This window comes from Linepithema humile, chromosome 7, assembly GCF_040581485.1.
Source record: "Linepithema humile isolate Giens D197 chromosome 7, Lhum_UNIL_v1.0, whole genome shotgun sequence".
In the NCBI taxonomy this organism is placed as follows: Eukaryota; Metazoa; Arthropoda; class Insecta; order Hymenoptera; family Formicidae; genus Linepithema; species Linepithema humile.
The window spans coordinates 13,554,051-13,689,404 of NC_090134.1; the positions used below are offsets into that span (position 1 = coordinate 13,554,051).

General features: G+C 34.2%; 10 protein-coding genes, 1 long non-coding RNA gene and 1 pseudogene across 19 annotated transcripts; 6 read left to right on the plus strand and 6 right to left on the minus strand.

The window, feature by feature from the left end:
• Positions 1-9,948: 9,948 nt before the first annotated feature.
• Positions 9,949-14,573, minus strand: LOC137001209 (uncharacterized). Its single transcript, XM_067359591.1, has one exon. The coding sequence runs from the start codon at positions 14,275-14,277 to the stop codon at positions 9,949-9,951; it is 4,329 nt and encodes a 1,442-aa protein (XP_067215692.1). The 5' UTR covers positions 14,278-14,573.
• Positions 14,574-21,400: 6,827 nt separating this feature from the next.
• LOC105672617 (ATP-dependent DNA helicase pif1-like) lies at positions 21,401-27,732 on the plus strand (annotated as a pseudogene).
• Positions 27,733-30,662: 2,930 nt separating this feature from the next.
• LOC137001290 (uncharacterized) lies at positions 30,663-34,687 on the minus strand. 2 transcript variants are annotated; one of them, XM_067359927.1, is made up of 5 exons: positions 34,495-34,687; positions 33,558-33,995; positions 32,705-32,851; positions 32,374-32,621; positions 30,663-31,189 (listed from the first exon to the last, which is right to left on the minus strand). In XM_067359927.1, the coding sequence occupies exons 1-5, from the start codon at positions 34,685-34,687 to the stop codon at positions 31,181-31,183; spliced, it is 1,035 nt and encodes a 344-aa protein (XP_067216028.1). In that variant the 3' UTR covers positions 30,663-31,180. The 2 variants fall into 2 exon arrangements, with proteins under 2 accessions (XP_067216028.1, XP_067216027.1); XM_067359926.1 differs by lacking the exon at positions 30,663-31,189 and adding an exon at positions 31,236-31,541.
• A 31-nt stretch (positions 34,688-34,718) lies between these two features.
• LOC137001289 (uncharacterized) lies at positions 34,719-40,403 on the minus strand. Of its 2 annotated transcripts, XM_067359924.1 has the most exons (3): positions 40,286-40,403; positions 40,051-40,199; positions 34,719-36,857 (listed from the first exon to the last, which is right to left on the minus strand). In XM_067359924.1, exon 3 carries the CDS (start codon positions 36,837-36,839, stop codon positions 34,719-34,721), a length of 2,121 nt encoding a protein of 706 aa, XP_067216025.1. In that variant the 5' UTR covers positions 36,840-36,857; positions 40,051-40,199; positions 40,286-40,403. The 2 variants fall into 2 exon arrangements, with proteins under 2 accessions (XP_067216025.1, XP_067216026.1); XM_067359925.1 differs by lacking the exon at positions 40,286-40,403 and having other exon boundaries at positions 40,051-40,204.
• Positions 40,404-47,046: 6,643 nt separating this feature from the next.
• Positions 47,047-51,952, plus strand: LOC136996873 (uncharacterized). The gene is made up of 3 exons (XM_067359622.1): positions 47,047-50,821; positions 50,936-51,170; positions 51,248-51,952. Exons 1-3 carry the CDS (start codon positions 50,511-50,513, stop codon positions 51,794-51,796), a joined length of 1,095 nt encoding a protein of 364 aa, XP_067215723.1. The 5' UTR covers positions 47,047-50,510; the 3' UTR covers positions 51,797-51,952.
• Positions 51,953-52,087: 135 nt separating this feature from the next.
• Positions 52,088-54,516, minus strand: LOC137001210 (uncharacterized). The gene is made up of 5 exons (XM_067359593.1): positions 54,487-54,516; positions 54,081-54,366; positions 53,801-53,975; positions 53,397-53,550; positions 52,088-52,759 (listed from the first exon to the last, which is right to left on the minus strand). Exons 1-5 carry the CDS (start codon positions 54,514-54,516, stop codon positions 52,445-52,447), a joined length of 960 nt encoding a protein of 319 aa, XP_067215694.1. The 3' UTR covers positions 52,088-52,444.
• Positions 54,517-68,005: 13,489 nt separating this feature from the next.
• Positions 68,006-82,354, plus strand: LOC137001301 (uncharacterized). Of its 4 annotated transcripts, none has more exons than XM_067359955.1 (14): positions 68,006-71,047; positions 71,715-71,867; positions 72,867-72,989; positions 73,771-73,893; positions 73,986-74,084; positions 74,777-74,878; positions 74,965-75,078; positions 75,174-75,266; positions 76,027-76,098; positions 76,792-76,872; positions 77,506-79,428; positions 79,539-79,621; positions 80,443-80,655; positions 80,932-82,354. In XM_067359955.1, the coding sequence occupies exons 1-13, from the start codon at positions 70,915-70,917 to the stop codon at positions 80,533-80,535; spliced, it is 3,192 nt and encodes a 1,063-aa protein (XP_067216056.1). In that variant the 5' UTR covers positions 68,006-70,914; the 3' UTR covers positions 80,536-80,655; positions 80,932-82,354. The 4 variants fall into 4 exon arrangements, with proteins under 4 accessions (XP_067216056.1, XP_067216057.1, XP_067216058.1 ...); XM_067359956.1 differs by having other exon boundaries at positions 68,006-71,014; XM_067359957.1 differs by lacking the exon at positions 74,965-75,078.
• Positions 82,355-96,103: 13,749 nt separating this feature from the next.
• On the plus strand, positions 96,104-96,733 carry LOC137001211 (uncharacterized). The gene has a single exon (XM_067359594.1). It carries the CDS (start codon positions 96,104-96,106, stop codon positions 96,731-96,733), a length of 630 nt encoding a protein of 209 aa, XP_067215695.1.
• A 4,464-nt stretch (positions 96,734-101,197) lies between these two features.
• On the plus strand, positions 101,198-102,169 carry LOC105678378 (uncharacterized). The gene has a single exon (XM_012377710.1). It carries the CDS (start codon positions 101,198-101,200, stop codon positions 102,167-102,169), a length of 972 nt encoding a protein of 323 aa, XP_012233133.1.
• Positions 102,170-107,746: 5,577 nt separating this feature from the next.
• On the minus strand, positions 107,747-108,636 carry LOC105677294 (uncharacterized). Its single transcript, XR_010891106.1, has 2 exons — positions 108,187-108,636; positions 107,747-108,018 (listed from the first exon to the last, which is right to left on the minus strand). It is a non-coding gene; the product is annotated as an uncharacterized lncRNA (long non-coding RNA).
• A 5,726-nt stretch (positions 108,637-114,362) lies between these two features.
• On the plus strand, positions 114,363-116,348 carry LOC137001212 (uncharacterized). The gene has a single exon (XM_067359595.1). The coding sequence runs from the start codon at positions 114,363-114,365 to the stop codon at positions 115,425-115,427; it is 1,065 nt and encodes a 354-aa protein (XP_067215696.1). The 3' UTR covers positions 115,428-116,348.
• A 10-nt stretch (positions 116,349-116,358) lies between these two features.
• On the minus strand, positions 116,359-120,946 carry LOC137000967 (uncharacterized). 4 transcript variants are annotated; one of them, XM_067358587.1, is made up of 4 exons: positions 117,912-120,946; positions 116,902-117,067; positions 116,722-116,824; positions 116,359-116,630 (listed from the first exon to the last, which is right to left on the minus strand). In XM_067358587.1, the coding sequence occupies exons 1-4, from the start codon at positions 118,083-118,085 to the stop codon at positions 116,525-116,527; spliced, it is 549 nt and encodes a 182-aa protein (XP_067214688.1). In that variant the 5' UTR covers positions 118,086-120,946; the 3' UTR covers positions 116,359-116,524. The 4 variants fall into 4 exon arrangements, 2 of the variants coding, with proteins under 2 accessions (XP_067214688.1, XP_067214687.1); XR_010891105.1 differs by lacking the exon at positions 116,359-116,630 and having other exon boundaries at positions 116,722-117,067; positions 117,912-119,904; positions 119,992-120,941; XR_010891104.1 differs by lacking the exon at positions 116,359-116,630 and having other exon boundaries at positions 116,902-119,904; positions 119,992-120,941.
• Between the last annotated feature and the right edge of the window lie 14,408 nt (positions 120,947-135,354).

Genomic DNA, 135,354 nt, shown 5'->3' on the forward strand with positions numbered 1-135,354 from the left:
AATTGTGTTTAGTTTAAAAAGCTTTGAGTTCTTAAAATTTATAAATTCAATTTTATAACATTTTAAATATCTTGTCATACGTTCATGCATATTATCAAATTGTCTTAAACAACTGACCTTTCTCTTTCAAACAAATCCTTGTTTGTTTCTCTATGACTTTTCTAAGTTAAGTCATAAATAGTTTAAACTTATAAAATTGCTGTAACGTTGTAACATCTTGGTAAAAAAGAAATTTTGTTTATTTACACTAAATTCAATACAGAATAAATTCAATATAAAAAATTCAATATAAGAGAAGTTTTGAGATTTATAATATTATTGGTCAAAGATCAAAATGTTTCAATTAAAATTTTTTAATTCTGTTTTAAATTTGTTATTATTTCGCATAATAATTCAATGTTTCCATGTTTTAGCTATTCAGTATTTAATTTTGAGGCAATTCCGTCCTATAAGAGGCTGACTCAAAACGATTTTATTGTCAAAGGTAACATATTCTATATCATGGTATTTTTAATATTTGATTTATCTATTACTTTTCTACGTTATTTTTCGCAAAAAGTACGCGAAATTATTATTTTTTAAAGAATCAAATCGTGCAAAGCAGTGTAGTTAATTTTTTTAAATCTGAATCAAAAATAAAATATTTAATATTAAAAAAGGTATTCAATTTTTTAATGGTTTATATAAGTATTAAGTTTATAAAGATCTGCTTTTTATACGCAACGTTAGTTTTTGAATTGAGATTTTTTCAAATGTACAATTAGAATCTATTAAAAACATATGTTTTTATTAAAGATGAATGTCTTTATTTTTGAACATTATCACTTCTGAGGTTAATGCATTTGCACCAATGGTGCATTAAAGTATAAATACTCCATGAGAAAAAATCTTGCTTCAGTATGTTAGTTTCTGCTTGTAGAACGGTCGCAATGATTCACGATCTTCGAACTAAATGTTTGTTTTATTAACGCTTTAGTCAACTTTTGACATAAATACATATACTTTGGAATTATTGTGTTCAAAAATAAACAAATGTATTTGTTTGCCTTTACATCTAATATACAGGGTGTCCCACCAACAGTGGCCACCCCCTTTTATCTTTTAAATTAAAAGAAATAAACCATAACAAATAGATATCAAATTGAACGGTTCAAACTGAACTCTTTTGTAAGCATAACAGTTGCTTGCAAAAGCTATTCATGTTAACGAACGGAGAGGTATGCATAATTTTTTTATAATAATGTAGATATTTTGATGTAAAAACAATCGTAGCGTTATTTGAAAAGAATACAACGATGTATGATTTAATATAAATATTTTACATATTATACGTGTTTTATCGGCTTGAATTATCGTGAGCGACGTCTATCTTTTCATTTTCGGTCCTGCGATATGGCCAACTTCTGATTCGTGCGTTACAGATTGATGTATGTTAATTGAAGTTGTAGCGCTGTTAATTATTAATTAATTACATAAATTGGCCATATCGCAGGGCCGAAAGTGAAAAGGTGGACGTCGCCCGCGATATTTCAAATCGATAAAACTCGTATAATATGTAAAATATTTATATTAAATCATACATTGTTGTATTCTTTTTAAATAGCGCTACAATTTTTCTTACATTATGCTTACAATAGAGTACAGTTTGAACCATTTAATTTGATATATATTTGTTTTGGTCTATCTCTTTTAATTTAAAAGATAAAAGGGGATGACCACTTTTGATGGGACATCTTGTATAATTATTACAAATTTATTTGCAGATTTTATTTAAAGCTCTGTTATGTATACAGGGTGTCCCATTTTGAAAAAATATGTTTCAATTTTAGAAAAGAAAGTTTCGAATATTAATTGTATAATTTTAAAGTGGAGAGAAAGTGATAAAATCTGTTTTATCTTTATTAGTGATGTCAAAGTCACGTGAAAGTATTATTGTAACTTTTGAATGGAAGTCTTAATTTTGTACATTCTTGTAGCTAACGTCGAGACATTTTTAAATCATTGTGATTAGGTTAGGTTAAATTTTCTTTAGAGTTTTCTAAGTTATAAAGCTTCAAAATTTGAGAACTGCCGACGTAGACATTACTTGATATACATCGCGAAGAGATTGCTCGGTAAGATTTTATATTTTGTAGCCCTGAAAAAAGATGATGTAATATAAGTAGATATGTACGTGTATATGTTTCAATTAATTAATAATGTGTTCCAAAGTTATATTATCAATTTGTATATAGGTTTGAATATGATGTTCACCATATGTTACACACACACACACACACACACACACACACACGCGCGCGCGCGCGCGCGCGCGAGTGCATGCACGCATGTTGCCTGAAAGGGCATGTATGATATTCAATATTGTTCTTACCGAGCAATATTCGATGTATATCGGGTAATGCTTGTACCGACGGTTCTTAAATTTTTAAGCTTTATAACTTAGGAAACTCTAAAGAAAATTTAGCTGAACCGTAGTGATTTGAAAAAGTCTCGACGCGTTAGTTATAAATTTTTGAATGCAAATCTTAATTTTATATTGTTGATTCTTGTGTCATCTTCACGTGATTTTGACCTTGCTATTCAAGGTTAAACTGACTTATTACTTTGTCCCCTTTAAAATCATTAAGCATATTTTTTTTAAAGAGACATGTTGTATATAAATTATTGTAATTGTTGTTACAATTTTTTAATTTTTCTTTAAAATTATTTAAAAAATTGTGGCAAATGTTACAGTAATTATGTGTCTGTTATGAAATTAATATAATTGATTTACATTTCAGAATTTAATAAACAGTAAATAATTAGAACGGCTGCTGTGCGCCTATAAAAACCGGCTGCTGTGTGCCGATATAAGGCTGCTGTGCGCCTATAAAAATCGGCTGCTGTGCGCCGATACAAAGCTGCTGTGCGCCAATAGAAGGCTGCTGTACGCCTATAAAGACCGGCTGCCGTGCGCCGATATAAGGCTGCTGTGCGCCTATAAAGATCGGCTGCTGTGCGCCGATATCAGGCTGCTGTGCGCCGATACAAGGCTGCTGTGCGCCAATAGAAGGCTGCTGTGCGCCTTTAAAAAAAGGCTACTGTGCGCCTATAAAGACTGGCTGCTGTGCGCCTATAAAGGCCGGCTGCTGTGCGCCGATATAAGGCTGCTGTGTGCGTGTAAAAATATAATATAAAATATTTAATATATATTTGTTTTAATCAGATAAAAATGTCTACAAAAATAGAAAAACAGATGACGTTGTCGTCAGATCAGAATATATTATTGCTCAAGGCGACTGGTTAAACGATACGCATATGGATCATTTTAACCAACTTTTAAAAAATTACTCAGATTATAGATCAGAAGGAACGTGGAAAATACAACTTCCTCAGTATATAGAACCTGTACCAGAAAATAAGAAACATATACAGATATTGTTTAGCTCAAATAATCATTGGGTATGTGGTTGTTACGTCCTGATAGATGTAGAATTTTTTTCGTTGGGCTCGGCGATTGACGTAAACGGGCCTGACCGCACGAGCCGAGCGGCACGTTTAGGACTTGCGACGGGTCAGCGACTGGAAGAGTCGTTTTTACTCCGTCAACAAGTCAACCGCTCGTGGTTCCCTTTTTGGGTCAAGGAATTGAATCCCTATTACCCGGGACGGAACCTTTGTGCGCAATTTGAGAGGGAAGGTGTGAGGGGGTGACGAACGAGGAGGGTGTGCTCAAATGAAAAAGAACAAAGTTTAATTTACTAAAGACAACATTTTAATTCGATTAAATTTATAATTAGGATACAAAACTTAATTCTTAATTGCATGTGTTAATAATTTTATTTGTGTATTCTTTACAAGTGTGTGTGTGTGTGTGTGTGTGTGTGTGTGTGCGTGCGTGCGTGCCTGCGTGCGTGCGTGCGTGCGTGCGTGCGTGCGTGCGTGCGTGCGTGCGTGCGTGCGTGCGTGCGTGCGTGCGTGCGTGCGTGCGTGCGTGCGTGCGTGCGTGCGTGCGTGCGTGCGTGCGTGCGTGCGTGCGTGCGTGCGTGCGTGCGTGCGTGCGTGCGTGTGTGTGTGTGTGTGTGTGTGAATTATTCCTCAGGGGAGAGGACTAGATTTAAAAAGTCGAACCCTGTGAATACAGGGTGAAGAAGACGCGGATGAGGCTCGACGTATTCAATGGTGGTGAGTATTCTTCGGAGTTGACGGATATGTTGTCAAACTCCGGATCGTTATGTGGGAGTTCCTCCAGTTGAGCCTCTACTGGAGGAGGGTGGAAACGGACAGACGAAGGGGATCTGTAGTCCAGGAGCTCTTCTAGGATCGGAGAAATGGACCTGGGGGTAGGAAGTGGTGAAAGGTCAAGAAAGGGTTCAGGAGATTCCTGAGGAATCGATGGTGATACAGGAGGTGGGTCGGTTTGAGTGTGTGTGGTTATACGAGAGTTACTACGTGGGGTGTGTCTCCTAATTCTAACGGGTCTTACGGTGACCCTCGCCGCGTATCTGATGTATGCTGGGAAAAATATAGCTATGCAGAGAGCGAATGCCGAAAGGTCCGAGCGATTTCGACGATTGTTGGGTCGCGGCGAACGTTCAGTTCTCATTGATAAATAATACAAAAATTTTAAACGAAATAGGGACGGAGCACATAATAAGAATAAAGAAAATACTGATGAGGAGAAAAATAAAACAAATGAACTAACTTACTCGTTACAAGATAGTTTCGGATTGGGTTGAGTGTGTGCGGTGGTTTTGAGCAGGCGCCCCGTTGAGGGATAGTGTGTAGGCGTCGGACCCTTTGTAAAAGCGTGGGCACCCTGCTGCGGGATGGTGTCGTCAGAGTGATGGACCCTCTGGTTGAGATGCACCACTTGGTCGTGACAAAGTATCGACCCTTTTTATTTCGCGACCCGAACTACTCGAAAAACTGTCTTAAGGACTTGGCAAACTTGCTTGATAAACTGAGTGACTAATTGTGTATAATTGCGTTTGGAGCCACCAAAACACGGGTTTTTATACCCTTTCCTTGGGGTGGATCCATTTGGAAAATCTTAGGTTTTTGAAGCGGGGATCGAATAGGAATTTGTCTTGTGAGAAGATTTTTAATGTGGGGGAGGGTGGCGTCATTTTTAACTAATAGGATTAGGTTTAGGTAATTAAGTTACTTGGAATGGGGATAGATTTTTGAAGTGGCGTAACCCGGTTGGTGTTAATTAGTATAGGTGGGGTGCATCTCAGTGTCTTAAGATCTAGGTGGGCGTAGTCTTTAGACCGATCGACGGAACGAAGGGTGGTCTATAGAGGTGCTTGCCCCGATTCCCGGCATTCGGATTGGAGGGTTGAGAATCGGTATATGAGTTTGCGAGACCTTGGGTCACTGATCTAATAAATTTGACAGTTTACGACTGTCGCGTGGCCCTGGAGTCGCGTGGAGAGTGCGATTAATGTATCTCGATTTCTCAGACCTACTGAACACGTGCACCGTATCAAATGTCATGCCTTTTAGGCGTGCGACTGTGGTCATTGCCCGATCGTCACTCGGTAAAACCCTATCTACTAGGGTGCCCGTAGGCGGAATCCAAATATATGGCTAGCTGGTGCCAGTTTTTATTTCTTACTTTAAACATCTGGAGTCGACTAAAGATTCCGGTTACCGCGAGTTTTGACTTTTATGATTTTTCTGACGACGATAGGCACGCTGACCGACCAAAGTATTTTCAAATATCTATCCCCCTTGCTATTTTTCTCTGTGAGAAAGTTCGAGCTCATGATATCTCCTGAGAAAAACAGCTCTGGCGTTATAATATTCTTTAAGAGTTTGTTGGTCCCGTGTTTACTAGGTCTGGTATTTAATAAAAAGAAAAGAATCGTGAAGTCTGATCAGGACGTAACATGGTTATTATGATTAAAAAAAGTTCTCATAAAAAAACCTTTTCAAAAAAATATTTCCTCATAAAAATCCTTTCCAAAAAATTGTACTTTTAAAAAAAGTTCTATATACTAAACAAATTAAAATTTGCTATATATTCTGTCTATAAAAGAGGTGATATCAGAAAATGACGCCAAGTTTAAATAAAACCTTTCAAAAAAAGTTGTATTTATATATATTTAACCAAGCATCGATAAGACTGTATTTAGTTATTTTTGCATCTTTATCTAGTTATTTAAAAATTATATTCATATCTACATTTAGTTTATTTTTTTTCAAGCAAAACATTTTTAAATAATTGCATCTATATCTAGTTACTTTTGCATGTATATTTAAAAATTATATATCTAGTTACTTTTGCATGTATATTTAAAAATTATATTTCTATTTACATCTAGTCAATTTTTTTGAGGTATACATTTTAAAATAATTGCATCTGTATCTAGTTACTTTTGTTTCTATATTTAGTTATTTTAAAATGATATTTGTGCTTATATCTTATTACATAGTTGATTTTTATTAAGTATACTTTTTAAAATAATTGCATTTGTATCTAGTTATTTTTTTTTTATATCTGTACCTAGTTAAATAAAAAAATTTTTCAAACTTAATCAAAATAAAAAAATATTACAAAATTTCGCAAAAAACTTGGCGCTGCTATAAAATAGCCTTAAAATTTCGGCTCAGACTAGAGCAACGGAGCGGCGAGCGGTGACGTTATAGCCAATCAACTTACAATTTTACCGTAAGAACAAGAGTTTAATTGGCTATCGCGTCGCCGTTTGCCGCTCTGGTCACTTTGAGTCATTATAATACTTATGCCCGATTCCACCAACGTAGATTAACTTTAATCTCGGTTCAACTTACTCTTCACCTTTTTTTAATTCTTAGAACTAGAAAAAGATGAAGAGTAAGTTGAACCGAGATTAAAGTTAATCTACGTTGGTGGAATTGGGCATTAATTATGTAAATTGTAAAATTATTGCGCATTTTCATTGCTCTATAATATTTTAAGATGTATAATAATAATATTTTAAGACTATTTTATAGCAGCGCCAAGTTTTTTGCGAAATTTTGTAATATTTTTTTACTTTTAATTAAGTTTGAAAAATTTTTTTATTTAACTAGGTACAGATATAAAAAAAATAACTAGATACAAATGCAATTATTTTAGAAAGTATACTTAATAAAAATAAACTATGTAATAAGATATAAGCACAAATATCATTTTAAAATAACTAAATATAGAAACAAAAGTAACTAGATACAGATGCAATTATTTTAAAATGTATACCTCAAAAAAATTGACTAGATGTAAATAGAAATATAATTTTTAAATATACATGCAAAAGTAACTAGATATATAATTTTTAAATATACATGCAAAAGTAACTAGATATAGATGCAATTATTTAAAAATGTTTTGCTTGAAAAAAAATAAACTAAATGTAGATATGAATATAATTTTTAAATAACTAGATAAAGATGCAAAAATAACTAAATACAGTCTTATCGATGCTTGGTTAAATATATACACTCACCCGAAAAAAAAGCGGTACACTGAAAATGTGGGAAAAATTCATCAAATTTCAACTGACGATAACTTCGTAAATAATAAAGATAGAAAGTTCTATAAAATATGGAAATGAAGCTAAAAATCTCTACTTTAAGAATCAATTTATTTCAATGTTGCAAAATAAATTTATTGAAAATGGCGGATGACAAAGCGCGAGCATGCAAAATTGAAAAATAATGGTTCGAGTTTGCGACGGTGCACGGTATAAACAAAAAATTGTAGCTTATTGGGATCAAAAGCGTACGAAAGTACAGAGTCTCCTCTTTAAAATGCTTTTTTATGCATCTCGATACGATGATTTTTCGCCGAGAGATTCGCATTTGAAGAAAAAGGCAAATTCTTACTTCTAGGCCTCTCACTTACAGTACAGTCTGCAAATCGTTCTCCAACGCGACGGTATACTCGTTCTCGTCCGTCTGAAGAATACAGACAAAAACGAGATTCGTCGCTAAAAAGAACGGTACTCCATTTTGCATATGTCCAGCCTGCATGCTCGACAGCAAAATTGAGTCGAGTTACGCGATGGCGACGCATAAGCGAAGGTACATTTGCTGGCCTGCGCGGAAAAAGACCGTGTTCCGCTAATCTGTTTCGAATAGTGTCAACGGATACATTACATTCGCGGACATCTCTTAAATTGTTTCGAATTTGAACAGCCGTTCGATGTCTGTCTCTTAATGAATTTAAAACAATAAATCGGTCATCGTTTTCATTCGTACAACGAGGACGTCCCGAACCAGGTCTTCTTTGGACAGAATTAGTCTCCAAGTACCTAGCATAAGCACGTTGCACGGTTGACACTAATAAATCAAGTGCCTCAGCAACGTACCTTCGACTTCTCCCATCTTCAATTAACGCTACAACTTGAGCAGCTTTTTCAGGACTTATCGTCGCCATAATTGACCAATAATTTCAATGCGAAAAGATTAATTATTGTTTACTTTGACGAAGTCGTACGAATAAGTAACGCGTCTCGAAAGAAAAAGATCAAGAGAAATCAAGCACTCTTCTCGCAATGTGCGGTCGAGCATAAACAAAAAGTCAGGGCGGAGAAATCACAAAAGATCTGCAGACATCTCCTTCGGATGCAAAACAATTGATTGAAAAATAATGGTTCGAGTTTGCGACGGTGCACGGTATAAACAAAAAATTGTAGCTTATTGGGATTAAAAGCGTACGAAAGTACAGAGTCTCCTCTTTAAAATGCTTTTTTATGCATCTCGATACGATGATTTTTCGCTGAGAGATTCGCATTTGAAGTAAGAATCTGCCTTTTTCTTCAAATGCGAATCTCTCGGCGAAAAATCATCGTATCGAGATGCATAAAAAAGCATTTTAAAGAGGAGACTCTGTACTTTTGTACGCTTTTGATCCCAATAAGCTACAATTTTTTGTTTATACCGTGCACCGTCGCAAACTCGAACCATTATTTTTCAATTTTGCATGCTCGCGCTTTGTCATCCGCCATTTTCAATAAATTTATTTTGCAACATTGAAATAAATTGATTCTTAAAGTAGAGATTTTTAGCTTCATTTCCATATTTTATAGAACTTTCTATCTTTATTATTTACGAAGTTATCGTCAGTTGAAATTTGATGAATTTTTCCCACATTTTCAGTGTACCGCTTTTTTTTCGGGTGAGTGTATAAATACAACTTTTTTTGAAAGGTTTTATTTAAACTTGGCGTCATTTTCTGATATCACCTCTTTTATAGACAGAATATATAGCAAATTTTAATTTGTTTAGTATATAGAACTTTTTTTAAAAGTACAACTTTTTGGAAAGGATTTTTATGAGGAAATATTTTTTTGAAAAGGTTTTTTTATGAGAACTTTTTTTAAAAAAACTATTTTTTGAAAGGTTTTTTTATGAGAAAAACTTTTTTTGAAAAGACAATTTTTTTAAAAGGTTTTTTTAATGAGGAAAACTGTTTTTGAAAGGTTTTTTTATGAGGAAAACTTTTTCTGAAGACAATTTTTTGGAAAGGTTTTTTTTAATGAGAAAAATTTTTTTGAAAGGCTTTTTTTATGAGAAAAAGATTTTTTGAAAGGTTTTTTATAAAAAAAACTTTTTTTAAGAAGACAATTTTTTTGAAAGATTTTTTATGATAAAAACTTTTTTTTTAATACAACAAGGCGTGTACTTGGCGCCCTTTTTTTTACCTTTTTTAAAAAAAAAAGGTTTATTTTTGTGAGATATCATTTCTTTTTTTTAGTAAAAATAATGGTAATAATAAACTTTACCAATGAGGTCCCACCACCACCCCCGTCATATTTTTTCAATACGACGGTCCTCTTTTTAACTTAACAAATCTAATAATTTTTTTATACTTCACAACATTTTTTATAAAGAAAATTATTTATGATCATAAAAAGGGTATAAAAAACTATTTGCATTTCTAAATTATTGCATTTTTTATATATATATATATATATATATATATATAAAAGCAGATTACTTTTACTGATCAATTTTCTGTAAGAAAATAACAAAAACATCTTTAGCACCTCTAGGCCATTGCCTTTTTTTAATTAACGCATCGTCAGCTTCAATCCAAATGTTAGACATTTCTTCTCTACATATACTTGTGTAATGACCTTTTTCGATAGATGGTCCATGATGAAGTATAGCACTCATTACTTTGTACAATTGCCCAACAATTATTACTTTAGTTGTTGGAACAGCACGCAAAGTAAACTTATCTGTTTTTACTGATTTACCGTCTTGAATTGGTATTAAATGAATAACAATGATATCTCTGCTTAATGTAAATTCACTTTTAACTAATATTTCATTTTTGGTACAATTTTTGCATGATTCGTTGTTCAATTGACACCAATGGGAAAATGTTAAGTTTAATAACTCATTAAGATCATAAGTTTGTTTCTTGCATTTATTTATTGGAATTGAAATAAAAATATTATTATTAACAATAGTTTTTGTATAATTACAACTTTTGCATTGTTTAATGGTAGTAACTTGATGCTCTATTAAACTTTTTATACTATCGTATTTTGTACATAGAGCTGTAAAGAATTCACATGCATCTCGTTTAACACTTTTGGAAAAATACTCTCCTAAAGATTGCCGTATAACGTATGTATTCAAGTTGTGCACTTTATTTTCATAATGACACATTAATACATTTAAATCGTTTAGTTTATCATAATCGGCTATTTGTTTTCTAATAGAATTTAAATGTAACAAACATTGTAATACTGCATTTGCATAACATGAAACTTCATCTACATTTTGGAAACCATACATGTTCCAAGTAATATTTTTTCGCACCTTCTCATGTGACTCTTGAATAGAATTAACTATTTTTGGCACTGCCCATAAAACATCTTTTATTCTACGATATCGCTCTTTTACAAGAGAAATAGTTTTTGTTTCTGCATTGTTTAATCGATTATATTCAATAATAGCTTCTTCACTAGCTGTTATAGATGAAGGATCAAAATTAATCAAATGTAACCCATCTAAAGATGTTAGTCGTGACAAAGCAACGTAAATTTGACCATGACTAAATACAGAATTACCTATATCCATAATAGCATTCTGCAAACTCAATCCTTGGCTTTTATGAATAGTAATTCCATAACTCAGAGACAATGGAAATTGTTCTCTAATAACATACACTCTATCCATTACCTCAAATTTAACACTTACTCTTTGAATTAAATATTCCGAACCTGATGGTAAAAGAAGTTTAATGCTTTCTACGCGATCGGTAGATATATCTTGTACAATTGAAATCACTTGAGCAATCGTGCCATTTACAAGACCTAAAGTAGCATCTATGTTACGTCTTATCATAACTTTTGCTCCAATTTTTATAGTAATACGTTTCGAAAGCCCAGCTGTTTTAGAGTTGTCCTCATCATTATTTTCCAATACCTTTAACACTTTCTTTTTTACATATGGACTACACTTGACCGTATCTTCAGCAACTAATACTATTTCTTTCGAAGGAATACGACTTAACATTGCAGCGTTTAAAACATCACACATGTGACAAGTAGGCAGCAAACAAACAGTATCTGATGTCATATTATTAATAAAATTACACAATTCGTTTAATCTAGACTCGAAGGAATCTCCCTCAAAAAATATCTTTCTCTTTTGTAGAATGTCAGAATCGGATTTTGTTAGTAAACCAATACGAACTCTCGATAACAATTCACGGTAAGATCCATCTCCTTTCTGACGCATATTAATTGTTAATTCATCATAATTAAATAATGTTGTCCACAAATTTGCAACTCCTAAGCAACCGAAATATTTATCTATTTTTTCCTTTGAGAAGTTTGCAAAGATAAAATCTTCACGTACAGGAGGTAATTGAAGTAAATCTCCAAGCAAAAGAACATGCTTTTTTCCAAACCAACCATCGTCGCAATCGCTTGTGTCAAATATTTCACACAATCGAAGATGTATGTACATAAAAGTCAAATTAGATATCATTGATACTTCATCAATTATAAAAAGAATAACATCCTTTAGCTCCGTTCGCAGAATTGGTAACACATGGTCAGACAATTTTCTATATTTAGGAGTATGACCATGTTCAACAGGTAATTGAAGCAATCTATGAACTGTCAAGCCGTCTATATTAAACGCTGCTATACCAGTAGGTGCTGATACAGCAGTATCTTTTTCGAGATTTTGTTTGATCCAACATGTAACAGTTTTGATTAAAAAGCTTTTTCCAGTACCACCTTCTCCGCTAACATACAGTCGCAATATTGAATTATCTGACTGTATAGTGGTAATGATTCTGTCAAATACTCTTTTCTGATCCATGTTTAATTGTCCTATCATTTCAGAGACATCAATTTCTTGAATATTATTCTTATCACCGAGATCTTTAAAGTCTTGCATCGCTTCACCCGCTTCTATATTTTCAACACCTATCGGATTATCAGGATCATCCTGTGATTCACGTTTTTGTGCTTTATCTAAACATTCTTGAACCAACTGTTTAGCAGCTTCAAATGCTTCTTGCAATTCTTCTAGCTTTTCGTGATATTTTAATGCTTCCGTTAAATGTAGTTTTACTTTGTGAAATAATTCTGCATAAGTATCACATACATTTTTAAGATCTTCTAATTTGTTCCACGGTTGAAACATAAGTAATAATGAAAAGAAATAATTTTCCGGTTGTATCTTAATATTATATTTATAATGATTGATAAGATATCCTCGCTGTCGTCGTATAAGATAGTAACCATTGCCCATTTTATAAAATTCACCTTTGTTATTTCGTGGTTTGGCTTTTCTGATATCATACCATTTTGCGAACTCGTAAAGAGACATAAATTCCAGTTCTTCTGGTCTCTGTGGACAGTGATCATCTATCAACGATTCATGAAATAAATCTGTCGATTGACTAGCAAGTGCCTCAATCTCTTTACGAGTTTTTAATTTTCGTGATCTAATTCGATTAACATCTAACCATCTAATAATTGTATCTGAATCGGTTCCATATAAAGCGATACCCAGTAATGTATCAGCAGCTTCAAGAGCTCCACATTCTCTGTTACTCGTAAATCGCAAAGCAATATTCCAAAGACGGCTGGCCAATGATTTATTTGTATTATTTTTAGCATCAAGAATAATATCAGACAACTCACATTTTGCCGCTTTATTCATATATTTGGTAATGTACCAGGTAAGCAATGTCGATTTTTCGCCAATAAATTGTATATCCATATTTCCTTCCCAAGCAGTTAAAAGGACAGGATTATAATCATTTATATTGATTTCTTCTTCTGTTCGAGGAATATTGTAAAGCCTACTTTTATATTTCAATTGTTTTCTACCTGCTATTGCAGTTTTGACCTCAATTATTTTTAAAGACTCAGTAACAGAACGAGGAAATCCAAAACGACATACTCGAACAACTTTACGTCCTACTTTTTTAGAACGAAGACAATAGTCGTTATGTTTGTGTCGTTGATGTGTATTAACACGCCTGTGCAATAGTGGTGAGATATTTTTATTTGGAATTTTACAGCTAACATGTTGTAAAATAAATTTGGAAACTTTTTCCATACTAGATTCACCAATAATTGGGGCATCTTTAATCCAAATTAATAAATGAAAATGTTGTATTCCTCTACCTTGATATTCTCGTCGCCAGAAATAATGCATTACCTCTCCAATTGGATTATCTTCCGAACAAATAAAATCAAGCATTGCCCAAAACATGTTATCGAGAAATCTCGATGTTGACACAGGATCTTTAGCGATAAGTGCACTGGTGCTTAACGATGTATCACACCATCCATTTACTTCACGAATGTATTCACCTAATTCTTCCCACAACCATTCACCAGGACTTAATGTTAGAAACCATGTTGCGGGTCCATAATGGTGTGTCATACAATTTAAATCACTTCTCGGTCTACGCCAAAATTGTTCCGTATTCCTTAGCGACGCAAATATTGTGCTCAAATCAGATTCTAATAAATCTTTGGACATGGCCTCTAAATATTCCTTAGCCGTATAACGAGCTCGTTGATTAGTAGTATACATTTTATGATAAATTCCACGTTTTAACTGACGTATTATGGTACCGTTTAACAAATAAAATAGATATTGTTGATTTAATCTATACTGCGGATGTTTGGACATTAAGCGACATTTAATGAATTCATGGTCATGAAGCTTGACCTCCCTATCTGCATGCTCTCCATTAATACCGTAAGGATATAAATCAGGAAAACATAACAAATCCAAACATTTTTCACGATTATCCATAGGTATATCCTGAATTTTTAACATTTGATATAAAGCCGTTGCAGTTTTATTTTCCCTTTTTTCATATAATGGATATATAGAATATTGCTCATAGTTATCATTATTGTGGCGGCTCACCGCCACACCGCTGCACTGACGCGGTATAATACATCGCGGCGCCGCTACGCGCCGCAGGCCTTCTACCAGTTACAAGCTTGCGGACCCACCGCCAGGTTGCGCAGGCGGTGAAGAACCTTCTCGCGATCAGGCTTCGATCGACGAGATATAAAAGAGCTGCTCCGCAGATCTTTCCTCACTCACTCGCTTCAGGGCGAGCTCTCTCAAGGGCCCTTGAACTGAGTCGTACTCTGCCTCGGCAGAATCTAACAGAGACACATAGTCTCGCAGTTTTTCTCACGCTGCCTCGCAAGGCGCGTAAAAAGAAAACAGAGTCCCAGCATCGGCCGCGCATTTCAACCGAGCGGCCCGCGGATACTCCACTTTCGCCGTCACCTCCTCAGTCTCTAGTGTGGAAATTAATCCCACTAGAGTTCTGCGTCCGGTTGACTCGACCACCAAGGGACACGCTCACACCAGGCGACATCCGAATTCGGAGACCTCTCTCTCCTCGGTACACGGAGCAATCCGTAATCCCGAGAGCCGAGACGGTTGCCACCACCAGCACACCAGAGACTCGATCCATCGCAGTACAGACTTCACCGCTCAGAGCCTGCTCAGAGAGCAGTTGTCAGACGGAAGACCACTTCCCGAACGGAGTTCCACCGACGCCGGGAAAGGGGCTGCAACGAGCTAACTCAGTTGAACCGTCCTTTTTAGGACCCGTTCAACACACTAAGACGCGGCCGGTAATTTCTTACCGCGCCCGTCAATTTTTCTTTTGATTCTCGGCCTTACACTCTTGCCGAGAAAGCGCCTCTGGCGCCCTTAATCAAATCAAACACAAAACTTGTACTTTACTCTACTTCTCTGACGAAGAAAAATAAATTATATTTTTCTAAGAAATTGGTCTCAATCTTTCAACCAAGTCGAACACGATCCTTAGGCTATACGCCTATAATTATCATTAATAATTTGAATTAGTAATGCCTCATGTCGACTCAATGCCTTATCTTCAACGTTTTCCATTTCCTGCATTTTGGATTTTGAATTACTTAATAATTCATGTTCCTCATCAAATATATCTTCTTCAACATTTTCATCCTCTTGCATTTGGAATTCCATATTATTCAATTGCAAAACTAAATCATCGTGTGAATTCGGTATTATTATTCCAGAATATAAAGGATTGTTGTTCTTCAACCACATCAATGCATCAATTACTTTTGTAACATTTACCATCTCTTCCCAGATAACTTTAGATTTTGTGGGAATACCTCTAACTAAGATATATAATTCATGATTAATATTTATCGCATCAGTTTCAGAACATAATTTGTTTAATGTCTCTTGTATTGGAAGTGGTAAATGAAAGGTTCTACCTTTAACTTTTTGTATCATTTGTCTTCCAGGTAATTTTTTATTCATAACAGTTCCCATTTTAACAACAGTTTGAAACGCTTTAGCTCTCTGTATAAGAATCTTTTCGAATGTGTTAAGAGATGATATCACATCCGGCACATGATTTGTACAAAGATTATTCAAGATGCAATATGCAGGCATCGAACCTTCACGAAATTTTCCTTTACAATAAATACATATGTACTGCGAATTAATTTGTTGCTTTTTTACATGTTCCATTAAATCTTTCCAAATTGGAGTATCCATTTTTATTCTAAGACTTGTGATCTCAGAAACGTTTCTTCTATAACAAAGTCTTTCACATGATACACAAGCATGACGCGGTGTATCCATTAAGCGTTTTTTCAATATCTTAAATGCATTCTTATATTTAGAAAATATATCATCCTCATTTGCAATTGCATCGCTTTGCTTACGTTTGTACATATCTGTTATTTCTTGTGCTGCAGTCACAATTTCATTTAATACATCTAAATCAGCACAATTTAATGCTTTATCTAACTTAAACACTTGTCCACAAACACTTGTGAGTTGATAAATCAAACGTTTAATATTTCTTACTTTTGGAAAGTGAGGCGATAGCAATACAACTGGTAAAAGCATCGCTTTACAAAGAGTTAAATTGATGTAACAACTTTGCGCGTGACCCAATTTTAAATCTGAAGTTTTTACTGTACATTTATACATATCTTCTACCAATGTAGGTATATTTTTTAAAGCACATGTATCAACAGTTTCAAGAAATTTTTGATAACGTTTAATCAAAGCTGGATTATCAATTTTACATAAAGTGGGACAACACGACCATGACTTTTTCGCTCGTGCTGTTGTCAAAGGTAACACATTTATAACTTGACCTTCCATATTCATTGCTAAAGATTCTTGTAAAGTTGCTTTACAATACATAGAATCTGCAAAATAATTTTCGGATGAAGCTGTATGTCTAGATACTCCACACAAAGCATTCAATTGTTCATCAATTGTATGACATTCAGCAACAAGAGTCAAACATACTTCTGCTTTCTTTTTAAGTCTATATAATATTTTATTCATGTCGTCAATATAATTATTTCTAACATTATTACACCAACGTACTATTTTCTCAGCTTCTAATTGTTTTTCGATATTACATTCAATATTTAATTTTTTCGAAATATTTTTAATGAATGTTATCAAAGAACCATTTTTTAATTTTATAGAATTTTTGCACCAAACATTTCTATATTTTTTAGTGATGTTATTAGTAACATTGCAATTTTTTATGTTATGTTTATATTTCAATGTTTCATTCTTTTTTTCTCTTTCTTCTTTCTTTTTCTTATAATATTGTTTGTTATAATTCCATTTACGTTCTAATATTTTTTGTCTACTTTCTTCCTTTTGCATCAATTTAGAATAACGTATGCGCTCTTGCGTGCATCGCATTGCAAAATTTTTATCATATTGTTGCCGCTTTTTAGCACGATTATCTTCTACATTTTCTTCATATCTGCGCTTCTTTTTAGCACGATTATCTTCTACATTTTCTTCATATCTGCGCTTCTTTTTAGCACGATTATCTTCTACATTTTTTTCATATCTGCGCTTCTTTTTAGCGCGATTATCTTCTAATTTTTTTTTATATGTGCGCTTTTTTTTAACGCGATTATCTTCTAAATTTTCCTTATATTTCTGTATCTTTTTAGCACGATTATATTCTAAATTTTGTTTATATCGATGTCGTTCGTAATGCGCATGATTTTTTAAGTAATCACATATATCTTGATTTTCCTTTTTGCAACTTTCTTTATTATCAACAAAATTGTTAGTCAATGTAATATTATCATCTATATTTATTATCTCTTGGTTATCCTTGTTATTAATTTGATCAACAAAATTGTTCTTTAATGTATTTGATTTTTGTTCTATTTTATTTTGTCCTATTGTACGTAAAGGAGCTACTTTTTTTAGTTTTATTATTGCTAACGGAGATACTTTTTGAATAACTCCATATATTAAATCTTAAGGAAAATGCTCTATTACATTAGATTCCAAAATTTTTACTAAATGTGAACGCATTAAGCTATGATCATACTTTACTGTATCAGGCTTGATATTAAATAGTAATGAAGTTGCAAAAGCTATTGAAAAAACACCACAATCATTACCGTTTGGTTGTTGCTGCACAGTAGGAAATCGGACAGGCTGTTGATCAAAAGAATAAGTCGAAAATAATCGTCTTAAAAATTGTTCATGATTTTTATGCAACTTCTTTTTATTCAATGAATCATAAATAAATAAGTTTTGTGCATCATAATAACTGCATACCCAATGTCCATCTAATGCGTCAGGACCTGACGAACTATATAATATCTGTATATGTTCATTATTGTCAGGTATAGGTTGTATTTCATCAAGACATTGTAATAGCAATGTTTCGACAGGTCTATAATTAGAACATCTTTCTAAAAGATGATTAAAATGTTTTATATGCAAATCTGTTAGCCATTCACCTTGAACAATAATATTTTTTTGTTCGGATGACAAAACTATTTTTGTCTCAGTTTTTATAATTATTTGATCTCGATATCTTTCATTTTGCATATCATTTTCTAAGTACACCTGTATACGTCCTTCATTCTCTTTATAATCTTTTTTATAAACTTGATCAATACGATTATTATTAATTAATGTTAGATCTGCAATTTTGTCTAAATCTGCTATGTTTTTTTGCATTTTTAACAAATCATTATTTAATTTCTTTAATTTACAAGGACGATTATACTGTTTCAATTGATTTAATTTCTTTTCATTTGTTTTATTTTGATGTATCATACGCTTACGAGTTGTTTCAGCTTCTTTTGCTTTTATTAATGCCAATGAAAGTACTTTTTGAACACCATATTTTGGATCTTGAGGAAAATGTTCGATTACATTAGATTCAAAAATTTTTATCAAATGTGAACGCATTAAGCTATGATCATACTTAACTTTTTCTGGTTTAATATTGAATAGTAACGAAATTGCAAAAGCTATAGCGAAAACACCGCAATCATTACTATTTGGTTGACATTGCACAGCTGGAAATTTGATAGGTCGTTTTTCAAAAGGATAAGTTGGAAATAATCGTCTTAAAAATTGTTCATAATCTCTGTGCAACTTTTTATTATTAAACGAATCATAAATAAATAAATTTTTTTTGTCATAATAGCTACATATCCAATGTCCATCTAATGCGTTTAGACCTGACGAACTAAATAATATCTGTATATGTTTTTTATATTCTGATGCACATTGTATTGTATCAAGAGAATACAATTTTTGTGTTTGCACAGGTCTATAATCTGAACAAGTTTTTAAAAGATGTGCAAAATGCTTCATATGTATATTATTTAACCATTCGCCTTGAGCAATAATACGTTTTTGATCAGACGACAGCGTTATTTGTTTTTCCATTATAAATATTTTTATCTTTTAATTAAATATATATTTTAGATTATTATTTGCAAGAGCACAGCAATTGCTTTTTACAGGTGCACAGCAACTCTTCTTTTTATAACAAGTGTTTAAAGACGCACAGCAGTCACTCTTGAAGGTGCACAGCAACCCTTCTTTCTATAAGCGCACAGCGCAGTAATACTTTTTATGTTTAAAGACGCACAGCAGTCACTCTTGAAGGTGCACAGCAACCCTTCTTTCTATAAGCGCACAGCGCAGTAATACTTTTTATAAGGTGCACAGCAACCCTTTTTTTTTGTAAGCGCACAGCAGCTCTTATATAAAAAAAAATATATACTTACACCTAAACTCCTCCGGAATCCAAGAAACAAAAAAACTTCTCTGGAAATCCAAGAAACAAAATAAACATTTAATAAAGTAATGATGGCTATACAATCTTTTATTTCAATTTTTAATGTTACAGTAATTATACAATTTTGTATTACCTATTTAATAAGTTTCCTTCTTCCTCGTTTCCTCTAATTGGCTCCCTTTCTCTCTGTCTGTCTGTCTCTCTCTCTCTCTCTCTCTCTCTCTCTCTCTCTCTCTCTCTCTCTCTCTCTCTCTCTCTCTCTCTCTCTCTCTCTCTCTCTCTCTCTCTCTCACTGTCTTTCTCTGTTTCTCCAATAAATGACATATATAGTTTGTATTTAACACGATAAATGTTGAATTAAATATTAAATACTTTAAAATGTTAATATATACTATAAATATTATCGTGATAGATATATGTCAGGATAATACTACATAGTATTTATAGTAAATATTGTTCACATAGACCATATCATCACTATCACGACCATATTGTAATATGTGAAGCAATATTTTCGGATATATATTATTATTATAAATAAACAACGGAAACATACCTTAAGTAATATACTGATGCAGTTTTTAATACAAAAACACCATAAATATTTCCACCGCTTCACTGTAAACACAAACATCTGTCAGTTGACAGCCATAGAGTCACATTTATAAATGACTTACAAACTGTGCTACGAGAAGTGGAAATGCTGCATTGTGATTTGTTAGCTGTCATAAACAAGATTGGCTTACGGAAAACACCAATTAAATACTTTTGAGGCGTAGCGCAGTTTGTAAGTCATTTATAAATATGACTATGGCTGTCGACTCTGATAGACAGATGACACAAAATGTCCGCAGAACCAAAAAAAAGTAAGTAATTAGTATAATATAATATATTATTAAAAACATGAAAAATAAGTAATTATTCGTTTTGTTACAGCACCACGATGGAATCGACGAAGAGAAGGCCGCTGTGGAGGTCGCGGTGGAAACAAAACGTTCCACCTCCACTTTTAATATTAAATAAAAAAAAAAATACATATTAAATAAAATGTTATGTATTTATATATATATATAAATAAATATCATGTAGTATTATATCTCCTGATTTACTATTATCCTGAAATAGATAGAGTATAGTGTAAATCCTGAAATAGATAGAGTCGTGTAAAGACCAAGTTTGTTATACGGCTGTGGAATATTTAGAAGCAATGTCCAAAGAATTGTTAGAATCTGATTTAAGAACAATATTTTCTACACTAAGGAATACGGAACAATTTTGGAGTAAACCGCGAAATAATTTAAATTGTATGACACAACATTACGGACCTGCAACATGGTTTCTAACATTAAGTCCCGCTGAATGGTTATGGGAAGAGTTAGGTGAATATATTCGTGAAGTAAACGGATGGTGTGATTCTTCAGTATGCACCAGTGTACTTGTTGCTAGAGATCCTGTGTCAACATCGAGATTTCTCGATAATACGTTTCGTGCGATGCTTGACTTTATTTGTTCCAAAGATCATCCGATAGGAGAAGTCACTCATTATTTTTGGCGACGAGAATATCAAGGTAGAGGCATACAACATTTTCATTTATTAATTTGGATAAAAAATGCTCCCATTCTTGGTGAATCTTCTGTTGAAGAAGTTTCAAAATTTATTTTACAATATATAAGCTGTAAAATGCCAGATAAAAATATTTCACCGTTATTGTACAGACGTGTTAATACGCATCAACAACACAAACATAATGATTACTGTCTCCGCTCTAAAAAAGTTGGACGTAAAGTTGTTCGGAGATGTCGTTTTGGATTTCCTCGTCCTGTCACTGAGACGTTAAATATAAGAGATGTCACAAGTGCCATAGCAGGTAGAAAGCAATTAAAACATAGAAGCAGGCTTTATGATCTTCCGCGAACTGAAGATGAAAGTAATATAAATGATTATAATCCTGTTCTTCTTACTGCATGGGAAGGAAATATGGATATACAATTTATTGGCGAAAAGTCGTCACTGCTTACCTGGTATATTACTAAATATATGAATAAAGCGGGAAAATGTGAGTTGTCTGATACTATTATTAATACTAAAAATAATACGAATAAATCATTGGCGAGCTATTTTTGGAGTATTGCCTTGCGATTCACGAGTAATAGAGAATGTGGAGCTCTTGAAGCTGCTGATACATTACTGGGTATTGCTTTATGTGGAACTGATCCAAATACAACTATTAGATGGTTAGATGTTAATCGAATAAGATGTAGAAAATTGAAAACACGTAAAGAGATTGAAGCACTTGACGATCAATCGACAGACATATTTTGTGAATCTTTGATAGATAATCACTATCCACAGAGACCAAAAGAACTAGAATATATGTCTCTTTATGAGTTTGCAAAATGGTATGATATCACAAAAATCAAACCACGAAATAAGTTTATTGAATTCTATAAAATAAATAATGGTTATCTTAGACGACGACAGCGTGGATATCTTATTAATCATTATAGATATAATGTTAATACACAACCGGAGAAGTATTTCTTTGCATTATTACTTCTGTTCAAATCGTGGAGAGAATTAGAAGATTTTAGAAATGGATGTGATACTTATGCAGAAATTTCACAAGGTAAAACTACATTTAACGGAAGCATTACAATATCATAAAAAACTAGAAGAATTGCAAAAAGCATTTGAAACTGCTAAAGAGTTAGTGCAGCAATATTTAGATGAAGTACAAAAACATGAGTCACAGGATGATTCTGACAATCCAATAGGTATTCAAAATATAGAAGCTGGTGAAGCAATGCAAGATTTTAAGGATCTCGGTGATAAGAATATTCAAGAGATCGATATATCAGAAATGATAGCGAAATTAAACATGGATCAAAAAAGAGTATTCGATACAGTTATTACCACTGTAGGATCAGATAGTTCAATATTGCGATTATATATTAATGGAGAAGGTGGTACTGGAAAAAGTTATTTAATTAAAACTATTAAATGTTGGATAAAACAAAATCTAAAGAAAGATACTGCTGTAGCAGCACCTACTGGTATAGTAGCATTAAATATTGACGGTTTGACAGTTCATAGATTGCTTCAATTACCTGTTGAGCATGGTAATACTCCTAAATATAAACGATTGTCTGATCATGTGTTAAAACTTTTACGAGCGGAGCTTAATGATGTTATTCTTTTTATAATTGATGAAGTATCAATGATATCTAATTTGACTCTAATGTACATACATCTTCGATTGTCTGAAATATTTGATTCCAATGATTGCGATGATGGTTGGTTTGGTAAAAAGCATATTCTTCTGTTTGGAGATTTGCTTTAATTACCTCCTGTACATGAAGATTCTGTTTTTGTAGATTTGTCAAATGAAAAAATTAATAAATATATCGGTTGCCTAGGGAATGTGAATTTGTGGACTACATTATTTGATTACGATGAATTGACAATTAATATGCGCCAGCAAGGAGATGAGTCTTATCGTGAATTACTGTCAAGAATTCGTTTCGGTTTATTAACAAAGTCTGATTGTGAAATTCTAGAAAATAGAAGAATATCTTTTAAAGAAGATTCCTTCGAGTCAACATTAAAGGAATTATGTAATTTTATTACTAATTTGACATCAGACATCGTTTGTTTATTGCCCACTTGTCACATGTGTGATGTTTTAAATGCTGCAATGTTAAGTCGTATTACTTCAAAAGAAATATTATTAATTGCTGAAGATACAATCGAATGTATACCATATATAAAAAAGAAAGTATTAAAAGTGTTGGCAAATAATGATAATGATAATTCAAAAACAGCTGGACTTTCGAAACAAATTGCTATTAAAATTGAGGCAAAAGTAATGATAAGACGTAATATTGATGCTAGTCTGGGTCTTGTAAACGGTACAATTGCTAAAGTCATTGCAATTGTACAAGATGTGTCTACCGGTTATGTAGAAAAGATCAAGCTTCTTTTGCCATCAGGTTTAGAATATTTAATTAAAAGAGTAAGTGTTAAATTTGTGGTGATGGAGAAAGCATATGTTATTAGAAAACAATTTCCATTGTGTTTGAGTTATGGAATTACTATTCATAAAAGCCAAGGACTGAGTTTGCAGAATGCTATTATGGACCTAGGTAATTCAGTATTTAGTCACGGGCAAATTTATGTTGCATTGTCACGAGTAACATCTTTAGATGGGTTGCATTTAATTAATTTCGATCCTTCATCTGTAACAGCTGATGAAGAAGCTATTATTGAATATAATCGATTAAAACAGATACACAAACCAGCAACAGAAATAATGTCTGTTTCGAAAGAAAAGTATCGTAAAATAAAAGATATTTCATGGGTACAGCCAAAAGTAATTAGTTCTGTTCAAGAGTCACATGATATAGTTCGAAAAAATACTGCTTGGGTCATGCATGGTTTCCAAAATACAGATGAGGTTTCTTGTTATACAAATGCAGTATTGCAATGTCTCTTACATTTAAGTGTTGTTAGAAAACAAATATTTGATTGCGATAAATTAAATGTTTTAGGTACATTAATGCATCAATATGAAAACAAATTGTCTAACTTGAATACCTACGTAATACGGCAATGTTTGGGAGAATTTTTTTCCAAAAGCGTTAAACGAGATGTATGTGAATTTCTTATAGCTTTTTGCACAAATACGATTATATAAAAAGTTTAGTCCAACATCAAGTCACTTCCATCAAACGATGCAAAAGTTGTGACAATACAACGACTATTGTTAATAATAATATCCTTCTTTCAATTCCTGTAAATAAATAGAGAAAAAAAAGTTTTGATCTTAATGAGTTAATTAATGTACAGTTTTCTCATTGGTGTCAATTACACAACGAATTATGTAAAAATTGTACAGGAAATGACATATTATGTAAAAGTGAATTTACATGAACCAGAGATATAATTGTCATTCATTTAATATCAATTCAAAACGGTACATCAGTAAAAACAGATCAATTTACTTTACGTGCTGTTCCAACAACTAAAATAACTATTATTGGACAATTGTACAAAGTGAGTGCTGTATTTCATCGTGGACCATGTATCGAAAAAGTATCATTACACAAGTATCATTACACAAGTATATGTAGAGAAGGAATGTCTAGCACTTGGATTGAAGCTGACGATGCACAGATTAGAAAAAGACAATGGCCTAGAGGCGCTAAAGATGTCTGTATCATTTTCTTACAGAAAATTGATAAGTAATTGTTTGTATTTGAGTATTAGACTTTCTCTTTATAGTAAGTGGTAAGAAGAGAATTGTCATATAATGCAATATCCTATTAAAATATGTCAAAAATGATGACGAAAGTCTTTTTAGTTTAACATAGTACATATTGAAAAAGATCGTTATACAGGTATATATAGAGAAGAAAATGATTGGATTGAAGCTGATGATGCTTTAATTAGAAAAACACAATGGCCTAGAAACAATATGATATTTATAGAATTTTGTATTTTTGTAACTTAATTAATTAAAGAGGACCGTCGTATGCTGTATACTGAAAGTACGACGGGGGTGGTGGTGGGCCGTCTTTAGCAAAATCTAACTAATATTTAATTATTTTAGCTTTAAAAAACACTGTCGTATATGTATATACTTACTGTACTTTGTATACTCACTGTACTTGTACTTTTGCGCGTTGCGCGTATATTGGCGAGTTGGGAAAATTACTTACTTTATAATTTTTTATAAATACAAAATATATTTTGTATTTATTATGCCTGCAATGCTTGTAAAATGTTTTATTATTTTATTTAAAAATTATTATATGTTATTTTGATATTGACGGTCCAGCAACATCATCAATATCTGCAGCATGTAGCGTTATATTATTTTTTTTTTTCATGGGGCTACTAGCATATAATGTCTTTGCCGACATGAGAGACAAATGGTTTTCATCAATTACCATGTTTAGAACCGTTTCTTTTCTAGACTTTAAAGCCGATTTTAGAACACAAAGAGCAATTACATTGGTAACCGAAAGTTTATTGCGTTTTTTTGTTTTTATATCTGATAAAACAGAAAACACTCTTTCTGAATCAGCATTCGAATTTGGAAGTGATCTAACAGCATTCAAAAAAGATTTTAAATTGGGATATTTTGCAATGTTAATAGAGTTCTGACTTTGTAAAATTTCTTTCCACATGTCATCAAAATTTAATTTTGAAAGATTTTCTTTTTCTACTTGTGTAAAATTATGATATAAAAGATACCATTCTTTCTTTAAACCATCTTCGTCAAAACCACCAAAAGTTTGAGCGATAAAAGAGACATCATTGAATGATATTTCTCTGTCACTATCCGATAAAGCTACGTTTGCTTCTAAAACTTTCAATTTAGACAAAAATTTGTCATTAATTGGTAATCTTTTACTAATTTCTTCTGCAGCAGTGACGCAAAATTGCAAACAATTCTTTTGAACATGTGCAACTATGTCTGTGTGTCCTTCTTTCATTAATTTATCGAGATATTCCTCACATTCGAATCCTAAATTTACTTCATTTAGAGATTTTTGATTCTCTTGTTGAGAAAATTGAATATTATTACATACATTTTTTAACAATTCTGGTTTCAAAAAGTATTCACAGATTGTGGTTAGAAATTTTACTGATTTTGGTTGCAATAAATGAACTCTAGTTTCCGCTACTTGAAAAAATGCATTAAATAAATTAAAAGTATTTAAAATATGTTCTAAAAATAAAAAATATGCTTTTACATCATGACGTTGCATTACAAGCATTAAATTTTCTGCAGACTTTGATTTTTCTGTCAACACCATATCAGTAAGAAAAAGCTTGAGAGAATCCCAAGACTCAAGAATTTTTTCAATACATGAATGGTGAGAAAGCCACCGTGTATCGGACAATCGTAAAATTTTGCGACTTGTTTCCAAAAAGCAATCACTAAATTCTCTATAAATAGCCAAACGCTTGGGACTACTGTTAATATAACTTGAAATCTTTTTTACAAATTCTTCGTAATATTCTGGTATTTCAGCACATGCAGAATGTGCAACCAATGCAGCGGAATGACATGGACATGAAATAGTTAATAAATGTTTACAAGTTTCTTCCAACTTTTTTTTAAATGATATATATTTTCCTGTCATAACAGGCGCATTGTCGCATGACAAAGCAATAATATTTGAAAATGGGATCATTAATTTCAACATCTCAGTTTTAAATGCATTAAATATTTTGTCCACACTGCTACTTTTTGCGTCGATATTAATTAATTTTACTAATTGCGTGCGAATATCTAATGTTTTAGCATCAACAAACCGGACAAGAAACGTCATCCATTTTTCATTACAAATATCAGACGTTTCATCTATAAAAATGGAAAATTTAGTATTTTGAATGCTGTTCACCACACGGTCCGTTTCAATCGGACATAAAACGTTAGAAATAATATTTGTACATTTCTTTCGACTCATACACATTTTTTGTAATATGCTAGAATCTTTTCCTATTTCTTGGAAAAAATTGAGAATATCTTTCGCAGTTTGAAATGGAATATTTCTATCAGCGATTAACGCAGCATATCGAATTTCTGCTGATTTTTTTTGCTCTTCAAAAGATAAATCTTCAAAAGATAAAAGCGATTCGTCTCTCATGTCGACATCTTCATTTGATATTTTTCTTTGTAATTTACATTGTTCGTTGTGTCCTTTGGAATTTTCATGACGATAGACGTGCGATATATCACCCATATAAGATTTATTACAAAATGTGCAAAAAAATAAACGCTCGTCATGTGACACTTTGCGTAACCATGGCTTAAATAGCTCTATATCTAACCATTGTTGCTGAAATTTAAAGTTGCTGGATTGTCGTGATATTTTTGTTCTCGGACTTACATCATTATCTGATAACGATGATAAATTTTCTTTAATTTTATTTTTATGACACGTAGAATCCGCATGTCTTGCAACATGCGATGTGGAGCATGACATATTTTTATCGCATATAGTACAATAAAAAAGGTTTTCATCTGATGATACTTTGCGTATCCAAGATTTAAAACGATCATCATGAAGCCAAGATTCCGAAAAGCTTCGCTTACGTGTATTTTTTGATTTATCACCCATTTTTCAATTAAGTGAAAAATAGATAAAAACAGTAAATTTGAGAACAATAGAGAAAATAAATAATAATTCGAAAGACTTACAGTCGGGATCCTTGCAACGCGAGTCAACTGTCTGAATACGAAAATGTTACAAACACATATATATGTTTACTTGCCAGTATAAGGTGACAGAATTAATTCTTTAAGACGCCAGTCGTTTCAACAGCAGCACGCAGTGGAACAATGTCCCGTAAGTAGAGAATAAAATTATAATTATTCGTATTAGAAAAATATTTTATATATGTGCTTATATATAAGAACCAAGATTTTCAATCGACCGTAACCGACGGTAACTATTAAAAAGTGAACAATGTGTTATGATATTAGGCATTATATATTATTGATGTGTACAGAGTCGACCGCGAGACGTAAACGCGAGTGAGTAAACGCAAAACCTTGAAACAGACGGAAGAAGTGTGTTAAGATTGTTAGCTATTTAGATAGAGAAATAAAATATGTAGAGAAATTATTAAAAATTTAATTACTTATAACATTAAATATTTTATACATTTATTTTCAGTAATTTCTCTATATTCGGTCTATATTCTCTATATACGGTCGAAAATTTATATAACTTAACTTTATTAACTTAACTTAATTTATATAACTTAACTATATTTATATAATTTAACTTGACTTTTATTTTTATTTTTATTTTATATTTTATTTATATATTTATTCTTTTTATTTTTGCAGAAGATTTGGAGCAAAAAATCGCTGCACAGCAGCAACAATTAGATCAAATGATGACAAATCAACAGCAGCTGCAGTACCACATAGTGTACTTGCAGCAGCAGCAGCAGCAGCAACATCAAAAGGAGTTGTAAGGACAATTGAATGAAAACGGTATTTGTCTATTTGTACTAAAAGTGTTTTATATTTAGATTAGATTTGTTAAAATTAATATTTCTGTCTTATAATAATAATAATTTGAACAATAATTTATAGTGTAATAATAACCGGCAATAAATAATACAATTTTGCACTTTTTAATTACTTATGTTTATTTTTCAGATACAAACGAAGAACAGGACAAGCGGACCGCTGACCAGGGTGGCCAGGACAGCCGAGGTGGCCGAAGGGACCGTGGTGGCCGAAGTGACCGTGGAGGTCGAGGGGATAGAGGAGATTGAGGGGGCCGTGGAGGCCGAGGGGGCCGAGGAGACCGAGGGGGCCGAGGTACCCGAGAAGGCCTAGGAAATATTATTTATAAAAATATTTATAAAAATTGTACTTTTTATTAAAAAATAAAAAATAATTTTTGCAAATTATGTTTTTATTTTTATACAAGGTGTCCCATTTTAAATAATCCACTTAAATATCTCAGAAATACCGCGTTAAAACAAAAAATTTTTTAAATAAAAGTTGTAGGATTTGGAGGGGGAAAGAAGATAGGGATACTAGTTTGATCTTGGATAGAAGCGTTTCTAATATTTAAAGGTCATCTTTATTTTTTTAAATGGAAGGACACTAATTTTTTTTATATAAACCGATTTCTCGTAATATTTGTCGTAAAAAGCTATAAGACTAGGATGGCCAAAAATTGAATGGTTTACAAGATATTTTATACTTTAATTTGACATAATTTTACATAAACTATAAAATATCTTGTTAAATATTCATTTTTTAATTATCTTACATCAACACTTTTATGCACAAAATAATGAGAGGAATCAATTGGTATAAAAAAAACACATAGTTGTCTTTAAGAAAAAATCTAGCAGAGCTATATTTAAGCTATATTTAGCAGATATGATATAATATACTTTCTTCTTAAATATATATACTTTTTTCTTAAAGTCAACTATGTATTTTTTTACACCAATTGATTCCTCTCATTATTTTGTGCATAAAAGTGTTGAAGTAAGATAATTGAGAAATGAATATTTAACAAGATATTTTATAGTTTATGTAAAATTATGTCAAATTAAAGTATAAAATATCTTGTAAACCATTCAATTTTTGACCATCCTAGTTTTATAACTTTTTACGACAAATATTATGAGAAATCGATTTATATAAAAAAATTAAAGTAGTTCTATTTAAAAAAAAAAAAATGACCTTCAAATCTCAGAAGCGCTTCCATCCAAGGTCAAACAAATATCCCTATATTTTTTCCCTCTCCAAATCCTACAACTTTTATTTAAAAAATTTTTTTATTTAACTCGGTGTTTTTGAGATATTTGAGTGGATTGTTTAAAATGGGACACCTTGTATTTCTCATTACTCTTGATAGCATTGCAGGCATAATAAATACAAAATATATTTTGTATTTATAAAAAATTATAAAGTAAGTAATTTTCCCAACTCGCCAATATACGCGCAACGCGCAAAAGTACAAGTACAGTGAGTATACAAAGTACAGTAAGTATACCCATACAACAATTCGACGTTCAATGGATGTCTATAGGACGTCCCACTCGACATGTACGGACGTCCAGATGACGTACCAGACATGTTCCGAGAACGTTCAGTAGATGTCATTTGTACGTACAATGTACCGCCCTTAGACGTCCTCTGTACGTCCTTAGTACATCCTTTGTACATCTTTAGGACGCCGTCGTATGTCGTTGGTACGTCGTTAGTACGTCATTATCGTGACATTACTACGTCTTCTATACGTCCTTAGTACGTTATTGTTGTATTTTATTTAGTAAAATATATTTTCATGTCAGTAAAAATAGTGTAATTAAAAGTAAACAAATATTTTATAATAATGACAAAAACAAAATTAAAACGCGCATATTTGTTTACATTTTATACTATTTTTACTGACATAAATCCTTTTTCAAAAAAAAACGTCCGTAAGAAATCCATTATGTTACGTTGCAACGATGCACTAATGCCGTACTATGAAAATATGTTGTTTAAGTATGGGTATATACTTGTACTTAAATGCATACAAGTATAAATAACGGACACCAATGCAATTAAACTATAAAATACTTTTTTTATTTTAATTGAAACACAATAAAATTTTTTACAACACACCTGTAAACTTTAAACAAAATTTTGGTTTGTTTTAATAACATCTCTTCGCAGACTCTTTGCAATAATAAGGAAATTAAGTGGTTGCTAATCAAATATTCTCTTCAAGCAAGTAAAACTTATAAAGCACCTGTTGTATTCACTACGTATACATTTCAACGTAAAACGTGTGTGGTCGCAATGATATCGATTATTGACCAAAAAGAGAAGTGCTCACAGATGGTAGCGGCTAAACCCTTCACGGAGCAAGCGCAAATCACAATGGATTGAAACAATCGTGAAGAGACGATTCAGTCAAACGATAATTTTCGCTCCGCGAACTTAAATAGAATTTAAATTTTTTATTATGAAACGCATTACACATTCTTCTCCTGTTTTTTTAGGCGATCTGTCGCTCGCCGGAACCAATCAATTATTGCTGTTTCGATCGCCCGATCGTCAATCTTTTTGTATCGGTGTTTCACAGCTTCTGTAAAAGGAATAGTGACTATATTACAATTACGTACAATTATGTACCCGGGCATAATAATATTGCACGTTAAAATAATTTCTTATGCGTAAATAAGAGGTTCTCTTTTTTTTGGAAGGACTTTTTTAATGTAAAAATAATAAATCCAGTTTCATGACGGTAGCACGTAAATGGAACTATAAAGATATTTATCAAATAATGCAGGAACGAAAATCGTTCCTTCTAGCCGTTCGTTATTTTTCCGCCCCAACCATGAAACTCTGACTGCTAATTCGGGAGCAAATACATACAAAAGCATTCGTCGTGTACAATCAGCAGCATCTTTACCACCTCGCATAAGCAGCATTTTTTCCTTATATAAAAATAAACAAAAATCAAGTAAAAGATCGATTTTTAGCGCTTTCGTACATATATTATAGATTTAAAAAAATCAATTATATTAATAGTCTCTGCTTGAACCTGCCTCACATAGACCAGATGAGATAACGAGAGCAAATAAAATATAAAATTCTACCAAACATGGAGAAATTTTCTACAAAAGAGATGCAAATTATTTTTTTAACAAATTTTAAACAAATCAAGTTTTACCTATAATTAAATAATAAAATATAATTGTACACTAGAAGCTGCAAAGAATGTATATTATATTTATATTTCGTAATTAATATTTATATTTATATTTCGCAATTTATGTATGTACATATTTAGCAATTTGTTACACGAGAAAAAATCTTAATTAAACACGTTTCAGTCCATGGCTATTCTGGCCTTTGTTTATTACTTTTTACAATAAATATAATTTTAGAAATGTAAAGATAATTCATTCTCTTATAATTTTATATAAAAAATTTTGTAATTAAATTTTTCTCCAAGTAAAAAATTAGTTTATTAATATTATAATTAATTTAATTTTATATTTAACAATCTTGTTAGTGTAATTTATAATAAAAGTTAATTTTTTATGTAATTAAAACTTTAATTTATTGATAAATATAATAATTCATTTAATTTTAGCAGAGTCAAATCAATTTTTGCGCAGAATTAAAAAACATAATTAATTATTCCGCAAAAGTAATTATTTTTTTGTTTATTTGTTTCGGAAACGTATCATTTTTTAAAATCTTTTTGAACACAGGGTTATGTTTTGCAATAATAAAACTTACTAATATTAATAGAAGACTTACAAGTTGTCTACTAGCGACGGTATTTGTGTGAAGCAAATTTTCCATTTCGCAGAATTGTTCCCAATTCTTCAACGGAAACGCTGGTAACACATTATCCTCCGGTTGTTCGTCCTTTTCTTTAATAGGATGAATGATTTCTTTAGGCGCATCAGTAGATAAGTTCTGGGTTAATTGGCTGATCATATCCACAATTGTACGCAAGTCAAATTTTATCATTGTTAAATCTCTTACAACATGTTTCTCGAATTCTGTTCAAGACATTTGAAACTATATTAATTTCCGAAATTATCAACAATATTTATAATTGTTAGTTGCGACAATAAGATAATACCTGATATTCCAATATATTGTTTTTTTTTCTCGGAATTTTGTACTTGTTGAAATCGTTCAGTAATCTCATCAGCCAATTTCTTAATTTCTCCTACTGGTGCATCTTTCGAAGTGCGCTGTGATCCACATGTAATTTCACGTGAAGTAGCTAAAAAATTATAATATTATATTGATGATATTAATGATATTAATAGCAGATTCTGCATCAAAAGAGACGCAAGTAATGGTCAAGTGATAAATTTCGGATATTCACATTTCAAACACAAGAAATGCGAAATTATGTCTCATTTTATCTCCTGACTTTTAATGAATTGCTTCTTTATCTAATGAACTTTAATCTGACATAATATTTATTTAGTTTGACTAACATTTTAAATAATGTTAAATAATAAATATAATATACACATTTACACTTTTTATTGTATAAATTTTTAATATTTTTAAAATATAACAAAATAACTACTTCGATTTACAGATTGTGCAGGAAAGCAATTACTTAAAATTCGAAAATTGCGATTTTTGCAGAAATTATTAACGCTCAATTACATTAAAAGATTCCACAGACCCTATCGAAAATTGAATTTGTAAGTTTTTTCTAAATTTGTAACATGTTTGGATCCTTATATTATGAAAATTTTTTTTCATGCACGGATATTAATTCTAGACAGTTCGGTGTTTGAAATGGAAAAAAAGTAAAAATCTATCAAGATTTGTTGAAAATAAAGGGAAGAGAAGTTTAGAATCCAAAAGACCCTTAGATGTACATTACGCTGATTTTTTAAGAATATGCAGTTAAGGGTTAAAGACTTCATGTGTAACCGAACTACCAATACGAAATAATAACAAAAGATTACCTTTCGTAGATTTATTATCACCGCTATGGTCATGCAGCGATCGCTGAGAAAGTCCAGCGGTACTTTTTGTTGAATATGAATGACTAACTTTTTGTAAAATCTTCTTTGATTTTTGATGCAGACTATTTGGCACTTGCAACTGGGAACTGCCAACATCTTTCGCCATTAAATGAGATGTCTCATTTGCTTCGCTGTCCGTTGAATTTGAACTAACTTCAATAGACTTCGAGATGCACTCCTTTTTACTTCGTTTTTTGTTACTTTTTGAAATTCGAACGCTGCTTTTTTTAAATCTATCGTTGTCTTCGCTTGAATCAGATGAGCTAGTATATTTTTTATTAGGTTTATGGATTCGTTTACTAACAACCTCTGCCTCACTAGCAAAGTCTGAAGTTATTTCAGCTTTTCCTAAATTTCGACAAGCTGTTTTATATTCATCTGAAAAAAACAAGAGTGTATTATATATATTGTGTGTGTAAACGCACGCGCGCGCGCGCGCTCACACACACACACACACACACACACACACACACACCGTCTCCCGGAATTAGTAATCTACTAAAAACTTGTGATCTGTCTTTTCATAAAATAAAAATATACATATTACATATATAAAATAAGGAAGTTATGAAAAAAAATTATCAAATTTCTTTACACCAACCGAAAATTGGAATTTTAATCCCTTATTTAATTTATTTTATTTTATTTTATATATTATGATCCGCTATTTTAACCCGTTGTAATATACAAAGTATAAAACTTAAAAAATTACAGTTTTTGAGGTAAATACGTCAACCCTGACAATATGATCAATTTAATATTAAAAAATAGTAGAAATTTTTGAAAATTAATATTTTCGACGCATCTTATCTTGTATGCGCGCAGGTGTATACGTGCGTGCGTGCATCGTGTGTGTGCATACACGAGTACTACATACCAAAAGTACTAAGGATCCTGCATTTGAAGGTTGGCCAATTGTCATTCGGCATCGCCCTATTTTTTACATATTTTGTAGGAAAAATAGTATCGCGTGGCGGCCATGAACAGTATTCGTCACAAATCCAGAATTCAGGAACGACTTCCACAGCATTTTCTTCAATAAAATCCACGATGCAATATTTGGCAGACATCCTGGATTCATACAGGCTAAGATGTCGAAAGTTAACAGTTACCATGAATGAGTGGAAACAAAACAACATTTTTGTGGTTGTTAGATTCGTTAAATAATGTATCAAAAATCGGAAGTACGACGGCTTTATTTTTAATGTTATTAATTGGAAATGCTTGCAAGGTGCCATATTCCTCGGAAAATTGAACAATGCCAAAGCATGTTGACAGTGCTGGTGAATGAAAAAACGGTTTTCCGTTCTTTAACACTCTACCAATAATTGCCACGGAATTATTATAATGACAAATATTTTCTACGATTACAATACATTCGTCGTACATGATGCAGTAATTGTTTGGTTTCTTCGTTGTGATTTTAAAATTATTGAATTGTATATCTTTATACATTGGAGAGGTACATCCGCTTATCAAATTTCCATTATAACATTCTCTTCCCAGTCTATATGTGCTGATGGCTTCATTAAAAAGTTTAACAGAGTAATTATTTCTCATTTCGTACACCCGGTTACTCAGTTGCTCAAGGGGTTTATCGTTACCCTTGATCAATTTCTTTATAGATTGTAAGTAATTTTCGAAAGTGAACGCAGAAAATTCATCCAGTGATCCCCATCGTAACGCATCGTCTGCTAAATGTAACATTCCATGTGTGTTATACGTTGCATTTTCTTCACTATATAATTGAAGATATTCAACGAAATATTCTTCTAGTAAATTTTTCGCATATCTATTTTGCTCAAAATCAATACCAGGTGTTGCAAGAAGGCGCATAGCCACAGAAAGTTTTATAAAATGATTATATACACTCGATCTTACTATCTTGCGCAACACAACAAGTCCACTATAAAACAAATATTGCCTAAATTCCGTTGCTTTCATCCGATCAAGTTCGTCTAAAGCTCGTGGTTTACGGGCAAATTCAAGTGGAATATATCGTTGTAGATTAAGCTGTCGTTGAGAAATATCGGAAACCTGTTGTACACCCAATTTCATAGGATGCAACTTTCCAGTCATTATTTTCAGTCCTTTTTTGACATGACCTAATAATACTAAATGCATATAATCATATGGTACTTGTGACACCATATCGATCTCGAGTCTCAGCAAAGGGCTTATTCCATTATGATGTCCTGGTTGAGATTGTGTTGCAAATGATTCTGCCGTTCGCAGGGGAGCATCTTTTTCTGGATACACTACTTTTCCAACGTATTTTCCTTTAGTTTCGCATTTAGCACATGCATAGTATCCTCCGTGATATTTTATGCAGCAGATATATGCTCTTGCAGGAGCATCGCAGATAAAACAGTCAATAATAAATTTTCTGTTAATGCCATTCCAGGTATAACCAGTCTCTTTAAGGCTCTCAGCTTCCTCGATAAAGTATTTCAAAAAAATCTCAGCATCTGGAGGTTTATTACGTCCATGAAAAGCTCCAATAATGAAGGGCGATTTGTTTTCAAAATTTCTAATACTTCCCAGAATTGGCCATAATTGGCTTTTAGAACTTTTTGTAAGGGGTAAACCGTCTATATTAAAAAATAAATGAATCTCTGGAGGTATACACGTAACAGTGCCGCTTGATTGAATAATGTGATCTAAACCTTCCTGAATACCAAAATGAACATATAGTCCATGTGCCATTGGAATGGTGTCTGCCTTTCTCGGCGTTTTTAAAAGGGTTCGAGCATCTGCAGGAAGAAATTTCATGGCATCTTCTACTATTAATACATTTTTCAATAGATCGGTAACTGCGGATCTACATATATTATAATTATGGGTCCACTTCACCAAATTTAGTCGTAATCGATTGATGTTTACACCAGTATTTTCATCTTCTGATTCTGATGAATGATCACTGTTGTATTCATCAGATGATATAAATTCTTCTCTGCATATTTCTTCTTGCAAGGCTTCTGGGATGACTTCCTCATTTTGTAAGACTTCGTAGATAATTTCTTCTTGAGCACTTTCTGGCAAAAAGTCTGCTCTTTCATCGTTTTCCTCAGAAAAAGAACTATCGCAATTATCACGATTATCTGGCAGTGGTATTTCGTCGTTTGCATGAGCCTGCAGATGATTTTCTGAATCCTGCACGGCACTTTGTGCCAGTCTTCGCCAATATTTCCGACTGTACTGCTTTCGTTTTTGCTTTAACATGATTTGTAGTCTTGAAAGCTGCAAAGAAAATGCCATTGTCGGTATGTACCGATATTGGTTACGTCATTATTGCATGCACCCATGCCATTCGCTTATATGACAATAGAAAGCGGTTTACAAAAGCAAGCTTGCTGCAGACCTAATATAAAATCACACAAAACTTAACCATTTTTTAACTACTTATTAATTATTAATTACTTTTGTAAAAGTAAATAAAATTTCTATAATTTTTAATTACCTTTTTAATATGTAATTAAATAAAACTTAAGAATTACTTACTTTTACAAAATAATTAAATCCAATTTAATTAATAATTGCATTTATAATGACAATAAAAGTTAGTTATTTCGAATATCCTTTAAAATTGGGAAAATGTATACAATACTCAGAAATTTGTTTTAAAAATCTCTCTCTGAAATGTATCTTATATTAATATACGTATAAAGTTTAAAAAATCGGAATTTTGCGCTACAAAAGTTAAAAAATTCATTAAAAAAACTTTATTTTTGTTTAACATACTGCAATTACATTAAAAAATATTAAAAACTTAAAAAACAAATAAAAACATTCAAATTTGATTAACATTATCTGCAAAATATTTTCAAATTTCAAAATTTATTAAAATATTTTGAAATATAAAAATATCAGAAATGTCTTTAAAAAAATAAAATGTTTCAAAATTCTGAAAAATACTTCAAAAGCTGAAAACAATAAAATTTTTTGTTATGGCTTTCATATTTTAAAAATTGACATAAAAATTCAATTACCAAAATTTATTAATAAATATTCAAAAATTATTACTAGATGTCGCCTGCAGATAGTAAAAAAGCGAATGGTTGTGAAATTAACTTGGGATGGAATGAATAATATGCACTTATTTTTTTATTATTAGTGTATCTTATTGACTACTATATCTACAACAATGTAATGTGATAATTGTCCTCGCATTTCAAATTTGTGCCAGAAGTAGAGTCAAACTACAAGGATATAAGGCATAAGGGATAAAAGGATCCTTCATAAATATTAACAGCGAGTCTGACATTTTTTTCGATTGATCCAATAATATTTATATTAATTTGAAAAGCTTAGTTTTAGGAGTACATGTTAGGAAAATTTGAATTTTGGTGGTTGAAATAGAAATGTACGATAGTCGTTGATTAACAGGAATGATATTTTAATTTCAGGTACACTCAAAAAAATGATCTTGCAATAATAGCTAAAATTTTCTAGGTGTAAAAAATTAACTAAAACAGATAAATGATTAGCAACTAATTACTTAATCAGTTTAGATGACAGAAACAGAATATATATCTGTATTGTTTGTGAACTTTAAAAAGAAAGTTTCTCTAAAGCGCCTATCTATATAAGATCAATCACTTGTTAGATCATGCAATGAATAACATTTAGCAATGGTACCTAAATTTTTCAGAAGCTATTGCTAGAACATTACTGCTATAAATTCTATATGTGACAAACAATGTTTTCACAGATACGAAAAATAGCGATACATTCTTGTTGCGATATCTAGAAATCTAACTACATCAGCGAAATATTTTTTTGAGTGTATGATTTGAGGCATAATTAGAGAGGAGAATCGATGTCAATTTTGTTCAAGAATTGTTGAAGGGGTTAACGTATTAACAGTTTTAGGAAAACTCAATCCTTATTAATTTGTGAGTGCAGTTAGAGAATTTTTATTTAAAAAAAATATTTTTTTTTTTGGAGGTTTTTTTCTATTACAAAGTATATTTTAAAAAATGGTAATATAACGTAATCTAAGGTTTGATTATAGAAAGGAATTATTACATAAGTCAATAGAGTTGTTATCTTAAAAAAGTTAAAAAATATCGTAAACTCTTTTGTATTTATATTTAATGTTGAGTACGTGAAAAAAATTAAATTAATTGATTTTTTAAATAATTACTAGGTAAAACATTTTTTGCTCAAAATGGTAAAAAACTATACGTTTACGCACGAAAAAGTACACGAAAAGACACTTTATTAGGTGTTTGCTTCTTTCGATTGCAGCATAAACAATTACGGATGGGAAGTATAAGTAAATAATTTTTTAATTTCAATTATATAAAATTTCTAAAACCCAAAAAAATGACTCAAAAAAATCTGGAAAAAAATTCAATCTAATATCTCATATAGTACTATCAAGTATTTAGTACTATCAATTTGTTTTTTAAATGAAAAAATAAATGATCAGTTCGAGAAACATTCAAAATAATAATTAAATATTGCACACTACATATTGAGTTAAAATATTCAGATATTTCTCTTTCAGCGAAGAAAAGCATCATTCTTTGCTGAAACGTATAATCAACAGAATACTTTATAATACAAAATTGGAAAAGCAAAATAAACATTCCTTATGAGAATATGTATATTACTTGGGAATACGATAATACGATGTATAATTATTTTAACCCTTAGTCCCGACGGTTCTTTTCGGCACCTTTAATCCCGACTCATGGGTCGTTTGCGTCTTTGCGTTATTTGGATCAGTAAAAACGCTTTAAAAAATCTGGAAAAATTTATGGAGCTTCTTTCAACCTTTAATTTGAAGTCCCAATCATAATATTTCGATAAAAATTATTTTTTTATATAGTTTGTTATTAAGAAATGGAGGTACCTACAGCACTTTAAAATTTCGCTTGGGTCGAAAACGACCCATGAGTCGGGACTAAGGGTTAAAAAAAATACACAATTTTACATATCGAAAGTATACGAGAACTCATTTTAACAGTTCTAAAAGTTATTATTTCTTGTTAGTTAATGTTGCAATGGCTTGAAGTGGATCGGATACTAAACATGAGTAATATGAATAAATTATAATTTCAATTCACGTTTATATTATATTAGTGATATCTTTCTTCTTTCTTCTTCATTAAAATGGTTCTTACATTTTGTCGATTACTCGCATTTAATCTGATCCACTGCAAACCATTGCAACATTAACTAACGATATATATAGTCAAAGAATATCAATATAAAATAATGAAAACACGAATTAAAATGGCAACACTATAAATTATGGCATTCATAATATTAAATAAGCCGATCCATCGCAAACTGTTTTAATGTGATAATAAATAAAAATGCATGCATAATAAGACACGAAACAATTAAAACCACAGATCCATTTCTTTGCTATGAACTCTAATATTAAAACATATAATAAAAGTTAATTTAAATATATACTTACCTCCAATTCTGAGTCGACAATATATCATATCGCGACACGAAGAAGTTAGCCTTTCGGCGGTAACGTCCTGCAGTATATTGATGCGCCGATCCACCAAAACAGCGACTTCGAGGTTAGGTTAGAGTTAGAAATCGACAGCGACAATTGTCCTGCAATATAGTCAGTATAAGTCCTTTTCGCAGTATACCTTGGCTTTCTCTCCACTCTCCTATCTCTAGGTACACATAATACTTACTGTTCGTTCTCGTGCAATTTACGTTTTCGTTCGTAATCTCAAAACTCACTTGCACGTTGTACCACGTTGCACGACACAAGGTATTTTCACTCAAGTCAGTATATGCAGAGAGGGAAAGGCGAGCAAGCGCTTCGTTGTGAGTGGCTGACGGAATATTACGTGCGACCCGCGCGACCATGACGAATTCAAATTTTCAGATAACGACAGAAGTACATTAGTTTGTATGTATATCTGTTTGTGTGAAATTATTATTGCAAATATCCCAGTTTTCTTCTCATAATTGCAACTATTGGTTTTCTTCTCATAATTGGAACTATTTGTTCAATCGCAGGTCCGATAAAAATCTATTTCCAACAATAATAGAGTAGAAAAAAAATAAAATTAATAAATTTTCAATAATAAATAATTAGAAACTAACTTGCTAAAATAAAAATTGCCGATAAAATTATCATTTATTTTACATTCTTTTGAATAATATGTATATTGCACGTTATACATTATATATATATATGTATATATTTTTTTATTTTATGAATATATTTAATAATCATATATACATATATTTTGTAATTGCATGTAAATTAAATTATGATTAGTCAAAAATTAATTTTGATTATAAAAAATAAAAAATTTTGAAAAAACTGAATTTTTATTTATTTTATTTAATTTAATTATTATAAATTTCACTTACATCTATTTGTTAAAATGTATTAATTTTTGATTGTTTATTTAAAAAAAACAAATTGTTAATAAATTCAACATTTTTGTATAATGCATTTAATTTTTACGGAATGAATTGTAAAGTATTGTAAAATATTAATAAATTATTACTAAAAATGTTTTTATACAATAAATTTTCATGTATTTAAATAAAATATATGATATATTTATTACTTAATTAAAAATGTACAGTTTATTTTTAAAATATAATGTAATCAATGTAATTTGTTATTATTTTAATTTATTTAATTATTTACTATTTACAAAACTTTAATTTATTTGAATAAATTAGATTATATTTTCATTACATGATTTAAAACGTACAATTTATTTTTTATTGACATATTTTTAATAAATCCAATTAAAAATCAATTTAATTTTTATAAAAATAATTTCTATTTCTTCAATTTTCTTAAATAAAATATATAATATTTAAATAGCTGATTTTTAAACCTCAATAAAACATAAATAGAAGTTCTTATATAATTAATTAAATTTAGTTTATTTTTATATAATTAATTTCAATTTATTTAAATAAAATTTATGACATTGAAACCGTGTGAGCTTCGGCGGACGCGGATTAGCTCGCCGGAATCCAGGTTCGGTCGGTTGGGGGTATGTCAAATAAACCAAATGCTCGTTTATAACAAAATAATGAAACAGCGTTTATTGAGAAAGATGTTGATTCGATTTGCCTCGAATGATCTGCTACAATGCTCGTGCATACATGCGAAGCGTGTGCAAGATGAACTTGAAATAGCATACAAATTAGCCAAATATCGGTGAAGTAATTAACAAGTGATAGCGAAATAGTTCTTTAAAGCGGCGTGAAATGAATACAGAGTAGCGTGAAGATAAATGCGGAGTATCGTTACTGGTAAAATAATTATTTGAGCAACGGTGGAATAATTATTTTAAAGCGGCGCAAAATAAAAGCGAAAGCAACGTGAAAATAAATGCAAGATATCGGCAAAGGCGAAATAATTATTTAAGCAATAGTGAAATAATTATTTTAAAGCGGCGCAAAATAGAAGCGAAATATACGTGAAAATCAATGCGAAGTATCGTAATAATGAAATAATTATTTGAGGCGACGGTGGAATAATTATTTAGTATGACGTGAGGCGTCCTGGTGCGGTCGGCGAGAGCGCAAGCGTGGGCGATCGTGTCGCAACGGTTGGTACAAGACGGAGCGCTTGTCGGTGAGTGCGTTCGTAGTATCGCGAGTCTGTTCGATCGTAGATCGATGCGGACTATTCGGCGGCGCGGATTGGTCGACGCGGTGTTGCTTGCCGGACGGATTACAATTATGAAATCTCGGCGAATAAACGCGGTATGCGGACTTAGGCTGCCGATTACGTTCGGCGGGAGTACGAGGATGCTCGTACGAAGACGGAATTTAGAATAGCGACCTGGCTAGGTATGCGGAAATGCCCGCAATACAGAGTTCGGTGGCCTAGAGGAACCAAGTACGCTTGGCGGGTATACGAATATATTCGTATCCTGGAATCAAAGAATACCGAGGACGCTCGGCGGTACACGAGGATACTCGTGTGCTGGCACAGGTATAGAGTCCGAGTATGCTCGGTCGGGACTACGAGGACGCTCGTAGCAGGGTTGTTCGCTGTCGATCAGCGAACGGAGTCTGGTGAGAAGACGTTCAGCCGGGCCTCTTTTATACCCGGCTGGCGGCCGAATGATTTCGAATCGGCAAGCATCGGCGGTTTCGGCGGCGAGTCCCCCACAATACGGAATTTCGGAACGGTCGGGTGTGGGGGATTTTCGGCGGTTGACCGCCGCTGTTTTTGATAGGAAATTTATCGGCGCGCGATGCGCCCTTGGTGGGCTACGGACGATGGACGGTCCGTAGCCGTAACGATGCAGCGGGCTGCATCGTTACATCACCCCCCTTCTTGGGAAGCCGGAAGCCTGCGGAGGCAGCTGACGGCTGGTGAGGAGTCGCCCCTCCCTGGAGAACAGGAGTTTGTATCTCCTTCCGTCGGTGGTCCGGAGCTTGTACAGTCTCGACTTCATCACCGAGAAGTACGGTATAGCGGCGAAAGCTCGTGGGGCGTACTCCACCATGATGGGTGGTGGAGACGCAGGATCCCATCTCGGCGGCGGCGGCGGTGCAGCGGAGGCCGGTGGTGGCCATATGACGGCGGTTGCTGGCGTCGTTGTCGCGGCGGCCGGTGTTGGCCGGGATGTGGCGGCTGCGGGTGCGGCAAGGGCCGTTGGCGGCCGAGTTCCAACGACCGTTTCAATGGCCGTTGGTGGCCGAGTCCCAACGACCGAAGTCGTCGGCAGTGGGCCGCCCCAGGGACGTATCCTTACGGCCCTGGTCGGCTTGGTCCGTGCGGTGGTCGGCGCGGTGACCGCGGATCTTCGCTCCGGTAGCGGCGTGTGCGTGGCATTGCACACGTCGCCCGGAGACTTCTGCTTCCTTCTTTGCGGCACCGGTGGTGGCGGTGTCGCCAAAAATATCGCCTTTCGGCGATTTTCGGCGATTTTCAGCGTCGGAACGCTGTATTAACGTCCCCACTCGGGGGACGGTGCGGAACGGCTGCGACGTCATCGCGGCCTGTCGAGGCTCCTTGGTCAAGAGGGCCTCGATTGCGCTCAAGATGTTCTTTGTGCTCATCTTGAACAAGTGATCTGGCTTCCTGGAATCGGCCTTTATATAGTCCGATTCCCCGGGATTGCGGACTTTAGATCTAATCGGGGGGGTCTCATCCCCGTTTCCTGGCTTCAAGTCTTGCGCGTGGATGCGCCTGAGCCATCGCCCCCTCTTATCACGCAAATCATATATGACGGGAGTGATGATCCGGCCTACTTTGTAGGGGCCGGTGTACTTCGGCGCGAGTTTGGCGTTTACGCCGGCGGCCTTGTTCGACAGGGGGTGCTCGCGGCGCCAAACTGTCTCGCCGATCTTAGGCCGCCAATCGCGATGCCGCAGATTATAATACGGCTCCTGCCGTTGGAAGGCTCGTGCGAGGTTTCCTGTCATCAGTTCCCGGGCCTCGTCTAGATGGCGCCGCCAGGTGGTCGTCGGTATCGGCGTGTTCGGGTGCGTTCGGTCTTCCGGATTCGGCGGTGCTAACTCGCGCCCGTAATTTGCGAAGGCGGGTGTAAATCCGGTGGCGTCGTGCGCCGCGCTATTGTATGCATATTGTAGCGCGAGAATGTGGCGGTCCCACAGGCGATGATCGCGCTCGACAAACTGCACGATCATGGTTTTGACCGTTCGATTGGTCCGCTCCACGGGATTGCACTGCGGCGTGTATATCGGCGTTGTGCGATGCGTTATGCCAAAAGATTTTAATAGGCTAGTGAATTGGCGCGATATAAACTGTTTCCCATTGTCGGATATGACCATTTCGGGGCAGCCGTGTCGATATATTATGCGTTCAGCAACGGTTTTGCTAATCGTTTCCCCGGTGGCTCGGCGCAAGGGCTGCAATTCGACCCACTTCGTGAATCGATCTTGCAGCACGAAGAGCCACGAATGCCCGTTTGTAGATCGCGGCAGAGGCCCCACTAGGTCGATCGTGACCTGTTGCCACGGGGCCGTGACATTATGCGCATGAGCGCGGCCGGCGGGTTTGCCCTGATAGGGCTTGTACGCGAGACATTTTTCGCAGCCCCGAACATAGCGGGCGATGTCTCGGAACATGCCGGGCCAATAATAACGGCGGGTGACGCGGTGGATCGTTTTTGCGACGCCTAAATGCCCGGCGGTCGGTTCGTCGTGGAATCGCTGGATCGTTCTCTCTCGCTCGGAGCGAGGGAGACAGCGCTTCCACTGTTCGTCTTCCGTGTGGTCGCGGAACTCTAGATCGTGACGTATATGCCGGTAGAGTTTACCCCCGCGTATGGCGTAGTCGGGGTAACTTTTCGGCTCTTTCCTAATCTTTTTTATCAGCCCGCGGTACCAGGCGCAGGCGGCTGGCTGAACGGCGCAGGCCTCGGGTTCGCGAGAGAGCGCGTCGGCAACTTTATTCAACGCTCCGCGACGGTACTGGATATCAAAATGATATTGCTGGAGCTCGAAAAGCCAGCGCCCCAATCGGCCGGTGGGGGTCTCGAGATTTTTGAGCCAACGCAGTGACTGATGGTCCGTGATCACCGTGAAAGAGTACCCCTCTAGGTAGTCTCTCATGCGGCGGATTCCCCAGACGACCGCGAGGCATTCTAGCTCGGTAGCACTATAATTTTTCTCGGCGGCGTTTAGTGTGCGGCTCGCGTACGCGATTACGCGTTCGCCCTCGGCGAAGTTTTGTGTCAAAACGGCGCCGAGACCGTAGTTGCTTGCGTCGGTTTGTAAGCTGAACGGTAACCGGAAGTCGGGACAGGCGAGTACGGGTGCTGTTATTAGCGCCCTCTTGAGGGCGTTGAAGGCGTTTTCCTCCTCCGATCCCCATTGCCAGCGCGCGTTTTTACGGGTTAGCCGCGTGAGCGGCGCGGAGATGGTGGAAAAGTTTTCTACAAAACGGCGGTACCATGACGCCATGCCGAGAAATTGGCGGACCTTCCGGATGGTAGTAGGAGCGGGCCATTGAGCGACCGCGCTTATTTTAGCGGGGTCGGTGTGGATGCCGTCCCGTGTTATTATATGGCCGAGGTAGGCTAGCTCGCTTCGGCAGAAGTGGCACTTTTCCGGGTTGAGGCGTAATTTGGCCTCTCTGAGTCGTCGAAACACTTCGGCTAAGTGTCGTAAGTGTTCGGAGAAAGTGGCACTGACGATTATTACATCGTCTAGATATACAAACACATTCGGTTCTAACGCGGGGCCTAGCACGGTATCGAGGAGGCGCTGGAAGGTAGCGGGCGCGGAATGCAGCCCGAAGGGCATGACGCGGAATTGCATTAGCCCTCTCCCCGGAATGGTGAACGCGGTAATAGGTCGGCTCTCGACGGTTAGTGGCACTTGCCAATACCCGCTTTTCAAGTCGAGCGTGGACAGGTACTTTGCTCCCCGTAATTTATCCAATGTGGCTGTTATGTGCGGGAGGGGGTAGGCGTCGCGTTCGGTTACGGCGTTGACTTTTCTAAAGTCTATGCAAAACCGGGGTTTGCCGTCCTTTTTTTTTACTATCACCACAGGCGAGCTCCACGCGCTCTGTGATGGTTCGATTACCCCCTCTCGCTCCATTTCATCAACCGCCTCGTCGATGATACTTTGCATGGCCGGGTTACGGGGGCGGTACCTTTGCTTAATCGGTCGGGTGTCCGTTAATCTCAGGTGATGTTCGATTCGGTCGGTAGGCCCGGCGATGCCCTGAAATAGCGCGAGTTCCCGCTCTAGGAAGTCGCGTAATTGTTGCGTTTCTTCTCCGGTGCGCGGTGTTAGGCCGTCGGATATCGCGCCGATGTTACCGGAGGGCGCGAATTTTGGCAATGGCGGTGGCGGTAGCGTTATCCCCAGATAGGCCCACAGATCTACCCCTATCAACATCTCGGTCCCTAACGCCGGAAGTACTTGGAAGTCGTGAGAGAAGCTCTCTTCTTCCATCTGGATCGTGAGTCGAAAACTCTCGGTGATCGGAGCGGATCCGCCGTCAGCTACCGTGACGTGCTCGCGTATGGCGCGAGGGCGACGTATTCCGCGGCTCGATCGGATAACTCGTCGAAATTGATCGCGTCGTGTGGACGAATATATAAACGGTATTTTGGATCCATATTTTCAATTAAGAGATCGAGCGTCTCTGCTTCGGAATACCCCACCGCGCGGCGCGCGAGGGTGAGTACGGCGGTCGAGAATTTCGCGAAATCTTCGTCTGGTAGCTGGCGGCGGTTCGTGGCTTCCCTACGAAGGCGGGCCTGGTAGCGTCGCGGAAGATAGTGGCCGCGAAATTCGGCCACAAAATCGGCCCATGTTACCCACGCGTGGCGTCGGTTCCGGTACCACAATAGTGGTTCGCCTTTTAGGATCTCGGGTAGGCCGAGGAGGAGGTGGTCTCCGGAGTATCGGTAGATTCTCCGGAGCTCCTCAATTCGCTCGAGAAAGGCGATTGGTTCTTTGCCATTGAAATGGCACCCCCATTTCCGGATTTGATCCATTGCTTTTGCAGGATCGAACGGGCTGGCAATGGGGGTCGGGGGGTTCGGTGCCGAGTAATAGCTGGCCCGGTCGTCGTCGTCGCTCGGACTTGCGCGGCCCGAGTTACCCGAAAGTCGCAATAGCGGAACGTTCAGAGTCGCGCGGACCTCAGTTTCTGCTGGCTCATCGGTTGGAGGGATGATATCCTTTGGATGTGCGCGAACGTATTCGCGTAACCGTCGGCGGAGATCGTCCAAGTTGCCGTCGCATTCGAGTTTGCGGCTCTGTAATAATCGCGCCACTTCGGAGCGCGGTAATCGTTGTATCCACGAAGTCATTGTAAGCAGATCTTTTTGACGTACCCCTTTATCTGGTCCCTGTTCGGGCGCCATGAAACCGTGTGAGCTTCGGCGGACGCGGATTAGCTCGCCGGAATCCAGGTTCGGTCGGTTGGGGGTATGTCAAATAAACCAAATGCTCGTTTATAACAAAATAATGAAACAGCGTTTATTGAGAAAGATGTTGATTCGATTTGCCTCGAATGATCTGCTACAATGCTCGTGCATACATGCGAAGCGTGTGCAAGATGAACTTGAAATAGCATACAAATTAGCCAAATATCGGTGAAGTAATTAACAAGTGATAGCGAAATAGTTCTTTAAAGCGGCGTGAAATGAATACAGAGTAGCGTGAAGATAAATGCGGAGTATCGTTACTGGTAAAATAATTATTTGAGCAACGGTGGAATAATTATTTTAAAGCGGCGCAAAATAAAAGCGAAAGCAACGTGAAAATAAATGCAAGATATCGGCAAAGGCGAAATAATTATTTAAGCAATAGTGAAATAATTATTTTAAAGCGGCGCAAAATAGAAGCGAAATATACGTGAAAATCAATGCGAAGTATCGTAATAATGAAATAATTATTTGAGGCGACGGTGGAATAATTATTTAGTATGACGTGAGGCGTCCTGGTGCGGTCGGCGAGAGCGCAAGCGTGGGCGATCGTGTCGCAACGGTTGGTACAAGACGGAGCGCTTGTCGGTGAGTGCGTTCGTAGTATCGCGAGTCTGTTCGATCGTAGATCGATGCGGACTATTCGGCGGCGCGGATTGGTCGACGCGGTGTTGCTTGCCGGACGGATTACAATTATGAAATCCCGGCGAATAAACGCGGTATGCGGACTTAGGCTGCCGATTACGTTCGGCGGGAGTACGAGGATGCTCGTACGAAGACGGAATTTAGAATAGCGACCTGGCTAGGTATGCGGAAATGCCCGCAATACAGAGTTCGGTGGCCTAGAGGAACCAAGTACGCTTGGCGGGTATACGAATATATTCGTATCCTGGAATCAAAGAATACCGAGGACGCTCGGCGGTACACGAGGATACTCGTGTGCTGGCACAGGTATAGAGTCCGAGTATGCTCGGTCGGGACTACGAGGACGCTCGTAGCAGGGTTGTTCGCTGTCGATCAGCGAACGGAGTCTGGTGAGAAGACGTTCAGCCGGGCCTCTTTTATACCCGGCTGGCGGCCGAATGATTTCGAATCGGCAAGCATCGGCGGTTTCGGCGGCGAGTCCCCCACAATACGGAATTTCGGAACGGTCGGGTGTGGGGGATTTTCGGCGGTTGACCGCCGCTGTTTTTGATAGGAAATTTATCGGCGCGCGATGCGCCCTTGGTGGGCTACGGACGATGGACGGTCCGTAGCCGTAACGATGCAGCGGGCTGCATCGTTACAACATTTATAATTGATTATTATTGTTATGTATTTAATTTTTATTAAAATAAATTTGCAATTTTTAAGCAATCCAATTTTTGTATTTTTAATTGATTATTTTAAAATGTTAAAAATATTATATTAAAAATTTTTTGTATTATTAAATTATTTATTTTCAACTTTTTATTAAGTATATATATATATTAAATATTTTTATTATATATGATTATATATATGTATAATACACTAATAATATAATATAGTATATATAATATAAATATGTGTAAGTTCGCACGAATTACATTATTCTCTGGGAACGGATGTCTTTTAAGACATTATTATGGACGTCTTCGGGTCATACCACAGATGTCCTCGGGCCATATTACAAACGTCCTGGGGACATTTTATGGATGTTCCCAGGACATCTTCAAAACATTCTTTATCTCTTATAAATAAGTCGTGTACGATATTGTGGAACGTCCATAAAACGTCTTCGGGTTATACCACAGATGTCCTCGGGCCGTACCACAGACGTCCTGGGGACATTTTATGGATGTTCTCAGGACATCTTCAAAACATCTTATCTCTCATAAAGACGTAGACAATATTTTGGAACGTCCATAAAACGTTCTCTGGACGTCCTTTGGACGTCCAAAAACTGACGTCATAAAATGGACATCTGAGGACATATGTGGTACGTCCCGAAGACGTCCATGTGTTGTGTGGGTATAGATACAAAAATACAGTGTCAACTACTGTAAATTATTTTAACCTGTAAATAACAGGTGTAAAAAAAAGTGGTACAATAGGGCTCCAGGCGACGATCCACTTAAAAAAAATCGAACGCGCCATAAGTGGAACCTCAAAGGTGGTGCGGAAGACCACTATTTATTAATAGTACTAATAAAATTACCAATCTACATCTATTTGACTGCATTTTTAATATGCTACTGTGTTCCTCCACTAATCTTCACAGTACATGTATATGTAGTTACTGCAGTAACTCTTGCTAATATGCAGTAGTTTAAAATAAATAATTAAAAGCTTTGCAGGCGTGTAATCTTTCATGTTGATAAATGTAAAATAACAAGCATGGCTAAACGAGTAAGGCGAATGGCAAGAATATTAAAAATCTCGTGTTTGAAAACTGTGATTTTGTAACTTTTTTTCCTTTTTCGATATTTATTTTAAGTAAATTATTAGATGATGTTTTTGGCTAAAAGAAATTATTTTATCTTTATTAAAAATATTCACATATGTTAAATTAGCACTTTGTTGCAACATTGTAAAATAACTTCATTTTTCTATTAACAATAGCAGATCTGTATTATTTCTAAAATTGTTAGTTTAATATATGCGAATATTAATAATAAATAGAAAATATTATTTTTTTGGGCAAAAAAATATTATCTAATAATTTACTATGTTAGAAACAAATGTGGAAAAAAGAAAAAAAAGTTGCATGAAGCAGGTCTTGAACAGGTGATCTCTAATATTCCAGCCACTCGCCTCAGAATTTCTTTTCTGAATCAGAAACGCTTGCTTTTAACATGCAAGTAGCATGCATTTATCGTCTGTTGTGTCGGCTCGGTGGAAGGGAGACGTTCGCTCTCTTCCATTGGTTGAACGGCTGAGCTCACACGGATACGTGACGTAGCGCTTCTGTAAGATTGTGTGAGGCAGCGGAGCCGGGACCGCTGTGGGAAATATCGCATCACTGCCTCACATAATAAACGTACGAACTATGGAAGCAAGACATCGAATATTACTTTTATCTTTATTATATATAAGAAATCGAAGGAAAATAAAAGATGTGAAAAATAAACGAAAATATTGGGTACACCCGATACTTGAACTAAAGCAACAGCAAGGGGATTGGCACAATTTGGTTAGTGAAATGATTTTGCAAGATGACGAAACATATTTTAATTACATGAGAATGACACCTAGTATGTTTGAATATTTACTATCAAAAGTTGGTCCTATAATAACAAAAATGGAAACAAACTGGAGGAAACCTATACCAGCTGCTGCGAGATTATCTATGACTATACGGTATGTAGATTAATAACAAGTTAATTTTATTTTATATTATTATCTGTCACATTTATATTAAGCAATAGATATTAATGTTCTTAAAATAAGTAAGAAATTTATTGTTATGTTTAGTTATTTGGCAAGTGGAGATGGACTCCATAGTATTTCACTTAGTTATAGAATTGGAAGAAGTACTACAACATTTATAATAAAAGAGACTTGCGAAGCTATATGGAATTGTCTTAATACGGAAGAATTATTTACGCCAACATCAAATGGTTGGCAAGAAATAGCTTATGAGTTTGAAAACAGATGGAATTTTCCAAACTGCATTGGTGCTTTGGATGGAAAGCATGTATCTATAATTGTAAGATTATATTAAAATAGATAAAATAAAGGGTAAAATATTTATCACATAACTAATAAATATTAAATTATTTTCAGTGCTCCGAGAAAGCAGGAAGCACCTTTTATAATTATAAGGGGTTTCACAGTATAGTTTTATTGGCACTTGTAAGTGCCACATACAAATTTTTAATTGTGGACATTGGTGCTCAAGGAAGACATAGCGATGGAGGAATTTTTAAAAATTCCATAATGGGACAACTATTTTATAATAATAATATGCACTTGCCTGCTCCCTCCGCTATTAGTACAAGACATAACGTTCCATATGTTATTGTAGCTGACGAGGCATTCCAATTGAATTCATTTACTATGCGATCATATCCATCAAAAAATTTAACAAAACAACAACGAATATTTAACTACAGATTGAGTAGAGCTCGACGGGTTGTGGAGAATGCATTTGGCATATTAGTTAGTCGATGGCGTATTTATCAAAGGCCTTTAAATACTAGTCTTCAAACAAGTGATGCAATAATCAAAGCAACAGTTTGCTTACATAATTTATTAATGAATACCTCTTATTACTGCGGAAAAAATTATGCTGATAACTTATCAGCAGATGGCCGAATAATTGAAGGAGAATGAAGACAAAGACATATAAATATAGATAATTGTAACAATAGAAGTTTTGGTAGCAACAACTATACTAGAGAGGCTGGTGAAGTAAGAAACATTTTTACGGACTACTTCATAAACGAAGGTAAAGTGTCTTGGCAAGAAGATATTATTTAAAGAAATCATTATTATATATATTGTAAGTTTGTATTTATTGTAAAATAAACATTGTACATATATATGTTTGTGTTTTTTAAAGATTAATTTGCAATCTACACTACCTCTAAAATATTAAGTATTATATTTAGATTACATTTAGATATTAATATAACGTGTATGTAAAATGTGTAACATTGTACAACATAACTGTCATTTAGTAACATTTAGCAATCAAATGTACATAAAGGTACTGACAGAAAAACTAAAAAATAATAGCATATAAGATAATTAGATATAGAACATTAGAAAATAATTGTAGCAACAGAATAATAGAATATTGAATACTGAAATCACATATTTTAAATATCTTTTTCTGTAACTAGTTTTATATAACATTGCACAACATAACTGTCATTTAATAACATTTAGCAATCACATGTACAGTACACTTAGATACTGAAAGAAAAAAGTAAAAGAACACATAAAATAACAAGATATAGAATACTAAAATCAAATTTTTTAGATATCTTCTTCTGCAAAGAGTTTTAATATTTTTTTTGTAATACGATTGGAGACTTCTACACTCATTCTTCGAAGACATGCTTCAAGATATGTAACAAAAGATTCGATTTCATCAGGTTTTGTATGACGTTCATTTGCTGGTCCCATCCGTGATAATTCCTTCAAAATAGCTTCTTCAAAGTGAGAACTTGTATCACTTTTTTCTTCTATCTTTGCTTTTTCTGTAAAAATAAAAAAAGTAAAACATTTTTCTGTATTACATGTATAATATGTGCTTGGATTTTCTCGAAAAGCAAACACCAATAGATTCATCTAAAAATGTAGAGATTTTATTAATTTATGAAGTTCTCCTTCCTTTTTCCTATTTACAGAAGTATTATATGAACCTAAAAATGTAAAGAATCGACAATTAAATGTTTATGCTTTCCTCTCAATCGGAAACGGTCCACGTGGCTTTTATTCAGCTTTTATTCATTTCCTCCTATCTCTCCCTCTCTCTATCGCTCGGTAACTCTTTTGCTTGTCCCATCAGTGGCGCCGTCTCTCATGCATCCAACACTTACCGACTCGTACGCAAAGCTTTCACATGTAATAAAGAAAATATTTTTTATATACTAACAAATGTTTTGAAAATAAAAGCAAATGAAAATACACTGTACGTTAATGTTTTAGACAATGTTTTAGAATGTTTTAGAACTTACGTAAAATAAATAAATTAATAATTTATATACATACTGATGCGTTTTCTGCTGCACGATGACTCTACTTCGTCTGTTGTACTAGAATTATCTGAATTTGGTGTATGTAGAGGTGGGGGAGCTATATGAAAAAAGTAAATATAAAATGTGAAATAAAATATAAAGCAAAAAGAATTAAGAAACATTTAAACAGTCATTGTATAATTGCTTACAATGATTTTTCTTCGGTTGTATTAATGGTTTTAATAAACTTTTTCTGTAATGGTGATTGGTACAAAACATTGTTTTTTTTTTTTTGTACTGCAGTTTGTTCCGGGAATAGGTAAAGAAATGGATTGTTCTCTTTCTTTTTTTGCTGAAGGTAAAGATAAAGTTGGTTCTATATTTTCAATATTACTAATTGTCCTGAAATATATAATTTCTAATTAAATTAAAATTAGAAACATTAACATTAACATTATTTCCTAACATTATTTTTTTATATAGATGATATCATATTATAATTACTATCATTATAAATAATATAAGTGTTGAAATAAAATGTTCTAATAATTTATTATATATTATAGTATTGACTTCAATACACTGATACATATGTATATGCATTGTACACATTTATGTAAATTGCAGTTAAGCAAAATCGCACAATACATACCTTCTATAATTTATTGTTGGTGCTAGAAAACGTAAACTTGCATAAAATCGCCAACTACTCTTCTTTTTTACAGCTGCACTACCACTTGGGATATAAATGCATTCTAAGGCATGCTCTTTTGCAAATCGGTCCCTTAGATTTTTCCACTTAATTTGACTTGTACCAGGAGTTGTTCCTGCAGATATATACATATTGCCCTTAATATAATATATAATTTATATTAAAAAAATATATCTAGATTTGTATATATTAGTGTATGTTTGTAATCATACATTCTTACCTAAACAATTATCTATATCAGCCCACAATGTTTTTATAAGTGATGGACCTCTAAGTTTATAAGGAAGAGTTGATTTCCATAAAGGTTCTCTTTCAAACACTGCAGCAATTAATCTTTCAATATAATCATTTTTGCTGCTTGCAGCAATATCATAATTATTGTCAGAAATGGAACAGTTATGTTCCTCTGTAATATCTATTATATTATTGCAATCCCTGCACCACTGTACATAAAAATAATATATATAAATAACATAACTATCTTTACAATAAATATAATAATTAACCTATTATTTTACATAACCTTATTAATTACATCAATTATAAAATTAATTACTTGATTCAAATAGTATCATATTATAACTATGATAAAAGTATTAATATATAGATTATTTTTATTTACTTACAATATCAATAGTATCTATTTCGTCTTCCATTTTTATTCTTCAATCTCATAAATCTTCACTGGATGATAATCATTGAACTATCACGATTGATGATATGTGAAAGATTCATAACTATACCGCGCGGCAAAAGTTGGATCGAGTTCAACATTTTCCGCGCGACGGAAGTTATATATCTATTATTTTCGGAAAAGCAAACATTTGATTGGCTACCGCGTCGCTTCTTGCCGCGCGGCAAGTGTTGCCGCGTCCTGTGTGCAGGAGCCATAAGGCGTCTTCATTTCTTATGTACGAAACGATACATAAAGTCAGTGATGCGATATCTACTACCGGGCTTGCGGCTCTCGTGCCCCAACACAAGTAAGAAGCGCTTACGTCACGCGTCTGTGTGCGCTCGGCCGTTCGGCTATAGAGAGAGAGCGGACGTCTCTGTCTTGCTACCATCGAGCCGACGTAAACACATTGCGGACGGCTAATGCTCAGAAACAAGCGCTTTTAATCGAGTAAGGCGAGTGCCTAGCGGATTCGAAGTCCCGTATTCGAGACTTGATTTTCGCAACTTTTTTTTTTCTTTTTTCCAAATTTGTTTTTAACAGTGTAAGTTAGTTAATAATGTTTTTTTGGCTAAAAAATATTATTTCGTATATTAATAATATATTTGCATATGTTAAACTAATAACTAATTATTTTAAAAAGAATACTAATTTGCTATTATAAATAGAAAAATGAAGTCATTTTACAACATACATATTGCAACAAAGTGCAATTTAACATGTGCAATTATTGTTAATAAATATAAAATAATATTTTTTAGCTAAAAGCATTATCTAATGATTCACTTGATGGTACAGTGCTAGAAACAAATATCAAAAAAGAAAAAAAATGTTACAAAAGCAGTTCTCAAATACAAGATTTTCAATATTCCTGCCACTCGCCTTAATCGATTAGCCACGCTTGCTTCTTAACATTTATCTCTATCGAAAGATTACACACCTGGAAAATTTTTAACTATTTATTTTAAATTACTGCATATTAGCAAAAGTTACTGTACTGTGGAGATTAGTGGAGAAACGGTAACATACAATGCAGTCAAATACATCTTACAAATGCAGTCAAATAGATCGAAGATTTATTGCACTCTTGTTAGCATGTTAAAGTATGTGTAGCGTATTATTAGTTCATTAGTAATTTTAAGTGTTATTAATAGTGGTCTTCCACACCACCTTTGAGGTTCCACTAACTAGGCGCGTTCGATTTTTTTTAAGTGAATCGTCGCCTGGAGCCCTATCGTACCACTTTTTTAAAATTATAATTTAAGGTAAAAGTAATTTTTATTGTCTTGATGTTGATGGACCATATCTTGTGCAAAAATAAAAGAAATAAATATAAAAATAAAATAAATAATTAAAGTTAAAATAAAAGTAAATTTCTCTAAATTCTTGACCGTCTATTAAAAAATTCTTTTATGGTTTGAAGATTGTTATAAAGTAGTATAAAGTACATATAGAGAAATAAAATGTATAAAGAAATTATTGAAAATAAATGTATGAAAGTTTAGTGTTATATGTAATTTAATTTTCAACAATTTCTGTATATACATATTTTATTTTTCTATTAAAACAGCTGAATACAACAACAGCTGAATACGAAAACAGCAATCTTAACACACTTCTTCCGTCTTCGTCTGTTTCAAGATTTTGCGTTTATTCACTCGCACGTCTCACGGTCAATTCTGTATACATCTATAAAATATAATTCCTAATATCAAAACACAATGCTCACTTTCTTGGTTGTTACCGTCGGTTACAGTCCAGTAAAAATCTTTGAAAATCTTTGTTGAATACGTATATTTATTTTCCCAGTGCTATAATTATTATAATAATTATAATTTAATATTTTACGAGACATTGTTTCGCTGCGTGTTGCTGTTTGAAGGAGATACTATAGCCGTAACTAGTGAGATATAAATTATATTTCTTTTTTTCTTTTATTATATTTTTTTAAATGTTTTATTATTATATAGTTTTTTTAATTATTGGCGCATTGGCAAACGAAACTGGAGTCTTAAAGTCCTGTTACTTTATACTTGCAAGTAAATATTTTATTTATATTTTATATTTTATATGCATTTGTAATATTTTCGTGTTCAGACAGTTAACTCGTATTGCAGGGATTCCGACTGCGATCGTGCATTTCAAATTATTCTATATTATTCGCTAACTTCTATTTTTTACTATAAAAATGAATGACAAGGCAAAAAATACACGTAAACGAAGTTTTTCGGAATTTTGGCTTCAAGATGATCGTTTCAAACCTTGGATTCGTAAAGTATCATCGGACGAAAGTCTTTTTTATTGTATTATATGCAATAAAGAAATGTCTTGTTATTCATCGTATGTTGCAAGACATGCAAATTCTGCGAGTCATAAGGACAAGATGAAACAAAATATATCAGATGACGATATAAGTCCAAGAACCAAAATTTCAAAATATGACATTAAATTTCAAAAAGAATGGTTGGATATAGCATTATTTAAGCCATGGTTACGCGAAGTGTCAAATGACAAGCGTGCATTTTTTTGCACATTTTGCAACAAATCATTTATTGGAGATTTATCTAACGTATATCGTCACGCATTTTCTAAAAAACACGTGGAACAAAACAGACAACAAGAAACAGACGAAGATGTCGATATGATAGAGGAATCGATTTCACTTAAAGAGCGAAGGAAATTGGCAGAAATTCGATATGCAGCGTTGATCGCAGATAGAAATATTCCTTTCCAAACTGCGAAAGATATTCTCAATTTTTTCCAAGAGATAGGAAAGGATTCGGACGTATTACAAAAAATGAGTATGAGCCGAAAGAAATGTACAAACATTATTTCAAATGTACTATGCCCAATAGAAACAGATCGTGTGGTTGAAAGCATTCGAAATACCAAATTTTCTATTTTTATAGACGAAACGTCTGATATTTCTAATGAAAAGTGGATGACGTTTCTTGTTCGATTTGTTGATTCTGAAACATTAGATATTCGCACGCAATTAGTAAAATTAATTAATATTGACGCGAAAAGTAGCAGTGCGGACAAAATATTTCATGCATTTCAAAATGAGATGTGGAGATTACAGATTCCATTTACAAATATTATTGCTTTATCATGTGACAATGCGCCTGTTATGGTAGGAAAATATACGTCATTTAAAAGAAAATTAGAAGAAACTTGTAAACATTTACTAACATTTGCGTGTCCATGCCATTCTGCTGCATTGATTGCACATTCTGCATGTGCAAAAATACCAGAGTATTGCGAAGAATTTTTGAAAAAAATTTCAAATTATATTAATAGTAGTCCTAAGCGTTCAGCTATTTATAGAGACTTTAGTGATTGCTTTTTGGAAACAAGTCACAACATTTTAAAATTGTCTCATACGCGATGGCTTTCTCGCCATTCATGTATTGAAAGAATTCTTGAATCTTGGGATGCTATCAAGCTTTTTCTCACTGATATGGCGTTGGCAGACAAATCAAAGTCTGCAAAAGATTTAATGTCTGTCATGGGAAGTTACGATGTAAAAGCATATTTTTTATTTTTAGAGCATATTTTAGATTAGTTTAATTCATTTAATGCATTTTTCCAAGCAACAGAAACAAGAATTCATTTATTGCAACCAAAGTCAGTAAAATTTTTAACAACAATATGCAAATACTTTTTGAAGCCAGAATTATTGAAAACCGTATGTACTAATATTAAATTTTCTGAAAAAGAGAATCAAAAATCTTTACAAGAAATAAATTTGGGATCCGAATGCGAGGAATATCTCGATGAATTAATAAAAGAAGGATCTACAGACACGATGTACGATTACAAATGTAACATAATTACAAATGTACGAGAAAATTGTTTACAATTTTACGTCACCGCTGCTGAAGAAATTAGTAAAAGATTACCAATTAATGACAAATTTTTGTCCACATTGACAGTTTTAGAAGCAAATGTAGCTTTATCAGATAATGATAGAGAAATATCATTTAACGATGTTTCTTTTATTGCCAAAACTATAGGCGGATTTGACGAAAACGGTTTGCGGGAAGAATGGTTGAAATTACATGAAGATTTTACTGAGACAGACAAAATAAATTTTTCTAATTTAAATTTTGATGATATGTGGAAAAAAATTTTACGAAGTAACAACACTATAAAATATCCTAATATGAAATCTTTGGTGAATGCTATTCAAACACTGCCTAATTCTAATGCAGATCCTGAAAGGATGTCTTCAGTTTTATCTGATTTAAAAACCAAAAAACGCAACAAACTTTCGGTCACCAATGTTAACGCTCTTTGTGTTTTAAAATCAGCATTAAAATCGCGTAAGGAAACAGTGCTAAATATGGACATTAATGAGAGGCATTTGTCTTTGATGTCGGCAAAGACACTGTACGCCAGTAGTCCTGGGAAAATAAAAAAAAATATAACGTTACATATTGCAGATGATGGTCCATCAACATCAAAACAATAATAATTACTTTTATCTTGAATTTCAATTTTAAAAAAGTGGTACGATAGGGCTCCAGGCGACGATTCACTTAAAAAAAATCGAACGCGCCTAGTTAGTGGAACCTCAAAGGTGGTGTGGAAGACCACTATTAATAACACTTAAAATTACTAATGAACTAATAATACGCTACACATACTTTAACATGCTAACAAGAGTGCAGAAAATCTTCGATCTATTTGACTGCATTTGTAAGATGTATTTGACTGCATTGTATGTTACCGTTTCTCCACTAATCTCCACAGTACAGTAACTTTTGCTAATATGCAGTAATTTAAAATAAATAGTTAAAAATTTTCCAGGTGTGTAATTTTTCGATAGAGATAAATGTTAAGAAGCAAGCGTGGCTAATCGATTAAGGCGAGTGGCAGGAATATTGAAAATCTTGTATTTGAAAACTGCTTTTGTAACATTTTTTTTCTTTTTCGATATTTGTTTCTAGCACTGTACCATCAAGTGAATCATTAGATAATGTTTTTGGCTAAAAAATATTATTTTATATTTATTAATGTTACGGAGTCAGTATTTTGTTTTTCCTGTTTTATTTCTAATTGTTCTATATCTTCTTCTTCAATGAATTTAACGGCTGCCATTGGACGAGGTTCGACAATTTTAACGTTGATCGCACATACACGTTCTTCGTGCCGCGCTCCCAGAGACGATAAGCTTTCGAGCCTGGTTCATAACCCACAAGTACAAGCTTCTTTGACTTCTTATCGAATTTGCTTCTAAATTGATCTTCGATATGAGCGTACGCATCACTACCATAGATACGTAAAAAGCTGACGTTTGGTTGTTCACCTGTGAACATCTCCCACGGTGTTTTGCCACCAAGTCGATCCAAAGGTATTCGGTTCCGAATAATTGCGGCTGTTCTTCCAGCTTCGGCCCAAAGCGATAAAGATAAGTCTGCTGCAGCCAGCAACGTGCGTCCAGTCTCGACGATTGTTCTGATTTGTCGTTCAGCACGACCGTTTTGTTGTGGTGCACGCGGCGTCGAAAATTCATGAACTATCTTGTTTCTGTTCATAATTCGCTTCATGTCTTTGCTAATAAATTCTCGTGCGTTATCGGACCGAAAACGCTTTATTGTGTGTCCATACGAATTAAAAATTGTAATAACACTTTCGACGGCGTCGACAATTTCAGTGCGATTTTTCATAGGACGAACGATTAGAAATCCAGTGTAGTCGTCTACAAAAACTACCAATACAGTATTTCCACCGAGAGACGAAGTTGACATTGGACCGCAGACATCAAAATGTATCAATTCACCTGGCTGCTTTGCACGAGTGTCCGATTCGTTGAATTGCTTGCGTGTCTGCTTGCCAAAGATGCAGGCTTCACAAAACTTTTCGCTACTACTGATCTTTGCGACGTTCACGTTTTTAACTGTGCCACTAGTAGCCATTTGTTCCAGTTTCTTATAGCTCACGTGACCGAGTCGTTCGTGCCACACCGACAGCGGTTGTACATCATTTTCGGCATGATGAGCTTCATGTTCTGGTAGCACAACTTGTGTGTTCATCGTGTACAAGTTTCGTTCATAACTGTAACCAGTCATGAGTGTCTGGTTTCTTTTGTTAACGATCTTGATTTGATCTTCTTCGATGATTGTTCTGTTGCCATGTTTTGCGCTTGCGCCGATGCTTAATAGATTACGACCTAAGTCCGGAATCCAGAGTACGTCATATAGTGTACCTTCTCGTTCTTTACCGTTTACCGTTGATATAACTCTAATATTACCTTGGCCACCTGCATAAACAATGTTTTTGTTTTCTACAGTTATCGGTACAGACTTGTCGTCAATCGCCTTGAATGTCTCGAACCATTCTCGTCGAAACGTCATATGATTGCTAGCTCCTGAATCAGCTATCCAACAATCTTCGTTCGGGCGTTCGCGCTGAGCCGTAGAGAATGATGCTGTGAATGCATCGTCATGAGACGATCTTTTACCTTGTGATGCGCTGTTAGCTTGCTTCGATTCTCGTTTAGGTTTCTTGCATTGTCGAGCCGTATGTCCTTCTTCATCACAATTGAAGCATTTTCCTTTGAATGTTTTCTTATCTTGCTTAGGCTTTTTGATGTGCTTTGACTTCTTAGCCCACAATGCAACAGATTCATCTTCGCTACTTATCTTGAGCTCACCGAAGCTTTTAGCCAGTTGTTCTTCTTTCATGAGACGAGGCAGCAGATTAGCTAATTTTTGTTCGTTTCTTGGTACTGAATCCCAAGCTGATATTACAGAACAAAAACTTGCTGGTAACGAATGCAGAATCTTCGTAATTATTGTTGTTTCATCTTGTTTATGGCCAACGTCTTCAAGTTGTCGAGCCATCTGTTCAACGTTACTGACGTGTTCCGACACCGTCATTTTATTTGGATCCATCTTATACTCGAAGAATCTTGCTAACAACAAATGCACGCTTGTTTCGTTCTTTTGCTCGTACAGTGCCTCAAACCTCGTTGAGGCACTGATTTCGTTTGAGGTTCTGCAATTTACAATGTGACGTATCTGAGATAGCTCAAGCGACTGAGTCAATGCATACTTAGCTTTCTTATCTGTAGCATCCCAGTTTTCGAAACGTTCTTGTGGTCTGACATCCTTGCCGCTCGCGACATCATATAATCCGTGATATTCGAGGAAGACTGACATCTGGTACTTCCACAGCCCGAAATCTGTTCCATTGAACTTCGTGACGGCAATTTTATCCATGGCTTTCCCTTTTTTGTAAGACAGACAGTTTTTCCTTAACTCAAGTGTGCGTAACTACAATGCACATAACCTATTCACTGGGCGTAGACGCGACCAACTGGGCCCATAACCTATTACGGAAATGGATGTGAATAGGCTTGTATATTAAAAACGTCACCACTCTCTGTAAAACCTTCGAATACACGTTGGTGGTTGACAACGCCCCTTTTTGTGCATGTAAGTATTGGCTTATTCTAATAATAAAAGGAATTCAGTTTCTTACAACCGAAAGTGGTGACGTTTTTAATATACAAGCCTATTCACATCCATTTCCGTAATAATTAACAATAATTGCACATGTTAAATTGCACTTTGTTGCAATATGTATGTTGTAAAATGACTTCATTTTTCTATTTATAATAGCAAATTAGTATTCTTTTTAAAATAATTAGTTATTAGTTTAACATATGCAAATATATTATTAATATACGAAATAATATTTTTTAGCCAAAAAAACATTATTAACTAACTTACACTGTTAGAAACAAATTTGGAAAAAAAAAAAAAAAAAGTTGCGAAAATCAAGTCTCGAATACGGGACTTCGAATCCGCTAGGCACTCGCCTTACTCGATTAAAAGCGCTTGTTTCTGAGCATTAGCCGTCCGCAATGTGTTTACGTCGGCTCGATGGTAGCAAGACAGAGACGTCCGCTCTCTCTCTATAGCCGAACGGCCGAGCGCACACAGACGCGTGACGTAAGCGCTTCTTACTTGTGTTGGGGCACGAGAGCCGCGAGCCCGGTAGTAGATATCGCATCACTGCATAAAGTATTCCTTTCTGCGCATGCGCTTTGTGATGTATGTCCCTACATGCTACACATTCACATATAAACACACATACATAATACAATTAACTAATATCTCGTCCAAAAAACAGAAATCTATTAAAAAAATAATAATATTATTAAATAATATTATTAAGCTAAGTTAATTTAAATGAATCAAGCTTTATAAAATGTGTAGTATGCAAAACATTTTATATAAAAATACTAATGTATAACACTAAAATTGTATATAAGAAATATTATTTTTAATGTTTAATGTTTTTGTATATAAAATATATTATTTTTAATATTTTTATTAAATGATATTATAAAATGATTGATATATGTATATAAAATATTTTAAGGATAAATAAAAAATACACACATTTTACATTTATATTTTATTTTTATATTATTTTAATTAATTACATATAAAAATATAAAATTATTACAAAATAAAAAAATACAGAAACAAATATACAAAATAAAAAACAAAAAGTTCTATTGATCTGGGATTATATTATTTTAATATTAACTGTTTTATTAATTATTCTCTTAAAAATAAGATTTGTTTAGTCAGCTGATGGCGTTTTCGAATTGGTTTTAAAATTTCTTCTTGATAAAATTTTGAATATGAATGCAGCCGTATTGTGATATATTTATTACACACTGCTATTATTAATTGAATTTTATGAGGCATTTCCAGTAAATTTATGTCTTCGCATTGTAAGTTAGGAAATATTTTGTTATTAAAAACAAGTACATTTTTTACTTTATATATCACTTTTTTATCTATTTCTTTTATATTTATTTCACAGAAATAATCTATTATAATATGACATTGTTTTTCAGTTTCCTTGCATATAGAAAAAACTGATGCAGAAGGCTTTACTAATCCACCATTATTGCAGAAATTTAAAAATGTGGAAAATGTTTCTTCATGAGCATAATTATGCTCAGATTCTATATTTCTTAAATTTAAAATACAAGATTTGCAGTTAAGATACTTTAATTTTTTAACAATGTAACCGCTAATATAATAAATTATGTAATCAGTAACAGTATCGTGCTTTTTCAATGATATTTCATGAAAATCATTATTATATTCGTCATCGTTTTCAGATTCTAAATCATTAAACATATTATCCTGTTTCTTTTTTTTCCACATTAAAGGAAATATAGATGTGGCATATTCTGCATCAAATTCAAAACAATTCGAATTTATTGAAGCTTTTATGTCAGTATGTAATAAAATTTGTTTCATTGCATACGTAAATTGTTGGCAAGTAGGATTGTTATTAAAACCGTGTCGCCCACGAATCTTAGAAAATAATATTTCTAAATAATCTTGTGAAAATTTATAACTTAAAATATATTTAAAAGATTCATTATTTTTAAAAATTTCTGTTGAAATATCCAAAATTGACTGAGCAGCAATTGACAAACCATATATAAATGTTTTTCTTGCAGTGCGATGTAGTAATCGACCATCAGATGTTTTTAAAGAAAATAAATATTTTGTTGTATCATTAACAATATGTCTTAAATATTCAATATTTTTCGGAAAAATGGGTGTCTTGAAACCTTTTCCGAAAGGATTTCTAGAATTTAATATATCGAATAAGCGATCTATTGTTCTCAAAAATTTGACTGTTGCAGAACTATCTCGAAAATCTTGAAAGCCTTCAGCTTCTAAAAATTTTATAGCATTAGCAACTGATGAATTCAGAACATGTACAGCATACTTCACTTTCATTTTATTTTGTTTCCAATTTATACATTGTGAAGATAAACGATTTTTTAATTTCAAAGTTAATTGCTTTTGTAAAGCATGTAACTTCACAATATAATCCCATTTAATAGAACCTTCATGAGTTTTAAATTCTTTGTAATCTGCTAACGCATTTCTAGCTAATTTAACCATATGGCATGGATCCAATATGATTTTTACATTTTTATTTTCATTAGAAGGGCATGGAAATGAATTTTTAATTTGTCTATAATCTTCAGCAAATATTTCTGCTCCAAGCTTATTTATTGCGCTACAATTGCATGTATCACCATCGAATGTTAAACTGTGTACACGTAAATTATATTTGCAACAGAGAATTAACGCATTTTTTATTAATTGACACAGCATTGTCGAAGATGTTTTATTTACCAAAAAATATGCAATCGGCCATTTCCATGCTCCTTTTAACGATACTAATAAGAATACTAAAGCTTCCCTTGCTTCTACATCATCATTTTCTATAGATACAGCATTACCGTAATCACAAAATCCTATGTACTTGTGTTTCTCTCCACTCCATGTGATTTGTTGCTTAATTGCCATTGCATCTAATATAAGGCAACAATCCTTTTCTTTTTCATCTAATTCGTTGAGAGTTTGTAATATTTTCAATTGAAATCCAGGTCCTATATTTATATTAGACATCTAATTTCGCATAGATGATGGATGTGGCAATTTGAAAATTGTTCTAAAAAATCAGTTTTATGAGAAATACTATTTTCATAACAATAATATTAAATATATTTTTTATATTTGCACATTTGATGATAGGTATAATAATAGATAAAGTCGTAAATAATGTATAACAAAAATAGCATTGCACATTGCAAGTAATGTAAGAAAAAAACAGATTTTGCAGACAGACAAATTTAGTAATAGGGCACAGAGATATAATTAATAAGTGACAAATTGTTGCTGAAGTATTAATAAATTACTAATAAATATTTTAAAAGGAAAAGGATATATTATAGTTTATATAAACATCCCAGCAAACGAGAATAGATTAAAAGTAAAAATTTTCAATCTTTCTGAATTCCTTTTCTTGGTTAAAAATTTTTACTTTTAATCCATTCTTGTTTGCTGGGATATAAGCAGTTATAATTGAACAGCTTTATAAGCACATGTTCTATTAATAGTCATGCAATACATTATATTTATTCAATTATAAGTCCAACATATCCTAGGTAGGACATAATCATTTCATATACATTCCCTAAACATTGGTATATAAAATGAACATGTGTTACCTATGATTTTTTTGTTAAAGTTAATAATAATAAATAAATGTTCAAACATAAAACATGCAATGCAAATATATGCAGTAATGAATCAGGTCATACATTAATAAGTATACTTAGTTAATATTTTTCTACTATTAATTTATATATATATATATATATATATATATATATATATATATATATATATATATGTCAATCGGCTACTCTGACGACAATTTTACATAAGAATTGGCTACTTTGACGACTTCTGGCTACTGTGACGACCGTCGTCGAAATTTTATCGATCAATCGTATACCTTGACGACTGTCGTCATAATAACTATATCAATTAATCGATCATTTTGGCGACACTGTATAGATTGACGACATTAAATCAGCGATTTCGATGACAGTAAACGAAAATTGTATAAATATATATATATAGCTTGGAATTTATTATTTTTAGTTTTATTGTAAATATAAACTGATTATGTAAAAATTTCAATTCGATACAGGGCAATAAAAGAATATATAATTATGATTATAATGATAATATAATCGAATAATTTTATGAACAAGAAATTGAAATTGAAAGCAAGAAAACAGCTATATAATGTATAAATATAAAATATGTATAAAACACAATTTCGAAATATAACTACAAAATTTCTAACTTATTTTGACTAACTTACAAAAACATTCATGCTTACATGGAAATGTTTTCTCCAATAAATAATACTTAACGAGAAATACCTCATACTGCACAACAAGATTGCAGAAACATTGTGACAACGTTTCATTGCAATATTGCAACATTGTATAAATGTGAAATATTGTTACAAGATTGCTGCAAGGTTGCAGCAACGGTAAAATGTCCGCTTTCAGAAATATTACTAAATAACAATGTATCAATATTGCAATAAAATATGTATGCAACATTATTTCGGAAATGTGCGGTCAGACTGGATCTTTTATGCTTAACATTTTTCATGTGAACTTATGTACATTTTTCACTTAGCAAGCTATGCGCCGGTATTTTTGATTTTGAAACTTAGTCTCAAGATCAACAAAGTAAAGCCTATCTCAGATATTAAAGCCTATTATTGAGATTGAAGATTAAAGATTGAAATTTCATTAATCAGAACAAAAAAATTTAGCTCCTTTCATTCCGATCAAATTTCAATCTTTAATCTTCAATTTTCAAAGCGTAGTTTGATACAGACATAGTGGCACGTAAATTGCTAAGTGAAAAATGTACACAAATTAACATGAAAAATATTATTAGACATAAAAGATCCAATGTGACCGTATAGTGATAAATTTTCTATTTATTTGATTATTATCATTTAGTTTAAAGGTAATAAAAATATAGATATACAGGGTGAGTCATTTTAAGTGACGCACTGAAATTTCTCAAAAATTATAGGAGATACAGAAAAATGGTTCAGACAAAAGTTGTTCAGGACAATGGAGGTCACCTATTTGTGCTAGTGACTTTGACCTTGAAGTCAATTTTCAAGGTCATTTGAAGGTCAGAGTTATTTTTTAAAATGAAAACCCCTATTTTTGATTCCAAAATCTAATAGCTGGTGTCAAGAGCTTTTCAAAACACTATAATGAAGTTATTTTTCATTAAGTACTTTTCGAGTTATGAGGCTTGTAAATTACAGTATTTTGACATAAAATACAAAATATCTTGTAAAACATTCAATTTTTGGGAATCTTACCTTAATACTTTTATGCATAAAATAATGAGACGAATCAATTGATATAAAGAAAACACATTGGTTTTAAAAAAAGTATGCAGTTGCATGTTGCAAATTACATATTTTTTCTTGAAAGCAACTATGTGTTTTCTTTATACCAATTGATTCGTCTCATTATTTTATGCATAAAAGTATTAAGGTAACATTCTCAAAAACTTGTTTTACAAGATATTTTATATTTTATGTCAAAATACTGTAATTTACAAGCCTCATAACTCGAAAAGTACTTAATGAAAAATAACTTCATTATAGTGTTTTGAAAAGCTCTTGGCACCAGCTATTAGATTTTGGAATCAAAAATAGGGGTTTCCATTTAAAAAAATAACTGACCTTCAAATGACCTTGAAAATTGACTTCAAGGTCAAAGTCACTAGCACAAATAGGTGACCCCCATTGTCCTGAACAACTTTTGTCTGAACCATTTTTCTGTATCTCCTATAATTTTTGAGAAATTTCAGTGCGTCACTTAAAATGACTCACCCTGTATATTATATAATATAAATAAATATTTATTTTATTAATAATATTGCATTATATTAAAAATAATATTAAATAATGTTAAATAATATTTGATTAAAAATAATGCATTATTAACATTTTTTTCTATACTACTTATTATATTTCAAGCAATAAAAGAACATAATAGGGCATTGTTTTTACAATATTTTTAAAATGTTGCTGTAATATTGTTTGAATGATATTGCAAATTCATATCCGTATAATATATCTGCAACGTTGCACTGCAATGTACAATATTATAACATTGCTGCAATGTTGCTGCAAGCTTGTATGCTGTATGGGACATGTCACTATATATCAAAGCAGAATATGTGAGAAATGTGTGATTTAACATATGACGTTATTTTAACGACAAAATGATATATCGCTTGATTAACAAAAACTATTTTATATAAATCAATTAGTAAATATACGCATATAAAATTAACTTATACTTAAATACGCAATTCTCGATAAGAATATTAATTGTTAAAAAAATCATCAAAATTAGAAATTTTTTAAACTTCAAAATTCTCGTTACTTTATTATTATATCTAACTTTCTGTCGAAATTACAGTAGCCTACAATAGCGTTCGTTTAGTACAGCGACACTTTATATGGAACGACTATTTTATAACGACACTTCTAGTTTCAGTGAAAGTATTATTTTATATGAATCAATTATTATTAAAAACATGTATGTGATATTTACTTGCGCTCAAATACATATTAATATTAATGAATAATATAAGAATATTAATTCTTAAAAAATCATCAAAATCGAAGCACTTAAAGTTTCAAGATTCTCATAAGTTACGAGAAACCATGAAGCATAATATAAACAGTTAATTACAACTTAGTACTTATTATTTTACTTAGCAATAAACAAGGTTAAACTACAAGTAAGGCGATCCTGGAGCCGTCTGTTTTACCGATTTCTTTAAATGCAATTTTATTTCTTTTTAGCTGTTTAGAATAAAAAATTCTTTTCTGTAATTAAAATACATATGCTAATGCATCGATGACGACTCAATTTGATCGGATTTTTTATTCCATTTAGCCAAAAAATAGAATAACTTTTGTCTGAACCATTTTTCTGTATCTCCTATAATTATTAAAAATAGAAGGTAAAACACATCGGATTTATTTTCAGCCACTGTAAAGCGTATCTACAAAAATGTTGTTAAAAAAAGTTGTTTTATATAAAGTGTCGTCATACTATCCAAACGCTCTGAATTCTCAGTAACGTATTTATCTGAAATATCCGACATTATTTAACATTCATAAATATAAAATAGAAATTATTAGAAAAAATATAGAAATTTTCTATGTAATATAACAAGTGATTTCATAAAAAAGTATAAGATTCATATTATATGCTGAATGTGTAACATTAAAAATTTATATAACTATCATGCAAGCGCCCTGTATTGCTATAGAGGTTGATTACGTCAGACTGTGATGTCACAAAATTTCCTATCGTCTACTTTCATACATATATATGAAGATTCAACAGCAAGAAATTCTACAAATACCATTTTTGTAATAGAGAAAAAATTTGTTGATTAAAAAAGCAATCATTTAAAATACAGTCATTTATTTCAAAAGTATGCTCAATTTCTACTTCGCATTGCAAAAGAATTGCGAATTAAAGATTACAATTTAATTAATCAGAACGAAAATAATCATTAAAATTATATGATTATTGAATTTTAATCTCAGTTCGCAATTCCATAATTTGACACGAGTTTTAGTTCGTATTTGATTTTAATTGGTTTATTTGGTCTATTGGTCTATCATTATTATTTATGAAATATAGTTGTTTATTTGGAAAGTGATGTAAATTCAATTCTGAAAGAAATAGCAAATTTGGTTTCTTTCAACAAAATTTGAACTTGTCCTTAAAAAGAATTAATATAGATAATTAATTACTACAGCAAAAAAGAATTAAAAATTAAAAATTCTTTAAATGATTATAATTGTAAGCATACAAGCGTCATAATTATATTTACATTTATTACAGAAAAGAATATCTCAACATTTACAACAAGATGTATTGTATATATTCATTCAAATATAAAATTCTCTTTTCTGTCTCGGCACTCACCATTAGGGCTATTCTACAATAAGCCGTAAATCGTATAGTCATAAGAAATTGACCAATTACAGACAAATCACATAAGAATTCATCGACTGTGATTGCTCAATTTCTTATGACTTTACGACTCACGGCTTATTGTAGAAAGCCTATTAGTCTTAAGAAATGATAATCACAGTCGATTATTCTTCTGTGATTTGTCTGTGATTGATCAATTTTTTAAGATTAAGACTAAGATTAAGATTAATACCGAAGCATAAATTAGTCATCAAACTGTGTGATAATGTATAAAGATATGTTTGTTTTTAGCTAAGATAGTACACTGCCCGTCAATGATTCGCTGGGTAGTGCAGTAGCCCTAACTTATTAGTCTAAGCCTAGATCTACAATAAGTATAGCCGTAAGAAATTGATCACTCACAAAACATAAAAGAATAATCGACTATGATTGGTCAATTTCTTACGCCTTAAAGCTTATTACATCTATTGTAAATTTAGGCCTATGGCGAATTCCCACTGAGCGCGTCACGCATCTTGTTCTATTTTATTCCATTCCATTACCATGCAATAAAATGAGATGCTTTAATTGGTTAATTTGTGACGCTGACGGATGACGCGACGCGTGACATATACGCTCAGAACATATTTGTCAGTAGGAATTCGCCATTAGGTCGATAAGTTAGAGGTTAGAGCTACTGTACGACCCAGCGAATCATAGACGGGCATTATACGTGAAAAACAGAGACGATGATACCTTATAGATACTATCTCTCTCGACATCAAGATTATCAGGCAGAAACAAAGGCAACGTTCGTATTAAACAGTAACCTAGCAATAAACAAACTAACTTAGCAACGATTATTTTTTGTATAATCGGCTATGAAACATGTAGAAACGTGTACGTTCGCGCTTTAACCACATTCAACCATGCTATAAATATTATCCAAAGAGTTGTATTGAAAATAGAAATTCTAATATGTACGCCTTAGTAAAATTTCATGATGGTATTTATCACGTGTGCAAATCAAATCTTATTACTTGTAAAGGCGTTACAAAAGCTACATACAGTGATAGACGTAAGTACCCAGCAAATATTATAGCGAAAAATGGTAAGTTGGAATTTTTTTATATTTTATAATGTATATTTTATATACGTTTTCAATGTTATTATTATATGTAAGTAATATCAATCACCATTATACGGTGGATATCAATGTTTTCTAAACTGAAATTGCACGCATATCAAAATATATTAGCACATGCATGAAAATGATATAGAGAAATGATGTAGCGAAAAAGCAAGAGCTGAGTATGCTCTGATATGTGCGTACAATTTTAGATAAAAAGGCATTAGTCTCATTGTGTTACTTGGTAATTATATTATTTATAAAGAAAATACAGAATTTTACAATGTATATAATAGCAAATTTCTCTAAATCCAATATTCATATTTTTTCATTATTGTACGAATAATCATAATTTTAATGTCTAATTATTTTTCTATTTGTTTTCATTCCAAAAAGTATAAATATCAATTCAATTCTTTAACGATGGTTTAAGAATGACTAATTAATTGCAATTGATTAATTAAAAGATTTTTACTTATAGTAGAGAGAGAGAGAGCTTCATCAAAGCTTTATTTGTTTTAATATAAAAGTCACATGTAATATTATTTTAGTTTGAAGAAAAAACTTTATAAATATGACATATTGAATTAAAAAACTGAATTATTATTATTAAATAGATTACTATTGAATATCTTTTTTATCATTACAGATAACAAAGCTATATTACACGAAATAAAACAGAATATATTTGCAAATAAACCACGTGTGTTTTGTAAAAAAATTTATTTCCAAAGTAGAAAGAGAAATACAAAATACAAAAATTATGATTATGAAAGGACTACGAATACCTGCGTATTCAAAGGTAAGTACAATATTATTAATTATTGCATTAATTATTTGACTTTTTTTCATAAGCATTAATGTAATGTAATATTTATTTACTTTAAAAATCATTACTTCTGATACATTTAATTAATATCATCAATTATTTAATATGTCAATAGTAATATACTTTTTTTCTTATGTTAGATATTAACACAACGACTTTTATGAATACATGAATACAATGAATACAAAAACGTTTCTACTGTACATGCTAAAATGTAATGCATATTTCTTTTTTATTTTTGTATTAGATATTAACATTTTCTAAATTCAGAGAAATTTTAGCAATTATACACTTTTTAACAATATATTCATGTTTGAGTATTCATAAAAAACTGAGAATAATGTTTCGCAATGTTCTTTTTTTAAATATATGTTTGTTTTGTATTATAAAGATTACTTAATAATGCTAACTTTCAAATTATTTTTTAATAATAATCTGTAAATTATTATCATTTTCTCAAATAAAGAAAACGACAAATCGGAAACAGAAATTAAGACCTACAATTATAAAGACACTAATGTCTTAATATCTTTTGGTACGATTAATTAATATTATTATCTATATTATCAGTATATTATCAATATATTATTATCCATTATAACTTTATTCAATATTTCATGATATGGATGAGATGCATATAGGCCGGTATTCATAGTCGATTCTAATATTTAAGACCGTTTTAAGTACAGTCTTAAAATGTGACAGAGCCCTATTAGCGTCTTAAAACATTACTTAAGACGATCTTAAAATAAGAACGGACTATGAATACCGATCATAATATACTTTTTTTTCAAATACAGTCATTATGAATGCATAACCAAATAAAACGCATGATTGAAAGTTTTTTTTATCACAAATTTTGTAGGTGTATCAAAAAGTTTATATCAATCTCTTTAAGTATGTTTCTATAAATGCTAGAATGTATATTTTTCTTTTTTCCAATTAATAAATCAATCATCGACGAAAATAAAGGAAACGACGAACTGGAAACATCAGATATCCCAGTGATCATTGAAAAAAATAGAAACAATTGTTCAACTGAAACTGAAAGCAAGGAGAGTGGTATTGAAATGTTTGATGTTCCAATGCATAACAGTGAGTGTTCAAAATATTTTCATCTATTCCATGTATTAAAGATTGGCATAAATGCATTAACACATTTAGCAAATTTAGAGTAGTTAGAAATTTTGGCAATAATCCACTTCCTAATTACACATATATATGTTTGACTTAATAATTTGTAAGAATAAAAATAATATTCTATAAAAGTTTTGTAAAATATTCTGTAAATATTTTGTAAAACTTTTTTTCTAATATAATTTCTTTCATACTAGTTTCTATACTAGTTTTTCATGATAAATGTTACTTTTCAAGGCTAAATTTTAAAATTATTTTTTAAAGTAATATTGTAATTATTGAATAAAGTAATATTTTAAAGTAAAATTATTTTTTAAAGTAATATCATGTTAAAGAGTTTATTCATTGTTTCATGACATATACGAGATAATATAATATAACAAATTTCGACAGTCACTTTCTAAAGACATATTCACATGTTTCATTATTTATAATTTGTAAAAATAAGACTAATATTCCGTAAAAGTTTTTTCTTTTTAATATACATATATATGTGTTTCGCATGAATGTTCACTAATACTAAATTTAATTTTTTTTTAAATAATATTTAAGTTATTATTGTTTTCTCCAATAAATAACAGTAATTAATACATATTAAAACAAAACGCATATAACTGAAACTTAATCATAAATAATTTTGTAAGAGCGTATTAAAAAATTTATGCCAGTCTCTCTAAGTACATTTCTATTACGAAAGCTAGAATATAATGCACATTTTCTTTTTTGCTATTACATTAAGATATAGATAAACCAACCATAACAGTCACTGATGAAAGTAGAAGGTATGACAGACCAGAAACAGCAGAAATAGAAATTAAGGATTGTGATTATCTAGACACCAGTAATGTTCCAACATCTTCTAGTACGATTAATTAATATATTTTATCCATTACAATTTTATTCAATATTTCATGATATGAATGAAATACATAATATACTTTTTTTCTACATCAGATATCAACGCAGTAATCATCGAAAATGGAAATAGTTGTCCAACTGAGATTCAAAGCAAAGATAGTAATATAGAAACGTTTGATGTTCCAATACATAACAGTGAGTATTCAAAATATATATTTCCATGTTTTCTATATATTAGGCTGCATTAACATTTACTAAATTTAGAATTATTAAAAACTTGGCAATCATAAACCAGTAGTCATATATATAGTCGGTTCTTATATATAAGATTTTCTTAAGTATAATCTTAAAACATAAATCAATCATATACAATTTTTATAATTTTATTAAAATTATAATAATACTAATCTTTCAAACAACACTGAGCCAGTGCTGGTAGCTCTGGCAACCAGTATTGGACCGTTCGTAAGATCAACACTGGATCAGTGCAGGCTAACTACACTGAACCAGTATCGTTTATCAGTATTGGGACAAACTTATCATCCGACGCTGCGCCAAAACTGAGCCAGTAGTGTTGCCAGTACTGCAATTCAGGCAATCATTACTGGTCCAGTATTGGGCCGATTGCAAAATCCTATATGGGTAAGGACGGAGCGGCAACAGAAAAGAAAGATTGCTATTATCAGGAGAGCACTGATCTTCGAGCATCTTCTAGTATAATTAACGAAAATAAGAGTAACGATAGACTAGAAACAGAAAAAAACTGTTCTTATAAAAAAACCATTGATCTTCCTACATCTGGTATATTTAACTAATTATAGATTATATCTGCAATTACTATTTGATTATATGAACAAAGTACTAATATATCTTTTTTCTTATATCAGATATTAATACAATTTTGAATAAAAATGAGAACGTATGTCACAGTGAAATACAAAATATAGACTGTAATATTAATGGAATTTCAGATGTGCTTTTACCTTGTGGTTAGTATTTTTAATATTATGAATTATCTATAATCTATTTTATAAGTTTTAAAGAAAGATAATATATTTTTCAATTTTAATATTAGATTTGGTTAGTAAATCAATTAGTAAATCAGTAAGCATCGATAAAGACATAAGCAATGAAAGAACTGATAAATTCAATGAAGTCTGGCAAGATGTTGAAATTTTATTATCTTGTGGTAAATTTATTTTCATATTTTTCATAATACTAGTTACTTCTGAAAATTATTTTGATGATAACTACTGATTACATCATTATAATTGTTTTTGTTAGAACCTTTGTCAGAACCTGCAAGTATACAGACATGTAATGCAGTTGAAAATAATCTGGAAATTGACAATATTAACATGGACGTCTCATTAACAGGTATGTTTCTTATTTTCTAGTTTGGGAAGTAACATGTTATTGTAACGTGTTATTGTTACTTTATTCTTTCTGAAACAGTAACATACTTATATTTTTTTTAGTAACAACGAATTTAACATTTTCTTTTATTGTTACTTTTTACATTTTGAACCTATTTCTGATGTATTGTTTATGTATTTAATCTTTAATTAGTATATTATTTTTTATATTTAAAATATCTTAAGTATAAAGATAATCATAAATCAATCATATATTAGTGTAGTTCTATGATACATTAGCTGCATATTTTAAAAACAAACTGTCTTTACTTTAAATTAAAAATTCACATTAAAATTTTTGAACATAAGATCAACAGTGCAAAAACGTATAAATTTTGCTATATTTATAAGTTTAATGAATCAACAATTTTTATTTGCATTTTAAGCATTTTAAAATATTTCTCTTTAAATTTGTGTGGTATTTTGAAATTAAGATTATATTGCTTTTAATAATATTTGAACAAAAACATTTAAAAAATAAATTTTTAAATTTGATATTGGTTTAACATTTAAAAAATAACGATGACAAATTAAAAGTAACTTTTAAAAAGTAACTTTCCCAATTTTGATTGTATTATAATTGAATATGTTGAATATTACAAAAAAAAATTAATGAAGCTTAATATTTCTTATGCAGTAAGTAATACCTGAATTCATTATCACTTGCTGTTATGCATTATTAAATAAGCTTATTTGTTTTCATTCTATTTTTTTGTTTACAGATTTACTTAACATATCTCCATCTACATTTATTTTAGATGATTGTGTTAGAAGAATATCTTTTAATACTACTGGTATGTAAAAGTTAATTATATTTAATATTTTTGAGGAATTTGTAAAATAGTAGAATCAGTCATTTATAGGATTTAAAACTAAATATTTCAAAAACTATATTAATATCAAAATAAAACAGAATGGAAGTTATTTTTTAATATAGTTCAAATTGAGATTTTACATTACTCTTACAATATATCTTTCGCGTATTTTCTTGTAAATGTAAAATTAAAATTAACAATGTGACCACCTAGTTATTAATCACTATTTTCATGTAGTTATAATTTTGATTGCTAAGATTAGGAATGTTTAGATGTAAAAACACATGAATATTATTATAGGAGCTAGATACAAAATATAGTAAATGATCCTGACATCCTTTTTGAAGTATTAAATTTGTTACAATGGACATCATAAACAATATATATTTTTTGCAATAATATATGAAAATTTATGTTATAACAATTGTCTTTATTATCTATATTGAAAAGTAAAAACCTGAGTATGATATTTCGATAATAATAAAATGTTTTCCTAACTTTAAATTGCTAATATTATATATGAGATATCACAGATTGTTTGCAAGTTTCTAAGCAGTTTTTATTATTAAAATATATCATATTTTATAATTAACTTTTTAATTTTAAGTATTTAATTTTGATTTTAATTTTATAACAAATTATACGTATATTTTTAAAAATTTATATTTGTAGATGATACGTGTAATTCTATTACATGTCAAAATGTGAGTCAAATAGGAAATGAAGCAAATGTCCAAATATCATCAACACTTGGTATGTAAATTGTAAAAGCTCTTTTTGATTATTTTTGTAAATTTATTAAGATTCTTGGTCCTTTATTATAGATTTTAGCTTTATGATAAAAAAAGAGAAAATTTTATGAAGAATTCTTATAAGATAGTTCAAATAAAAAGATATATTTATAAGATAAGATTAATTTAGACTTTATAAAATACTCAGAAAACTTTTTTCTTCTGTTTTGATAAATATCAATAAAATTAATGTGATATATCTAATTAAAAACCAAATAACACACAACTTTATATCTGTTTGTTATATTTAGTACAGTTCAAAAAAGTTATTAAGCAAAAGAAAAATTTTCGGAAATATAAATTATTTTTCAATTATGTGATTTTTTAATGTGATTTTTAATTTTATAGCTTATTATCGATTTATTATTACAGTTATTGATTACTAAAGCAAAAAGAAAGTTTTTTTTCTATACTTTATTAAGTTATTTAATTAATTACAAATATCATTGTATATATATTTTTATTTCAAGATATATTTTGCAAGAATTTTGAACATGAATTTTTTCGCTTTTGATGTCATGAGTTGAGATAACTAAGGTAATGAACGAAATGAATTAAACCCAATACTTACCTAATCTACATCTTTTTTTTACAGACGTTGAAAATGGTAAAGAAAGTAGTGAATCAGAATATGTACCATCAGAAGATGAACATTTATCGGATAATGAACTGCCACAAAAACGCAAATCAAGCTTAAACACAACTGTAACTTCAATGTCAAGTTTAGATGCCTCGCAAATTAATGGTAATGGATGCAACGATGAAAATATGTATGTAGAGACTTCTAATGCAAGATCTCCTAAAAAAAACTATTGTATATTTTGTTCAAAATTGCAAACACAACTTGCACGACATCTAGAAAAAGTACATCGTAATGAATTGGATGTAAAAAGGTTTACGGCTTTACCCAAAAATAACACAGAAAGGAAAAAAATTATAGAAATTTTACGAAAAAATGGCAATTTTAAATTTAATACAAATTCGACATTGAATAATGGACAACTTATAGTATCTAGACGTCCCAATGAAAAATATAACAAGCTCGCCAGAGATTTTATTGCTTGCTCAAAATGTAAAGGTTTCTTTGCAAAAAGTACAATACGTCATCATTCTCGAACCTGCTTTGGAAAAGATTTTCGGAAGAATAAATGTATTATGATAATGGGTAGAAAAATTATGTGCAGGTTACATTCTTCGGCAAATGAAACTTTGAAGAAAATGGTATTTCCAGTCATGCGTGAAGACGAGATTACACGCATTATAAGATATGATGAATTATTGATTTTATTTGGAAATAAACTCTGCATTAAATACAAATCTCAACATCATCATGACATGATACGTGCAAGATTGCGTCTTCTTGGCCGCTTCCTTTTGGCATTAAAAAGTATAAATAAAAATATAAAAAACTTTGAATCGCTATATCGTCCAGCAGTATATGATGACTGTATCCATGCGATAAATATAGTTGCAAGATATAATGATGAAGAAAAAATATATGAAGCTCCTGCAGTGGCGGCAAACTTATCCACTTTAATTAAACACATTGGAAATCTTCTTATCGCAGAATGTATAAAGAGGGAAGATTCAGAAAAAAAGAAACTAGTTAAAGACTTCTTAAAGTTATTAGTTGTTGATATTGGGACAAGTGTAAATAAGACTGTTATGGAAACACAATCAGCTCAGAAAAGACGTAAAAAAGTTATTCTACCATCATTGGAAGATATCAAAATATTATATAAATATTTGGAAAAAAAGCGAATTGAAGCTTTTACAACACTACAACAATCCTTTTCTTATCATAGTTGGCTTTCTTTAGCAGAAGCTACACTAATATCTGTACTTGTATTTAATAGACGACGGTCGGGAGAAATGGAGCGAATTCTTATTGAAGATTTCCAAAGTTACGAAAAACTACATGAAAACGTAAATACCGACATTTATACATTATTATCAAAAAAAAATAAAAAAATTGCGGAAAAATATATTCGATTCTGTATTAGGGGCAAATTGGGCCGTGGAGTGCCCGTTTTATTAACAAAGCAGTTATTTGAAAGTATTAATTTAATTTTAAAATTTCGCAAAGAAGCTGAAATACCTAAAACAAATCCTTACGTATTTGCATTACCTGGCTATAATAAAAAAAGATTTAGACATCTTAAAGCCTGCATTTTATTACGAAAATTTGCAGAAGAATGTAATGCAAGTCAGTCTACTACTTTGCGTGCTACAGAATTGCGGAAGCATGTGGCAACATACTGTATTCAATTAAATCTTGATGAGATTGATGTATCTGATCTTGCTACATTTATGGGTCATTCTGAGAAAATACATAAGGATCATTATAGACAACCATTGGCAAGCAGAGATATATTAAAAGTTTCACAATATTTGGAAGCAGTTCAAGGAAATAAAAATATTTCAGATGACGAAACTTCAACAAATAACAGTTCCGAAAGTGATGAAGAAGCAAAACAGAACAACTTTAATAGCTCAAATAAAGAAAATATACATTCAGGTAATAACATTTTACATTTGTATTTCTTATGCATAATATTCTATTTCTATACAATATATATACATATATATATATAATTCCTTTCAAATATTCACAAACATTTATTTCAGACACAAATTTATATGACTTACCTGATGATATAATACATAATCAACAAAGGAATAGCGATGGAAAAAAAAACAAAAACGTTCAAGTGAGTATTTTACATTAAATATGTGAAATTTTAATGTTGTATGTTTTATTTTTCTAAGAATTGTTTAAAAATGTTTGCAGAGTCTTGTATCTTATATATACAGGGTGATTCAAAATAACCTGATGTCCTTGCAATGCCATATTCTTGAGCGAATTCTGAGACAATTTTTCCTTTTACAAAATTTTGTCCGAAGCTTAGTTTTCGAGTTATAATTGAAAATAGTTTGCTACTTACGAGTCCGATAGTTATAATTGAAAATAGATAGCAACTTACGAGTTCGGTACAACGGACAGACAGAGACGGTGTAATGCGTCATGAGACGATAGTAAACACTTGACAGTCTCATTATACGTTGCGCGTCCCTACCTGCCTGTTGTACCGAACTCGTAAGTTGCTATCTATTTTCAATTATAACTCGAAAACTAAGCTTCGGACAAAATTTTGTAAAAGGAAAAATCGTCTCAGAATTCGCTTAAGAATATGGCATTGCAAGGACATCAGGTTATTTTGAATCACCCTGTATATATATATATATATATATATATCATAGAGATTATATAAAAGTTATGAGTTATAAGAGTTACAAGTTATAAGAAATTATGGCACAAAAGTGTTTGTAAATCTCATGTACCTATTTTAGTATAATGTTTAACAACATTTCTTTTTAAATTTAATTTTCAGTATACTTTTTATTTTATTTTTAGTATAATTTTTTCTTTTAACATTTCATTTTTTTCTCAAATTTATATATCATGATTATTATTATATATTATTTATACGTATATAAGTATCACTTTAACAATACTGGTTTTTTTTACTAGCATCGCCATATGGAAAAACTAAAAGAATTCGTTGGTCTCAGAAAGAACAAGAAACAGCACTTCATGCATTTGCTAAACATATGGAAAATTTAACATTACCCTCTTTGAGAGAAATACAAGAAGTAAAGAAACAGTACACTTCTCTTGCACAACGTACATCCCCACAAATAAAAACGTGGATACATAATAAACAAAAAGCTTTTCGTAAACAATGTGAGTATGTATTATGTTAATACTTAAAAACATTTTTAAAATAGAAAATTAATTATTGTTACACTATTAATGTGACAAAAGTAAATGCAATTAGTAAATTATATGCAGTTTTACTAATATATAATTAACTAATTTATGCAATTAGTAAATTATATATTATGTTATTTTCATAGTTATTTGCTAATTATTAGAGCAAGGAAAAGTATATCGGTATATTTTACAAACATACTCAATTGATTGTAAGTATTATTTTATGAATATATCTTTTTGTTTCAGGAATTTTAATATCTTTCTCAAACTTTTGATGTTCTTCTGATGTCACAGACCTTCTTGCTTTTGATGTCTGTCATATACTTATTCGCTTTTCTTAAGTTAAGACTGCATCAGTGAACAAAAGTATACCTATCAATAATAAGTTTATTTGACTTCAAGTTGGAGTTTTGAAATTTCATGAATATTTCTAGCGATATTAAAAAGATACGTATATTTTAAGTTTTATTCTATTAAGTATCTTTCAACTAAAGAAACTTTAAGATATATATGGATGTGCAATGACAAATGCAATATCTGTAATGTTATTTAATTTTGATTATAATTATGTAATTTTAAGTTTATGTCTGTCTATAAGTATATCTATATATTGCTGCTATACGTTAAAAAGGATGAAGATACTTAAATGATAATTGCTAGAGAGTGTAAACATTTTATAGTATTTTTACATACTTTTTAAGTCATTACTTTAAAGAAGTGCCTTTATTTAAAAACTAAAATAAGAGTGATAAAAAGCAATACTGTCTTATACTTTATATAATCAGCTATTTTAAAGCATAAAAGTTGTTTAATTTTGATTTTAGTTTATTATTCAAAACTATAGAATTATTCAAATTTACTATAGAATAACAAATAAATGCAAAGTTTCTTTACTAGCATTTGATAAAAAGTACAAATATCTAAGAGATTATATCTTTAATTTAAAGAAAACATGGTAACTATAGTACATTATTCTTGTGATATACTAAGTAAAATATGTCAAGTATAAATTTATACTGATAGAATGTGATATTTCATGTATTACAATAATTTTCACTCATATGTAGGAATATAATAATTTAAGTTCAATTTGTGATTAGATTTATTTGCATACGAGGATATTGTATCTATCTATGTATGAATGTAATCTTTTGAACTTATGAATGTAATCTTTTGTAACTTTGATGTTTATGTATTACTTTTATATTATAAGCAGTTATTCTACATTATAAGCAGTTATGTTCTATGTCTATTTAAGTCTTGTGTCTAAACAATGCTATTAATCGTTCAGATAAGGAAAGAATTGACAAATCGCATTTTAACTATTCAGACTAATGTGATTGAACAATTGTTTTCCATTCAAAATCTTGGAGCGATTTCTAATATTGCAGATACAAGGTTTTAGATATAATACTTGCCTGATAGAAAATGATTTTATATTGCATAATTTATGAAATTTCTTATGTAATTGATGTTCTTTATTTTTCTTATATATATATTTTACACTTTGTAAACATTACACTTATTTTTCTTTATTTCTTTATTAATTTGTTTTCTATCTAAACATATAAAACAGAAAAAAAGATTACATTCAAAATGTTATAAAAGAAAATAAATATTCTAAAATTATACTTATCTGAATAAAGAAATTAAGATTTAAAAAATCAAACAGATTTGGTTTGTGCTTATAACTTTATGAGTAACATTGAGGAAATCAAATAGATTCGTTCCATAAGATAAAACCTTAGGATAAGTAATATTCCAATTAGTAAATTCTTTAAATTTGAAGACCGGTATTCATAGTCCATGTCTTATTCCTAGTGAAAATATTTTCACATAATATTTTTCAAGAAATGTTTTTAATTTATAAAGAACTTCAAAAAATTCTGTAAACTTTTTCAAATTTTGTAAGTTTTCTTCAGAAATTATAAAATAAAAAATCGTAGAAATTTTAAACTATTTCAGAATTTTACATAAAAAACTTATATATAGAAAGTATTCCAAGAAAAATTTCAGTTTAAGGCGTTCATTTTAATTGCACTAATGTTGCATTGAAATTTCATTCCTCATTCCTTTAATGCTTCAATGATACATTCTATTAATTCAAAAGATAAGAAAAGAGCATTTTTTTCTATTTAAAAATTTTTCTTTCTTCATTATTTATTAAAGTTTATATACAGTCATATGCAGTCTAAAATAATGACAATACTGCAAATCTATATTTATATATAAATAACACGCGAAATATGGATTTTCACTACTATCAGAGTATATTTCGAAATACATTTATATTATTAATTTTAGTTACCTAAAATGCATCTTAATACAGCGTCCAATAATAAAATAGAAGTAATATTTAAATAAAATAAAAATAATATTTAATTATATCAATAGGTTCCTTTTTTATAGCTAAACTATTATACTCTCTTTGTATTTAAAGAAATATGTATATATTTAATATTTGACAAAAGCAAGAAGGAAAATTTCAGTGCAACAATAGAAAGCAAGTTTATTAATAAAATCATCAACATTATTTCGAAATCATCAAAAGAAGAGAGAAAGCAATGCGGATCCGCATTTTACGCAAGTTACGCCTCATGTACACAGATGCACTGACACGTATCAACATGTCCGTTAAACTGCGCAAAACTATATGATTAAATTCATAATTCATTATTATGATAACTATTCAGTTCTAATTAAGATTTTTGTTTATTTTTGTGTAGTAACAACAGTTAGGGCCTATCTAGATAAACTTGCATAGTCGCATAAACATATGCATAAGGAAACTGATTGGTCCATTTCTTTATGCATTTGCTTATAAACCAATTAATTTCCTTGTATATGTTTATGCGACTATGCAAGTTTGTCTGGATAGGCCCTCACTAGATTATGAAACATAAAAGTATATAGAAACTGATAGAGAGGCAAAGAGAGCACGTCTTGTTATAAAAGATAACATATTTTTCTCATTTAGATAAATGTGTGAGACAGAATCAACAGTACCTATCAGACTCTAAGGTCGGTATTCATAGTCCGTTCTTATTTTAAGATCGTCTTAAGTAAAGCCTTAAGACGCTAATACGGCTCTGTGATTGGCTTATGACATCTTAAGACTATACTTAAAACGGTCTTAATTATAAGAATCGACTATGAATACCGGCCTTAACTCTCTCGGCTCGGCATTATTTGCTTATTTCCTATTCGGTACTAACTCCAATATGTTATACAGTTTGCTTTATTTATCAAAAATGGTTTGTTGCATAAATATAAATAATACAATTTAAAAATTAAGCATTCTTTCTTAAAATTTTTAAAAACTGTATTTTGAGATCAACAAAAAGGAAAAAAGATATAACGGTACATAGTGTGCCTAAAAAACAAACAGACTTGAAGTATATGTGAATAAGGCTGCGTTCGTTATGTTCACTTACGCGCTGAAAGCATCAGTCTGTCTTTCTTGTTCATTATGCGTCGAAGAAAGATAGAATGATGCTTTCAGCATGTAAGCGAGCATAACGAACACAGTCTAAAACTAAGGGTTGGTTTATAATAAAGCCGTAAGCTGTAAGCCGTAAGAAATTGACCAATCACAGATAAATTATGGAAGAATAATCGACTGTGATTAGTCAATGGTGTCAAATGATGATGCACCGTAATGTGATGAAATATTTTATTTGAGAGCAAGTAAAAATATTCAAAGTATATATTAAAACATGATTGATATCTCTGTTTGTGACGTGTGGTGTGATCTGTAAATAATGAGTGTAATTGTGTATTTAATCATGTCATAGGACTATAATAATTAATGAAAGCTAATTAAAACTTTGAGTGAAGTAATAAAACACTATATTATTGCGATTAAAATTACTGTGCCATGCAATACATAACAGTGCTGCAAATAAAATACATTAGTGCTACAAGATTCTGATTTTGATTTTAAGGTTATCTGCTTACTGTTTTTATAAATATTTAACAAGACATACATGCATGTTGTGTAGTATTAATAATAATTCACATGTGGAATTGTCACTGCTGCCAAGAAGCTATTAGAAGAGAATCCATTTTCAAAACACAAGATTCTTTCCAGAGAGAATTTATTATTATTAATTTCTTCGCTACTAGAATTCTGTGTAATGTTGTGGAAATATCAACATCTATTTATTCATCAAGATAAATTCTAATTGGACATTTGCTGTTACGTGTTGTGCCATATTAGTGAACAATAACAGAAAATATAATTGTGAATTTAGCTGTATAACAATACTTCTCAATAATTAGTTTCTTTCATATTCTTTTAAATTTGAATGGAGCATTAGAATTCTGTATTGTGTGATAAATGACACATTACGATATTTATGCAATATATAACAGTGCATATAATCTCTCTATATAATTTGTCAGCGTATATACATATATGTCTTATTAAATATTATTAAAAATAGTAAACAAATAACCTTAAAATTATAAAAATCTTATGCCACAAATGAATTTCATTCATGCATTGCACTGTTATACATTACATAAATACCGTAATAACTATCATTTATCACAACAATATAGAATTCTAATGCTCTACTTAAATTCAAAACATTATAAAAGAAACTAATTAGTTATTGTGATATTGTTACACAGCTAAGTTCACAATTATATTTTCTGTTCACTGATTTTTATTGTTATTTTTATTTTTATTGTTCACTGATATGGCACAACACGTAACAGCAAATGTCCAACTATAGAATTTAACTTGATGAATAAATAGATATTGATATTTCCACAACATTATACAGAATTCTAGTAGCAAGGAAATTAATAATAATAAACTCTCGCTGGAAAGAATCTCGTGCTTTGAAAATGGATTCTCTTCTAACAGCTTCTTTGACAGCAGTGACAATTCAATATGTAGAATATTACACATCGCACACATATACATATATGTTTAAAATATTAATAGAAACAGTAAGCTGTTCATTTTATTATGTTAATATTAATTATAAAAATCCGTTTATGTTAATTATAAAAATCAGAATCTTAGCATAAATGTATTTTATTTGCAACACTTATTTATTACATGAACACAGTAATATCTTTTAATTGCAAAAGTGTAGTGTTGTGTGTATTACTTTACTTAACACTTGAAGTAAGAAGCTTTAATTAATTATTGTAGTCCTATGAGAGACATGATTATATACACAGTTACACTCACTATTCACACCACATCAAAAACAGAAATATCAATCATGTTTTAATATGTACTTTAAATACTTTTACTTGCTCCCAAATAACATAACATATTTTATCACATTACAGTGCATCCACATTGCCTTACAATGAGTCTTATTCACATGTACTTACTTAAGTCCGTTTATTTTTGCAAGGCATGCTATTTTATTGTTATATCTTTCTTTCTCTTTCTAGAAGTTCGCTTTTTTTTAAATTTTGATAGAGAATATTAAATTTTTAAATATGTTATATTATTCGTGTTAAATAAATTATTTTTGATAAATAAAGTCAGTTATATATAACATAGTTAGCACAATAGAAGAGGGAGCTAAATAATACCGAGAGAGATAGAATATAATATTGCTGATTTTGTCTCACACACTTTTACTTAAATAAAAGAAATAGAAGTTACACTGCAATTATTTTATTGCATACATCGAAGCATATCACTTTCTGACATATGCATTATAAAATTTTTTATAGTATGGAACATCAGTAAATTTGTATAAACAATTAACTATAGATTGCTATTTCTGCGAGTATAAAATTACAATATTACATTGTTTGGTTTAATACGGCGATTTGACCATATTATGTGAAAGGATATATATTATTTATGTATATAAATTTCTGTATATACAGGGTGGGCCATTTTAATCCATCCACGCAAATAACTCCGAAGGTATAGGTGATAGCGAAAAATAACTCGTACAAAAATTGTAGGGTTCAAAGGGAGCCAACCGTTGATAACCTTGAACTTGACCTCGAAGTCGATTTTCAAAGTTATTTTAAGATTAACAAGTGTTTTTTAAATAGAAACCCCTATTTTTGATTCCAAAATCTAATAGCTGGTGTCAAGAGCTTTTCAAAACACTATAATGAAGTTATTTTTCATTAAGTACTTTTCGAGTCATGAGGCTTGTAAATTACAGTATTTTGACATAAAATACAAAATATCTTGTAAAACATTCAATTTTTGGGAATCTTACCTTAATACTTTTATGCATAAAATAATGAGACGAATCAATTGGTATAAAGAAAACACATAGTTGCTTTCAAGAAAAAGTATGCAGTTGCATGTTGCAAATTACATATTTTTTCTTGAAAGCAACTATGTGTTTTCTTTATACCAATTGATTCGTCTCATTATTTTATGCATAAAAGTATTAAGGTAAAATTCCCAAAAATTGAATGTTTTACAAGATATTTTGTATTTTATGTCAAAATACTGTAATTTACAAGCCTCATAACTCGAAAAGTACTTAATGAAAAATAACTTCATTATAGTGTTTTGAAAAGCTTTTGACACCAGCTATTAGATTTTGGAATCAAAAATAGGGGTTTCCATTTAAAAAACACTTGTTAATCTTAAAATGACTTTGAAAATCGACTTCGAGGTCAAGTTCAAGGTCATCAACGGTTGGCTCCCTTTGAACCCTACAACTTTTGTACGAGTTATTTTTCGCTATCACCTATACCTTCGGAGTTATTTGCGTGGATGGATTAAAATGGCCCACCCTGTATAGATTTTTTATATTAATTTTTGCACAAGCATTTTTTTTTATGTTCTCTAATTAATTCTTATAATAAGTATTGCATAATTGATGGAATATTCGCATTTAAATTTTTTATCAAAAAATGTGTTTTAATTGTTTCATTTAATACACAAATAAGCACATTTAATTATTTCATATAATATGATAGGGTCGCCAAACTAATCAAACAATATATCATTGTACATAATTTTGGACTGTCGTCGAAATAGCCAATCCATAGTTAATTGCTTATACATTAACTTTCTGACGTATACATTGCAAAAATTTTTGTGATGTATACGTCGGGAAGTCAATGTACTCTAATGTATACAATAATATAGCGTATTTGTCACTGTCGTCAAAATAGCCAATTGACATATATATATATATATATATATATGTGTGTGTGTGTGCATATACATAATTAATTAATTTATATTTATGTATACTTCTTAATGCATAAAAGAATTTTAAAAAAGAAATAGAAGAAAACACACATGCTGACCTACAATACCCGTAAGTTTTTGGGGAATGATAATGTAAGGTCAATGCAAACCTTTTAATATCTTCGGAATAACGTCGTCCTTTTTGTTTATTTTTATTTTTATGATCATTTTTAAATATTTCAGAAGATACTTTACCCAAATCAGAACTTAACATATCATACGTTTCATCATTAATTGTTTTTGAATCTTTTAATTTATGTATCAAGTTATCAATTTGTATTTCTTTTCTATTTGTTTTTCTATTTAATTATTTTATTTTATTTTTTTCGAAAACAAGCTTTTCTTTCCAATTTTTTTTTTTTTTCTATAAAAGTTTTAAACATATCTGCTTGATTGTTTAATTGTTTTTCATAATCTTGTGTTAAGGAACTGATCATTGCTTTCAGTTTTTTATTTTCATCTTCCAGTTTACGACATTTTATGTTTGTCCTTTGTAATATATTTGTAGATTCACGTTTTTGAGATTCTGTTAAGCCTAAAATAAGACATAATTTATATTACAAAAATTAATAAGATATACAGTAATAAAATCCATAATAATAAAATCATGAAATCTAATTATATACGCTAAGAAATCATGTAATTAAATAATTTTCTGATTTTTATATAATATATATTATAATTTATTATTTTCGTACCTAGCTGTATCGTATTGTATGTTATATCAGCAGTATCATATTGTGCAGTAATATCTGTTTCACTTAAAGTTTGGACATCCAGATTCTCGCTATTACATTCATTTGAATCTAGATAAATCAAAATAAAATTCATATATTAAATAATTTTCTGATTTTTATATAATATATATTATAATTTATTATTTTCGTACCTAGCTGTATCGTATTGTATGTTGTATCAGCAGTATCATATTGTGCAGTAATATCTGTTTCACTTAAAGTTTGGACATCCAGATTCTCGCTATTACATTCATTTGAATCTAGATAAATCAAAATAAAATTCATATATTAAATAATTTTCTGATTTTTATATGTGCAATTGTTGATATACTTACTTGAATCTTTCTCAGAACTTTGATCATATAAATTTTGAGTGGGTATAATATCTGCTTTTAATCTTCTCACTTTTGATGTATTTGCAAAATCACTATCAGTAAAATGAAATTGGCAAATACGGCTTGATGATGTTGGTATCCAATTTGTTCTATTAATTGCTATTATCCATTGTTTCAATAAATAAGGTATACTTATAGGAAATCTAAATTATTTAACAATTTATTAACATTAATTTATTAACATTGATACTAAATATATTTAGAATTTCTTTTAATGATCAAAAAACAGCAGTGTCACGACAATATAATTCTACCACATATTTTTATTAAATAATACTCACTTAAAGAAAGAGATTTTGTCATTTTTCTCTCTGTATGCTGCTGTGCTTTTGCAATTTAAAACAGCACATTTAAATGGCACTGTTGACTTCTTTTTATGACGTTTTTATCACGTATCGCGGATCACTTTTCTCATGTAAAAAGATTAGAATTATAGGTTAGAAGAACCGTATTATGGAGAATATATAAGGTCTGTTCTTTATAGCTGAACTGGCTGTACTAGTTCAGAGTTTATCTTTTTCCCTCTACATTGGAAGGAGAAAGATAAACTCTGAACTAGTGCAGCCAGTTCAGTTATAAAAAACAGACCTATTGACTATATATATCTTTTTGCTTCTGCGCATGTGCACAATGAGACACTTTAACACATGCTTTTTGGGGCCATAGCACATAAGCAAAATTTGGGAAGTTAGCAGTCTAGTAATATATAGAAGTCTGTGATTGGGACAGAGGTGGTGTCAATGCAAGAGGCAAAAGGTTTAAAGACTGGTTGGATCATATGGATCTAATAATTTTAAATAATAAGTTTACTCCAACCTGTATTAGATATAGGGGAAAATCTGTCGTTGATTTAATTATAGATAATTATAAAGCGAATAGTTTAGTCTTAAGTTGTGTAGTGGAGGTAGATACGCCTTCTCTATCTGACCACAGAATAATTTGTATCAAGATAAAATCAGGTCTTGCTAGAGAGAGATCTTTGTCTGTGGAACAAAGTTTTCCAAAATGGAATTTCCGTAAAGTAGATGTTGAAGCATTGAAAACGGCTGCTATTTGTAAAGCTTGGGGATTTAATAAAGCAAATATGGTTTCTTCTGGGAGTTTAGTTGAATGGATTAATAAATCTTTACATGAAATCTGTGATTTTTCCTCACCAAGGAATAGCGGCCGTTCTCGAAATTCTACCTATTGGTGGAATGAAGATCTGGTAGCTCAAAGGGGAGTTATGGTTCACGCGCGAAGGGCTCTCTCTAGGGCGAAAAAGAAACAGAACATAGATATAGTGACGATCAAATATAGAGAATATAGACTTTCTCTCTGTAAATATAGAACATGTATTAAAAAGGCGAAGGCGAAGGCATGGGATGAGCTCTTGGCAGATCTTGACAAGAACCCATGAGGCCTACCTTACAAAATTATCTTTAAAAAGTTAAGACCATCGGCACACTCGGTTACTGAGACCCTATCATATAGTATAGTGCAAAAAATCATACGGGTTCTTTTTCCAGAGAGGGAAAACTATTTAGATTCAGATCACTTAAGTCGTCCTCCCTTGTGGACTGACGACTTAAAAGTCACTGAAGAAGAGATCAGGGAGACTGCCAAAAAGATTTATGGCTGTAAGAAAGCACCGGGCCCAGATGGAGTTGCGGGAAGCGTACTCACTGGCAGTCTGGGGAATTTCATGGAGGCGTGGTTTACCTGCTTTAATGAGTGCTTTAGGGAGGGTAACTTTCCTGAGATATGGAAAAGGGCCAAACTAATTCTCTTAAGAAAAAAGGAGGGTATAATATCGGATCCTAGCATCTATCGGCTAATTTGTCTCTTGGACGAATCAGCCAAATTATTCGAGAGAGTAATAGTATCGAGAATACATGGGCATTTGGAGTTTTCGGGCACCCTCTCTGATAACCAATTTGGTTTCAGAAAAGGGCGCTCGACTATAGATGCTATACTCAAGCTTCGCGAAATAGTTCGAAATGAGATAGACGAAGGAAAAATAGTTATTTGTGTAAGCTTTGACATAAAGAACGCATTTAATTCTCTTCCGTGGGGAGTTATCAGGGGAGCCATGTCCTCCATGGAATTCCCTGAGTACTTGTGTAGGATGGTGTTCGCATACCTTTCGGATAGAAGCTTTTCATTTATCGACTGTAATGCTAAAGTTAGAGTTAGGCAAATGACTTGTGGAGTTCCACAGGGATCGGTCCTTGGGCCGACTTTGTGGAACATTGGTTACAATAAAATACTTACCTTGACGCTTCCGGAGGGTTGTTGGACACTAGGTTATGCGGACGATACTATCCTGTTGGTCTCTGGTGAAAACTTCGATGAATCTAGAAACAAAGCGATGTTATCTGCTGGTATTCTTATCAGAGAATTAGAAGGAATGGGGCTAGAAATTTCTCCGCATAAAACGGAGGTAATGGCCTTCCCGGCCTCGGCGGTTGGGCATGGTTCTCTTGGACGATTATTTATTAAAGATAGGGATATAGCAGAGAGAAACCTGAGAGAGGCCACGCTGCCGTTTTCCGTACGACGCTTTCTCTAGGCCGTACGCTAGTGACGCACGTCCATTTCCGGCCGGCTTAGGAACTAAATAGCCACGTCCATTTTCCGCATCGGTCAAAAAGTTACGTCTATTTTCTGAGATGGTTCATGTCCATGTTATATCCACAAGCGAAGCTATTTACGTCACGCGTCCTTGCCGTGCGTTAGACTGTTTGATCAACAGCAGCGTACAACAAAAAATCAAGCGTTTTTTAATCGAGTAAGGCGAATCGCTTGAATATTAAAGATCCCATATTCGAGACCTACTTTTTGCAACTTTTTTTTCCTTTTTTTGCATTTTTTTCAACTGTATATAATCAAATTAATAAATTAAAATAAAGTTTAATAATAAAATAATGTTAAAATAATGTTAATATAAAAATAATATTTAATAAGCTTTTATTGCAGAATTGTAAAATTATTTTTAATTTTTTTATTAACAATAACAAATCAGTTTTTATTAAATAATTATAAAAAATTTTTTATATTAAAAAATGCTTTTTATAATGTTTTTGTAATATTTAGTACATGCCATGTACAATAAAATATACATATTTTTATATAACTAACATATGATCTGTATTAAAAAATGTTTTCTCTTTCTCGATCCTTCAAAAAAAAAAAGTATTAATCGTAAAGAGTGATTCAAATAATAATTTCAATGTAGAAAGAAATTCAGTCTCTTATGCAAATGTAATACAAGTAACGATAGCATCGATCTCATTCTTAATAATGTGCAGTGGCTTAACGGAAAATAGTTGGTCTATCACAACGCAGATCAGGTTTCGAGACTGAGTGGTGTCCGATTTTTTTCAAGTTTATGGTACATCTTATATAGATCACATTTAGATTTGATAATTTAACACAGGCCTCGGAATTATTTCATCTTTTCAGCCGATTCTCGTAATATACGCCTCCTTTCCTCTCTTCACCGCGCGCGCGGCAAACGCTAGGGCCAGCGCCGCCGAGCGTTAGGAGCGGCGCTATCCGATTAATGTTAAAAAAATTTATTAAAAATATTTTTTTCCTTAATAGCAATAGTACCTCATGGGTGACGTGGAAATCTATTGAAATATTTTCACATAATAAATTTAAAAATAAAAAAAATATTTTTAATAAATTTTTTTAACTTTTAATGATCAAGGAAGAAGAACCCAACATTTATCGGATAGCGCTGCTCCTAACGCTCGGCGGCGCTGGCCCTAGCGGCTGCCGCGCGCGCGGTGAAGAGAGGAAAGGAGGCATATACCACGAGAATCGGCTGAAAAGATGAAATAATTCCGAGGCCTGATTTAACAAGAAATAAGTCAAAGAGATTTATGTAGATTTTTTTACTTTTTTTTTTACTATTTGTTTATTCATGATACATAATGATACATATATTTATTAATGTGATTATATTTAACAGAAATATAAATATATTTAAAGAAGAACACGTAAAATTTATAAATAACTGAAAAAAAGATATATAAATAATTATTTAGTAATAATAATTAATAGTGGTCTTCCACGCTACCCATGAGGTGCCACTAATAGCGCGTTAGATTTTCTTTAAAGTGGATCTTCGCCTGTAGCCCTATTATACCACTTTTTATTACATTATATATTTACAAAAGATATACATATATATACAGGGTGGGCCATTTTAATCCATCCACGCAAATTTTTCCGTAAGTAAGCCAAATACAAAAAAATGCTTCAGACAAAAGTTGTTCAAGACAATGGGGGTCACCTATTTGTGTTAGTGACTTTGACCTTGAAGTCAATTTTCAAGGTCATTTGAAGGTCAAAGTTATTTTTTAAAATAAAAATCCCTATTTTTGATTCCAAAATCTAATAGCTGGTGTCAAGAGCTTTTCAAAACACTATAATAAAGTTATTTTTTATTAAGTGCTTTTCGAGTTAGGAGGCTTGTAAATTACAGTATTTTGACATAAAATACAAAATATCTTGTAAAACATTCAATTTTTGGGAATCTTACCTTAATACTTTTATGCATAAAATAATGAGACAAATCAATTGGTATAAAGAAAACACATTGGTTTTAAAAAAAAATATGCAGTTGCATGTTGCAAATTACATATTTATTCTTGAAAGCAACTATGTGTTTTCTTTATATCAATTGATTCGTCTCATTATTTTATGCATAAAAGTATTAAGGTAAGATTCCCAAAAATTGAATGTTTTACAAGATATTTTGTATTTTATGTCAAAATACTGTAATTTACAAGCCTCATAACTCGAAAAGTTCTTAATGAAAAATAACTTCATTATAGCGTTTTGAAAAGCTCTTGACACCAGCTATTAGATTTTGGAATCAAAAATAGGGGGTTTATTTAAAAAAATAACTCTGACCTTTAAATGACCTTGAAAATTGACTTTAAGGTCAAAGTCACTAACACAAATAGGTGACCCTTATTGTCCTGAACAACTTTTGTCTGAACCATTTTTCTGTATTTGGCTTACTTACGGAGAAATTTACGTGGATAGATTAAAATGGCCCACTCGGTATATATATATATATATATATATATATATATCTTTTGTAAATACATAATGTAATAAAAAGTGGTATAATAGGGCTACAGGCGAAGATCCACTTTAAAAAAAATCTAACGCGCTATTAGTGGCACCTCATGGGTAGCGTGGAAGACCACTATTAATTATTATTACTAAATAATTATTTATATATCTTTTTTTCAGTTATTTATAAATTTCACGTGTTCTTCTTTAAATATATTCATATTTCTGTTAAATATAATCACATTAATAAATATATGTATCATTATGTATCATGAATAAACAAATAGTAAAAAAAAAAAGTAAAAAAATCTACATAAATCTCTTTGACTTATTTCTTGTTAAATCAGGCCTCGGAATTATTTCATCTTTTCAGCCGATTCTCGTGGTATATGCCTCTTTTCCTCTCTTCACCGCGCGCGCGGCAGCCGCTAGGGCCAGCGCCGCCGAGCGTTAGGAGCAGCGCTATCCGATAAATGTTGGGTTCTTCTTCCTTGATCATTAAAAATTAAAAAAATTTATTAAAAATATTTTTTTTATTTTTAAATTTATTATGTGAAAATATTTCAATAGATTTCCACGTCACCCATGAGGTACTATTGCTATTGAGGAAAAAAATATTTTTAATAAATTTTTTTAACATTAATCGGATAGCGCCGCTCCTAACGCTCGGCGGCGCTGGCCCTAGCGTTTGCCGCGCGCGCGGTGAAGAGAGGAAAGGAGGCGTATATTACGAGAATTGGCTGAAAAGATGAAATAATTCCGAGGCCTGTGTTAAATTATCAAATCTAAATGTGATCTATATAAGATGTACCATAAACTTGAAAAAAAATCGGACACCACTCAGTCTCGAAACCTGATCTGCGTTGTGATAGACCAACTATTTTCCGTTAAGCCACTGCACATTATTAAGAATGAGATCGATGCTATTGTTACTTGTATTACATTTGCATAAGAGACTGAATTTCTTTCTACATTGAAATTATTATTTGAATCACTCTTTACGATTAATACTTTTTTTTTTTGAAGGATCGAGAAAGAGAAAACATTTTTTAATACAGATCATATGTTAGTTATATAAAAATATGTATATTTTATTGTACATGGCATGTACTAAATATTTACAAAAACATTATAAAAAGCATTTTTTAATATAAAAAATTTTTTATAATTATTTAATAAAAACTGATTTGTTATTGTTAATAAAAAAATTAAAAATAATTTTACAATTCTGCAATAAAAGCTTATTAAATATTATTTTTATATTAACATTATTTTAACATTATTTTATTATTAAACTTTATTTTAATTTATTAATTTGATTATATACAGTGGAAAAAAATGCAAAAAAAGGAAAAAAAAGTTGCAAAAAGTAGGTCTCGAATATGGGATCTTTAATATTCAAGCGATTCGCCTTACTCGATTAAAAAACGCTTGATTCTTTGTTGTACGCTGCTGTTGATCAAACAGTCTAACGCACGGCAAGGACGCGTGACGTAAATAGCTTCGCTTGTGGATATAATATGGACATGAACCATCTCAGAAAATAGACGTGACTTTTTGACCGATGCGGAAAATGGACGTGGCTATTTAGTTCCTAAGCCGGCTGGAAATGGACGTGCGTCACTAGCGTACGGCCTAGAGAAAGCGTCGTACGGAAAACGGCAGCGTGGCCTCTCTCAGATTTCTCTCTGGATATAGTTATTTCTAGTGACATGAAATATCTGGGGATTTTTCTAGATAGCGAGTGGAGCTTTACACACTATTTTCGTCAAATCTCTATGAAAGTGGACAAAGTGGTGAGGGTTTTGTAGAGGATCATGCCGAATTGTAGAGGCTCGGGAAAAAGAAAACGAAGATTATATCTAAATGTAGTTCTCTCTATTATTTTGTATAGCGCACCAGTCTGGTATGCTTCATTTCGCGAAAATCGGACTGCGAGATCTATAGTGGAGAAATTAATGCGGAAGATAACCCAGAGGGTTTGTTGTACATATCGTACAGTTTTGTACATGGCGGCCATGGTTCTTTCGGGTACACCGCCTATCGAATACTCCGCCAATAGGTTGGCGATAGTCTTCGAGAGATTACGGAGAGCTAGGAATGAAGGGGAAAAGATTTCCCCTAGATCTAGGGAAATCATGCAAGTGAATGCTAAATTCGATGCGATACAGAATTGGAAACATGACCTTGAGGAAATGGGCAACGACCAACCGGGTTTGCGGGTTCGCGAAGCGATAGGACCGGTCCTTATCGATTGGATAAGTAGAAACCACGGTTGGGTCACTTTCCATGTAGCTCAAATTTTTACGAACCATGGCTGCTTGAACGAATTCCATTGTAGAATAAATAAGATAGAAGCGCCACTATGTTTGCAATGTTTTTCAGCGAATGATAATGCGCAGCATACGTTAGAGTTTTGTGAAGCCTGGAACGAAGAGCGAGATATTCTAAAGAATGTTATAGGTGACAGGCTTGATCTGCCCTCTGTTGTAGTGGCTATTTTAAAAGACGTAGGGAAATGGAAAGCTTTTTCCAAATTTTGTAGCATAGTTATGTCTAGAAAGGAGGCGGACAAACGCGAACGTCAGGCCTTAGATAGAAGAAGAGCGATTGACAACTTAGTCTCTGATTCGGATTGAGTTGTTCTGTCTTTCTCTTTATTGTACATATACTTTTAGTTGTTAGGTTAATTTTGATTGTAATAGATATATTTATATCTTTAGGTTAGGTTTATATAATAGATGTTTTTAATTTTAGATGTTTTATTACTAGATGTCCCGTTTAAACTATGATAGGGCCTATTAGGCATGGTCAAGGAGAAAGGTGGAGTAATGCTCCCGTTAGTAATCCTGCCTTTCTCCTTATTTTCGGCTCGAGAGGGGCGAGAGGTGAGTTTTTTAGCTGGTAGGTGGTCGAGATGATCATCGGGGATCCGGTGGAGCTGGGTAGTCATCGTGTTCTTCACATCCCTGCGGATATCTGACTATCCTCCCGCATGGATGTCGGATTCTGGTCAGGGTGGGGGAAGATGGCCCTAAGGGTTCTGCTGGGTTATTCCTAATGCGAGTCTCGGTCGAATCCAGCACTACTTTAGAGTACGGGCTCCTGGGTGTCTTTTGAAGATTTTTCTCATCTCTGTTAACAAAAAAAAAAAGGTTAGGTTAAGGCTCCTCCTCGTTGTGCGCCACCTTGTCGTGATGAGGGGGCTCACCGTGAAATGGCTCGCTGGAGTCGTTTTACGGTGCTAAGAGCGCATAGTTCCTTCTTCGGAGGGAACGGGGGTCCGGCGACCTTTCTGGGACTTGTCCCGATTCGCCGGTAGGGGTTGGCGGCCCTGGCTGCAATCGCCCGGATGCCTGGATCCGTTAGGAGTGTTTTTCACTCCACCGGGATAAAGGAGTAAACCTCGAGAAAAAATCTGGGGCCTGACCAGCCTCGTTAGCACGCCGGTGTTCCGGTATAACGGTCGGCCTCCCATGGCACGTGGGGAGGCGTGGCGTCTCATACCGTAACCCCAGTTAATGAAGCCGAGAGCCGGTGCTAGCATAGCTAGGACGGGCCGCGAGGGTGGTAAAACCTCTATAAAAAGACCCGGGCAGGTCGAGCTCGTGAGCCCTGGGTGGGCAGTCGACCTAGGAAACGGACACTCCGATAAAAAACCAAAAAATGGGTGGGGGGAGGTGCGTAGCTCTCCTCCCCAGTCGTTCCCGGACTCTGCGCATTCGGCCATGGGTCGTCCCTCCCCGTGCTCGCGCTCACACACACACACACACACACACACACGCATACACACGTACACTCTTGGCCCCCGTACTGGCTGGGCGCCTTCGCCGATGCGAAGCTGCTCGGAAGTCGGGGGCCATGCATGCATTCGGCGGGGGGCACCCACGCATCGTGGTGATGCGTGGGATGCCGCTTCCTGTCCTGCATACACACACACATTTATTCATCTATCACGCACACTCATACATCATTCTTGCACATATACACACCTTATTCACCTTCATTCATGCCCGCCCGGATGGGGACCTTTGGTCCGTTTGCGGGCCGGCATGTGGTGGTGAGGATGGCGGCGGCCGCGTCGGGACGCGTTTCTCGGGGGAATCCGCATCCCATTGCGGGATCGGAGCTCTTTCCGGGGGCACGCTTTCGGGGCGGGTCGCCGCATGTGAGCCGCCGCATGTCGGGCTTTATGCGGGCGGGTGGGCGGGGGGGGGGGGTTCTCCCTCCGGCTGGTCGGTGGCGTGCGCCGAGCGGGCCGGTCGCTTTTTGGGGGTCCGTGAGGCGTGCGCGCCGGTTCGTGTTACGAGTCCGAGACGACAAAGTAGGCGTCTCAAACCAAGGTGGAAAGCATCGTGCCAAAGGCTGAATGACCGCAGAGACGTAAAAAATGTGCGGTCACAAACGATCCCTGTTGGGCACCTGGCGCAATCCCACAGTATTTTAGTCGCCTTATCCCGGTAAGGAGGCTCTGCTGGGACGGACTATTGTTTCCTACCAAACTCGTGGGATCAGAAATGAAAACAAATACACAAAACATAAAAACAAACACAAAGGACGGAAAAAACGATGACAACATGGCGATTCGAGAGAGCATCGAGAGGGGATTAATGGCAAGGAAAGAGGGGAGGGGCGAAACAGCCGACCAGTCCACAGTGTCCGACAAATCCAATGTCGGCCGACTGAGGAAAGACTCAAGGGCAAGTAGGGCGAGCGGGGATTTCTTCCCCGCCAGCGCCAAAAGAAGGGGGGGGAGGTTTTCTCCTCGAGTGAAACCGAGGATGGGGAACATCCTTTTAGTACCCCAAGGGGAAAGATGTTAGGAGGACCCAGAGGGGGGACGGGGATAACGCCCCCGAGTAAAGGTAGAGGGGTTGACGGCGATGCTGTCACAAGGCCGAGAAAAAACAGGAAGAAGGGAGTGGCCACCCCCGAAAAAGACCTCCTGAGAAAGCATAATGCTCTTAGGAAAGAGGTTAAAGACCTCAGGGGGGAGAATAGAAGGCTGAGGGAGGAGATAGAGGAACTGAGAGAGAGAATATCACCCCCTGCTCCTCCCGCCTCCGACACAGTAATCTACCCGCACCCTGCCAGCGCAGCATTGGGCTCAATGAGAGGAGCGGCCGATTGGGCGGAAGGGAAGGGACCCCTCCGACCGCCCGCGCGAAACCGGGCGGCGGGGCAACCCAGGGAAAGAAGGATAAATGCCCCTCCTCCCCCACTATCAATGGGGGGAGAAGATTATAAGAAGGTTGCCGGGACTGCTCAAAAAGCTTATCCCGGCAGCCCTGGTTGAACTGGGGTTGATCCCACCCCCAGCCACAACAACAGAGAAGGAGCTCCCTCCTCTGAGGGAGGAGAGGGGGAGGGGCGAGAGGGAGGAAAGGGCTAAGGCCGTTCCCCTTCCCTTCGCCGCCCCCTCCAAGGGAGCCCCACGTCTGCATCGGACTGGGGCAGGACAACCCGCAATCTCTGCGAAACCACTGGCTGCACGGGAGGGGGGCCTCTCCCCCCCCACAGCAGCAACAGCAGCAGCAGAAGCGGAGCGCACAAGTCCCTCCTACCAACACCCCAACTTATGCGAGGGTGTTGGGGAGGAGAGAAAAGGCGAGAAAGGCGCAAGCGGCCAAGGCACAACCTGCTACAGGGCCGCTAGAGAAAAGGAAGGGCCTGGCCAAGTCCGCCCCCTCTAACATCTAAAGGATCCGGAGACCCCCCAAAACTGCGGCGATCACTGTTACGTGCTCGCAAGGGGAGTATAAACGGATCATGAGGGAGGCGAGAGGCAAGGTCGATCCCAAAGATTTTGGGATCGAGTATGTGAGGCACGAGAAAGCCAGGACGGGCGCCACCCTCCTGGAAATCCCGGGCCCTGACAGCGGCAAGAAAGCCGACGCCCTGGCCAAGGCCCTAAAAAGAGAGCTTTCCGAGGACGGGAAGGAATTAGGGTGATTAGACCAGTAAAAATGGGGGAATTGAGGGTCCACGGCCTTGAAAACTCGATTGAACTAGAAGAGGTCGCGGATGCTGTGGCGGAGGTGGGGGAATGTCTTCCCCCAATGGTCAAAGTTGGACCCATCCGACACTCCCCAATGGGAAATGGCATGGGTATGGCATGGATGCGGTGCCCCCTCAATGTGGCAATTAAGGTCGCAGGGGGGGGGGGCGGCATCAAAGTGGGATGGGGCATTGTAAAGGTCACTTTGCTAAATGAGAGGCCCTTACAGTGCTTCAAATGTTTAGAGACGGGCCACGTGCGGATTAACTGCAACAACCCGTCTGACAGGAGTAACGCCTGTTACAGGTGCGGCTCGACGGGTCATGTCGCGAGAGACTGTGAGGCCCCCGTGAGCTGCCCTGTGTGCAGGGATAAAGGGCTCCCCCATGTACATAGGGTGGGGGGTCCCGCTTGCAAGGCCCCAAGAAACAGGGGAAGTATGGGAAAGGGTGTAATCATGGGTGCGGCCTCGGCCCCCGGGTCTACCCCAAGACGCCCAAATCTCCTGGGAAGAAGGAAAAGGCGACAAAGAGGAAAGAGATGACGGGCGCGACCTCAGCCCCCGCGTCCGCTCCTGTCGCTCCGGTAGCGATGGATGTGGAGGAAGCGGGACAACTGGGCGTGGCCTGGGCACTCGCGTCCACTCCTGCTCTAGACAGGGAAGTGGAGGAGGCGGGTTCATCGAGCACGGCACGGGTCCCCGTGCCCGACCCCGCAGGTGAGACGGATAAGGAGGCGGGACCAGCGGGCGCGGCTTGGGACCCCGCGTCCGCTCCCGCATGTGAGGTTAAAGAGGAGGTGGGAATAACGGGTGTGGCCTTGGCACCCACGCCCGCCCGTAAACTGGCGGAAAAAACGTCGGACGACGACGGAGACTCCTGGATCATACCGTGGGATAAACCGAGGACTCAAAGATCCAGGGAGGAATTTGAGCGGTTTGGTGTCAAAAACAAGGCACTGACACCAACACCAACACCCGCTGCCAAGGAGAAGGAGACCGTAGATCTCACGGAGGACTCTGAGTAGGAACATTCCCGCCTACCAGGATCCTCCAAGCGAACGCGAACCACTCCGCCATGGGTCAGGATTTGTTTTTAATCAGACCATGGCGGAGGGTGGGTTCGAGTTGGGAGTGGTCTCGGAGCCGTACTGGATTCCGAGGGACCACCCCAACTGGTTTACGGATCCTACTGGAGAGGGGGTCGCAATTTCGTGGCGACCAACAGCGACGCCACGCCCGTGCTCCAAGCTTGGAGCCGGGCACGGATTCGTGGCAGTTGAGTGGGGAGAGTGGGTGGTACTGGGGTGTTACGCCCCACCAAGTTGGAAACTCCCCTTTTTCAAGATCTTCCTGGCAGGGCTGGGGGACAGCATCCGCGGATGCCTCCCCCGGCCGACGTTGGTTGCGGGGGACTTCAACGCGTGGTCTACGCTATGGAGTTCCTCGCAAACCAACGGGAAAGGAGGGGAGATGGTGAACTGGGCGGCGGCATTTGGCCTGTGTCTCCTAAACACGGATTCGAGGAGCACCTGCGTGCGTACCCGGGGGGAGTCCATTGTGGATCTCACGTGGGCTTCCCCGTCGGCCGCGCGCAGGATCACGGGTTGGTGGGTGGGCGAAGATCTGGACTCGGGGCCCGATCACAGATACATCGTGATCGAGGCCTCGACCACCCCCACCGGACAGCTCGGCCGCCGTCGGCGTAACACCCGCAGGGGATGGGTCCTCAGGAAGATCAATGAGGACATCCTGATGGCGGTCATTCTGGTGGAATCCTGGCCAAAGCCATCTGGCCAGGCCGTGGACCTGGAGGAGGAGGCCACGAGGGTCGTGAGCATGGTTGAAGACGCGTGTGAGGCGTCTATGCCACGATCTAGATGGTCCCCCGGTAAGGCTATGTACTGGTGGACCGAGAAGATCGCCGAGTTCAGGCGTCTTTTCTCGGCCGCCAGACGTACATTCCTGCGAGTGCGCAAAAGGGGGGATCACGCCAGAATGACGGAAGCTCTGGAGGGGTTTCGGGCTGCGCGGAACGCCCTGCGAGCCGCCATCAGGAAGGAGAAGGCTAGGGCATAGGAGGAACTAACCTCCACCCTGGACCGGGTTCTGTGGGGGTGACCCTTCAAGTTGGTGCTCAGAAAGTTGAGATCTAGGGCGCCTTCCACTGCGGAGAGACTGAAGCCGGAAATCCTCGTGAACATCGTTGACACGTTGTTCCCCGTGGGGAAAATTAACATCCCTCCCCCTATGATCGGGGAGGCGTGGCCCGAGGAACCGGCAGTCTCAGCAGAGGAGATGACCGCAGTGCAGGCCAAGCTTGGCGGGACAGCCAAAGCACCTGGTCCTGACGGAATACCCGGCAGGGCATGGGCCCTGGCAGCGAGAGTGCTAAGTGACCAGATGGGGCAGCTTTTTACGGCCTGTCTCAGATCCGGCACTTTCCTCTAGCGGTGGAGGAGGGCCAATTTGGTCCTCCTCCACAAGGATGGCAAGCCGACGGAGCAGCCCTCCGCATACCGGCCCATATGCTTGCTGGACGAGGCAGGAAAGCTCTTTGAGTGAATCATCGTTGGTCGCCTCGTCCAGCACCTGTCCCGGGGTGGTCCCACTTTGAGTGACAAGCAGTACGGTTTTCGGGAAGGACGCGGCACTGTGGACGCTATAAGCCACGTGCGGTCCTTCTCGGAGGCCGCGCTGAAGGGGGGAAAGGTAGCAATGGCAGTGTCTCTTGAAATTGTGAACGCCTTTAACTCCCTCCCCTGGGATTGTCTGGGGGCAGCCTTCGACTACTTCCAGCTGCCCCCTATCTTCGAGCAGTCCTGTGGGACTAGTCCTGAGGGACAGGTCATTCGCATATACGGATGGTAACGGCGCGGTGTGCGAGAGGAGGATGTACCGCGGGGTTCCACAGGGATCTGTTTTGGGCCCGACGCTGTGGAATCTCGGGTACGATGTTGTGCTTCGGACGGCCCTCCCTCCGGGCTGTGACGTCATTTGTTACGCGGACGACACTCTAGTCGTGGCTCGGGGGAAGGATTGGCGGGAGGCCGCGGCTGCATCAACCGCAGCCGTGGCCAGCGTGGTGCGCGTTATACGGGGCCTGGGTTTACAGGTGGCTTCTTTGAAGACGGAAGCCCTGTTCTTCCACAGGAAGACAGGAGGAAGACCACCCCCGACATTTATCAAAGTCGGAGGGTCCCGTATCCCTGTAGGGTCCAAGATGAAATACCTTGGCCTCACCCTGGATGGACTCTGGGAGTTTACGCAGCATTTCAATGCTCTCGCTCTCAGAGTAGACAGGATGGCGAACGCGTTGTGTCGCCTCCTGCCCAACCTCGGCGGTCCCAGTGCCAAAATTAGGCACTTATATACGAATACCGTCCGATCGGTGTCCCTTTATGGGGCACCGATTTGGGCAGAAGACCTGATGGCCAACAAACGCGCCATGACCCTAGTCAGAAGGACAGATAGGCGCATGGCCATCAGAGTCGCCCGGTGTTACCGAACGGTGTCGTATGTGGCCACGACCCTGACGGGGGTGCTCCCGTTCGACCTGGTCGCTAAATCGCGTGCCGAATCGTATCGGTGCGCGATAGAGGTCGGACGGAACGGTATTTTCCCCGAAAATATTCCCAGGGAAGTGGCAAAAGAGAAGGCCAGGGCCCGGAGGTGGGCGCTCAGGGAGTGGCAACACCGACTGAGCGAACACAATACTCCGGGTCTACCTGGATTAAGGACCGTCGGGGCCATCCAGCCCTGCCTACTGGAGTGGGTTGGCAGGAGGGGAGGAGGAATGTCCTTCCGCATGGCGCAGGTTTTCACCGGGCATGGATGCTTTGGTGACTACCTGTGCCGGATAGGGAAGGAGCCATAGAACTTATACTACTGGAAGAGGAATAGCCCATTCAACGCATAAGAAAAATCTGAAGGAGCCGAACGAGAGAGAAAGATATATATGTGCGAAAGAGAAAGGTATATTCATCCTTTTGGTCGTAATGCGCATGTCAAAAAGCTATATAAAGCGCTCGCTTCAAATTGTTCAGAAAATCATGCAATAAAAAAATCTGAAAATTTTAAAATTGCCTGACTGCAACTCGAACTATGTTTGTAATTGTAAATAATCTCGAAATTATTAAATAAATCACTTTATATTAAAGTACAATAGTGAAGTTTTTATAACTTATAATTAAAATAATAATGCAGTTTATTTACTTGAATTAAAATATTATTAAATATTGTTATTAACCAATTGTTATCAAATAATTATATTATGAAATAGTAAAAGAAAACAATAAATAAATGTATTTAATTAAAATAAATATATATTTTGAAATTAATAATCATTCGATTCATTTTGCAAAGATTACATATGTTTAAAATGTATCATTTTCGAGTATTTGTGCCTAATGTATTCATATTGATTTCGGTGTGTTATACATTTCCCTTCATGAAATAATCTAATTTTTATATACATTTCTGCAATGCTTTTAACTAATTCTGTCTTGTGATTATCTAAAAATTCTTGTTCTGATATGTGTTCCAACATTACGGATTGGTTAAAAACTTTTTCAATGATTTTATTGTACGTTGTGTTGATTAATTTTTGTTTAACATTATTTGTTCCAAAAATAATACTTTTGTTTTCCCTAATCGTTTGTTCTGCTGCAAGTGCAACTTTAATAACATCTTCCGAAGGAATAACTAATCCTCCTCTGCTTTTTAATTCAATTAACTTCGGTGTTATTGTTGATGTTAAAAAAGTTGCACATACATGGCATATATTTTTTTGACGCATTAACTTACGTACTACAAATCCACTGATATACTTGACCACTTCTTCAATATATGGAGAAAGCGTCCACAAAGTAGATAAATAGTCGTGGTCAAATACATCAGCAGATATCGCAATAGAACTATCGTTCAATTCATTGAATAACCCATCTGACGATTTCTTTTTTGCAGAAGATACAAATAGAATCTGTATATCATTAATGAGACAATTTCCGGATTCGGATGCCGATATTTCATGCCTAAGTAGCAATCGTTTATAGCTCCATTCTAACTGTTGGGCATTCGGGTTATTATTAAATCCTCCTCTGCTTCGAAGGGCGCTGAAAAATGTCTCTAAGTGATCCTGATTTAATTTATATGTTAACAAATATTTCATGTTTAAATTTTTCAATAATTGAAACAATTCAAAAATATTTGTTAAACATATAATGAAACCAAGGAATCCTGTTTTGCGATTGCTTTCGACAATCGGCAGATTTTGTGAATCTTTAAGATTTTTAATGTAAGCTATAATGTTATTAGCATACCCTTGCAACTCGTTGAAGTTATTAGTTGTGAGAGCAACGTTAAATTTATTTTTCTTCGAAAATTGAGACCTGACATTTAATAAGTCAAATGCATTATTGAACATTGTACAAAACAATGCTGTCTCTTCGGGAGATTTGAAAGTCTGTGGAGCACATTCCTTTGCGAATCGAAGACCGCAACTAACGCTCTCACTAAGTGTTTGTGCTGCCAGTTTAACATTCATTTTGTTATGGGCATACATGATATGTTTTTTAGTTAGTTTTGTACCAGCCCTTAATCCCTCTTCATCTTGCATCTTTTGTAATTGCACAATATACTCCCAAAATATATTTTGACTGTTGCTTTGTAAAATTAATTTATCTCCCAATGTGTTTCTTACTAACTTAATCATATGACAAGGATCGAAAAAACAAAATACTTTTTTATTATTAGCGGGATTTCTAAAATAAGGTTTAAATTGTGGACCTATCTGAAAATTAGCACCCAAACTATTGCACATGCTAATGTTAACAGTTGCTCCATCAAACGTTAAAGAATGTACTCGAACTCCTGTTTCCTCGATTAATTGCAAGCATTTTTCTAATAAGCTACCTCTTTCTTTACCATTCAACGAATCAATTAAAAAGTATCCAAGAGGAATTTTCCAATGTCCGTTTAAAGCTACAGCCATAAAAAAAGAGCATTCTTCGCCTGCGGTGGATTGTCCATATCAGTGTTGTTATTGACGCCTAAATCAACACACCCATAAAAACGATTGCCGTCATATGTAATTTGTTGACGAATCGCTATCTCGTCAACTACCAAATTACAAATAATAGGATCTTCATTCATTCTTGTTTTATACTTGAGTGCGGTGAAGACTTCATCCGTAAAACCTGGACGACCATTTATGACTGCATACCATTTGCGAATCGTTGAAGTTTCAGGTAAAAGATTATGAAAAGTTTTCCTTACATAATTGTATGCTTTCGAGGAATAAAAATTTAAAGTTAGCGCAAACGCTCTCAATTCTGCAGAGTACTTTTTTTTCATAGCTTTTCTTCGTTTCAACATTCCTTGCATAACTTCGGGCATCTGGGCCTTTATAAATAAAATACATATAACATATATTAGATTTACATGTATTTAAAATACTTTCTTTTATTAGTTTTCAAATTTCATATACACACAATGTGTTTTGTATATGATACATAGATACATTGTACATAGTAAACATGTAGCGCATAGAGAATTAAGTACAACAATTCAGTATAAAAATAACCCAGCAAACACCAAGTTACAGTTATATAATTGTTAGTTGTAACTTGGTGTTTGCTGGAAATATATAAAAAAGTACTAATAATAAAAATACATTTAAAAATGTCGAAGTGTATATAGTTGTGTATATAATCAACTATATAAAAATGTAATATAACTATATAAAAATTGTAAAAAAATTATTTGTACAAATTACATATATACAGAATTTTAGATACAAGTATATCTATTTTTGTACTTTAGATACAAGTATATTTTTCTTGGAATTTACAAATAAACAACCCAATGTAAAAAAGTATCTAATAATTAATTTTATCGAAACTTACTAATAAACTATCTGCAGCTCCATCTGACACTAAATTTTTCTGTTTTAACATTTTTATTAGGTCTTTCATATGCAATATACGTTTTCTGTATCTTCTATTTGCTTGCTGCAATACCTCAATTTTTCTTCGATACTGTACAATATTTGATTTGGCTAAATTTAATGCCCGCTTAGCTCTTCTTGGTGTAGCGAGATGTGGTGACTGAATGTCTCCAACGAATCGAGGCTCAACATATTTTGGCGGAGTTTTGAGAACATTTATTACAGCAGATGCATCTAATAATCATTACCAATAATTTGAGTTGGATCAAATATCCGATTTCAATATTTTTATTTTATAAAATGCAGAAATATCTAATTTAATTGATACTTAATTCCATTAATGCAGTATTTTAAGCAATAAACTGCAATAAATTATTATAAACTTTCATTTTTCAGTAATTATTACATTGATTTAAATAATATAAAATTATGTTATCATTCTTTAATTTATTGCAATTATTGATTTTCAATGACAATTACCTTCTACAGGTACAGGTAATGTATCTTCATCGCTGTTCGTCATTAACGTTTCATTATGCTCCATAACTAGATCATAGTTATTATCCAATCGAAGTGTTGCATCTCTGTCATTAGTAGTTAATGATCCTTGTTTTTTACAACAGGATCATTGTTATTATCCGACAATCCAATTGGAATTTCTTTGTTACCGCCCATACTAAATGCATTTTTTACTGCAGGATCGTCGTCAAAATTCAGTTCGAAATTTTTTTCAATGAAGTTTCTGCCAGACTCTTCTTGACTTTTATCCGTTAAAGTCTGATGTTTTGACTTCTTTTTCATTTTTCTTAAGTGGAAGAAAGAAGGAATTGCATTGGGTTTTACTATGCGTTTACCCAATTGTGAAATCAAATCTTCATCCTTAAAATGACTTGAACAAATTGTGCTGACGCTTCTCAAATGATGTTCTTCCATTCCACAAAACTCGAGCCATTTCGTTCTCAACTCAAGATTTTTCGGAAACCTGTAAATTGAAAATATTGTTGAAATCTAAATTAAAAATACAGAGCAAATTTATTAATAATATATTATCTTCAGAAATATAACATAACCTATTTTATTTTTCATATTACAATAATTTGTATGAGATTAAGAGAATATTTACTAATTATTAATTTTATTATACACTTACCCATGATACGAAATTCCTTTTTGACGGCGACTACCGCATAAAATGCAATAATTAACCATTTCTTAAAAACTCAATAAATATTCGATTATAAACGACTAGCGTGAATATTTTGTCTTCGGCTATGTTTATTTACACAGTTCGTTTATTCTCGACAGCCAGTTGAGGATCATGCGCAGAAAACAGCAAAGGAAAGAAAAAGGAGAACACTATATCTTCTGTCTCTCTGTTACACCTTCAAATGTTAAGCTGTATTCCCCTTCCAGTAGTATAAGTTCTATGGAAGGAGCGCACCACGCGGTGCCACCACTGCGCAGCCAACCAGGACTCGGCGCAGCATACGCTTGAGTTATGCCCGGCGTGGGTTGATGAGCGTCGGGTCCCGGAAGTAGTTGACGAAGACCTCTCCCTCCCTTCCCTCGTTAGGGAAATGTTGGAGGAAGAAGGGGTCTGGGAGGCGGTCTCCTTCTGTGAGACAGTTATGTTTTGGAAGGAAGAGGCCGAGAGGGAGAGGCGGTGCGAGGGGGGGTCTACCTGCGCCCTGGCGAGGAGAGGCGGGAGGGGTGGCCGTTCTAGGCCACGCCCTCCGCGTCCTGGCGCTGGTGGAGCGCCGAGGTAGGGTTAGAGGGGGGTGGGAGAGTTAGCGACCTCTCTCATTCCTCCTCCCCCGGTAGGTTCACGGTTTTCTTGTTTGGGAGGGGCCGTGCGGAGCCCAGCGACTTCGTAAGGGTACCATTCCCAATCGCTGGTAGGAGACGGGGACTCTAATTCCAAATCCCCGGGTGCCTGGACTCGATAGGTGTGTTTTTGGAAAACACACCCCCAGGATAGAGGAGTAAACCTCGAGAAAAAATCCGGGACCTGGCCAGTTTCGTTAGCACGTCGGTGCTCCGACACAACGGCTGGGCCCCCCAGTGCACGAGGGGGGGGGGGCGTAAAGACTCATACCGTAACCTCATTTATGGGGCCGGCGCTAACGTGTTGTTAGCGCGGGTTGCGAGGGTGGTAAGACCTCTATAAAAAGACCCGGGTAAGCCGAGCTCGTAAGCCCTAAGTGGGCAGTCGGTCTAGTGAAAGGAAAACCACAATAAAAAACCCGGAGAAGTATACTCCGTAACAAATTACACGGGGTTACAGGGAGGGGGAGTGAGGGATGTTCCCTGCCCCCATCTCTTACATTTTTAGAGCGGCTCCCTCCTCCGGTGGCGAAAATCCGGGCGTTATATGCCCCCTCCCCCGTCGTTAATACCGGAGGAAAAGCGAGCCAAAACATGGTTTTCGGTCCCCTCCAAGCCCGGCCTGATTTATTGGGCATTTAACGGTCCGTGGGAGGGACCACCGGGTCAGCCTTCTTGACTGACCCGACGACCCTTTCATCAAGGGTATGATCCCCTGCGGGCGGTTAAGGCGCGTCTATAAGTCGCGGGCTGCCCGCAGAGTGGATCCCCGGGTCCTTGTACCCGGAGATGAGACGAGCGGGGGAGAGGAGGAGGGGCTTGCCTCTGCCCCAAACCCTTGCTCCTTTTCGGGGGAAGCTCCCTCCTCCGGACGGCGGAATGTTTGCGCTTGGCGTCCCCCGCCGTTAAGTCCGGAGGAGGTTGGAGCCATATAATGGTTTCGGTCCCCTCCAGGTCCGGCCCTGCCAAGGTCGAGCAATAAACGGGCCTGGGAGAGAGACCCCCGGGTCGGCCTGCTGACCGACCCGACAATTTTGGTCCCCTGCGAACGATTAAGGCGCGACGTATGAACGCGGGCCGCCCGCAGTGTGGACCGCCGGGCCTCGGCCCGGAAAGTGAGGCGAACGAGGGAGAGGGGAGAGCACTGGCTCTTCCCACAAAAAGGGTTACGCCGGGAAACCGGCCGCCGGGGGGGATGGCTGGATGTCATGCGTTGGTAGTTCCCAGCCTCCCCCCAATACGGCTGCTGATGACTCAGCAACGGGGGTAGGGTTTAGTTGGTAGGCGTCTGGGGGGTAAGTGGTGTCACAAACCACTCCCCCAGACTGTTGTTCACAGAGGTGGTGGATCTTGCTGCTGCCGTTGCTGCTGCTGTGTGATGGCAGTGGCGGCTGTAGTAGTTTTCTCTCCAGGGGGGATTGATTGCCCCGGTTTAGGAATCGGGGTTTTCTATCCTCTTTTAGGGAGGGGAGGAAGAGTCGGCAGTGGGCTGTCGCATAGCAGCGGACTGCGTCGATACCTTCTCCTTCCCCTTCTTTCCGCTCTCTCTCTTTGAATCCTTGGCTGGGGGAGCCACCCTCTTAACGGAGGGTGGACCCTTACTGCCAAGGGGTTTGGAGGAAGCGGGGTCAGGCAAGGAGGGGGGAGTCTATCTCCCAGTAACTCCCTCATCATGCGGGGAATCATTTCCCCGACCTGCTTCATTACCTCCCGAACGACGGCGCCCACAAGGCCATCGTTCAGGAGGATGTTACTGGTGACTACCGGGGGGAGGCGGTCCTCCAGTCTTTTCGAGACCCCCTGAACCGGGGGTCTCATTGCCGGGAAGTTGTCCAGGTCTTCCCTGGTGATTTTCATCATGGGGGAGGACTCCGGAAGTGGGATCTCCGCCGACTCCCCCATGATGATTTCCTCTTCCGCATTGTCCTCCTTAGCGACCCTGGCCCTAGTCCGGGTGTTGGGAGGTGAAGGAAGAGGGGAGGTTCTCTCTCTTTCCTCCTTCTCCCTACGGAGGTCTGCAACCTCTTTTTCCAAAAGGCGGTTTGCCTCTAGGATATCCTCCGCGTGCGCATTTGCGGAGGAGGGAGTTCTTCCCGCTATGGGGTCGTAGTACCCCCTCTCCGCTCTTTCCGCCAGGGTCGCAGCGCCAGCCTCGAGGGAGGAAGCCGCGATATTGAGGAGCTTTGCTAAGTTCCCCTTGAGGCCTTTCGAGACCGCGGCGACCTCAAGGATAGCATCCGTATTTTCCCTAAGGTCGTCCAGGATCTTTTGGACCGGTGCCAATTCGTACTGTACGACCTTGCTCTTAATCCTTTCCGTGCTTGTGGTACCGCTCGATCGTACGGTCCGTCTCATAATGAGGGTTCATAACCCTCTCGGCCACCGCGCGGTGCATATCTTCTAGCCGCACCACGGCTGCCTCCCTTCTTTTTCGGGCGGTGTGCTGCCCTACTTGTATGGGATCCTTTGCGGGGCGCCCCCTAGGATCCTCCTTCCTAGCCTGCGCCCTGAGGATCTCTACATCCTCTTCTTTGGAGGACAAGAGGCCGTCCCTTCTTGTCCTCTTCTCCCTTTTTTTTCTCCTCTCGTCGGAGGGAAAATTAGGGAGAGTGGTGGTCTCCTCTCTGCTTTTTCTTGGCCTTTTGGCCCCTGCCGACGATGCGCCGGTTCTGGTGACGAACGAGAGCTTTGTCTCAGATCTGTCACCGTCATCGTCGGAGCAAAGGTCGATGGATGGAGCCCCTTAAAAGAGGCTCTCCTCCGACCCCGCTCGAGATATACCCTGCGGTCGCTTCGGAGACCCGGCACGGGATGGATCCCGTGAGAAAACCGGGGTACCTGCAAGGGTGCCCTTTTTTTACCTTGGATAAGATCGGTGAGAATGGGGAAGAAAGGGGGGGTGGATTCCCACCCGTTCCTTTCTCCATCATCTCGTCGTTGGAGTCAGCGCCCCCCCTCAATCTCAGTACCGAGACTTGAGATGGGACGCCTGACTCCAAAGACATCGTGGATGTCACCTCTCCCCCAACACCGAGAGCTAGTATCTCGACTGAGAAACCTAGTTTCTCGAGCGCGAGATACACCTCCCGATGACCACCATCATTTTTTATTTTTAAAAGCAACATTTTTGTTTCAATCCCACTACCCACTGCGGCTCCGTTGACCGGGCATGCCCTCTAAGTCCCAATTTCCCCCGGGAGGTCAACATGGCGCGGGCACCGGGAATTAAACATCCGGTGCACTGGCCTCCGGCCCCTTACTGATCCCTGATTTTACCCAGGTGCTTTCGGGGGTCCCACACCTCCGACAATGTGGGCACCGCAGTGGGCGCAGCTACGCGGGGGGCCCCACGGACGGTTGGGGCGGGGAATGTTGCAACCCACTCCGCGCATTACCCGCCGTGGCACCAGCAAACCCACTCCTCGACCGATCACTCCGGAACCGGTAATACCGGGACGCACTCGGGTAGTGATCGGTCTTCACTGCTCGACCCTGCCTCGGAATACTTCCAAGCGGCTCGGAATGGCCCAGCCCGACGAGCCCGGGAGTTCCGGGACATCGACGGCCCGTCACTCTCCTTCACGACCGCGTACTCGAGGACCACGTCCACGAGCCGTTTGGTCGAAGAGGGAGAGCCACCGTTGTGGGACACCGCTTCCCCCTTATGCCAAGCCGCACCCTTTCCTCTCCCAAAACCGGAAGAGGAAGAGTCGACCCCAGACACAAGGAGGACCGGCACCCACATCCCTTCCCTTTAGGCGAGGCCACCGAGGTGGCCCACCAGAGACCCGTCCCGCCGGAGCAGCAGCCCCGGCCAGGACAGGCCTCAACCATGGGGAGAGCACCCCCCTAACCAGCCGCCCCACAGGGCTAAGGATCTACAATAGATGTAGTAAGCTTTTAGCTTTCTGTTCTAAGCCGTAAAGTATGACATATTTCCGGTTTGAGATGTTGCCCGCGCTGTTTTAAGCTCTAATCTCTAAGCTTTTAGCGAGCTGGCCAGATCCCAGCTCTTAAAGCTTAAGACTCAAAGTCACAGCTAAGCAAAGTCTTGCAGGTAGAGGTTTTCTTAAACTATGCTTTTGTAACATTGGCGCAATCAAAAAGAACAGATAATCGAATTGCCTTATGTTCATTCAGATATACTCAAAAAATTGTTCTTCATCCGTGAAGTACAACTCTTTGAACATATTATTATACAGGGTGAGTCATTTTAATCTATGGATCCAAATATCTTCCAAATTACGGTATCTACAAAAAAATGATTTAGATAAAAGTTGACCAGGACAAAGAGGGTCATTTAATTGTATCATTGGTTTTGACCTTGAGGTCAATTTTGAAGGTTATTTCAAGGTCACGATGGTTTTTTTAAATGAGACACCTTATTTTTGACTGCGGATTTCGAAAGAGCGGAAAATTTTACATCAAACTTGTCTTATGAAAAAATTGTTTTTGCGACCTTGGAAAGGTCAAAAATGAAGGTGAAATGCCTGAAAAACGATCTGGTGTAGTTTTTCTGAAATAACGTGGTTTTCTGGGTAACACAAATGTGCATAATGCTTAAACAAAGTCAATGAATTGTAAAAGTGTAAATCACTTTGACTAGCTTGACCTTGACGTCAATTTTCAAGGTTGTTTGAGGCTCATAACGCATTTTTTGATTAGTAAACCCTATTTTTGACCGCTAAACCTGTTTCTTGACAATGGGCTCTTAAACAATGGCACTTTTTACATGAGCATAAGGATTTTTTAGTTTTTCGACCTGACCTTTTGAAGGTCATATCAAGGTCAAAAGCACTTTCATCTTACTTTTAGCGTTACCCGGAAACAACGACGTGGACATAGTAAGTTCTGTTTCCTTTAGGGTGCTTGATTATTGTGAGTCCCCTTGCCTCTCACTGACACTGTAATTTAAATGAATTATCCACGGAGTAATTGTTCAAAATTACCTCCGTTGGCTTCGAGGCATAACTGCAATCTGTTTTGAAAACTATCCACAGTTCTAAGCAGGGTAGCTCTAGGAATGGCTGCACAAGCTCTACGAATACGGTCCATAAAATCATCTTTTGTGGTTGGTTGTTCAGCAAAAACAACATTTTTCAAGTATCCCCATAAAAAGAAATCAGGCGACGTCAGATCTAGTGAGCAAGGAGGCCATTCAACTGGACCCCTTCGTCCAATCCATCTGTCATTGTAATTGGCATTTAAAAAGGCACGTACAATGAGTGCATAATCAAGGATAAATGGAAGTCCATTTCTACTACGGGAGCAGCGGACGTAAGGTATCCGATACCTAATGCTAATAATCAACGATTGAAAAAAACTAAACAATTACGTTTGATGTAAGATTTATAATTAGTTATAATAGAGTTTTATTCCTTTTCTTTCTTACTCACTTCTGCATAATTGAAAAATTTACTATTTAAAGTTGCTTAAATTTAAAAATTACAAACATACATATAGGGTATGTAGGTAATTACATTCACAAGTGACCTTTCCAGAATGGCTGATTATAGTCCTAATGAGATTGTTGATATTATATTAGTTTTAGGGGAGTGTCATAGCAATTACAATGCAGCATCAAGGCTTTATGCTCAACGTTTTTCTGAAAGGCGACATCCAACTGATATGACAATACGTAGTTTAGTCCAAAGAGCTCGCAATGGACATTTTGTTCGTCAACGTCAACATCATGAATATGACGAAAATGATGCGCGAGCTGTAACTATTTTAGCAATAGTTCACCTTAATCCTCATGTTAGTACTCGCCAGATTGAAAGGGAAATAGGTATACCACAAAGAACTGTTGTTAGAATTTTAAGAGCTCTAAATTATCACCCTTTCCACATCACTCTTACGCAGGCTTTACAGCTTAATTATCATCTGATGCGTATTGCTTTTTGCCAGTGGGCTTTACAAATGTTACACGATGATCCTAATTTTTTTATGTATGTGCTTTTCTCAGATGAGGCTATATTTTATAGTGACGGACAACTTAATAGACACATCTGCCATTATTGGTCAGATGTTAATCCCCACTGGTATAGGCCAATAGATCATCAAAATCGATGGAGTATTATGGTGTGGTGCGGCATTGTAAATGGTTATTTGATTGGACCTTATTTTTTTGAAGAAAACGTTGATAGACACAGTTACTTATCGTTGCTAAGAGATCACTTACCAGGCTTATTAGAAGATGTTGACTTAGCAACAAGAGCAAGAATGTGGCTTCAACAAGATGGTGCTGCACCGCATTATGCACTCATTGTACGTGCCTTTTTAAATGCCAGTTACAATGACAGATGGATTGGACAAAGGGGTCCAGTTGAATGGCCTCCTTGCTCACCAGATCTGACGTTGCCTGATTTCTTTTTATGGGGATACTTGAAAAATGTTATTTTTGCTGAACGACCAACCACAAGAGATGATTTTATGGACCGTATTCGTAGAGCTTGTGCAGCCATTCCTAGAGCTACCCTGCTTAGAACTGTGGATAGTTTTCAAAACAGATTGCAGTTATGTCTCGAAGCCAACGGAGGTAATTTTGAACAATTACTCCGTGGGTAATTCATTTAAATTACAGTGTCAGTGAGAGGCAAGGGGACTCACGATAATCAAGCACCCTAAAGGAAACAGAACTTACTATGTTCACGTCCCCATATAGCAAAAACATATTTTTTAAACATTTTAAAAACATTTTTTACAATGATAAAAAAAATGTTTAAAAAATGTTAAAATTAATGAGATAGATCCTTTTTTTTCATTTAAAAAATATTTATTTTAACATTTAATAAACGAATTTTATATGTTAAAAAATGTTTTTTAAATATTGAAATAACGCATTTTAAACATGAAATAAACGTTTTGTATATATTAAAATAACATATGTTTTAAACATTAAATAAATTTTTATATATATTAAAAAAAATGTTTTTAAAATATTAAAATAATGCATTTTAAACATGAAATAAACGTTTTGTATATATTAAAATAACGTGTTTTAAACATTATATAAACTTTTGTATATGTTAAAAAAATGTTTTTTGTATATTTTAATAACGTGTTGCAAATATAAAATAAATGTTTTGTATATATATTAAAATAATGTGTTTTGAACATTAAATAAACTTTTATATATGTTAAAAAATATTTTTTAAATGTAAAATTGACGTATTTTATGTGTTAAAAAATGTTTAATTTAATGTTAAAAACTTTTTTTAATTTGTCGTTATTTGTCTAACAATAATTATATTTTTATAAAATCTTCTTATAAAACAGCGATATCTGCAGTTCATCAAGTCCCGACGAGAAATATTGTGTACAAAATACTAGTATAATAATTATAAATAAAAAAATATTAAATGAATAAGTAGGTTGAAATATTTAAATAGTAAAAAAAGAGTAATAATACATAATAATATGTCAAATGTTTTATTTATATCTTATGCTTTTAATATGTTAACTGCACATACATTTTTCAAACTATATACTTTAAACAAACGAAATTTTTTTAAACTACTATAATTATAAGAAAATTAACATTATTAGTAATCTTTAGAACAATTTTTAATTTATGTAAAAACGTAATCTTTTCAGATAATCACATTTTAAGCAAACCAAATTTTTTTTAAATAAGTAAAATCTGAAGAAAAAACAATAATTCGTTAATTATCGGTTTTTGAAGCATCACTACTGGCAACACTGGTTTCCTCACCACTGCTTATATCAGGTTCTTTCTCATTCTCCTTCTCATTACTAGTATTATTACGTCTATAACGATAAAAAAGACAAATACATATATAATATATAATAAATGGGAATAATCGATTACGTATACAATAAAAACAATTTTAGTACTCACTTATTTTTCTTCTCTAAGCGAAAGCTGGCTTGAGCCAACCATGGTCCGGCTTTTCTACCGAATATACTTTCCGTCATTTTCGGAAATGTTTTGATCATTGTTTCTATAAATAAATCAATATTCCATAAAAACGTTATGTATATTAAAAATGCATGTTATTTTAAAATAATGTTAATTTACCTATCGTTAGTTTGCTAATTCGTCGTCCTTGCAATTTTTGTTTGACTCCTCGCTGACCCTTCCAATTAAATAAGCTAGCCGCATTATCATTAAATACTATTCGTAACATGGAGTTGACTCTTTTTTGAATGCTGTCACCCTCAGCTGTTATATGCAGAGCCTCAATCTAAATGGAAATTGATTGAAATTACGTGAAATTGTATAAAAATGTATGGGATTTTTCACGCTAAAACGGACAACATATTTACCATAGAGGTCTTTGACTTTTTTATATTTTAAAGGCTGAAAGTATATTATGCCTAACATTTTCTTCGCAATTTTATCATCAAAATTCCAAAATTTCACAAAAAAATAAAAACTTGTATTTTTAAAATTTTTACTTTATTTTTTTTGTTTATTCACTATCGAAACTAAATTCTCCAAAAGTTCTTTAAAAATTAACAAGGTTTTATTATTATTATACTTTATATTGTTTAAAAGATAAAATTGTTTTTTTTTAATGTATAGAAAATTGTTTTGGTAAAAATGGAGAAAAAATTGAAATAAAACGTTTGGAAAAAATGTCTTGTTTAAAAGCGTAGATTTTTGTACAATTGGCCCAGAAAAATGTTATAAACCACCACGCGCACATGTAAATATTAAAAACATATTGTCATAAAATATAAAAACGGCTTAAGCAAAATTTCATAATTTATGAGTATTTTATCTATATTAATTTTAAGTTTTTTTTTTTATTTATCTTTATCAGCCCTTTATCTTAGTTAAAATTGAAGTAAATTTTTATTCTGTAACAATCATTTACTTTGTTTGTAATTGATTTATTTACTTTGATTTATATCAATTTATAATATAAATTAAATGAACTTTAGATGAATTTTTATATGCATTTTTGAATGCTTTTATTCCAATAAAACTTGATAGAATGGATCTATCTAAATAATATAATCTAAATAATAATATAATAAATATAAAGAGATAAGTATAGAACATACTAATAAAGAAAATCTTACCAATTGGGAACGGAAAGTAGCATCATGTTTTATCTTTTTTTCAATTGCCTTAAGTTCGTCCATTGTCGAGAGTGGAAAATCACTTAACAAACTTATAGTATTTGTTGTATTAGACTTTTCCGACAAAGGTTTCGTTGATTCTAACTCCATAAAACTATCAATAGTTCGGTCCATTTTTTTCAACGTTATCTTACATGACAATAATTCATCTGATGGGAAAAATAAAACGGCTCTTATAATCTTAAATTCGTAAGAAAATATTTAAAGGAATGTGAAGGAATTATGTGAAGGAAATGGAATGAACTACACACATCAAGATTCGCCTAAAATATTGTAAAAAAAATATATTCATTTATATAATATATAAATAAGATATTCTACACCAAAATGGACATTGGCCATCGAGATCTCTGACTTCTTTTTTATATTTTGAGGATTGACAAAATTTCGAAATTTTGATGAAAAAAATCTGAAAGATTGTTAAGCGTTTTTTAAATTTTAATATTGTTTTAGTTTATTTACTAGGTAAAGCTAAGTTTTGAAAAAATAAAAAAGATTCTATTTTTTATTTGCACTACAGTTAAAAAAAAATTGGCAAAATTTTTATTTAACTAATAATTTTGAAAAAGCGACTTTTTTACAATCTGCCCAAAAGCTAAAATTTTGAAAAAAATTAAATTTTTTATATATCTTACAGACACATTATGTCAGTAATTATACATATACTATATTTTTATAGAATATAATGATGATATATAAAACTAAAGTTATAAGCATTTTTTTAATATTTCGTAAATTTTCAAACAAAAAAAGTTGCTCAAAAACTCTAGAAAAAATCAACACTTTCTTATTGTGATAGCAGTCATTAAAAAAATTACTTTATACATATATATAATGATGGTTATCATAATGTCATTCTGGACAATATTTTTTTTGTAAATTTACCAAAAACTAAAATTTTATGAGCACTGTAAATATTTAAAGCAAATTGTAAAAACTTCTTACTTTTCTTTAAATATTGTGTTTTTACGTCAAAATTTGAAATTTTAATAAAAAAAATTAAAATTTTGTTTTTAGGTATTTCTTAAAATATGATTTCACATTCTCTGAAATTTAAAATAAAATTGGAGACATCGATGGTAAATTTATCCGATTTTGAATAGAATATCAATGTCACAATAACGTGATGAAATAAAAAAAAAACATTTATTCAAAATGTTTTTCCGAAGAATAGGTAGTATCAATAATAATAAAAAATTAGACAAAATTTCAAGGTATAAAAAATAACAAAAGAAGCTAACTTGGATGCAGACAAATTTGGTTGCAAAAGTAGATAAATAAAATATCTAAAATATAAACTTACTGTTGAGAAAGCATACTGCATCTGCGAGCGATTCTAGTGTAATCTTTCCGTCACTCCCATAGGCACATTTATGCATCATTTTTGAAGGCATCTTACATCCCTGGTGGCTTGAATAAGGTGCATTTCGATTGCGATGATCAGCAGTATGAGAAAGATGAGTAATAATTTCCATAGGTCTGTTTAGAGAATCAGGACGATTTTCTATGCACTGAAGTTGCCGTACTTTATCATTATTAGATACATGGGAGAGAAAATCTGTTTCCTTCGATAGAGAGAGCTGCTTAACGACATCTGTTTCCTTTAAATTAATCATTTTCAATTTATCGTGTTTTGGAAGAACGGAATTTGATCGTTTTGGGCGTTGATTCTCCTTATTTTGATTAAAATCTAATTCTGGTATGCTTGGGATCAGTTTTGGATACGTAAGCAGTATGTTAGTGTTTTTTTGTTTTTTCTCTAATGTACAATCAGCATCTGTAGTAACATCAGCAATATTAGCGAAATCATCGAATCGTTTATTTGGCTTTTTCATTCTTTTGCCCTTTCCTTTTTCATCTAAATCTGAATGTATATTCAAATTTGGATTTTTTGAAACTTTAACGAGCATTTTCATACCCTTATTGTAGTCTTCTGCAACAGCATAAATTTAAAATAATGAAATTTGAAATTGATATAAATTATTATCATAAGAGTTGTAATGAATCTGCATGTACATACCAATGCCTTCTTGAATCATTTTCATCGAAAAACATTTCCATTTTGTATTTACTGCTACGCACTTCTTCGCTAACTTCTCAATTGTTGCTTTATGCTGGTGCATGGGATACCAACATAGCGCATTCGTACTTGAAATCCACAGTGTTGGAACAAGGTCTATAAATCCTTCGAGGTCATCTTCTGTGTCTGACTCAAATTCCACAATGGCCCAACTTTTTTTTCCATCATAGCTTTTTTTGGATGCTTCTTGATTACTTTTCATATCATTGTCAAGTTTTGAAGAATTATTTTCTGTTTGCGTCGGTTCATTCATTGTGCCTCAAAGTTTCTTTCTATTAATTTCTGTAAATCACACATTAATATTTTTGATATTTTATTATTTATTAAAAGTTTGTATTAATAATATGTAATTTTTAACAATAAATTATTGATGTCATTTATAATTCGTGGCATATTGACTTTCATAAAATACATAAATTAACAGCCAATTTGATTAAAAATATTTTTTACGTATCTCGATGCGACTACTTTTCGCTGAGTTATTCTACTTTAAAAAAACATATTTTTTTCTTCAAGTTTGAATAGTCGAAAATGATCTAGATACATAAAACAGTATTTCAAAGATTCACTGTATTTTCTTTTATATTTTATTATTTGCCTGCATCTTCGCATATTGGAACATTTATATTACAATTTTTCATGCACTCACTTTGTATATAACTAAATTACTTTACCTGATATGTTTACTTTTATGAAGACATATTCCCATAAAATTGAATCGAGTCCGTAGACAAAAAATAAATGATAATAGAAAAGAAATAAAAAATGAAAAAATTGAGACAAAGAACAAATAGAAAATAGAACGGAAAAAGAAATAGAAAATGAAAAAATTGAGACAGAAAACAAAGAAACCTAGTACGTAATCCTTTGCAATTGAAGTGTCACGGTGTAAAATCGATAATACGATTTTAGCAGATTTGTATGGCAACTGTACGTATTTAATTGTAATCTGCGACAATGGCCATATCTTCAGATTAGATAACTGTGTAACTTTAAATATACCAACTCGAGAACTTTCGATAGGTACCTTATAAAAGTCACATTTGTTAATAAATTCCCTACCGATGACAACTGGAACTTGTAAATGATCAGAAAAAGCTATATTTTCCACTTGAATAATTACACCGTCGACAGTGCCACAGATATTATCCGGAACATAATTTTTTATTTTGAATAAAGAAAGAGCACAACCACGATACTGACGTTTGCAACCTGATAATACTGGACCGGTATTATGTGGAGAAAAAAGTTTTGGGAATTCATCATTATTTTCGGAGATTTGCATTGGATAATCTAACTGAAACTTCATGATTTCACCAATTCTTCGACCAATTTGTTCAAGTGGTTTATTTCGTCCTCTAACTTTTCGTTTTATATTTTGCATATAATTTTCGAACGGAAATGCAGATATTGTATCTAAACTGAAATCTATTAATTTGTCTACAAAATAGTCTGCATCGTCAACTATGTGTATGTTATTGTGAAAATTATGCGTAATAAAACTTTTATCATATAATATTTCAGTCGATTGAACAAAATGTTTTAAAATATCTCTAGCAAATTGTCGAAATTGTTGTTCTTTGCATAAATTTGGATTTAATAAAATTCTCATCGCGCAATGAAATTCTATGAAGTGTGTGTATTTTTGATCGCTTAAAATAGTTTCTAAGACAACAGGACCTACATACAACAGGAATAATCTGTATTCTGTCGCTTTCCATCGCATAATGATGTACAGCTCTCTGCACTTTCTTGCAAAGTCTGCGGGAATGTAGCGTTTTAGTTCAACAAGATGATCTGACAGTATTCGGATTTGTGTAGCGGAAAGTTTGTGAGGTATAGATCCTTGGAACTACATATTCATTAGCATTGTTCGCATTACGCCAAGACATTGCAAATGTAAATAGTCGAGAATAAAATGATGCACGAAATCTAAATCGGTAATATTAATTAGTGGAGTACTACGACGACGAAAATCATAGTCTCTCCGTTCTAAAAAATCTTGGCAAGTGCGAGAAGAACGCTCCAAATCAATAAAGATACGTCGATTATTAGAGGTAACACCGCGGACAGCGTATCTAGTACAGGAATTGTAACCTGTGTGCAACACGATTCCCATGATATAACTTTTCGCTGGTGCGTCACAAACGAAATAGGTACCATCTAAAAATACTGTGTGATTACGAACATTAAGACCATGCTGTATAAGTTCATTGATTTCATTAATAAAATCTTGCAAATACATATTTAAATCAAGAGGTTTCGCATCGCCATAATATATACCAATAGGAATAACTGATTTACGCAACTTAGGTATGGACACGACAGTGCATAAAATGGGGTATACTTGACCATTCGAACTTTTAAATAGAGGTAAACCATCAATGTTTATCAGTAATTTAAAAGTGGAAACATTTTTAAAATATTTAGGAGCAATTTTCAGTAATTGATTTTTTAATCCTATATGTATATAAGATCCTGGTTCAACAATTTTCTTAAATAATTTCACATTCGTTTTAAGCAAAGTTCGAGCATCGATAGGAAATCTAGTATTCGACTCATCATTGTCAACAAAACACTCATGGTTTTCTTTCAAACTTGCTAACAAGCTAGAAACTGCTTCAGGTGTTATGTTGTATTTTAAAGCCCAACCACAAAGAAATTTGAGAACCTTCCATTGCGGGTTAAGAGTATTATTATCAGATTGAGAGAAACTTGAAGAATTAGATGATGAATGTAGAGATGATGGAGAATCAAAGTTATCAGAAAGTTCGGAGTGATGATCAGAAATTTTGAAAAGTTTGGATTGGCTGCATATAGAATTGCATGAAGATTTGCTGTTAAAATGATCTGATGGCTCGATATGAGTATCAGTAAAAGTATGCAGTTGCTGAATATGCGATTCATCATTGTCAGTTGAGGAATTAGTCGAATTGATTTTATTCTCTTCAGCAATAATTTTTTTCCTTTTGGCCTTATTGGACAACTTATGGAATGGTACATCTTTTGGCATACTTAACTGCGTCTAAAATATAAACTTTATATAAATTTTAAAGTCAAATTTATGCATATTAATAAAAATGATCATGTTTTTCACATTTTTACAAACAAAATTCAATAATTATAATATATTAACAAGATAGATTAATTGACCATTTTATAAAATAACCGATTATATAAAACAAATTGTAGAATATATTTTATACAAGTTTTAATATGTATAATAAGTAGAGCCCGGATTTAAGTTCTCAAATCGAGCAACCGTAGCTAGTTCTCCCCACTATGTCGCGCTCGTCGAGCGGGTCGAAGTGAAGCGAGCTGTGAGGAACTCGCTACGGTCGACTCGAAATGGTACGTCGACCGGCGGAAAATCCGGGCTCTAATAATAAGATTCTAAGATTTTTTTAATAGTTATAATTCTTTTTGAAAGAAAATTATTATTTTATATATATATTATATCTTTTATAAATATAATAAATGTATATATTGAAACCGTGTGAGCTTCGGCGGACGCGGATTAGCTCGCCGGAATCCAGGTTCGGTCGGTTGGGGGTATGTCAAATAAACCAAATGCTCGTTTATAACAAAATAATAAAACAGCGTTTATTGAGAAAGATGTTGATACGATTTGCCTCGAATGATCTGCTACAATGCTCGTGCATACATGCGAAGCGTGTGCAAGATGAATTTGGAATAGCATACAAATTAGCCAAATATCGGTGAAGTAATTAACAAGTGATAGCGAAATAGTTCTTTAAAGCGGCGTGAAATGAATACAGAGTAGCGTGAAGATAAATGCGGAGTATCGTTACTGGTAAAATAATTATTTGAGCAACGGTGGAATAATTATTTTAAAGCGGCGCAAAATAGAAGCGAAAGCAACGTGAAAATAAATGCGAGGTATCGGCAAAAATGAAATAATTATTCGAGCGGCGGTGTAATAAATCTGGAGTATCGGTAACGGTGTAACAGTTATTTAAACGGACGGCGAGATACTTATTAAAGCGGCGTAAAATAAGTCTGGGGTACCGGCAACAGTGAGACAATTGTTTAAGCAGCGGTGAATTGATCATTAGAGTTTGACGTGAGGCGTCTTGGTGCGATCAGAGAGAGCGCAAGCGCGGGCGATCGGGTCGCAACGGTTGGTACAACGCAACGCTCGTCGGTGAGTGCGTTCGTGACGGTATCGCGAGTCCGTTCGATCGTAGATCGTGACGGGTCGCTTGACGGCGCGGATTGGTCGACGCGGTTTGCTCGCTGGATTCTGCGGATGAATCCCTGGTGCGCTGCAACGCGGAATTAGGACCATGACGTCGAGTAAGCTCGACGGGAGTACGAGGATGCTCGTACGAAGGCGGAGTTTAGAACGGCGACCTGGCTAGGTACGCGGGAATGCCCGCAATACGAAGTTCGGTGGCCTAGAGGAGCTAAGTACGCTCAGCGGGTATACGAATAGATTCGTACGCGGGAATCAAGCATACCGAGGACGCTCGGCGGTACACGAGGATACTCGTGTGCTGGAACAGGTATAAAGAAAAACCGAGTATGCTCGGTTGAGGACTACGAGGACACTCGTAGAGGGATGTTCGCTGTCGATCAGCGAACGGAGTCTGGTGAGAAGACGTTCAGCCGGGCCTCTTTTATACCCGGCTGGCGGCCGAATGATTTCGAATCGGCAAGCATCGGCGGTTTCGGCGGCGAGTCCCCCACAATACGGAATTTCGGAACGGTCGGGTGTGGGGGATTTTCGGCGGTTGACCGCCGCTGTTTTTGATAGGAAATTTATCGGCGCGCGATGCGCCCTTGGTGGGCTACGGACGATGAACGGTCCGTAGCCGTAACGATGCAGCGGGCTGCATCGTTACAATATAATCTTTTAGCATAAAAGATCCAAGCCTGAAAAACGCGCAATGCTGAACATTTCATTTAGTGTCTTTCATTTTACAAGAAAAATGTGTATAAATATGTCAAAAAATATGTCAAACGCATAATACTCAAGAATCAATAATTATCGAGTAAGATCCGTCAATAAAAAAAAAAAAAAAAAAACATTGCCGATCAATAAATCTGAGATCATATATAATACATTTGTTAACTTTTTTTACACGCAATAACTGACAGTACATTTCTCACTAATGCAGTTAAAGATCATTCAGGATAATATGCAAAAGTTCGAAGAGCTAATATATTGTCGAAATATTGTCGCCTCGTTAGGTGTGAATGGGGGGGGTGAGGTGGGAGTCGGTTTCTGCGCTGAGTGTATTTTGTATACATAAAGGGATTTGCATAATTGGTTCTTCAGACATTCACTACCTATATATATCTTTCACAAAATCGCACAGTTTAATAATTTCACAAATAAGAGAAACAAATGTAAGACAAGCGTGCAGAACAAATATAAAATATATATATATTATTAGATTTGCAAATAATTCTTATTTTTTCATACTTTAATGCTTTGGTTCTTTGTGTGTATAGGATCTTAAAACATTTTAATTCTTAAACTTTCTGCATTTTTCATTTATAATAGCAGTAATTTATTTTAAAAAATAGTAGAAAAATGTAAACAAAAATATAGAAACGATGCTAGAAGTATAAAAATGATGCAAAAATAGATTTCCTCACAAAGAAAGACCACGTGCCATATATGTACCGCACCAGAGAGGTTATATTTTCATCCGGTTTTGTTTTTTTAATGTGTTTTTAATTTATTTGATAAGATTATATTATTATTACATACATACCTGCGATAACTTATTGATTCAAAAGTAATAATGCTTCTTGATATATTTATGTACTCGTATAAAATACACACTTGGCTGATCGAATTCAAGCACGACTGAGCACTGAGCACGATTGCACGATAGAAGATAATAGAAGATAGAAGATGGCTTCTGCACACAGGACGCGAAAACATTTGCTGCGCAGCAAAAGACGACGTGGTAGCCAATCAACTTACAACTTTTCCATAAGAGCAAAAAATTGATTGGTTACCGCGTTGCGTCTTGCCGCGTTGCAAGCATTGTCGCGTTCTATATGCAGAAACCATAACGTCATAATCAATGGCTGCGTTCAGCAGAACAAACCGCTTAGTAACAATCAAATGTGACTGGCTCATATCATTTTAGAACCAATAAATTAACGTCGAGATTCAACGGAAAATCTACAACTGTTGAGTTTGCTGAACGCACCTAATGATACAAGATATAAGAGCCGGCACGAATGCACAAGTGAGAGCCAATCGGTTCGTGTGCGCGATTGGTTCATCTATCGAATAGAGAAGAGCAGACATACAATGTGAAATACTTTTTCGAGATTTACAACCTTGGAAAAAGTATGATATTGTGTTATTATTAATTATTATTAATTATTTCAACATTATGCAGCAGATATTTAAAATCTTTTTTAAATATTTATTTTTGATTAATTACACATTTAATGCAAAACGTGTTTATTAAATATTAAAATAATATTTATTTTATATTTATATTTTATTTGTAATCTATATATTAAATAAACATTTTGAAAATAATTATTTTATATTTACTTTACATTTATTTCATATTTACTAGTCATTTTGCAACGAACATTTAAAAATCATTTTTGGAATATTTGTTTAATATTTTTTTATATTAAATTTACATTTATTTCATATTTATTAGTCATTTACAACGAATATTTAACAATTATTGTTTCACGTTTGTCTTATATTTATTTTTTATATTTAATTTAAATTTATTTCAAAATCGTTTTAATATTATTATAATATTATTATAAAATATAATTTTTTTTTATTTTTATACATATTATTTATTTAAAAATTTTGTTATAAATGATAAATTTTGCATGTTGCAAAAAAACAATCAAAATAAATGAAAATTAAATATGAAATAAACGTAAAAAGAATAATTGTTAATTGTTCGTTGTAAATGACTAATAAATATAAAATAAATGTTAATTAAATATGAAATAAATAAAAACAAAACATGAAAAAAATGATTTTTAAGTGTTCGTTGCTAAATGACCAGTAAATATGAAATAAATGAAAATTAAATATGAAACAAACGTAAAAAAAATTATTGTTAATTGTTCGTTGTAAATGACTAATAAATATAAAATAAATGTTAATTAAATATGAAATAAATAAAAACAAAACATGAAAAAAATGATTTTTAAGTGTTCGTTGCTAAATAACTAGTAAATATGAAATAAATAAAAATTAAATATAAAATAAATATGAAACAAATGTGAAAAAAATAATTGTTAAATGTTCGTTGTAAATGTCTAATAAATATAAAATAAATGTTAATTAAATATAAAATAAATATGAAACAAACGTTAAAAAAATGATTTTTAAGTTTTCGTTGCAAAATGATTAGTAAATATGAAATAAATAAAAATTAAATATAAAAGAAATATTAAACAAACGTTCAACAAATGATTTTTAAATGTTTGTTGCAAAATAACTAGTAAATATAAAATAAATGTAAATTTAATATAAAATAATTATTTTTTAAATGTTTATTTAATATATAAATTATAAATGAAATATAAATGTAAAATAAATATTATTTTAATGTTTAATAAACATGTTTTGCATTAAATGTATAATTAATCAAAAATAAATATTTAAAAAACATTTTTAAAATATTGTCTGCTGATTGGGTCGTTGTTTCCGGGTAACGCTAAAAGTAAGATGAAAGTGCTTTTGACCTTGATATGACCTTCAAAAGATCAGGTCGAAAAACTAAAAAATCCTTATGCTCATGTAAAAAGTGCCATTGTTTAAGAGCCCATTGTCAAGAAACAGGTTCAGCGGTCAAAAATAGGGTTTACTAATCAAAAAATGCGTTATGAGCCTCAAACAACCTTGAAAATTGACGTCAAGGTCAAGCTAGTCAAAGTGATTTACACTTTTACAATTCATTGACTTTGTTTAAGCATTATGCACATTTGTGTTACCCAGAAAACCACGTTATTTCAGAAAAACTACACCAGATCGTTTTTCAGGCATTTCACCTTCATTTTTGACCTTTCCAAGGTCGCAAAAACAATTTTTTCATAAGACAAGTTTGATGTAAAATTTTCCGCTCTTTCGAAATCCGCAGTCAAAAATAAGGTGTCCCATTTAAAAAAACCATCGTGACCTTGAAATAACCTTCAAAATTGACCTCAAGGTCAAAACCAATGGTACAATTAAATGACCCCCTTTGTCCTGGTCAACTTTTATCTAAACCATTTTTTTGTAGATACCGTAATTTGGAAGATATTTGGATCCATAGATTAAAATGACTCACCCTGTATATTCCTTGTTGAGCTCTTTGTTGATTTATGTATCGTACCCACCACCTTCTTCGATTCTTTTTTCTTAAATATATACACTCACCCGAAAAAAAAGCGGTACACTGAAAATGTGGGAAAAATTCATCAAATTTCAACTGACGATAACTTCGTAAATAATAAAGATAGAAAGTTCTATAAAATATGAAAATGAAGCTAAAAATCTCTACTTTAAGAATCAATTTATTTCAATGTTGCAAAATAAATTTATTGAAAATGGCGGATGACAAAGCGCGAGCATGCAAAATTGAAAAATAATGGTTCGAGTTTGCGACGGTGCACGGTATAAACAAAAAATTGTAGCTTATTGGGATCAAAAGCGTACGAAAGTACAGAGTCTCCTCTTTAAAATGCTTTTTTATGCATCTCGATACGATGATTTTTCGCCGAGAGATTCGCATTTGAAGAAAAAGGCAGATTCTTACTTCAAATGCGAATCTCTCAGCGAAAAATCATCGTATCGAGATGCATAAAAAAGCATTTTAAAGAGGAGACTCTGTACTTTCGTACGCTTTTGATCCCAATAAGCTACAATTTTTTGTTTATACCGTGCACCGTCGCAAACTCGAACCATTATTTTTCAATTTCGCATGCTTTTGCTTTGTCATCCGCCATTTTGGAGAAAGTTATCACACATTATTGCGTTATGAATTTTCGAACACTAGACATCCAAACTTTTAAAATGATTTTTAAAAAATCCTGCTAGCTGTATTACGTGCCGAGATATTCAATTTTGAACCAGACCGAATTGCAAGAATAAGAATTCTGTGGTTATCAGCTCCGCGGTATTTTAAAACTCCAAACTCTCCTTACGGTTATAAGTGTCAATTCTGCTCTTGGCGTTACCCAGGATCAATGGCGTGGACGTGGCAGAAATCTGATCCCGTGTGCACATGTTGGCACGTGTGTATGTGTGTGTGTGTGTGTGTGTGCGTGCGTGTGTCTGTGCGTCCGTGTGTGTGTATGTGTGTGTGCGTGCGCGTGCGTGCGTGCGTGCGTGCGCGTGCATGCGTGTGTGCGCGTGCACCACTGGGATAAGGACCTCATGGCTCGTTAGATCCACGATATTTTACGACTCCAAACCCTCCCGGTGGTGCGTGTACAATTGTGTATGCGCGCGCGTATATTAATAATGGGTATGACCTCCTCGTGCGCGTATTACCTCATTCATGCGACGAGGCATACTTCTTATTAGTGTTCTAATTTCAGTCTGCGTAATGTCATTCCACTCTATTTCAAGAACTCTTCGAAGTTCTGGCAATGACTGAGGAGCAGGTATATGATTTCGTACTTTTCTGTTAATATTGTCCCATAGGTGTTCAATGGGATTTAAATCTGGACTCATTGCTGGCCATTCGAGTCGATTTATGCCAACTTCATCGCAGAAATCAAGCACTCTTCTCGCAATGTGCGGTCGAGCATAAACAAAAAGTCAGGGCGGAGAAATCACAAAAGATCTGCAGACATTTCCTTCGGATGCAAAACAATTGATTGAAAAATAATGGTTCGAGTTTGCGACGGTGCACGGTATAAACAAAAAAGTGTACCGCATTGGGATCCAAAGCGTACGAAAGTACAGAGTCTCCTCTTTAAAATGCTTTTTTATGCATCTCGATACGATGATTTTTCGCTGAGAGATTCGCATTTGAAGTAAGAATCTGCCTTTTTCTTCAAATGCGAATCTCTCGGCGAAAAATCATCGTATCGAGATGCATAAAAAAGCATTTTAAAGAGGAGACTCTGTACTTTCGTACGCTTTTGATCCCAATAAGCTACAATTTTTTGTTTATACCGTGCACCGTCGCAAACTCGAACCATTATTTTTCAATTTTGCATGCTCGCGCTTTGTCATCCGCCATTTTCAATAAATTTATTTTGCAACATTGAAATAAATTGATTCTTAAAGTAGAGATTTTTAGCTTCATTTCCATATTTTATAGAACTTTCTATCTTTATTATTTACGAAGTTATCGTCAGTTGAAATTTGATGAATTTTTCCCACATTTTCAGTGTACCGCTTTTTTTTCGGGTGAGTGTATATATATATAAGCACATTTTGCAAATGAGTCAAGGTAAGAAGGGGTAATATTTTATTTTCCATTCTTGAAGAATGCAAACATAACCTATAACTTGCTGTCAGCTGTCACCTTGACTGTATTTCACTGATTGTTACGTCTTACGACTCAAGCACATTGTATATTGTCATGTTGTAAGAACATTTTCTAAAGCTTAAAGCTCAAAGCAAGCTTAAAGCTTAGACCTAAAGGCTAAAGGCTTACTACACTTATTGTAGATCGGGCCTAACGAGCCTGGCCGCTCGTGCACGGAGGAGAGATGGAAATCTCCCCTTAACGGTGCCGTGCCACCGGGCGATTGAAGTCAGGGCCGCCAACCCCTACCGGCGAATCGGGACAAGTCCCATAAGGATCGCCGGACCCCCATTCCCTCCGAAGAAGGAACTGTGCGCTCTTAGCACCGTGAGATGTCTCCAACGAGCCATCCCACGGTGAGCCCCCTCACCACGACAAGGTGGCGCACAACGAGGAGGACACCTCTTTACCTGCAACGTAGCATCACTCTGTCCCAACTTATTCTTGGCGGCGATAACGCGTATGATTGACAGATTGTCTTCGTTTATCCACCTTTATCATTTTATTAAAATTCTGTTAAAGCTTATCTTATAAGCTAGGTAAGTTAATCTTATCTGTCATGCTAAACGTATAGCAACTCATGCACTTTAAGCAGGCGCAAACAGAAGCAGGTCTCTATTTTCAGATACTAATATAAAAAATAATATTTTTGATTTTTGTCTTTACAAAACTTTTATAAATTTAAAACAAATATTTATTTATTATTAACACAAAGTTAATGATAATTATATTATTATATGTATATCAATATTATATATATACATATAATACATATATAATATATATATATAAATTATTGAGAACAAGCTACAGAGCCCAAGCTGGATTTTCGTGCTTAGTTTATTGATATATTATAACAACATTGTTTAGATCAATTATAACAATTATAAGTATCTAGACGTTTCGACCATTTGGTTGTGGTCATCTTCAGTAGTTACATTAATTATAAAATTCGGAACATATTAATAAAATCTTCTTACATTCGTTACTTTTAAAACTAAATATAAAATTTGGAACATATTACAATAAATCTTCTTACATTCGTTACTTTTAAAATTGTTTAGATGGACACCATCTCTTGAATGTCATGCCCCTTCTAATAACAGCAATCTTTAAATCATCAAAAAGAAAACGATGTCGTGTTTTACATTATTAACATACGCGATGTACTTTTAAGATTTGAGACATTGTGGTTGATTGCAATTATTCTAAAACAGTATGAACTAATGTCTAATTTTATTTTTATATATTGTACTTGTTAATTATTAAAATAATTCTTACCTCAATGCATAGCAGTACCATCATGTTGTGTTTTCGTGTATTTAACTTTCTTATTTTAAAAAACCAAAAACTAAAACCAAGTTCGGTGTACTGAGTCAGTTTGCTTTAAATGATATTTGGTGGTCCGTATCGTTTGAGTGGACATGGCAAACTAGTTAATAGAGGATATAGAGATTCGTGTGTGAAGGAGAATCGTGGTGGGAGAGTGAGTGATCTTTAAGCAGTAAATAAATTGAGAACTGGCAAATACAAGTTTGGCAGTAACTCAGTATCGTTCTGCTTATTGAGACTCGTTTTTTGCCGTTTTATGTGCAACATCTCGGAAATAAGCCTTTTGCTATAAGACATTTCCTTGTCTAATATTTCTACGTTCTCCCAATCCATTTCGTGGTTTTGTTCTAATCTATGACAGGAAATGACCGAAAGGGATCCCGTTCTTTTATTTATATCCGACTTGTGTTCTTTAATTCTAGTTTTTAATTTTCTCTTTGTTTGTCCCACATAACTAGCATCGCAATCACGACACGTTACCTTATAGTATATAACTATAATACTACATCGCATTGGCTCATGGATTCAATAATGTCTTTCCCTGTTTTAATAACCCTATTGAGTTTATTGTTACACGAAAAGGCTAAATGATGATTGTATTTTTTCATGTTCCGTGTGAATTTATCAAAAGTTCTTTTTATATAAGGGATCGTAAAAAAACCCATTCTTTCATTGTTATTTTTGTTTCTATTACAAACATTATTGTTAAATTTTTTAAGTCTTTCGTTAATACTATTAAAAATTAATTCCAATGGATAGCCGTTAATTAAAAGTAGGGAAATCATTTCCTCAATGTTCTTACACCAATATTGTGGGTGTGTTAACTTTAAAACTCTGTCCAATAAGCCAATGATAACACCTTTTTTGTGTGCCATGGGATGATGCGAATAAAAACTTAAATATCTGCCCAAAAAAGTAGGTTTGTGGAACAAATCAAATTTAATCAAATTGTTTTCAAAAATTAGTTTAACATTAAGGAAATTGATATAATTATTTATTCCCTTTTCTAATGTGAATTGTAACCTGCTATGCATTGAGTTGAATGTCTCCAAAACTTCGTCTAAATGATTTTCTGGAGCCGTAAATAGTATGTCATCAACATATCTAAAATAAAACGGTAATTTGTAAGGTAGGCGTTCGATTGCTGAATTTTCCAAGTCTTGTAACACAATTTCTGCTATTATTGGAGAGAAAGGAAAACCCATTGGAGTGCCAAAAATTTCTTTGTAAATCACTTTATTAAAAATAAAATACGTTGACAAATTAAATACACGAAAACACAACATGATGGTACTGCTATGCATTGAGGTAAGAATTATTTTAATAATTAACAAGTACAATATAAAAATAAAATTAGACATTAGTTCATACTGTTTTAGAATAATTGCAATCAACCACAATGTCTCAAATCTTAAAAGTACATCGCGTATGTTAATAATGTAAAACACGACATCGTTTTCTTTTTGATGATTTAAAGATTGCTGTTATTAGAAGGGGCATGACATTCAAGAGATGGTGTCCATCTAAACAATTTTAAAAGTAACGAATGTAAGAAGATTTATTGTAATATGTTCCAAATTTTATATTTAGTTTTAAAAGTAACGAATGTAAGATTTTATTAATATGTTCCGAATTTTATAATTAATGTAACTACTGAAGATGACCACAACCAAATGGTCGAAACGTCTAGATACTTATAATTGTTATAATTGATCTAAACAATGTTGTTATAATATATCAATAAACTAAGCACGAAAATCCAGCTTGGGCTCTGTAGCTTGTTCTCAATAATTTATTTGAATAATTTGAGCCAATACTATAATTATTAAGTTATTATATATATACAGGGTGTCTGGCAATAATCGCCCCACCGGTCATATACAGGTAGAGGAGGTCAAATCGAGTAGAAAAGTCCTTTACCATTTTTTAATTTTCATAATAAGTACTGAGTAATTAACGAAAAAAGATCGGCGAATCCGCGCGAGTAAAGCGCGCGCGGTGAGAAGGACGTCCCACTGCTACGCGATCACTAGGACACAAGGATCTAGCGTTACGCGCCGCTCGTATGTTGCCATTGTCATTTGTAGAGCGCTCCTCCCAACGCTTCATCGCGCGCCTAGTGATCGCATAGCAGTGGGATGTCCTTCTCACCGCGCGCGCTTTACTCGCGCGGATTCGCCGATCTTTTTTCGTTAATTACTCAGTACTTATTATGAAAATTAAAAAATGGTATAGGACTTTTCTACTCGATTTGACCTCCTCTACCTGTATATGACCGGTGGGGCGATTATTGCCAGACACCCTGTATATATATATATATATATATATATATATATATATATATATATATATATGTACATATAATATTAATATACGCGCGCGCGCGCGTGTGTGTGTGTGTTATGTCTGCAAAATAAAATGAGCAAAGCTAAAATAAATTTTATTTTAAATATTATTATTGCAAGTATGAGCAATGCAATAATTATTATTCTTGCATTGCTCATACTTACTACCCAAACAGCATTGAAAGTTTCACTTATGTTCCAAAAACATTACAGTTTCTCATCTTCATAACGTCGTAATATTGTTTCAAATTTTAGATAACAGTTGTATACTATTTGAAATCATTACAAAAGTTATATTTTTGTAATATATCAGAAATGCAACAATTATCGGTTCCATGTTCAATGGTATCAGAGACGTTCCTGCAAGTTATATATCTGATATGTTTCACAAGTTTCAAAGCAGGTATATAACATTTGCAATTGCATTGAGATCATTGAAAAAATTTTGCTCTGTTTGTAGCTGATTCATAGCAGGAATATTATAATTGTATTCTTATGTGATGTACCAGGATACTTCCAGAAACATACCCATACAGCACAGAACTTTGCAATTACATTGTAACAATGTTACAATCTTGCAAGTTGCAATGTAATATTGTTGAGACATTATTAGAACATGTAATTGTAATATTTCATGTGTTACGGCATTTGTGTGATCTGGTGTACACCTGGTAATATATGCTCTGACGAAAAGTAGACGTGGAAGACGACATGATAACGATTTTAAACAGTTTGCGTTATCATTATTCTTTTCTAGCCCGCGTAATTATAAAATTATGAAGGAATTTTCTTTGCCTTCAATTCGCTCACTTCACTTATTCACGCAATCCTGGAATATTATGCCTAGAATTAATGATAAAATTTTTGATGTCTTAACTTTAAAATTAAAATCATCAGCATCATTAGAAAAGCATTGCATATTATGCGTGGATGAAATGAGTTCAAAAGCTTATTTATTTTATAATGTATCGCGTGATGAAATAATAGGTTTTCAAGATACGGGTTATGAAAAATCAAGTAAACTTGTTAAAAGTACATTCGTTATAATGGCATGTAGTATTGCAGGAAATTGGAAGCTTTCTGTTTGCTATTGTTTTGTAGAAACAACATGTTAGAGCACTGTTCTAAAAGATTTA

Coding starts and splice junctions, on each gene's coding strand:
- LOC137000967 (XM_067358586.1), bottom strand. CDS start 120,304: ATGAATGAACCGACGCAAACAGAAAATAATTCTTCAAAACTTGACAAT. Junction 119,905..119,991: donor AATGATTCAAGAAGGCATTG/GTATGTACATGC, acceptor ATGCTGTTGCAG/AAGACTACAATAAGGGTATG.
- LOC137001209 (XM_067359591.1), bottom strand. CDS start 14,277: ATGTTAAAAATTCAGGATATACCTATGGATAATCGTGAAAAATGTTTG.
- LOC137001290 (XM_067359926.1), bottom strand. CDS start 34,687: ATGTCTGCCAAATATTGCATCGTGGATTTTATTGAAGAAAATGCTGTG. Junction 32,622..32,704: donor ACAATATATTGGAATATCAG/GTATTATCTTAT, acceptor TGTCTTGAACAG/AATTCGAGAAACATGTTGTA. Junction 31,542..32,373: donor CCGTCGCTAGTAGACAACTT/GTAAGTCTTCTA, acceptor TTTTTATATAAG/GAAAAAATGCTGCTTATGCG.
- LOC137001301 (XM_067359955.1), top strand. CDS start 70,915: ATGTACGCCTTAGTAAAATTTCATGATGGTATTTATCACGTGTGCAAA. Junction 73,894..73,985: donor TAATGTTCCAACATCTTCTA/GTACGATTAATT, acceptor TTTCTACATCAG/ATATCAACGCAGTAATCATC. Junction 76,099..76,791: donor AATATCTTTTAATACTACTG/GTATGTAAAAGT, acceptor TTATATTTGTAG/ATGATACGTGTAATTCTATT.
- LOC136996873 (XM_067359622.1), top strand. CDS start 50,511: ATGGAAGCAAGACATCGAATATTACTTTTATCTTTATTATATATAAGA. Junction 50,822..50,935: donor AGATTATCTATGACTATACG/GTATGTAGATTA, acceptor TGTTATGTTTAG/TTATTTGGCAAGTGGAGATG. Junction 51,171..51,247: donor GAAAGCATGTATCTATAATT/GTAAGATTATAT, acceptor AATTATTTTCAG/TGCTCCGAGAAAGCAGGAAG.
- LOC137001289 (XM_067359924.1), bottom strand. CDS start 36,839: ATGTTAAAGCAAAAACGAAAGCAGTACAGTCGGAAATATTGGCGAAGA.
- LOC137001210 (XM_067359593.1), bottom strand. CDS start 54,516: ATGGAAGACGAAATAGATACTATTGATATT. Junction 53,976..54,080: donor TGATATAGATAATTGTTTAG/GTAAGAATGTAT, acceptor ATATATCTGCAG/GAACAACTCCTGGTACAAGT. Junction 53,551..53,800: donor CCAACAATAAATTATAGAAG/GTATGTATTGTG, acceptor TATATATTTCAG/GACAATTAGTAATATTGAAA.
- LOC137001211 (XM_067359594.1), top strand. CDS start 96,104: ATGGCGGCCATGGTTCTTTCGGGTACACCGCCTATCGAATACTCCGCC.
- LOC105678378 (XM_012377710.1), top strand. CDS start 101,198: ATGGCGGAGGGTGGGTTCGAGTTGGGAGTGGTCTCGGAGCCGTACTGG.
- LOC137001212 (XM_067359595.1), top strand. CDS start 114,363: ATGGCTGATTATAGTCCTAATGAGATTGTTGATATTATATTAGTTTTA.